Source organism: Gobio gobio (genome assembly GCF_949357685.1).
Source record: "Gobio gobio genome assembly, chromosome: 16".
Taxonomy (NCBI): domain Eukaryota; kingdom Metazoa; phylum Chordata; class Actinopteri; order Cypriniformes; family Gobionidae; genus Gobio; species Gobio gobio.
Window position 1 is genome coordinate 4460498 of NC_137109.1, and position 129486 is coordinate 4589983.

Sequence of the window (129486 nt, forward strand, 5' to 3'; positions counted from 1 at the left end):
CTTCTCTCCAGATTAGTGAGTTTTATTGTGCTATTGCAGGGGGTTGGATCTCAGCTTTTGTCTTAGCAGTAAAACCAATCCTAACCCTAACCCATCTTTAAAAGTTCATGATTTTGAACACAGCTTTGAAGCGTTTACTAAAGAGCTGATGAGTTGCCTCAGTGAGTTTGATTAGGAAGAGTTCACAAATGTTGGTGTGTCTCCAGGAACAGGTTTGGAAAATACTGAGTTACAGCATCATCTCCTGCAGTACATGAGCCTGTCCAGCAGAGGGACACACACACACACACACACACACACACACACACACACACACACACACACACACACACACACACACACACACACACACACACACACACACACACACACATTTTGTGGAGAAAATCCTACAGTTGACTCTTGATATGAGAAGCGTATCATCATAACCAGGAGCAACTGCACAAGTCATATCTAGTTTAATAACTGACTAACCAAGTGTGGGACGCTCCCATTGTCTCTTTATTTGCTGTGTTCAGAGTCCAGTGCTGTGACTGCTGGGATTTCTCAAAACTATTTCACAAATACTGATGGTGATATCAAATGGTTTAATGAGCACAGTTTCTCTTCTGGTGTTGATATATTTTCTCACAAGTTAATTAGCTACTGAAATTCTACTTTTAATTCTGTCAAATTAAACACAAAATTATTGTGACCAATACATATAATAGTAAAATAATTTAAGTGAAATTTCCAAGCAGTTGGAATGAAATTAAATTCACGGTCTTGTAAAAGCATAGATCTTATTGTGAACGATTCATCATGTACACATTCATTTTTTGCCCTACAATTTTTCTTTTCTGATAATCTGTTACACTTGAACACAACACATAAGAAAAGATCTGTCACGATTCCCTTTTCACTGAGACTTTAAGTCAAGTCACCTTTATTTATACAGCGCTTTATAATATACAGATTGTTTCAGAGCAGCTTTACAGTGATAAACAGGAAAATAATGATCAATGATGCAAACAGAAATCAATTCTGCTGTAAAGAGACAACAGTGTCATTGTTCAGCTGAAGTCAGTTCAGTGTTGATTCAGTTCAGATCAATAACTGCGAAGATCATCAACTATTAAATGAGTTCAGTTCGTCTATAAGCAGCTCTGCAGGAGATCATTTTGTTATTCAGTTCAGTCACAGTGTTGATGTTGTTACTGTCACCAAATCCCAGCATGCACTGCAGTCTCTGGTGCTGAGAACGGTCCTGTTACATCATCAATGGCCATTCTGTCTTGCACATGGTATCATGACTTATATTCATCTCTGCAGTTGTTCTTAAAATCCACTGAAGTGCTTCATTGTTCATCTGATGTGGTGATTTCTGTTATTATTTATAGTGTATATTTTTCAGCTCCTGTTACATAAGGCAGTTTTGTGCATCCATGAAAATCTGTCATTGTAACAAATCTTTAACCAAATTAAACCATAAAAAAGAGAAACATATGTTAATTTTCAAACATTTAAAAAATGATCTAAATAGTGGTTTGCAATTATTTAGTTTGTCTTGTTATTCTGTCAAACATTATGTAAGAATATATAAACAGCTGCTATTCATACTGTATGTTTCCAGAGCTTGATTTATTGGATACATTTTAAATGTAAGTGTGATAGTCCAGCTGAACTCTCACACGCTGGAGCTTCACTTTAACAGTAATGAGAGTGACAATGTCGGGTTGATCTGGGGATTGAGAGAAGTATTTGCTGTTCCCGTACCGCACACGCCAGACATTAGAGTCAAAGAAAACCCGTCCCTTCCTTTGGTTTGATGCTGTGGTTATTCCAAGACTCCAGCGTGTATTGTCCCCAACCTCCACATCCCAGCAGTGTGTTCCTGAGTTAAAGCCCTCAGATCCCAGGACACATGCATACCCGTCAATCCTCTCTGGATTATCAGGAAGTGTTTTATCTTCATCACTGAGCGACACACTGGTCAGATCAGACGAGAGTGTGAGACGAGGATCTGCTGTGTTTGGATCTAGAGTCAACGGAGCTGCAAAGAGAAGAACATCAGATTACAGGAGGAAATATGATCAGAAATGTAAATATAAAACATAAATCCTGCTATCATAACAATGGTCTCTCAGTTTCTGTCAGAATGGATTGAGGCTTCAGGTTTAATATCAGTATTCAACTAGATTAAAAAGTTCATCGAGACAAACTTTAATTGGCTTGAAAAAGCTGGACCAGAAAGTTTGAAAAAGTTAGAAAAGTTTAAAGTTTGAAATAGTTTGAGTTTTAGTTAGTAGTTTAGACCTGCTATGCGGTTGCTAGGGTACTCAGGTGGTTGCTGTGCGGTTGCTAGGGTACTCGGGGTGGTTGGTAAGGTCTTGCCATGTGGTTGCTAGGGTACTCAGGTGGTTGCTAGGGTGGTTGCTATGCGGTTGCTAAGGTACTTGGGGTGTATGTGGTTGCTAGGGTGGTTGCTATGCGGTTGCTATGGTATTTGGGGTGGTTGCTATGTGGTTGCTAGGGTACTCTGTGTGGTTGCTAGGGTCTTGTTATGTGGTTGCTAGGGTACTTGGGTGGTTGCTAAGGTCTTGCTATTTGGTTGCTAGGGTACTCAGGGTGGTTGCTAGGGTGTTGCTATGCGGTTGCTAGGGTATTCTGAGTGGTTGCTACGGTCTTGCTATGTGGTTGCTAGGGTACACTTGGTGTGGTACCTCTATGGTGTTCTGGGTGGTTGCTACGCAGTTGCTAGGATGTTCTGTGGTTGCTAGGGTATTCTGGGTGGTTGCTATGATAGATAGATAGATAGATAGATAGATAGATAGATAGATAGATAGATAGATAGATAGATAGATAGATAGATAGATAGATAGATAGATAGATAGATAGATAGATAGATAGATAGAGAGTTTAATGAGTCTCTATGGTTTAGTTCATTGAATGTCAGTTGGAGTGAGTCTGGGCTTCAGTGTTTAGATTTTAATGTTTTACAGTTGGACAGTTTGAAAATCTGAACATTTCGTCAATGAAAGTCTATGGGAGTTTTTCCGAGTTTTAATCAGCATTTTTAGGAAAAGCGTAAGTCCAATCAGTTAGAAAAGATATAGCAACTCAAGCCAGAACCGTCTGAAGGTCTGATACTGGACGCGAATGACGCGAATAATTCGTGCGAAGTTGGACGCTTGAACATTTTGAGTTTACTCGCTTCATTCGCGTGACATTCACTTCACAACAGAGCAGCTTTTCCTCATCCAGTTCTTCTGCCGCTGCTCTGATGTCTCTGTGGCGGCTCCAGATATAATTTGTCTTGTGATGATGTAACGGCCGATCTTTGGTCTCATGGATCTATAATTTGTTCCCTGGCGAATCGTTTAGGCTGAGGGCAAAGTGAAGTTTCCTTACTTTTTTATTTTTAGGCTATTTAACTTTACGTTACCGTTGTAGCCGACTAGCGCTGACTTTGAATGTTTGACTGAATTGTTTGCTTTATTTCATGTATAGCTGATTATCAGTGTTGGGGAGTAGTTAACTACAAGTAGCTAAGCTACTAACTTAACTACATTTTTCTACTTATTTGATCACATACTAAAATCGCACGTTACTACCATCTTTATTTCATTGCACATCTTGCGGCTTTACGGTTCACAGAGAAGAGATCGTCTGATGATTATGTAAAGGACGTACAGGAGTGGGTTGATAACTTCACACAAATCGACTAGTAAAGGTCACACTTGATTTATACAAACAAAAGATTAAAACGCTGTCTGCGTCGAAGACTTCAAGCACATACAGGTGAATAATAGCCTTTTTAAATTGATTATCCTGCTATATATATATATATATATATATGCATTGTTCTCTACTCCTGTGTATCAAAGTTGCTTATATTTTGTTCCTGCATTGATGGGACATGACATTTGTAGCGATTTTGCACTTGACAGTCAGTTTGAGATATAGACTACATTTGAGTATTGTATATTTGGATAGTTTACAAAATAAAACTTTACTCTTATCATAATTGTATTGCATTGTGTTGTTTTAAACCCCAAACATTAAACTTAAAACATTCTTCAATAACGATTATTCAGTTATTTGTAAATATGCATTTAATTGTAAAAAAATAAAAAATAAATAAAAGTAGTTTCGATGTAGCTAGCTACATTTTGGTAGTAACTTGTAGTGTATCGAACTACTTTTTCAGAAGGGTAGCTTGGCTGTAGTTGAACTACTTTCATGTTTAAGTAGCTTGTAGCTTGTCAAACTACTGTTTCAGAGTAGCTTCCCCAACACTGCTTATTATACCTTTTACTTCTACTTTTGTATTATTGATCATACATTGCATTTAACAAAAAGAGACTGGGTTGTGTTTCATGTCATTTCATGTTATCACAGTGATAATTATATTGTCTGAACCAGATATTAAAGGATTAGTTCACTTTTAAATAAACTTCTGCTGATAATTTACTCACCCCCGTGTCATCCAAGATGTCCATGTCTTTCTTTCTGCAGTCGAAAAGAAATTAAGGTTTTGGATGAAAACATTCCAGGGGTTTTCTCCATATAATGCACTTCAATGGGCTCCAAACGGTCCAAATACGAGCGTGGTCATAGATGTATACGTAGATGCCTCATTAGCGCCTGCACGGTCCAGTAGAATGAGGCATCTACTATCGATATATCTATTACCACGCTCGTATTTGACCTCACTTAGCGGAAGTAATGGCGGAGTTCAGAGATGATCACGTTTGTCTGATAAGAGGTAAAATAATAGCATAAATACTGCTGGGTTTCTCGCAGAAACTGATGGTTTGGCTAGATAAGACCCTTATTCATCATCTGGTGTCGTTTAAAGCTGCACTGAAACTGTCATTTGGACCTTGGACCGTTTGGAGCCCATTGAAGTGCATTATATGAAGGAAACCCCTGGACTGTTTTCATCCAAAACCTTAATTTCTTTTCGACTGCAGAAAGAAAGACATGGACATCTTGGATGACATGGGGGTGAGTAAATTATCAGCAAAAGTTTATTTAAAAGTGAACTAATCTTTTAATATACAGATTTTCTCCTCATTGTTGTCACTACTAGAGCAAGCTCCTGATTGGCTAACGTGGCGCGAATATCCGCCAAAGTTCAGATTTTTCAACTTGGGCGATTCGCGCCATTCACGCGTCAAACGCTCAATTCTCGCCGCCTCATTCGCGCGAATCGCACCGCAGAATGTCTATTCGCGTCTTTGCATTGACTTAACATGTAAATCACTCGAGCGAATCACGTCATTCGCGTCCGGTGTGAACGCAGCATTAGAGTCAGAAATTTAGAGTAAGAAAAATAATAGTAATAATATTACGTTTAATCGGATTGGCCGATTAAATTTAATTAAATGGCTCTTCCAGGCCAACTTAATAAACTCTATTGTATCCTAATACATAAGCAGAGACCATGAGGAACAGACTTCTGTAGTCATTATGAGTTCACTGTATGATCTGATGATCTTCTGAAATACAGTTCAGATTCACTCACAAATTCAAGAGATTATTAAATATATTTCTCTCAGATGTTAATGTTGTGTGTGTTTCTATCTGAAGGATGTTTTGCGCTGGTGTCAGATCTGCTGAGACTCACTGTGTTGGACAGTTTCCAGCATCTTCTTCCAGACTCTGAACGGCAGGTTACCCAGGTAACGGGACACATCAATCAAAGCTCCAGAACTCATCCGTGGATCCGGCTGTGAGATCTGGACTCTGGAGGAACATTCAGGAGTCAGAACTGCAGTGAATTTGAGTTCAGATCCACTGAGAGAAGAGATACGAGCAGCTCACTCACCTTTCCATTGAGACGCTAAAGTTCTGGAAAATATAGAGTTTGAAAACATGTTAATATCTTATCAAACACTCTCATTGTCAGTGAGTCTCAAGTTGTTTTCTGCTCAAAGAATGAAGCCAGATTGATTGGTCACCTTTAGAAACGAGACGTCATTGGCTTTCATCATCTCCTCCATGTCTCTGATTGTGTGTGAAAGAGCTGAGATGTGTGTGTTCATCTCCTCCAGCTTCTCCTTCATCATCTGCTTCTTCTGCTCCTCTTCCTCCCTCAGTGCAGTGATTGTAGCTTCTTCTTCGTCTCTGAGAAACTGATGAAGCTTCTCAAACTCTTCTTTAATCTGACGCTCTGTGTGCTCAGCTTGAGACTGAAATCACATCACATTCACTTCAGTCAGCTCTGTGTGAACACACACTCCACTAATGTCAATAATAAACTGTGTGTGTGAATGTTGAGTGTTTAACTCTTTACACATCCTCACCTCGATGTGTTGGATTGTTTTATCACACTCTCCTTTCATTTCTTCTCCATGTTTGAGCTTGTTTTGTAAGGACGTCAGCGCTGTATTAAATTCCTCCTACAGGTTAAGATGAAAATCTGTGAAACTTATAAAGCTATAAGAGATTTAAACATTGTGTGTCTGGATGTTTTTATTGTTATATAAATATTTTTATGATGAATGTGTTAATTTCAGAAGCATTTGTGCCTGAAAATGGCAGGACATATATTGAACATATGATGAACATCAAGAAATCATGTTTTCATCAACAAATGTGGTTTTTGCAATGGCCAATTCTTAATTATTATATCCATGCAGTTGTAAATTTGTGGTTGATCAAATGCAAATACAGGAAGTGAAAGTTCACTATATTGCCAAAAGTGTTGGGACGCCTGACTTTACATGCACATGAACTTTAATGACATCCCATTCTTAATCCGTAGGGTTTAATATGGAGCCGGTCCTCCCTTTGCAGCTCTAACAGCTTCAGCTCTTCTGGCTTTCCTCAAGGTTTAGGAGTGTGTTTATGGGGATTCTTCTAGAAGCGCATTTGTGAGGTCAGGCACTGATGTTGGACGAGAAGGCCTGGCTCTCAGTCTCCGCTCTAATTCATCCCAAAGGTGTTCTATCGGGTTGAGGTCAGGACTCTGTGCAGGCCAGTCCAGTTCCTCCACACCAAACTCCTCATCATGTCTTTATGGAGACGCTTTGTGCACTGGTCAGTCATGCTGGGACAGGAAGGGGCCGTCCCCAAATTGGTCCAACAAAGTTGGGAGCATGAAATTGTCCAAAATGTCTTGGTATGGTAAAGAATTAAAAGTTCCTTTAACTGGAACTAAGGGGCCAAGCACAACTCCTGAAAAACAACCCTACCCCATAATTCCCCCTCCACCAAACTTTACACTTTGGCACAATGCAGTCAGGCAAGTCCCGTTCTCCTGGCAACCACCAAACCCAGACTCGTCCATGGGATTGTCAGACAGAGAAGCGTGATTGGTCACTCAGAGAACACGTCTCCACTGCTCTAGAGTCCAGTGGCGGCTCGCTTTACCCCACTGCATCCCACGATTTGCATTGCACTTGGTGATGTAAGGCTTGGATGAGCTGCTCGGCCATGGAAACCCATTCCCTGAAGCTCTACACACTGTTCTTGAGCTCATCTGAAGGACACACAAGTTTGGAGGTCTGGAGCTCTTGACTCTGCAGAAAGTTGGTGACTTCTGTGACCCTCAGCATGTGCTGACCCCGCTCTGTGACCCTCAGCATGTGCTGACCCCGCTCTATGATTTTACTATCACTCCGTGGCTGAATTGCTTCCACTTTGTTATAACACCACTAACAGTTGAGCGTGGAATATTTAGTAGTGAGGAAATGTCCCGAATGGACTTATTGCACAGGTGTCCACCGATCACGGCCCCACACTTGAGTTCTCTGAGCTCCTGAGAGCGGCCCATTCTCTCACTAATGTGTGTAGAAGCGAACACACACACACACACACACACACACTCCTGAGAGCGGCCCATTCTCTCACTAATGTGTGTAGAAGCGAACACACACACACACACTCCTGAGAGCGGCCCATTCTCTCACTAATGTGTGTAGAAGCGAACACACACACACACACTCCTGAGAGCGGCCCATTCTCTCACTAATGTGTGTAGAAGCGAACACACACACACACACACACACACACACTCCTGAGAGCGGCCCATTCTCTCTCTAATGTGTGTAGAAGCGTCTGCAGGCCTAGAGCTTGAGTTATACACCTGTGGCCATGAAGGGATTGAACACCTGAACTCAGTGATTTTGAGGGGCGTCACAATACTTTTGGCAATATAGTGTATGTTAATATCAAACACTTTGGTGTGTCTTGTAATGAATCACATATTATTATTGAAAAAATATTAATAACCCATCTATTTTTTCCCAACATGTTTTGTGCCAATGCTGTTACATTCAGGATATGAACATCAGAGCAGTTGAAGCTTAGTGGAGAGTTTTATATCAGTAGTAAGTCATGGAGATTTAGTCTGAGCAAAAGTAAATAGGCTACTAGTCTATTGTACACACAAATAGTACTGTGTGTTTATCACTGTATTTAGCACATGAGATGAGAGACGTTTGTCTTACCTTGTGAGATGAAACCACTTCACTGATGGGTCTGAATGTGTGTTTGGTGTGTTTCTCTGAGTCTCTGCACACTAAACACACAGGCTGTTTGTCCTCCAGACAGAAGAGTTTGAGTTTCTCACTGTGTAAACTGCAGATCTCCTCAGACTCTGATGAACACCTCTCATTTCTCTCCTTTATCAATGAATCACACAAGTTTTTTAACTCTAGATTAACTGGAGGATAATCTTTTGAGGATCTTCTCCTGCAGACGGGACACTCCTGAGTTTCCTTAGTTTTCCAGAACTGTTGGAGACACTCTTTACAAAAACTGTGACTACAGGACAGAAAAACAGGAACCTTGAAGATTTCATAGCAAACAGGACAAGTAGGATCTTCAACAGATTTTGAATCCATTTCCTCGTCTTGTAAAAGATCCAATAATCTACAATTCACTTTCACTTTCTAAACTTTGCTTTGAAAAGTAAATAACCAATACAATCAAAATCTAATTCAGAAATGTGCAAGAATATTAATATAATGTCCTCCTCTGTTCTTCACAACACTGACTCGTTTCAGCTTTCAGTAAAAGTGAAAGGTAGAAATAATAAGACTAGTCACTTCCTGGTAGGTTTTGTAAGAGGGTGGAGTTTCTGGGGTTACATAAACCACTAAAACTAGTCACAAGTTAGTCTTCTTTTTCTTTTCTTTAAGACTGTTCATAACTTTAAGTCACATAAACATGTACATTGGCATAATTTGATACCAAAACCAAAACTGACAGTCCTTTGATGAACTGCTAGTGTGTCATACTATAAGACTGTCTCCTCCTCCAGCTGGAGTGCTCATGATCTCCACTAGGGGGCTCTCCTCCCGACTCTTGTGCTATCTTATCATGGACTACATTACCCATAACCCACTGCCTGGACTCATTATGCTTGATTATATTCAGCTGTCTCATTACCTTGTTAACTCTGCGTATTCTTTCAACGTTTCCCTTTCATACCCTGTGGAGAAATCATGTGTGTCCACTCGCAGGTGTCGTGCTATGAACTCTGACACTATTGAGGATTGTTGTATTGTGTTTAATGAGGTCGCCTCTTCAAACTTGTATTATAAAAGTTCACCTTTGCACCTTTGATCTATTTTGACCTCACTCCCCGGAAGTTATGGCGGAGCTCAGAGATGATCGCGTTTCTCCTGTTAAGAGGTAAAATAATAGCATAAATACTGCTGGGTTTCTCTCAGAAACTGATGGTTTGTCTAGATAAGACCCTTATTCATCGTCTGGTGTCGTTTAAAGCCCTTTGAAGCTGCACTGAAACTGTCATTTGGACCTTGAACCATTTGGGGCCCATTGAAGTCCATTATATGGAGAAAACCCCTGGACTGTTTTCATCCAAAACATTAATTTCTTTTCGACTGCAGATAGAAAGACATGGACATCTTGGATGACATGGGGGTGAGTAAATTATCAGCAAAAGTTTATTTAAAAGTGAACTAATCCTTTAACAAACTGGATTTGTCTGGACTGAGTCTCTTTTACAGATCACTCTTCAAATCATGGACACTTTTCAAGTTCTCACAGAATGAAAGTGAATTTGTGGCTGAATTTTGTTTCTTTAATTCTGCTCTGGATGTGGATGTTCTTAAATCGCACCCTCTTAGAAAAGCCATGTGGGCACTAAACACTTTCACATCATCTTCCGTGGAACTCACATCTGTGGATTTGCATGTTAGTGTTGCTCGAGATAATGCATCTGCTAGGACTATGTATTTTCCTGGAGAATAGACTAATTCAAAGTCATACCGTTGCAGTCTCATCATTAGATGCTGAATGCGTGGAGACATCTCTTTCAGATTTTTTCTGATAAGGTTAAAGTCTTATGATCCGGTTCTGCTGTGAACGATGGTAAGCCATAGACATAGTCATGAAATTTCTCAAATCCGAAGACGAGTCCAAGGCATTCTTTTTCGATCTGAGCATATCTGCATTGAGTTTGCGTCATCGTCCTAGAGGCATAGGCTATCGGTTTCCAGCCGTCAGCATCTGCTTTAGTAAGACTGCGCCTAGAGACCATCCTTTGACGCATCCGTGGAGATTTTGATACTCTTATGCCTAGTTCAGGCTGCACGGTTTTCAAACTCGTCGGATCACTGCTCTTTTCACACTGCATGACTATCTAGGCCAGCATTCAGTCTCTGCTGTGTTCACACTGACCGATGGATCGGCTACAGGGAGTTTCACACTGCATGACTGTACAAGAGGAAGAATCGCCGACAGCTCTGTCCCGTCCGCAAATTACGTTTCACAACAAAACACACACAAGAAGTGAGAAGGAAACAGCGCAAGATCACAAGTGCGTCAGACTGGAGTTCTCACGCGAGACTGTAATTGTTATTAAAAATATAGACTGCAGTGCAGAAACTTGTGATCCAAATTGTCTGTGCGCTGATTTGCAGCAAAAAAGGAGAAAATTAAAAAAGATTATGGAGGAGGAAATGGTTGGGGAGACACAGGGAGCAATGATTGAGTTGGAGGTACATAAATCATTTTGCAATGTGCTACTGTTGCGGCTGGTAAAGCAAATGTTTGTGCTTTGTTTCTGTTTAATATAATTGTAAATATATCTATTAAATACTGATATTATGGTCTATAACTCCTCCCTGAACCTCCAGCTGCCCTGTATCTTGCTCTCTCATTGGCTGTCGGTTAGGGGTGTGATGATAACCGCATCACCACAATATTGCGGTAATGAGATGCCTACCACGGTGTGAGGTCATCACCCAATTTTTATTTATTTTTTTGCTGTGGTGAAAGTTACAGGAGTGCATATATAGTGCTTGATATGAACTATAAACACAATAATCATTGCTTATAATTTAGTGTATTCCGTGAGCTCTGTATATGTTCAAGGGCTTCTGGAGAAAACAAAACCTTTCTGAGCAAGGGAGGGACAGTCCATTAAACACATTGGGGATTTATTGTGTGTGTGTGTCTGATTAGCCTATTATTAATTAACTGCTAGGTTTCAGTATTTGTGATTAGGGATGCTCATATTGACAGTTTAACGTTAACCGAAAGTAAGATTTTTCTCAGAGAAGGCGCCTGCGCTGCGGAGCCAGACGAAAGTAAGCAAGGCTTGAGAGGCTGTTTTCTGCCGCGGGTCTAACTGTCAACAGGCTGTGCTCCAGACTAACCCACATCACTTAGACATGTTACTTTTAAAAAATAAAAACCATACAAGGTGAGGATTGAGGTAGGCCTGCTATTTTTATTTGACGGAAAAAAACAATTCCGGTTCTTCAAAGCTTCAAACGGATTCAGTGTATTTTCGTTTTGTCAAAATTTAGATAATATATCTAAAAAATATTTAGTGTATGCCTATTTATTTTATGCTTTTTATTAATATTTCTGTTGTCAGAAACGCTGCAAGTGCGTGGACATGTGAATCCAGGTTCTGTTGTTCAGTCTGTTCTGTAGCCTATGCTGCTGTTTGCACAGTAAATACACCCGTCTTTTTAACGGGTCACAGACATTCATTAATTGTATATTTATTTAATGCCAATTCTTATCAGTCAACGGTTAATAATCGGATAATGAGCAGCGGTTGTCGGTCGGGAAAATTAACCGAATGAGCATCCCTAGGCTACGTGTGATGTTTACACATAATGTTAAATTAAATACATACAAACACAGGCATAAAAGACAAAAGCATAACGTAAAGAATTGGAGTTAGATTTTAATTGCAAGTGGCGATCCTTCTCTTATGCGGTTTAGGCAATAGATGATGGCACTAGCACCAGACGACATTATTCATGACTCGCTATTTGGTTGAAGAAATGGCGCCATTCCGTACCGTTGAGAAAAGAAGAGAAAGCTGCAGAAAGAACAAGTCGAGCTCAACCTGCCCTAACATTGCTTAGTTCTGATGAGTTGTGCTAAACTTCGATTCTTATTTCTTTAGACATTGTTTTTCAGGTAAAAGTCTGTGGATATAAACACACTCGTCCAAACGCAACTTGCTGAAACTTTGAATAATTTATTCTACAAAAAATGGGTTGCAAACAATGACAAAAACTGTTCCATTATTCCTATTAAACTCAAAAGATATCGAAAAAACAACAAAGTTATATAAATAAATTTTATTTAATATTATTGTTGTTAATATGTCTATTCGGCCTAGCCTATGTTAATAATTCGATTTTTTTTAAGGCGAATACGAAACGAAATAACAAAATTGAAAATCCTGTGAATAACTGGGCAAAACTTATATGGAAACGCCAATCAATGCTCTGAATTTCTGCTTCCCATTTACATGATCAAGATAAGATAAGACTTAGATTTAGACTTGCCGGTTCACTTAAGCGGCCAAACAGCCGAGCACTTACTAGGCTAGCTCTTTATATTGCATTTTAAAAAAGGTTGTTTAAGTTTAGCCTAATTAATAGTTAATTATTAATATTTACAATCACTATCTATCACTCTGTCAACTCTATCTATCACTCTATCTATCTATCTATCTATCTATCTATCTATCTATCTATCTATCTATCTATCTATCTATCTATACATCACATCCCAGTCCTTTGAAAACATCACCAAATTTGCAAACAATGTTATTTGTAGTTTCCTGTTGAGATACACTCTTTTCACCAGTCCTAATTCCTGGCAGGATTTGTCACCAAGGAGAGACTGATGATCATCTGGGACAACAACAACAAAGAGCAGGTGATGAGTTTTGTTCTTGACACACACTCTGAGTCTTCACACACCTGGAGTCTTTATGTCCTGTCCGTTGTAGGTTTTGAGCGACACAGGGTTTCTTTTTATCTGTGGCTTGATTTTCATTTCCTTTTTGTCACTTATGCTTATGAGATTGGCCTTTTCTCCTGTATCAAGTTTAAGCGGGACAATGATTCCATTGACTTGTAGTGACACAATCCATTTGTGTCACAATCCACAATCCAAAGTACAGCGAGAGCGATTCGAGAGCAGTCGGCTAATACACTAATGCTATAGCGGTAAAACCTCTTTTTATGTAGTCGCGATGATATATTGTCATGTTTAGCAAAATAAAACTGATTAAAAATGTAGACCGCACTTCATTGATAGTGTAGGCTTATATGTTGAACTTTATTCTTGTACAAAGAGACGCTGTATTAAGCAGTATATAAAGTATAACATGACAATAATGTCTCTGAAACATCCGTGTATTGCCAAATATTGCATTTATTTCACTTCAGCTCAGGGCCGGCCCAAGCTCAGTATAAATTGTATTAGTTGTAGTTGTGTTGGTTACATCATGTCTGCCTGTCATGTTTTTATCCTTATACGGTTTTTAATTGTAACAGTAGCAAACCCACAAGACTGATCAGGCGTTAATATTCAAAGTCTTACAGTAAGTCTTACAATATTGTTTACACTGGGATATGTACTTTTTTTAAGTAGTCTCTTATGCTGAATATGCTCACTTTTCCCCAGGATTATTTCATGAATAGAAGGTTCAAAAGAACAGCATTTCTCTGAAATAGAAAGCTTTACAAAAAAATCCTAAAAACATTGTTCAACACTGATAATCATAGATGTTTGTTGAGCATCAAATCATCATATTAGAATGATTTGTGGAGAATCATATGACACTGAAGACTGGAGTAGCCTCATGATGATAAATGTAGCTTTGATCACAGGAATAAATTACACTTTACTATACACTCACATAGAAAACAGCTGTTTTACATTATAATATTATTTTACAATATTTCTGTTTTTACTGTATTTTTAATCAAATAAATGCAGCCTTGGTGAGAAGAAGAGACTTATTTTAAAAACAAGAAATGTTGATTTCTTTCAAACATTAAACAGAGCTTTTATTTTGGCGGAAATAAAATTTTATTTTTTGTATTCCATTCGACTGTGTAGAAAGAACCTTTTTATTTTCTAAATAAAAACTTCCAAAATGTAGGCTACACAACTTATCATTTCAAGGGAGAAACTGGAAGCTATGCTGTCTACTCTGTCCAAAACACGTCAGACAATATATTCGCACTAAACCATATAGCGCATTCTCAAATCCATCCATTCACAAAAAGGTTAGCGGGCAACTGACGAGTGCGTTTTAGCGTCGATTTTTCCGCCCTTTGGACTTTGAACCCTGACTAACAAGCGAATAGTGTCCAGCCGATGGCGCCGAATCAATCCGTGCATATATTAGAAAACTTTTTTGCAATTTATTGCAATAATTGGGCTTGGGCGTTGCGTTGCATTCTGGGACGTGGCGGCCATGTTGATGGCCTCGCGAATGTAAACATACAGCAAATCGAACGAGGAGAAGCAGAGTTGGGAGAAAGAAAAACTACGTTAAATTCCCGAAAAGGATGTGGAATTTACCGTGATACATTAAATAGGGAAGACAGGGATCCCGAACCGGACCAACGGGTCCAGCAGCAGCAGCCGGAGTCAGAGGAGCTGCACTCGGAGATCCACACGCTTGTGATGAGAAACGGAGGAGGCTGCTGGATGTGTTGTTAGCAATGCCCTTTGCTTTCCCTGTCTTTTATTCAAAGTGTCGGTACTGAAGTTTTGTGGACAACAACGGGGGTAAGAGACCTCAAATATCTGACTGAACAACGCAAACGTCATGACTCTACTGAGATGACTGACTCTAATCAGAGAGTCATTGAGAAATTTGCTGGCCAGAAAGAAAGGAGAGCAAAATTTAAGTTCAAATAGTCAACATGCTAGTCTGTTGTGGCTGTTTTTTGTTGTTTTTCCTTTCCTCATTCAATTATATGTGGGAAATGAATGTGTAAAAAGATAAAAGTGAAGACACTGTACAATCTAAAGATCTTTCCAAATTCTGTAAATTTGTTCTGATGAACTAATCACTTTATCTACTAAATTTGTGCCCTTATGTCTTTTTGAAAACATTTTAAATCCTGCATAAATTTTTCATATGGTATTTTCATACAAGGTTATATTCATTTTGAAAAAAAGAAATTAACCTGCAATATGCCCTTTAAGTTCATGAGTGTAACTCTTTTCTGTGTCCAGTGTAAAACATATTTATCAAAGGAAATGAGAAAATTCCCACAAAAATACACACTTGTGCCAAAATTGCTTGAATAAGACACTTTGATTACAGTGTTATTGAAGCATAATTTGCAAAACTGAATTAATCTGGAAGCAGAATCAGATTTAACTGTGATTTTCTGCTGTAATGATCAGTTTAACTGGTAAGATCCTCAGAGGAGAAGTTGTGCAGTCATTACATAAGAATGGAAACACAGTCTCTGTGAAGGACGTCCTGAATGTGAGTAAATGTGTGTTAGTGACAGGATCAGAGAATGACACTGTTCCTCTGTCATAGTCCAGCTGAACTCTCACACGCTGAAGCTTCACTTTAACAGGAAAGACAGTGAAGGATTGATCTGGGGATTGAGAGAAGTATTTGCTGTCCATGTACATCACACACCAGACATTAGAGTCAAAGAAAACCCATCCCTTCCTTTGGTTTGATGCTGTGGTTATTCCAAGAATCCAGTGTGTATTGTCCCCAACCTCCACATCCCAGCAGTGTGTTCCTGAGTTAAAGCCCTCAGATCCCAAGACACATGCATACTCATCAAACCTCTCTGGATTATCAGGAAGTGTTTTATCTTCATCACTGTACGACACACTGGTCAGATCAGACGAGAGTGTGAGACGAGGAGATGCTGTGTTTGGATCTAGAGTCAACGGAGCTGCAAAGAGAAGAACATCAGATTACAGGAGGAAATATGATCAGAAATGTAAATATAAAACATAAATCCTGCTATCATAACAATGGTCTCTCAGTTTCTGTCAGAATGGATTGAGGCTTCAGGTTTAATATCAGTATTCAACTAGATTAAAAAGTTTGTCGAGACAAACTTTAAGTTGGCTTGAAAAAAAGACAGACCAGAAAGTTTGAAAAAGTTTGAAATAGTTTAAAGTTTGAAATAGTTTGAAAAGTTTAAAGTTTGAAATAGTTTGAGTTTTAGTTAGTAGTTTAGACCTGCTATGTGGTTGCTAGGGTACTCAGGTGGTTGCTGTGCGGTTGCTATGCGGTTGCTAAGGTACTCAGGGTGGTTGATAAGGTCTTGCTATGTGGTTGCTAGGGTGGTTGCTATGCTGTTGCTAAGGTACTTGGGGTGTGTGTGGTTGCTAGGGTGGTTGCTATGCGGTTGCTAAGGTATTTGGGGTGGTTGCTAGGGTACTCTGTGTGGTTGCTAGGGTCTTGCTATGTGGTTGCTAGGGTACTTGGGTGGTTGCTAAGGTCTTGCTATGTGGTTGCTAAGGTACTTAGGGTGGTTGCTAGGGTGTTGCTATGCGGTTGCTAGGGTATTCTGAGTGGTTGCTACGGTCTTGCTATGTGGTTGCTAGGGTACACTTGGTGTGGTAGCTATGGTGTTCTGGGTGGTTGCTATGCAGTTGCTAGGATGTTCTGTGGTTGCTAGGGTATTCTGGGTGGTTGCTACGGTGTTCTGGGTGGTTGCTATGATAGATAGATAGATAGATAGATAGATAGATAGATAGATAGATAGATTAATGAGTCTCTATGGTTTAGTTCATTGAATGTCAGTTGGAGTGAGTCTGGGCTTCAGTGTTTAGTTTTGAATTTTTGACAGTTGGACAGTTTGAAAATCTGAACATTTCGTTAATCAAAGTCTATGGGAGTTTTTCCGAGTTTTAATCAGCATTTTTAGGAAAAGCGTAAGTCCGATCAGTTAGAAAAGATATAGCAACTCGAGCCAGAACCGTCTGAAGGTCTGATACTGGACGCGAATGACGCGAATAATTCGTGCGAAGTTGGACGCTTGAACATTTTGAGTTTACTCGCTTCATTCGCGTGACATTCACTTCACAACTGAGCAGCTTTTCCTCAGCCAGTTCTTCTGCCGCTGCTCTGATGACTCTGTGGCGGCTCCAGATATAATTCGTCTTGTGATGATGTAACGGCCGATCTTTGGTCTCATGGATCTATAATTTGTTCCCTGGCGAATCGATTAGGCTGAGGGCAAAGTGAAGTTTCATTACTTTTTTATTTTTAGGCTATTTAACTTTACGTTACCGTTGTAGCCGACTAGCGCTGACTTTGAATGTTTGACTGAATTGTTTGCTTTATTTCATGTATAGTTTATTATCAGTGTAGGGGAGTAGTTAAAGGGGTCATGAACTGGCTTTTTTAATTTTTTTATACTGATATCTGAGGTCAACTTATGGCGTTTATGTGGTTTTTACATTCAGAAACATCATAATGAATAAGTAATAGGCTATTTTCTGCCTTGGTTTTGAGGCTCTCTGAGAAACACTAGGATTTGATGGGCGTGTCGAACTGAAGACTTGAAAGTAAACGCCCACGGCTAGGATTGGATAATATTTGCATATTTAATGAGCTTCAGCTACCGTCTGTCCCAGGAATCGTCTAGGGGAAATGCTCAGAGAACTCGCAAAATATCAAACAAACACTAAATCTCTCACACACACACACACACACACACACACTGCCCCTGCCCCTAAACCTACCCATCACACACACACACACACACACACACACACACTGCCCCTGCCCCTAAACCTACCCATCACACACACACACACACACACACACACACACACACACACACACTGCCCCTGCCCCTAAACCTACCCATCACACACACACACACACACACACAAACACTGCCCCTGCCCCTAAACCTACCCATCACACACACACACACACACACACACACACACACACACACACACACACACACACACACACACACACACACACACACACACACACACACACACACACTGCCCCTGCCCCTAAACCTACCCATCACACACACACACACACACACACACACACACACACACACACTGCCCCTGCCCCTAAACCTACCCATCACACACACACACACACACACACACACTGCCCCTGCCCCTAAACCTACCCATCACTCACACACACACACACACACACACACACACACACACACACACACACACACACACACACACACACACACACACACACACACACACACACACACACACACACTGCCCCTAAACCTACCCCTCACAGGAGACTGTGCAGTTCACTTTCTGTGAAAAAAAAACGTGTTCTGTGTGATTTATAAGCATTTTGAAAAGTGAGGACATGGGGAACGTCCTCATATTTCACCCTCTTTTTGTAATACCTATGTCATTATACACATTTTTGTCCTGATATTTCACAAAAACATGCCCACTCTCACGTGGGGAGACACACACACACACACACACACACACAGGCGGAGACACACACTCGCACGGAGACACACACACATACACACACACACACACACACACACACTCGGGCGGAGACACACACTCGCACGGAGACACACACACACACACTCGGGCGGAGACACACACTCACACTCGCATGGAGACACACACACACTCGCGTGGAGACACAAACACACAAACTCGCGCGGAGACACACAAACTCGCGCGGAGACACACACACTCGCGCGGAGACACACAGATACACACACTTGCGCGGAGACACACACACACTTGCGCGGAGACACACACAGACACACACTCGCGTGGAGACACACACACTCGCGCGGAGAGACACACACTTGCGCGGAGACACACACAGATACACACACTCGCGTGGAGACACAAACACACACACTCGGGCGGAGACGCACACTCACACTCGCATGGAGACACACACACACTCGCGTGGAGACACAAACACACAAACTCGCGCGGAGACACACACACTCGCGCGGAGACACACAGATACACACACTTGCGCGGAGACACACACACACACTTGCGCGGAGACACACACAGACACACACTCGCGCTGAGACACACACACTCGCGCAGAGACACACATAATGTTACAACAAGTCTCTCTACACATAATCACTACACAATCGTACACATATCAAACGATCTGTAACAATGCAATACCATCACGTATAAAAAACATGTTTTACTCACATAAGTGTGCTGCACCATTCGGATCCAATATAGAAGGCACAGCATTGTGTTTCAATCTCAATATGTCTGCAAATCCCCACGTGAGCTGGAACTTCATTAAAAATAAAGTTCAACCACATGTTCCTAATATTAGGATCCGAGGGAAGCTTATGCAGCGACTGTGTTCTTCCACAACCAGGAATAGCGCAATATCGTGATATCCTCGGCATGTTTATTGCTGCTGGTTAGCACAATCCGACCAGCTCCATGAGTCGGTGGGCGGGGCTACTGAATTACACCTGCTTATTATTCTGTAGAGGCGGTGTTTCGTCGTGCGATGACGTAAAGGTGAAGCACAAGATCGTTTTCAGGGTCTGGTGTCTATAAAAGCTTTTCTTTGACTAACAAGAAAGTTTTCAGCTCTGAAACTTACAGGATATTCTTATATTTGCCATGACCTCTTATAAATCAAAAGCTCAAGGGAAAGTTGATTTCTCAATTCATCACCCCTTTAACTACAAGTAGCTAAGCTACTAACTTAACTACATTTTTCAGTAGCTTGTCAGTAGCTCAGTTGCTTTTAAAACACTGTAGCTTTTCCAGTTGCTAACTACTTTTTCCAGCAAGTAGCGGTGTAGCGCGACCAAAAGCTACATTACGTTTGTGTTTTGACGAGCCTGCAATGCATTGAAGCAGCTCAGTGTTTTCTTCTTATTTGATCACATACTAAAATCGCGCGTTACTACCATCTTTATTTCATTGCGCATCTTGCGGCTTTACGGTTCACAGAGAAGAGATCGTCTGATGATTATGTAAAGGACGTACAGGAGTGGGTTGATAACTTCACACAAATCGACTAGTAAAGGTCACACTTGATTTATACAAACAAAAGATTAAAACGCTGTCTGCGTCGAAGACTTAGAGCACATACAGGTGAATAATAGCCTTTTTAAATTGATTATCCTGCTATATATATATATGCATTGTTCTCTACTCCTGTGTATCAAAGTTGCTTATATTTTGTTCTTGCATTGATGGGACATGACATTTGAGTTTTGTATATTTGGATAGTTGGATAGTTTTGTATATTTACAAAATAAAACTTTACTCTTATCATAATTGTATTGCATTGTGTTGTTTTAAACCCCAAACATTTAACTTAAAACATTCTTCATTAACGATTATTCAGTTATTTGTAAATATGCATTTAATTGTACAAAAAAATAAAAAAAATACAAGTAGTTTCGATGTAGCTAGCTACATTTTGGTAGTAACTTGTAGTGTATCGAACTACTTTTTCAGAAGGGTAGCTTGGCTGTAGTTGAACTACTTTCATGTTTAAGTAGCTTGTAGCTTGTCAAACTACTGTTTCAGAGTAGCTTCCCCAACACTGCTTATTATACCTTTTACTTCTACTTTTGTATTATTGATCATACATTGCATTTAACGAAAAGAGACTGGGTTGTGTTTCATGTAATTTCATGTTATCACAGTGATAATTATATTGTCTGAACCAGATATTAAAGGATTAGTTCACTTTTAAATAAACTTTTGCTGATAATTTCCTCACCCCCATGTCATCCAAGATGTCCATGTCTTTCTTTCTGCAGTCGAAAAGAAATTAAGTAGGGATGCACCGAAATGAAAATTCCTGGCCGAAACCGAAAACCGAAAAAGTGGAAACCAAGGCCGAAAGCCGAAAACCGAAACACCGAAAGAAATTATGCCAATTATTAGTACCATTGCATTTATGGCTATGACTGTGTACTAACTTTACTAAAATCAAGGCATTGCAATTGCATAAATTAATATTAAAGTTTCAAAGAATAAATCAATGACAAATTATGCCAATATTTATTTAGCACATTGCAACAATGCACAGTATAAAATAAAATTCAAACTAAAATGTTTAACTTGACCCCACTCATTTGTACATTAAATAATAATGTACAGGCCTACAGAAAGGTTATAAAATTAAATGTTCTCTCATAAAAACAAAGTGCATTTAGGTCTAGTGCATTTAAATTTTTTCTCTGTAGGACTACTGCAAGAAAGTGCATTCAGAACAAGTGCAACTGCTTAAAGATAACTACTTTCTCTGTAGGCCTTTAACATAATAGTTTATCAAAGCAAAGACTGCCATAGCCCATATGTTAACTGTATAATAGGGGTGTAACGGTACACAAAACTGACGGTTCGGTACAGCAGTTTAACAAAATGGCTTTTTATTTATTTTTATTGGTTTACTGAAAAAAAAAGTATCTGTCCTTAAATTAATTAAATTACAACTAAAAGTTTATTGAATATATTGCTCTAAACTATATAGGGAGCCCTTACTTGCACATTAATATTAAAGGTTAACAACAGAGCCCAAACTATTAGCCTAAATTCAGTTGCTATGTATTTTTAGGTCTAATAATCAACACTCAAATAACATAGTACACAAACATGTAAACTTCACATAAGGCAGTTTTTGCAATAACTTCTAAATCTAATTATAAAATAGTTTTTTATCCAATTCGTTGTTGAAATATAATCATTTATACACAGTGTCTGTCATTTTATTTAAACATACATGAAATAATCAATATATCATTAACAGGTTAAGTAGAATATAATGAATATAACGGCTAATATAGGTCATATATTTAGTGAAAGAGTTGATTTCTCTAGTGAACTAACAGCTGTGGACAGTGAGGTGCCTGAGGTAAATGATGCTACATGACTGTTTAGTTTACAGCAGTTATATTGAGGTCTTTCCGCGGTTGAAACACTGACTGAGCGATTACACCACATATATACACGTGACAGTAAGTTGTAATGTATCCTCAAAACACCTTAGATGTTCATTCATGTTTATTCTTAAGGAAGAGATGATCGATCGCGCTCACAGATGATCGCGTTCACGCGCGCGCGCTGCCGCCAGATTGAAGTGTGTTCCGCGCTTAAAACATGCCCACTGTTAAAGATTGCGTTCGGTTTCACAGTGAAGTCTGGTCCTCTTCTCGTCGAGAACATGAGCTCTCGCTGTCAGCGCTTGTGCATGGAGCAGACGTGGGTGTTTCTCAGATATACTGAAATACGTCCACACCGCAGACATGCTGCTTCAGGCAAACACATGCAGGTCGCGGTTTCTGTTTGCGTCATCACAACATTTCGGCCGTGTTGTTTCGGTGATAAAAGTCTTTCGGCCGAAAACCGAAAATGCACTTTAGGGCCATTTTCGGCCGAAAATTTTCGGTGGCCGAATATTCGGTGCATCCCTAAAATTAAGGTTTTGGATGAAAACATTCCAGGGGTTTTCTCCATATAATGGACTTCAATGGGCTCCAAACGGTCCAAATACGAGTGTGGTCATAGATGTATATACGTAGATGCCTCATTAGCGCCTGCACGGTCCAGTAGAATGAGGCATCTACTATCGATATATCTATGACCACGATCGTATTTGACCTCACTTTGCGGAAGTTATGGCGGAGCTCAGAGATGATCACGTTCGTCTGTTAAGAGGTAAAATAATAGCATAAATACTGCTGGGTTTCTCGCAGAAACTGATCGCTTGGCTAGATAAGACCCTTATTCATCATCTGGTGTCGTTTAAAGCTGCACTGAAACTGTCATTTGGACCTTGGACCGTTTGGAGCCCATTGAAGTCCATTATATGGAGGAAACCCCTGGACTGTTTTCATCCAAAAGCTTAATTTCTTTTCGACTGCAGAAAGAAAGACATGGACATCTTGGATGACATGGGGGTGAGGAAATTATCAGCAAAAGTTTATTTAAAAGTGAACTAATCTTTTAATATACAGATTTTCTCCTCATTGTTGTCACTACTAGAGCAATCACGTCATTCGCGTCCGGTGTGAACGCACCATTAGAGTCAGAAATTTAGAGTAAGAAAAATAATAATAATAATATTACGTTTAATCGGATTGGCCGATTAAATTTAATTAATTGGCTCTTCCAGGCCAACTTAATAAACACTATTGTATCCTAATACATAAGCAGAGACCATGAGGAACAGACTTCTGTAGTCATTATGAGTTCACTGTATGATCTGATGATCTTCTGAAATACAGTTCAGATTCACTCACAAATTCAAGAGATTATTAAATATATTTCTCTCAGATGTTAATGTTGTGTGTGTTTCTATCTGAAGGATGTTTTGCGCTGGTGTCAGATCTGCTGAGACTCACTGTGTTGGACAGTTTCCAGCATCTTCTTCCAGACTCTGAACGGCAGGTTACCCAGGTAACGGGACACATCAATCAAAGCTCCAGAACTCATCCGTGGATCCGGCTGTGAGATCTGGACTCTGGAGGAACATTCAGGAGTCAGAACTGCAGTGAATTTGAGTTCAGATCCACTGAGAGAAGAGATACGAGCAGCTCACTCACCTTTCCATTGAGACGCTAAAGTTCTGGAAAATATAGAGTTTGAAAACATGTTAATATCTTATCAAACACTCTCATTGTCAGTGAGTCTCAAGTTGTTTTCTGCTCAAAGAATGAAGCCAGATTGATTGGTCACCTTTAGAAACGAGACGTCATTGGCTTTCATCATCTCCTCCATGTCTCTGATTGTGTGTGAAAGAGCTGAGATGTGTGTGTTCATCTCCTCCAGCTTCTCCTTCATCATCTGCTTCTTCTGCTCCTCTTCCTCCCTCAGTGCAGTGATTGTAGCTTCTTCTTCGTCTCTGAGAAACTGATGAAGCTTCTCAAACTCTTCTTTAATCTGACGCTCTGTGTGCTCAGCTTGAGACTGAAATCACATCACATTCACTTCAGTCAGCTCTGTGTGAACACACACTCCACTAATGTCAATAATAAACTGTGTGTGTGAATGTTGAGTGTTTAACTCTTTACACATCCTCACCTCGATGTGTTGGATTGTTTTATCACACTTTCCTTTCATTTCTTCTCCATGTTTGAGCTTGTTTTGTAAGGACGTCAGCGCTGTATTAAATTCCTCCTACAGGTTAAGATGAAAATCTGTGTAAAGCTAAATTAAGCTATAAGAGGTTTAAACATTGTGTGTGTGGATGTTTTTTATTGTTATATTAATATTTTTATGCTGAATGTGTAAATCTCAGAAGCATTTGTGCCTGAAAATGGCAGGACATATATTGAACATATGATGAACATCAAGAAATCATGTTTTTACCAAACAAATGTGTTTTTACAATGGCCAATTTTTAATTATTATATCCATCCAGTTGTAAATTTGTGTTTGTACAAATGCAAATACAGGAAGTGAAAGTTCACTATATTGCTAAAAGTTTTGGGACGCCTGCCTTTACATGCACATGAACTTTAATGCCATCCCATTCTTAATCCGTAGGGTTTAATATGGAGTCGGCCCACCCTTTGCAGCTCTAATAGCTTCAGCTCTTCTGGCTTTCCTCAAGGTTTAGGAGTGTGTTTATGGGGATTCTTCTAGAAGCGCATTTGTGAGGTCAGGCACTGATGTTGGACGAGAAGGCCTGGCTCTCAGTCTCCGCTCTAATTCATCCCAAAGGTGTTCAATCAGGTTGAGGTCAGGACTCTGTGCAGGCCAGTCCAGTTCCTCCACACCAAACTCCTCATCCATGTCTTTATGGAGACGCTTTGTGCACTGGTCAGTCATGCTGGGACAGGAAGGGGTCGTCCCCAAACTGGTCCAACAAAGTTGGGAGCATGAAATTGTCCAAAATGTCTAGGTGAAGCATTAAAATGCTTTCTTTCACTGGAACTAAGGGGCCAAGCCCAACCCCTGAAAATCAACCCCACCCCATAATCCCCCCTCCACCAAACTTTACACTTGGCACAATGCAGTCAGGCAAGTACCGTCCTCCTGGCAACCGCCAAACCCAGACTCGCCCATGGGATTGTCAGACAGAGAAGCGTGATTGGTCACTCAGAGAACACGTCTCCACTGCTCTAGAGTCCAGTGGCGGCTCGCTTTACCCCACTGCATCCCAGGCTTTCCATTGCACTTGGTGATGTAAGGCCTGGATGAGCTGCTCGGCCATGGAAACCCATTCCATGAAGCTCTACACACTGTTCTTGAGCTCATCTGAAGGACACAGAAGTTTGGAGGTCTGGAGCTCTTGACTCTGCAGAAAGTTGGCGATTTCTGTGACCCTCAGCATGCGCTGACCCCGCTCTGTGACTTCACTTCGTGGCTGAGTTGCTGTTGTTCCCAATTGTTTCCACTTTGTTATAACACCACTAACAGTTGAGCGTGGAATATTTAGTAGTGAGGAAATGTCCCGAATGGACTTATTGCACAGGTGTCCACCGATCACGGCCCCACACTTGAGTTCTCTGAGCTCCTGAGAGCGGCCCATTCTCTCACTGATGTGTGTAGAAGCGAACACACACACACACACACACTTCTGAGAGCGGCCCATTCTCTCACTGATGTGTGTAGAAGCGAACACACACACACACACACACACTCCTGAGAGCGGCCCATTCTCTCACTAATGTGTGTAGAAGCGAACACACACACACACACACACTTCTGAGAGCGGCCCATTCTCTCACTGATGTGTGTAGAAGCGAACACACACACACACACACTCCTGAGAGCGGCCCATTCTCTCACTAATGTGTGTAGAAGCGTCTGCAGGCCTAGAGCTTGAGTTATACACCTGTGGCCATGAAGGGATTGAACACCTGAATTAGTGTGGAAAAAAACTAAACTGATTGTCCTTTGATGTCCTGCTAGTGTGTCATACTATAAGACTGTCTCCTCCTCCAGCTGGAGTGCTCATGATCTCCACTAGGGGGCTCTCCTCCCGACTCTTGTGCTATCTTATCATGGACTACATTACCCATAACCCACTGCCTGGACTCATTATGCTTGATTATATTCCGCTGTCTCATTACCTTGTTAACTCTGCTTATTCTTTCAACGTTTCCCTTTCATACCCTGTGGAGAAATCATGTGTGTCCACTTACAGGTGTTGTGTTATGAACTCTGACACTATTGAAGATTGTTGTATTGTGTTTAATGAGGTCGCCTCTTCAAACTTGTTTTATAAAAGTTCACCTTTGCACCTTTGATCTATTTTGACCTCACTCCCCGGAAGTTATGGCGGAGCTCAGAGATGATCACGTTTCTCCTGTTAAGAGGTAAAATAATAGCATAAATACTGCTGGGTTTCTCTCAGAAACTGATGGTTTCGCTAGATAAGACCCTTATTCATCGTCTGGTGTCGTTTAAAGCCCTTTGAAGCTGCACTGAAACTGTCATTTGGACCTTGAACCGTTTGGGGCCCATTGAAGTACATTATATGGAGAAAACCCCTGGAATGTTTTCATCCAAAACCTTAATTTCTTTTCGACTGCAGATAGAAAGACATGGACATCTTGGATGACATGGGGTGAGGAAATTATCAGCAAAAGTTTATTTAAAAGTGAACTAATCCTTTAACAAACTGGATTTGTCTGGACTGAGTCTCTTTTACAGATCACTCTTCAAATCATGGACACTTTTCAAGTTCTCACAGAATGAAAGTGAATTTGTGGCTGAATTTTGTTTCTTTAATTCTGCTCTGGATGTGGATGTTCTTAAACCGGACCCTCTTAGAAAAGCCATGTGGGCACTAAACACTTTCACATCATCTTCCGTGGAAATCACATCTGTGGATTTGCATGTTAGTGGTGCTCGAGATAATGCATCTGCTAGGACTATGTATTTTCCTGGAGTATAGACTAATTCAAAGTCATACCATTGCAGTCTCATCATTAGATGCTGAATGCGTGGAGACATCTCTTTCAGATTTTTTCTGATAAGGTTAAAGTCTTATGATCCGGTTCTGCTGTGAACGATGGTAAGCCATAGACATAGTCATGAAATTTCTCAAATCCGAAGACGAGCCCAAGGCATTCTTTTTCGATCTGAGCATATCTGCATTGAGTTTGCGTCATCGTCCTAGAGGCATAGGCTATCGGTTTCCAGCCGTCAGCATCTGCTTTAGTAAGACTGCGCCTAGAGACCATCCTTTGATGCGTCCGTGGAGATTTTGATACTCTTATGCCTAGTTCAGGCTGCACGGTTTTCAAACTCGTCGGATCACTGCTCTTTTCACAATGTATGACTATCTGGGCCAGCATTCAGTCACTGCTGTGTTCACACTGACCGATGGATCGGCCACAGGGAGTTTCACACTGCATGACTGTACAAGAGGAAGAATCGCCGACAGCTCTGTCCCGTCCGCAAATTACGTTTCACAACAAAACACACACAAGAAGTGAGAAGGAAACAGCGCAAGATCACACGTGCGTCAGACTGGAGTTCTCACGTGAGACTGTAATTGTTATTAAAAATATAGACTGCAGTGCAGAAACTTGTGATCCAAATTGTCTGTGCGCTGATTTGCAGCAAAAAGGAGAAAAATAAAAAAGATTATGGAGGAGGAAATGGTTGGGGAGACACAGGGAGCAATGATTGAGTTGGAGGTACATAAATCATTTTGCAATGTGCTACTGTTGCGGCTGGTAAAGCAAATGTTTGTGCTTTGTTTCTGTTTAATATAATTGTAAATATATCTATTAAATACTGATATTATGGTCTATAACTCCTCCCTGAACCTCCAGCTTCCCCTTATCTTGCTCTCTCATTGGCTGTCGGTTAGGGGTGTGATGATAACCGCATCACCACAATATTGCGGTAATGAGATGCCTACCACGGTGTGAGGTCATCACCCAATTTTTTTTATTTTTTTTTCTGTGGTGAAAGTTACAGGAGTGCATATATAGTGTTTGATATGAACTATAAACACAATAATCATTGCTTATAATTTACTGTATTCTGTGAGCTCTTTATATGTTCAAGGGCTTCTGGAGAAAAAAAAACCTTTCTGAGCAAGGGAGGGACAGTCCATTAAACACATTGGGGATTTATTGTGTGTGTGTGTCTGATTAGCCTATTATGAATTAACTGCTAGGTTTCAGTATTTGTGATTAGGGATGCTCATATTGACAGTTTAACGTTAACCGAAAGTAAGATTTTTCTCAGAGAAGGTGCCTGCGCTGCGGAGCCAGACGAAAGTAAGCAAGGCTTGAGAGGCTGTTTTCTGCCGCGGGTCTAACTGTCAACAGGCTGTGCTCCAGACTAACCCACATCACTTAGACATGTTACTTTTAAAAAATAAAAACCATACAAGGTGAGGATTGAGGTAGGCCTGCTATTTTTATTTGACGGAAAAAAACAATTCCGGTTCTTCAAAGCTTCAAACGGATTTAGTGTATTTTCGTTTTGTCAAAATTTAGATATGTCTAAAAAATATTTAGTGTATGCCTATTTATTTTATGCTTTTTATTAATATTTCTGTTGTCAGAAACGCTGCAGGTGCGTGGACATGTGAATCCAGGTTCTGTTGTTCAGTCTGTTCTGTAGCCTATGCTGCTGTTTGCACAGTAAATACACCCGTCTTTTTAACGGGTCACAGACATTCATTAATTGTATATTTATTTAATGCCAATTCTTATCAGTTAACGGTTAATAATCGGATAATGAGCAGCGGTTGTCGGTCGGGAAAATTAACCGAATGAGCATCCCTAGGCCACGTGTGATGTTTACACATAATGTTAAATTAAATACATACAAACACAGGCATAAAAGACAAAAGCATAATGTAAAGAATTGGAGTTAGATTTTAATTGCAAGTGGCGATCTTCTCTTATGCGGTTTAGGCAATAGATGATGGCACTAGCACCAGACGACATTATTCATGACTCGCTATTTGGCTGAAGAAATGGCGCCATTCCGTACCGTTGAGAAAAGAAGAGAAAGCTGCAGAAAGAACAAGTCGAGCTCAACCTGCCCTAACATTGCTTAGTTCTGATGAGTTGTGCTAAACTTCGATTCTTATTTCTTTAGACATTTTTTTTCAGGTAAAAGTCTGTGGATATAAACACACTCGTCCAAACGCAACTTGCTGAAACTTTGAATAATTTATTCTACAAAAAATGGGTTGCAAACAATGACAAAAACTGTTCCATTATTCCTATTAAACTCAAAAGATATCGAAAAAACAACAAAGTTATATAAATAAATTGTATTTAATATTATTGTTGTTAATATGTCTATTCGGCCTAGCCTATGTTAATAATTCGATTTTTTTTTAACCTCTTAACAAGCGCCCCATTTTTGAGAATTCTTTGAAAACAATATACCCAAATGAAAATGTCTGCAGCTCTTAAACCCTATGGTCTATATTCATAAACCTGGTCTTATTTTAAACTAGACACTTGAAATATTGCTACCCAAGAGTCATAATAACTCAAAGTAATATGGGAACAGAGTAATATACATGTAAATATACATGTAAGTGACTCACGTTTTTTGTTTTTTGTTTTCACTTAGGGAAAAAAATATTATAATTTAATGTTAAGAGCCTGAAAATAACTTAAATATAAAACTGAATGTCTAATCATGTCATGCTCATGTCATGATTCTGTGAGCTTTTATGTCAAGAAAAGTCTAGGCGTCATTTCAAAAAGGCCATTTATTTCAGAACATTTGCTATTGTAAAGAGTAGTTTTTCATTCAAATAAATCTGCAATAAACTGCAATATACTACTAATTATAATGGATAAACAGTTACTGAAAAACTAAAGCAACTATTTACAGAGATTACAAAGTGTAAAAAACTCATTTAGCTGATGGGAAGCGTCAGTAAGAGTCTGCGCGCTCCACTGCAGTTGCGCCATGGAGAACGCGCAGCCAGCGCACAAACAGTATTCACCAAAGCCTACTTACGCAAACTGCGCAAGATAATGCCTTTTGATTGGTTACTAAGTCCATCAATCAAACCTTTGTTGGAAAGGCATTGGCTGGGCACCGAGTGCCTTTATCCAACGAAAACCATGGGCGCAATGATTGACAGCTCACCAAGCCTGTAAGGCACTTCCTCTATATGATGCATCACAGGAGAGTCTCTGGCTGTGTTCGAAATCGCCCCCTATACCCTTAAATAGGGCACTATTTGAGTGAACATTCATTTTTAGTGGTGTCCGAAACAATAGTGGACGTTTTTGAGTGCACTCATTCAATCCCACCATGCACCGCAATAACGAGTGTACAGGCATGTTTGAGATGAGCGAAATCTGCGCAGAACCGATCACCGGTGATCAGCGCGAGATGCATTCCGGTTAGAAAAGTGTCCGAGGGCGGTCCGCCTTGCTCTGATGTCATGCCGACGTATGTCAAAAAACTCTCGCGAGCGAAAGGCGGATGTGTCGGATTCTGCAGTCGAGCGCAGCTGCTCTCCACCGACTGCGCGGAGCAAAAGCATGATGGGAAACGACTTGCTGACGACACAGCTTAATGCTTATTGGTTTAAACAACCGTGATGTATGGTTCTTTTTTTAAATGTTTGATTTTAAAACTCTGATATCATGTTTTTATGTGTGAATATTCCCAAACTCTCTAACAAAGGCGATCTCTCTGTGGGTTATGTGATTGTTGTCATATTTATAACAAAATATATATATATAAAAACATGTATGTAGGCCTAATTAAAGTAAAAATTATTGATAAACACGTCTTTCGAATGGAAATAAATAACAAAAACTTTGGGTGTCTTGTTCATAATATTTATTTTCATATAAAAGTAACAGAACGTAAATTACATCCAGTTTATCAGCAACAAAGCGCACGAGTGTGACAATCTCAAACAAGCCTTACATTAGATGTACGCGCTGGAGAATATGCTTGTTCGATGCCCGATCGGCGTATGACAGCAAAGTCCCGCGAGAGCATTTCGAGAGCAAACGAGAAACAACTCCTTATGCTTTTGAAACGTTAGGCTTGTTTGAGATGCGCCTCGCCTCGCCTGATATTCAGCCGAGACTAGGCGGCTGCAGTGAGGGGAGGAGTGAAAAAAGTGCAGGCAAGCCGGACAGTTCTCTCTTCTCGTAGTGGATCCGACACCTGCGAGATCAAAGGCGGATATCGCGGGATTCACACTCGTGCGCTTTGTTGCTGATAAACTGGATGTAATTTAAGTTCTGTTACCTTTATATGAAAATAAACATTATGAACAAGACACCCAAAGTTTTTGTTATTTATTTCCATTCGAAAGACGTGTTTATCAATCATTTTTACTTTAATTAGGCCTACATACATGTTTGTATATATATATTTTTTATAAATATGACAACAATCACATAACCCACAAAGGCGGACCTCCCTCGGACACATTTCTAACCGGCATGCATCTCGCGCTGATCACCGGTGATCGGTTCTGCGCAGATTTTGCTCATCTCAAACAAGCCTGTTCTCTCACTCAACCAGACGGTGTACTCTCAACGCACTGAGAGTCGCGCACTGAATGAATGAACTTACCGCTGTCCGATTCGCCCTATGTACCCTCATTCTCCATTACTCCACTACTCCAATAACGAGCCAACAAGCTTAAAGTTAACCCTATAACTCTTTACTTGTGTGGCACTGAACTTACTTGGAAAGGGGAATAATAAAGTAACTAATAAGCATTTAATTAAAAAATAACAATAATATTTGTATATACCGTAGTAGGATATATTTCATACTTTATAGTAGGCTACTATTTATATTATGGGCGTCAGAAGCAAAAAAAAATGTCGGTGGGTCCTTTAACAGAAACATTTCACTGGAGTAGATGCAATGTACAAAAAATATATTTAATATATCGGCTTGTTTAAACGTCTGGTTGAGGAAGACACACCTACGGAATACACAATCTTCATCAGCTGCAATAGTGTAGGGGTAAGACTCTTGGCGTTAAGATTTGACGCAAATTGATCAGAGGTTCGAATCCGCCTTTTACCAAACTCGCACTGATCCTTTTTTCCATCATATATCAGATCGGAAAGGAATTTATTTTCTATGAATATGAAGAAAATATTAGAGAAGTGAAAATAAAGCTACTAACCGATTTAATCAGTGTTTATCAGGGTATGTAAACAGACGTGCTCAATTAGAGATGATACAAGTGAGTGGGCCCAATATCATTGGTCTTAAAAAGTGTGTGAGTCGATGCCATCTCCTGGCGAAACGCGGGAATTCATTCAATGCACGGCGCGACTCTCACGTGCATTATGGGTATTCTCTAGCCGTCGAGCATACATCGGTTGCAAACTCGTTATTGTGGTGCATTGTGGGATTGTATGAGTGCACTTAATAACGTCCACTATGGTTTCGGACACCACTAAATGGCTGTTCCCTCAAATAGTGCCCACAGCTGAATCAATCATCCATCCATCTTCCGAACCGCACTGGTCCAGCCCAATATCATGCATACAGGTATAAATGATCCTATTTAAGATGATTATTATATTGTTTGATTAAGGTTACATGCTAGTTTCCGTAGCATAGTTCAGGATAAATCTTTTCATTATTACTGGAGCTGCCAAACAGCAAGCACAAACTGCAAAAACGGCAGCCTTTCCGGCGCACTTAGTGTCCGAAATCACTCACTCGTTTTCGAAGTGGACTATATCAGTGGACTAATGTAGGGAATAGTGAATGAGGGTATAGGGGGCGATTTCGGAAACAGCCTCTGATTGAAGGAGAGAGACGGGGGAGGGTTTAAAATACGTGGGAGAAGCTATTCTAGCAGGGGGAGTTTGCCAGAAAAGGATTAGAATCGATATTTCATTGAAAATGGACATGATTGATCACGCTAACTCAAAACTCTCTTGCAAACAACGGAGGATTTTTAGTTTATTTTAGCTAATGTTTACATGGACGGTCCTTTAGCGTTTCATTTAACCCTTTCCTCTCTGGTGTATTTATTGCAAAAACAAGTTCAGAACATGAATCTTGAGTGTTTTAGCTTTCAAATGATGCATAGTTTGTGATAGTTGATTGAATATTTTGTATAAAACAAAAGTAAATAAAAGTACACACACGCCCACTCACGTCAACCGCCCCGCCCACGAACCGATGCGGGTTTTAAGGCGAATACGAAACGAAATAACAAAATTGAAAATCCTGTGAATAACTGAACAAAACTTTTATGGAAACGCCAATCAATGCTCTGAATTTCTGCTTCCCATTTACATGATCAAGATAAGATAAGACTTAGATTTAGACTTGCCGGTTCACTTAAGCGGCCAAACAGCCGAGCACTTACTAGGCTAGCTCTTTATATTGCATTTTAAAAAAGGTTGTTTAAGTTTAGCCTAATTAATAGTTAATTATTAATATTTACAATCACTCTCTATCACTCTGTCAACTCTATCTATCACTCTATCTATCTATCACTCTATCACTCTCTATCTATCTATAGTTGGATGCTGCCAAGCCAATCCATAGCAACCAAACAGAGTACCCTAGCAACCGTTCAGCAAGACCTATATCTCTGCATCAGAACATCATAGAGACATGGGGGTTGGGTCTTTTGGCTCATGCTAGCAAACTGGACTTTCAACATGCTACACATGCTAGCAGTGAGTAGCCACATGCTAATAGAAATTAGCTTAGGGTTAGAACATGACAAAACCAAACCGCGAGATTATTTGCTTCGTCACCGCAGTGAGAAAAAATCCCATACCGTCACAGCCCTACTGTCGGTCATTGGCGATGTATTTTTCAGTCAGAACTCATTTCACACAGCAGGAGTTTGAAATGCCGACAGGTCCAGATATTTAGCATGTTAAATATCTTGCGGGCATCGGCGACTCATCTGCGATTCTCTCTGATCGCGTCTTTGATAATTCACACTGCGTGATTGTCACTCACGTGCACGAGCACCGATTTGCCTATGATTTTGGCCATTTTTCTGTGATTTCGCAAAACCTGTCGGTGAGTCAAAATCGGGGCTAAAATCGGGCAGTCTGAACTAGGCATGAGAGGAATCAAAGTAGGTGAGAACTGGTTAATTTGCCAATGTTGACTTGAGCAATTTTCCATTCTTGCTCATGTTTACTTGTCCTCTTGAACTCATTTCTATGATTCAACAGTTCTCTAAGGCTCGTAGTTTTTGCAGAGAGGTTTGGAATGAATTTACCAATTAAGTTTACCATTCCCATTATCCTCAGCAGACTTTTTTTGTCCACTGGACTCGGCATATGCAGAATTGCCTGAATTTTGCTTTTGTCAGGTTCAACACCACGTCCAGACAACTTGTCACCTAAAAAAAGTAATTTCAGTGACAGCAAACAGACATTTAGCTCTGTTTAACTTTAGTCCAAATTTCCGAACTCTTTGAAGAAGCTGGAAAAGTCTCTGATTGTGTTCCTGCAATGATGATCCCCAAACCATGGAACTATGTTATCAACATATGCACAAACTCCCTGCAATCCTTCTATGATATGCTCCATGGCACGATGAAAGATTTCTGAGGCTGAAATTATGCGTAGGCCTATTAAGGTTAGGCGTAGAAATGAATACCGTCCAAATGGTGTATTGAACGTGCAGTATTTTGTACTGTCTTCATGAAGCTTCAATTGCCAGAATGCCTGTGAAGCATCGAAATTGCTGAAGTACTGTGCACCAGTCATTTCACTTGTGATCTCCTCACGCTTTGGAATCTGGTAGAGCTCCCTTTTTATGTTTGCATTCAAGTCTTGAGGATCCATGCATACTTTCAGATCACCATTTTTCTTTTTAACACAGACCATTGAATTGACCCAGTCTGTAGGCTCCTCCACTTTATTAATTACTCCTAGAGCTGTCCTTTTATCAAGTTCTTTTTTCAGTTTCTCTTTCAGTGGCGCGGAAACCCTTCTTGGAGCGTGGACTACAGGGTGAGCATCTTCTTTGAGCTGAATTTTGTAAATGAATGGTAGAGCTCCCAGTCCTTTGAAAACATCACCAAATTTGCAAACAATGTTATTTGTAGTTTCCTGTTGAGATACACTCTTTTCACCAGTCCTAATTCCTGGCAGGCTTTGTCACCAAGGAGAGACTGATGATCATCTGGGACAACAACAACAAAGAACAGGTGATGAGTTTTGTTCTTGACACACACTCTGAGTCTGCACACACCTGGAGTCTTTATGTCCTGTCCGTTGTAGGTTTTGAGCGACACAGGGTTTCTTTTTATCTGTGGCTTGATTTTCATTTCCTTTTTGTCACTTATGCTTATGAGATTGGCCTTCGCTCCTGTATCAAGTTTAAGCGGGACAATGATTCCATTGACTTGTAGTGACACAATCCATTTGTCCTTAGACACACAGTTTACATCAGTCATTTCTTCCATTTGCTTCATATTCTTGCTGTATACTCTCTGTGTCACCATTGATCATGCCCACAAAGAACACGTCTGACAATTCTGTCTCTTCAACAACATGCACACTTGTTGATGCCTTTGTTTTATTCTTTGAAAAACACTGCTTAGCAAAGTGGTTCATGCCTTTGCATTTTGCACATTGCTTTCCATATGCTGGGCATTGTTTAGGTTGATGCTTCAAGCCACATCTTCTACAGCTGAATGAATCTGTGCCTGTCTTTGGTGCAGCTTTTGACTCTGTCTTTTCATTTTGTGGGTAACAGCGCCGACTACTGGACTGTCAGTAGCAGTGTTTCCTTCATCACTGAAAGTTCTAGAGTGCAATAAAGCAAGTTAGCTCGCATGACAAATCTTGACTGCACCGTCTAATGTCAGCTCAGTTTCTCTTTCTCTCATGAATTCCAAAGACGATTTGATCTCTGATCATTGATTCCGTCAAGATGCCGAAGTTGCATATTTTTGCCTTTAGTTTCAGATCAGACAAAAATGAGTCAAAACTGTATCCCTGTGATTGAATGCGTGAGCGAAACACTTCTCATATGTTTCATTTTTCTTGGGTGAGCAGTGCTCATCAAATTTGTGGTGTACCATGTGGTGTTCATTGAATACACACTCTCAAGAAGAAGTTAGGCTTGTTCGACTTGATGCAGCGATGCGCAGATCGATCGGCGGCTGACTTGAAGCAGTGCATGCTGGTTAGAAATGTTGTCTGACTTGAGACAGCGCTGACGCCACGTGACTGTGACGTATGGCATCAAAGTACAGCGAGAGCGATTCGAGAGCAGTCGGCTAATACACTAATGCTATAACGGTAAAACCTCTTTTTATGTAGTCGCGATGATATATTGTCATGTTTATCAAAATAAAACTGATTAAAAATGTAGACCGCACTTCATTGATAGTGTAGGCTTATATGTTGAACTTTATTCTTGTACAAAGAGACGCTGTATTAAGCAGTATATAAATTATAACATGACAATAATGTCTCTGAAACATCCGTGTATTGCCAAATATTGCATTTATTTCACTTCAGCTCAGGGCCGGCCCAAGCCCTTATGGGGCCCTAAGCAGAATTTTATTTGGGGGCCCCTCTGTGCCACCAATACGATTGACTATTGTCAATTCTTGATAATTCGCAAACCCAGTATAAATTGTATTAGTTGTAGTTGTGTTGGTTACATCATGTCTGCCTTTCATGTTTTTATCCTTATTCGGTTTTTAATTGTAACAGTAGCAAACCCACAAGACTGATCAGGCGTTAATATTCAAAGTCTTACAGTAAGTCTTACAATATTGTTTACACTGGGATATGTACTTTTTTTAAGTAGTCTCTTATGCTGAATATGCTCACTTTTCCCCAGGATTATTTGATGAATAAAAGGTTCAAAAGAACAGCATTTCTCTGAAATAGAAAGCTTTACAAAAAAATCCTAAAAACATTGTTCAACACTGATAATCATAGATGTTTGTTGAGCATCAAATCATCATATTAGAATGATTTGTGAAGAATCATATGACACTGAAGACTGGAGTAGCCTCATGATGATAAATGTAGCTTTGATCACAGGAATAAATTAAACTTTACTATACACTCACATAGAAAACAGCTGTTTTACATTATAATATTATTTTACAATATTTCTGTTTTTACTGTATTTTTAATCAAATAAATGCAGCCTTGGTGAGAAGAAGAGACTTATTTTAAAAACAAGAAATGTTGATTTCTTTCAAACATTAAACAGAGCTTTTATTTTGGCGGAAATAAAATTTTATTTTTTGTATTCCATTCGACTGTGTAGAAAGAACCTTTTTATTTTCTAAATAAAAACTTCCAAAATGTAGGCTACACAACTTATCATTTCAAGGGAGAAACTGGAAGCTATGCTGTCTACTCTGTCCAAAACACGTCAGACAATATATTCGCACTAAACCATATAGCGCATTCTCAAATCCATCCATTCACAAAAAGGTTAGCGGGCAACTGACGAGTGCGTTTTAGCGTCGATTTTTCCGCCCTTTGGACTTTGAACCCTGACTAACAAGCGAATAGTGTCCAGCCGATGGTGCCGAATCAATCTGTGCATATATTAGAAAACTTTTTGCAATTTATTGCAATAATTGGGCTTGGGCGTTGCGTTGCATTCTGGGACGTGGCGGCCATGTTGATGGCCTCGCGAATGTAAACATACAGCAAATCGAACGAGGAGAAGCAGAGTTGGGAGAAAGAAAAACTACGTTAAATTCCCGAAAAGGATGTGGAATTTACCGTGATACATTAAATAGGGAAGCCAGGGATCCCGAACCGGACCAACGGGTCCAGCAGCAGCAGCCGGAGTCAGAGGAGCTGCACTCAGAGATCCACACGCTTGTGATGAGACACGGAGGAGGCTGGCTGGATGTGTTGTTAGCAATGCCCTTTATTGCTTTCCCTGTCTTTTATTTCAAACAATTTCAACATTTCAACAATATTTCAACAACGGGGGTAAGAGACCTCAAATATCTGACTGAACAACGCAAACGTCATGACTCTACTGAGGTGACTGACTCTAATCAGAGAGTCATTGAGAAATTTGCTGCCCAGAAAGAAAGGAGAGCAAAATTTAAGTTCAAATAGTCAACATGCTAGTCTGTTGTGGCTGTTTTTTGTTGTTTTTCCTTTCCTCATTCAATTATATGTGGGAAATGAATGTGTAAAAAGATAAAAGTGAAGACACTGTACAATCTAAAGATCTTTCCAAATTCTGTAAATTTGTTCTGATGAACTAATCACTTTATCTACTAAATTTGTGCCCTTATGTCTTTTTGAAAACATTTTAAATCCTGCATAAATTTTTCATATGGTATTTTCATACAAGGTTATATTCATTTTGAAAAAAAGAAATTAACCTGCAATATGCCCTTTAAGTTCATGAGTGTAACTCTTTTCTGTATCCAGTGTAAAACATATTTATCAAAGGAAATGAGAAAATTCCAACAAAAATACACACTTGTGCCAAAATTGATTGAATAAGACACTTTGATTAGAGTGTTATTGAAGCATAATTTGCAAAACTGAATTAATCTGGAAGCAGAATCAGATTTAACTGTGATTTTCTGCTGTAATGATCAGTTTAACTGGTAAGATCCTCAGAGGAGAAGTTGTGCAGTAATTACATAAGAATGGAAACACAGTCTCTGTGAAGGACGTCCTGAATGTGTGTAAATGTGTGTTAGTGACAGGATCAGAGAATGACACTGTTCCTCTGTCATAGTCCAGCTGAACTCTCACACGCTGAAGCTTCACTTTAACAGGAAAGACAGTGAGGGATTGATCTGGGGATTCTGAGCCGTATTTGCTGTCCATGTACATCACACACCAGACATTAGACTTAAAGAAAACCTCTCCCTTCCTTTGGTTTGATGCTGTGGTTATTCCAAGACTCCAGCGTGTATTGTCCCCAACCTCCACATCCCAGCAGTGTGTTCCTGAGTTAAAGCCCTCAGATCCCAGGACACATGGACACCAGTCAATCCTCTCTGGATTATCAGGAAGTGTTTTATCTTCATCACTGAGCGACACACTGGTCAGATCAGACGAGAGTGTGAGATCAGGAGCTGCTGTGTTTGGATCTAGAGTCAACGGAGCTGCAAAGAGAAGAACATCAGATTACAGGAGGAAATATGATCAGAAATGTAAATATAAAACACATATAAAGACTTTGTTGAAAGAGATCATAAATCATAACAATGGTCTCTCAGTTTCTGTCAGAATGGATTGAGGCTTCAGGTTTAATATCAGTATTCAACTAGATAAAAAAGTTAGTCGAGACAAACTTTAAGTTGGCTTGAAAAAGACAGACCAGAAAGTTTGAAAAAGTTTGAAATAGTTTAAAGTTTGACATAGTTTGAAAAGTTTAAAGTTTGAAATAGTTTGAGTATTAGTTAGTAGTTTAGACCTGCTATGTGGTTGCTAGGGTACTCAGGTGGTTGCTGTGCGGTTGCTATACGGTTGCTAAGGTACTCAAGGTGGTTGATAAGGTATTGCTATGTGGTTGCTAGGGTGGTTGCTATGCTGTTGCTAAGGTACTTGGGGGGTGTGTGGTTGCTAGGGTGGTTGCTATGCGGTTGCTAAGGTATTTGGGGTGGTTGCTAGGGTACTCTGTGTGGTTGCTAGGGTCTTGCTATGTGGTTGCTAGGGTACTTGGGTGGTTGCTAAGGTCTTGCTATGTGGTTGCTAGGGTACTCAGGGTGGTTGCTAGGGTGTTGCTATGCGGTTGCTAGGGTATTCTGAGTGGTTGCTACGGTCTTGCTATGTGGTTGCTAGGGTACACTTGGTGTGGTAGCTATGGTGTTCTGGGTGGTTGCTATGCAGTTGCTAGGATGTTCTGTGGTTGCTAGGGTATTCTGGGTGGTTGCTATGGTGTTCTGGGTGGTTGCTATGATAGATAGATAGATAGATAGATAGATAGATAGATAGATAGATAGATAGATAGATAGATAGATAGATAGATAGATAGATAGATAGATAGATAGATAGATAGATAGATAGATAGATAGATAGATAGATAGATAGATAGAGAGTTTAATGAGTCTCTATGGTTTAGTTCATTGAATGTCAGTTGGAGTGAGTCTGGGCTTCAGTGTTTAGTTTTGAATTTTTGACAGTTGGACAGTTGGACCGAGTAATCAGCATTTTCAGGAAAAGCGTAAGTCCGATCAGTTAGAAAAGATATAGAAACTCGAGCCAGAACCGTCTGAAGGTCTGATACTGGACACGAATGACGCGAATAATGAAGTTTCCTTACTTTTTTATTTTTAGGCTATTTAGCTTTACGTTACCGTTGTAGCCGACTAGCGCTGACTTTGAATGTTTGACTGAATTGTTTGCTTTATTTCATGTATAGTTTATTATCAGTGTAGGGGAGTAGTTAAAGGGGTCATGAACTGGCTTTTTTAATTTTTTTATACTGATATCTGAGGTCAACTTATGGCGTTTATGTGGTTTTTACATTCAGAAACATCATAATGAATAAGTAATAGGCTATTTTCTGCCTTGGTTTTGAGGCTCTCTGAGAAACACTAGGATTTGATGGGCGTGTCGAACTGAAGACTTGAAAGTAAACGCCCACGGCTAGGATTGGATAATATTTGCATATTTAATGAGCTTCAGCTACCGTCTGTCCCAGGAATCGTCTAGGGGAAATGCTCAGAGAACTCGCAAAATATCAAACAAACACTAAATCTCTCTCACACACACACACATTTGTTTTTGTGAGATGTGGGGACATTCCATAGGCGTAATGGTTTTTATACCGTACAAACCGTATTTTCTATCCCCTTACACTGCCCTTGCCCCTAAACCTACCTATCACACACACACGCACACACACACACACACACACACACTGCCCCTGCCCCTAAACCTACCCATCACACACACACACACACACACACACACACACTGCCCCTGCCCCTAAACCTACCCACACACACACACACACACACACACACACACACACACACTGCCCCTGCCCCTAAACCTACCCATCACACACACACACACACACACACACACACACACACACACACACACACTGCCCCTGCCCCTAAACCTACCCATCACACACACACACACACTGCCCCTGCCCCTAAACCTACCCATCACACACACACACACACACACAAACACACACACACACACACACACACACACACACACACACACACACACACACACACACACACACACACACACACACACACACACACACACACACACACACACACACACACACACATACTGCTCCTGCCCCTAAACCTACCCATCACACACACACACACACACTGCCCCTGCCCCTAAACCTACCCATCACACACACACACACACACACACACACACTGCCCCTGCCCCTAAACCTACCCATCACACACACACACACACACACACACACACACACACATGTTTGGTTTTCATCTTTTATGGGGACTTTCCATAGGCGTAATGGTTTTTATACCGTACATACCGTATATTCTATCCCCCTACACTGCCCCTACCCCTAAACCTAACCCTCACAGGAGACATTCTGCAATTTTACATTTTCAAAAAACATCACTTAGTCTGATTTATAAGATGTTTTCCTCATGGGGACCTAAAAATGTCCCCACAAGGATGAGGATTTCGGATATTGCTATCTTTGTGGGGACATTTTGTCCCCATAACGTGATGATTACCAGTCCACACACACACACACACACACACACACACACACTGCCCCTGCCCCTAAACCTACCCATCACACACACACACACACACACACACAAACACTGCCCCTGCCCCTAAACCTACCCATCACACACACACACACACACACTGCCCCTGCCCCTAAACCTACCCATCACACACACACACACACACACACACACACTGCCCCTGCCCCTAAACCTACCCATCACACACACACACACACACACACACACACACACACACACACTGCCCCTGCCCCTAAACCTACCCACACACACACACACACACACACACACACACACACACACACACACTGCCCCTAAACCTACCCCTCACAGGAGACTGTGCAGTTCACTTTCTGTGAAAAAAAACTCATTCTGTGATTTATAAGCATTTTGAAAAGTGAGGACATGGGGAACGTCCTCATATTTCACCCTCTTTTTGTAATACCTATGTCATTATACACATTTTTGTCCTGATATTTCACAAAAACATGCCCACTCTCATGTGGGGAGACACACACACACACACTCAGGTGGAGACACACACTCGCACGGAGACACACACTCGCACGGAGACACACACACACACACACACACTCGGGCGGAGACACACACTCGCACGGAGACACACACACACACACACACACACACTCGGGCGGAGACACACACTCACACTCGCATGGAGACACACACACACTCGTGTGGAGACACATACACACACACTCGCGCGGAGACACACACACTCGCGCGGAGACACACAGATACACACACTTGCGCGGAGACACACACACACTTGCGCGGAGACACACACAGACACACACTCGCGCGGAGACACACACACTCGCGCAGAGACACACATAATGTTACAACAAGTCTCTCTACACATAATCACTACACAATCGTACACATATCAAACGATCTGTAACAATGCAATACTATCACGTATAAAAAACATGTTTTACTCACATAAGTGTGCTGCACCATTCGGATCCAATATAGAAGGCACAGCATTGCGTTTCAATCTCAATATGTCTGCAAATCCCCACGTGAGCTGGAACTTCATTAAAAATAAAGTTCAACCACATGATCCTAATATTAGGATCCGAGGGAAGCTTATGCAGCGACTGTGTTCTTCCACAACCAGGAATAGCGCAATATCGTGATATCCTCGGCATGTTTATTGCTGCTGGTTAGCACAATCCGACCAGCTCCATGAGTCGGTGGGCGGGGCTACTGAATTACACCTGCTTATTATTCTGTAGAGGCGGTGTTTCGTCGTGCGATGACGTAAAGGTGAAGCACAAGATCGTTTTCAGGGTCTGGTGTCTATAAAAGCTTTTCTTTGACTAACAAGAAAGTTTTCAGCTCTGAAACTCACAGGATATTCTTATATTTGCCATGACCTCTTATATATCAAAAGCTCAAGGGAAAGTTGATTTCTCAATTCATCACCCCTTTAACTACAAGTAGCTAAGCTACTAACTTATGAAGGGTCAAGGGTCAAGCCAAACATCACTTGTCTCTTCATCAGACACATATCCTTCAAGAATGATTTTATGATCAAATATCAAAATAAGAAATAATGATAATCAATGTATAACCATTTCCTACATTTACTAAATCAATTCACACATAACCTTTTATATTTAATCCTCTCTGTATTCAATGAGTGATTTTGATGATTGAAGTGTTTTTGCTGTGCTTTTGAATTCCTATTGTTGAGGTGCTGCTCTGATGTCTGGGTCAAGACGTGCTGGCAGGCAGATGCCCTTGGTGTAGTAATAACACTCCAGGGAGTCAAACGAGATCAGCATGTGTTAACTATATGTCTTCCTGAGGTGACCCCCCCCCCCCCGGGGTCATCCCTGTAACATCTGTGGGATTCTTTGGGGACTCAGGGAAAAATGTACCTCTTTGATATATCTTCTTTCTTTATAGAATAGAATAAAGTCACTTCTGAAGTAGAGTTAGTATCAGCATGTTTTGCAGATTCAGCTTTGTTGATAGTTAGTTAAGATGTCCCGACCTTGGTGGAAACTGGTATTCTCTGGAGTATTGTGTGTGTGCGTTGTATGATTTGTGCAGATCCAGTATTGGATATGGGCCTTCCTGCAGGCGATGCCAGACCTTTAGACGCTTTTCTGTGACCTCCGAGGTCACTGGAGACTAATCTGGGCCTGGGCGACATCAAGTCTACGCATTTTTAGTGATATATGCTTCTATCTGTCTACGTGTGGAAAGTTGCTTACGTTGCATGTTGTTAGAACCAATCAGAATCATTCCACAAGGCAGTAATGACGTGTCTAGACCTTGAAAACAGTATAACTGTTCAGAAAATTGTATGTACGTTAGACGGAGGCGGGGAGACTGTTAGAGGGAGCGCAGCCTACGAACTCCTCTGAAGCTGGCTTCTGCTGATGAAACTGCAAACTATTCTTCAGTAAATTTTCTTTAATTCATCTGACTCCTGACTCCTGGTCTTCATTTTTCACTACTGGTCCGGGGTCCTAAGCTGTTACCCCAACACTTAACAACATTTTTCAGTAGCTTGTCAGTAGCTCAGTTGCTTTTAAAACAATGTAGCTTTTCCAGTTGCTAACTACTTTTTCCAGCAAGTAGCGGTGTAGCGCGACCAAAAGCTACATTACGTTTTGTGTTTTGACGAGCCTGCAATGCATTGAATTGATTATCCTGCTATATATATATATATATATATGCATTTTTGTCTACTCCTGTGTATCAAAGTTGCTTATATTTTGTTCCTGCATTGATGGGACATGACATTTGTAGCGATTTTGCACTTGACAGTCAGTTTGAGATATAGGGCCCTATTTTAACGATCTGAAACGCAAGTGTCAAAGCGCGAAGCGCAAGTAACTTTGTGGGCGGGTCTCGGCGCTGTTGCTATTTTCCCGGCGGGATAAATGGCTCTTGCGCCCGGCGCAAATCTAAAATGGGTTGGTCTGAAGTAGCTTCATTATTCATAGGTGTGGTTTGGGCGTAACGTGAATAAACCAATCAGAGCGTCATCCAACATTCCCTGTAAAAGCAGGTGCGCAAGTTCCATTATGGATTGCTATTATTATGGCGTATTTACCAGGCGCACGCCAGGAGCGGTTCACAGCCGAGGATACTGATGTTCTTGTAAGAGCAGTGAAAGACAGAGAAGTTGTGTTGTATGGGGATGGGAGAAACCCACCCAAAATAGCGTCGGTTAAACAGGCGTGGGAGGAAATAGCCACAATTGTTTCATCAGATGGCATCCCCAGGACGTCGCACCAGTGCCGCAAGCGCTACAATGACATCAGAAGACGGGGAAAGTCCAAGCTTGCCAGCATCAATCGGGCACGCCGTGTAACGGGAGGTGGATCTGCCTCTACTCAGGACCTGACGCCAGCAGAGGACATCGCTGCGTCCACCCTCAACGATTTTTTTTTCCTGGTTCTTGACGGACAAACCAATTTGATAGATGTCCTTATATACATATATGTCTTGCCAGAAGTTGCCACTATTGGGCAAACAGGTCTTCTTAATTATTAGACTACAATTAGCCTGAATAATTTGTGAGCTAGATTTATGCCTATTTTTCCACATCTTCGTGGCACACCACAATGATTTCCGTCATCTCATGTGTTAATATTTTTTAGTGTAACAATTTATGATTTGCAAAAATAACTGTTGCATCTGTGTAGATTACATGAGCAAAGTGTATGCGCGTTGTGCACGCTATACATTATGGTCAAGCATGCGCCCTTAAAATAGCATAATGAACAACGCGCAACGCGCCACTGACTTTAGACTAGGTTTTTTTCTGGTCAGTGGCGCAATTGTTTAATGGAACAGCAAAATAGCTCCAGGGATTGTTTGCGTCGGAACACGCCTCCTTTTTTGCGCTGAACCGCCCAGGTAGCGCAAGTTCATTCACTAGTTTAGCGACGTGCTTCTGTGGAGGGAAAAGCGCGCTTTGCGCGGGTGCAAAATAGGAATGACACATGCGTCGGTGTACAAAGTCAATTGCGCTGGGTGCAAGATAGGGCCCATAGACTACATTTGAGTATTGTATATTTGGATAGTTTACAAAATAAAACTTTACTCTTATCATAATTGTATTGCATTGTTTTAAACCCCAAACATTTAACTTAAAACATTCTTCATTAACGATTATTCAGTTATTTGTAAATATGCATTTAATTGTAAAAAAATAAAAAATAAATAAAAGTAGTTTCGATGTAGCTAGCTACATTTTGGTAGTAACTTGTAGTGTATCTAACTACTTTTTCAGAAGGGTAGCTTGGCTGTAGTTGAACTACTTTCATGTTTAAGTAGCTTGTAGCTTGTCAAACTACTGTTTCAGAGTAGCTTCCCCAACACTGCTTATTATACCTTTTACTTCTACTTTTGTATTATTGATCATACATTGCATTTAACGAAAAGAGACTGGTTTGTATTTCATGTAATTTCATGTTATCACAGTGATAATTATATTGTCTGAACCAGATATTAAAGGATTAGTTCACTTTTAAATAAACTTTTGCTGATAATTTCCTCACCCCCATGTCATCCAAGATGTCCATGTCTTTCTTTCTGCAGTCGAAAAGAAATTAAGGTTTTGGATGAAAACATTCCAGGGGTTTTCTCCATTTAATGGACTTCAATGGGCTCCAAACGGTCCAAATACGAGCGTGGTCATAGATGTATACGTAGATGCCTCATTAGCGCCTGCACGGTCCAGTAGAATGAGGCATCTACTATCGATATATCTATGACCACGATCGTATTTGACCTCACTTTGCGGAAGTTATGGCGGAGCTCAGAGATGATCACGTTCGTCTGATAAGAGGTAAAATAATAGCATAAATACTGCTGGGTTTCTCGCAGAAACTGATCGTTTGGCTAGATAAGACCCTTATTCATCGTCTGATATCGTTTAAAGCTGCACTGAAACTGTCATTTGAACCTTGAACCGTTTGGAGCCCATTGAAGTCCATTATATGGAGGAAACCCCTGGACTGTTTTCATCCAAAACCTTAATTTCTTTTCGACTGCAGAAAGAAAGACATGGACATCTTGGATGACATGGGGGTGAGTAAATTATCAGCAAAAGTTTATTTTAAAGTGAACTAATTCTTTAATATACAGATTTTCTCCTCATTGTTGTCACTACTAGAGCAAGCTCCTGATTGGCTAACGTGGCGCGAATATCCGCCAAAGTTCAGATTTTTCAACTTGGGCGATTCGCGCCATTCACGCGTCAAACGCTCAATTCTCGCCGCCTCATTCGCGCGAATCGCACCGCAGAATGTCTATTCGCGTCTTTGCATTGACTTAACATGTAAATCACTCGAGCGAATCACGTCATTCGCGTCCGGTGTGAACGCAGCATTAGAGTCAGAAATTTAGAGTAAGAAAAATAATAATAATAATATTACGTTTAATCGGATTGGCCGATTAAATTTAATTAAATGGCTCTTCCAGGCCAACTTAATAAACACTATTGTATCCTAATACATAAGCAGAGACCATGAGGAACAGACTTCTGTAGTCATTATGAGTTCACTGTATGATCTGATGATCTTCTGAAATACAGTTCAGATTCACTCACAAATTCAAGAGATTATTAAATATATTTCTCTCAGATGTTAATGTTGTGTGTGTTTCTATCTGAAGGATGTTTTGCGCTGGTGTCAGATCTGCTGAGACTCACTGTGTTGGACAGTTTCCAGCATCTTCTTCCAGACTCTGAACGGCAGGTTACCCAGGTAACGGGACACATCAATCAAAGCTCCAGAACTCATCCGTGGATCCGGCTGTGAGATCTGGACTCTGGAGGAACATTCAGGAGTCAGAACTGCAGTGAATTTGAGTTCAGATCCACTGAGAGAAGAGATACGAGCAGCTCACTCACCTTTCCATTGAGACGCTAAAGTTCTGGAAAATATAGAGTTTGAAAACATGTTAATATCTTATCAAACACTCTCATTGTCAGTGAGTCTCAAGTTGTTTTCTGCTCAAAGAATGAAGCCAGATTGATTGGTCACCTTTAGAAACGAGACGTCATTGGCTTTCATCATCTCCTCCATGTCTCTGATTGTGTGTGAAAGAGCTGAGATGTGTGTGTTCATCTCCTCCAGCTTCTCCTTCATCATCTGCTTCTTCTGCTCCTCTTCCTCCCTCAGTGCAGTGATTGTAGCTTCTTCTTCGTCTCTGAGAAACTGATGAAGCTTCTCAAACTCTTCTTTAATCTGACGCTCTGTGTGCTCAGCTTGAGACTGAAATCACATCACATTCACTTCAGTCAGCTCTGTGTGAACACACACTCCACTAATGTCAATAATAAACTGTGTGTGTGAATGTTGAGTGTTTAACTCTTTACACATCCTCACCTCGATGTGTTGGATTGTTTTATCACACTTTCCTTTCATTTCTTCTCCATGTTTGAGCTTGTTTTGTAAGGACGTCAGCGCTGTATTAAATTCCTCCTACAGGTTAAGATGAAAATCTGTGAAACTTGTGAAGCTATAAGAGGTTTAAACATTGTGTGTCTGGATGTTTTTATTGTTATATAAATATTTTTATGATGAATGTGTTAATTTCAGAAGCATTTGTGGCTGCAAATGGCAGGACATATATTGAACATATGATGAACATCAAGAAATCATGTTTTCATCAAACAAATGTGGTTTTTGCAATGGCCAATTCTTTATTATTATATCCATGCAGTTGTAAATTTGTGGTTGATCAAATGCAAATACAGGAAGTGAAAGTTCACCATGCACATGAACTTTAACGCCATCCCATTCTTAATCCGTAGGGTTTAATATTGGGTTGGTGCAGCTCTAACATTCTCATTAAACTCTAACAGCTTCAGCTCTTCTGGCTTTCCTCAAGGTTTAGGAGTGTGTTTATGGGGATTCTTCTAGAAGCGCATTTGTGAGGTCAGGCACTGATGTTGGACGAGAAGGCCTGGCTCTCAGTCTCCGCTCTAATTCATCCCAAAGCTGTTCTATCGGGTTGAGGTCAGGACTCTGTGCAGGCCAGTCCAGTTCCTCCACACCAAACTCCTCATCCATGTCTTTATGGAGACGCTTTGTGCACTGGTCAGTCATGCTGGGACAGGAAGGGGCCGTCCCCAAATTGGTCCAACAAAGTTGGGAGCATGAAATTGTCCAAAATGTCTTGGTATGCTGAAGCATTAAGGGTTAAGGGATTTAAGAGGCCAAGCCCAACCCCTGAAAAACAACCCCACACCATAATCCCCCCTCCACCAAACTTTACACTTGGCACAATGCAGTCAGGCAAGTCCCGTTCTCCTGGCAACCGCCAAACCCAGACTCGTCCAAGGGATTGTCAGACAGAGAAGCGTGATTGGTCACTCAGAGAACATGTCTCCACTGCTCTAGAGTCCAGTGGCGGCGCGCTTTACCCCACTGCATCCCACGCTTTGCATTGCACTTGGTGATGTAAGGCTTGGATGAGCTGCTCGGCCATGGAAACCCATTCCCTGAAGCTCTACACACTGTTCTTGAGCTCATCTGAAGGCCACACAAGTTTGGAGGTCTGGAGCTCTTGACTCTGCAGAAAGTTGGCGACTTCTGTGACCCTCAGCATGTGCTGACCCCGCTCTTTGTGGCTGAGTTGCTGTTGTTCCCAATCGCTTCCACTTTGTTATAACACCACTTACAGTTGAGCGTGGAATATTTAGTAGTGAGGAAATGTCCTGAATGGACTTATTGCACAGGTGTCCACCGATCACGGTCCCACACTTGAGTTCTCTGAGCTCCTGAGAGCGGCCCATTCTCTCACTAATGTGTGTAGAAGCGAACACACACACACACACACACACTCCTGAGAGCGGCCCATTCTCTCACTAATGTGTGTAGAAGCGAACACACAAACACACACACACACACTCCTGAGAGCGGCCCATTCTCTCACTAATGTGTGTAGAAGCGAACACACACACACACACACACACACTCCTGAGAGCGGCCCATTCTCTCACTAATGTGTGTAGAAGCGAACACACACACACACACACACACACACACTCCTGAGAGCGGCCCATTCTCTCACTAATGTGTGTAGAAGCGAACACACACACACACACACACTCCTGAGAGCGGCCCATTCTCTCACTAATGTGTGTAGAAGCGAACACACACACACACACACACACACACACACACACACACTCCTGAGAGCGGCCCATTCTCTCACTAATGTGTGTAGAAGCGAACACACACACACACACACACACACTCCTGAGAGCGGCCCATTCTCTCACTAATGTGTGTAGAAGCGTCTGCAGGCCTAGAGCTTGAGTTATTCACCTGTGGCCATGAAGGGATTGAACACCTGAACTCAGTGATTTGGAGGAGCGTCACAATACTTTTGGCAATATAGTGTCTGTTAGTGTCAAACACTTTTGGTGTGTCTTGTAATAAATCACATATTATTATTGAATAAATATTAATAACCCATCTATTTTTTCCAAACATGTTTTGTGCCAATGCTGTTACATTCAAGATATGAACATCAGAGCAGTTGAAGCTTAGTGGAGAGTTTAATATCAGTAGTAAGTCATGGAGATTTAGTCTCAGCAAAAGTAAATAGGCTACTAGTCTATTGTACACACAAATAGTACTGTGTGTTTATCACTGTATTTAGCACATGAGATGAGAGACATTTGTCTTACCTTGTGAGATGAAACCACTTCACTGATGGGTCTGAATGTGTGTTTGGTGTGTTTCTCTGAGTCTCTGCACACTAAACACACAGGCTGTTTGTCCTCCAGACAGAAGAGTTTGAGTTTCTCACTGTGTAAACTGCAGATCTCCTCAGACTCTGATGAACGCCTCTCATTTCTCTCCTTTATCAATGAATCACACAAGTTTTTTAACTCTAGATTAACTGGCGGTTCATATTTTGAGGATCTTCTCCTGCAGACGGGACACTCCTGAGTTTCCTTAGTTTTCCAGAACTGTTGTAGACACTCTTTACAAATACTGTGACTACAGGACAGAAAAACAGGAACCTTGAAGATTTCATAGCAAATAGGACAAGTAGGAACTTCAACAGATTTTGAATCCATTTCCTCGTCTTGTAAAAGATCCAATAATCCACAATTTACTTTCACTTTCTAAACTTTGCTTTGAAAAGTTAACAACTATTACAATCGCAATCTAATCTGGGTAAATTCATAAATACACAAAAGTCCTAATATAATGTCCTCCTCTGTTCTTCTCAACACTGACTCGTTTTAGCTTTCAGTAAAAGTGAAAGGTAGAAATAATATGACTAGTCACTTCCTGATAGGTTTTGTAAGAGGGTGGAGTTTCTGGGGTTACATAAACCACTAAAACTAGTCACAAGCTAGTCTTTTTTTTCTTCTTCTTCTTTATAACTGTTCATAACTTTAAGCCAGTCACATAAACATGTACATTGGCATAATTTGATACCAAAAACAAAACAAAACCGATTGTCCTTTGATGAACTGCTAGTGTGTCATACTATAAGACTGTCTCCTCCTCCAGCTGCAGTGCTCATGATCTCCACTAGGGGGCTCTCCTCCCGACTCTTGTGCTATCTTATCATGGACTACATTACCCATAACCCACTGCATGGACTCATTATGCTTGATTATATTCAGCTGTCTCATTACCTTGTTAACTGTAACAGAATTGCTCTGAGACAGAAGGTTGAGAATCAAAATGCAGCTTTAATGAAGGGTAATCTACAATCGTAAGCAAAACAGGCAACAGGTGATACTCAGGTAATCAGTCCAAACAGGCAAACAAGGCAGGAGAGACAGGCAAAAGGGTAATCCACGGGACAGGCAAGAAATCCAAACCCAAGAGACAAGAAACCAGGGAGAATGCTCAGAAATGCAGTGTTACAACAAACAATGACCCAACTCTCTGACTCTGACACTCACACTTCTTCTACTCCAGACACTTCTCTGAAACGCCACAAGGTGGCGCGAGTTTCAAACCCGAAGCGTCACTCAGACCGAACCAATGACGTATTACTCACAAACCGAGGCCTCGTTTGTCATTGGTCACCAATTTATTATTAATTCATTCCATAGTTTTGGTTTTGGTGATATGTTTTGTACAGTAATTAAAACCCTTTAGAATAATAGAAGCTTCCCACTGGATGTGACAGCGCGGTTTAATAATGGTGTCCGGGTCTGGGAGTAAACACAACTCCTAAGCTTGTGCGTTATCCACTGGCCATGCTGCGTAGCTCAAAGTAAACTAGTGAAAGAACTGAAAACTGTGCTATTTGTTCTCTATTTGTTGTAACTGACAGAGAAATCGCTTCAGATGATTCAGAGACAGAGCGGTCCGAACAAATCCGAATCGCACATAGTGTTCGTCAAAGTGGACATGAGCCCTTTATAGTAGAGCTACCTCTCTAATACAATCCAGATATTCAGCATGATCCCATCTTCATGCGTTTTTAAAGGATTGTGTTGCTTTTGTGTCTATTCTTTTATTCTGACAATAGACAAAGACACATAAAATATGATTACAGTATACTTTAACTATTGTACATGTCCTCAGCTCAGTGTAGGGACCATGTGGTTTTTCTCTTATTCACACTTTTTAGGGACCCTGTTACTACTGTCAATAATAAACTATTTTGAAAGGTAAAACACAGAAATGACTGCAAATATAATTAGGCTACATCATTCTTTAATTATTGCACTTCATCCTTTGAATGCATTAATACATCAATTGAATAAGAAAATAATTTAAACAATTATTACACATTTTAATACCACAAGGTAACTAGAGATTATGGATTCAGCCTCTTATGAGGACTCCTGAACAGCAAATATGGATGATTATACAAAATGACCATGTTATCATTGCTTTAAAATGCACACTAATTTGATTTAAATGCATATATGATATTTTTAAATACTATAATTTGTACTATTTTACAACTTTCTGAGATCATCTCATAAAATGCTATTGTGGTTTTGTTACACAGAAACATGAAATATGTATCGTGAACAGCATTTTACACATGAATGTATGAATTAAATTGACTTCAAAGAGCCTTTGCGTTGTTGGTTACTGTACCATGTTGAAGTTATGGACTCAGTCTGGCAATAGCCGTCATATTGTTGGCCCATTTGCTAAATTCCAGACAGTTTTACTGTAGTATATTTAGGTTATGGACCAATGTATTTGACAGATATGACAATAACAGCCATTGCACTGTTGGTCCAGTTAGAGGCGCTGTATCACAGGGGTCTTTATGGGTGCTTTGAAAGTTGCACTAGGACCTTATGTCCAGTGCTTGTGAAGATACAAAACGAATAACCGTACCTTTAAAAAGGTACACAATTGGTCCTTAGGGTACAGTTATACCATTGTTTCCTCACTTAGAGCAGGTCAAGTTCAGTCCTAGAGAGCCGCTGTCCTGCAGAGTTTGACTCCAACCCTGAGAGACGTCTATAGAAGATCTTATTGAGAATTAACAGAGGTCTAGATGTTTTTTTTTATTGTTTGGTCACCATTATGGAGATCAGTGTTGCATTTAGTTGGCCAGTTTAACTCTTGGCTTTTCATGTGAGTTTGTGGTTTTTGATAGTGTTAACAAAACACATAATCTGTTAAAATCAGAAGAAGCTATAAAAAAAAATTGTCAGGAAGAAAAATGTTTGACTAAAGTCATCACTGACTAATAATATTAATAAATAATATTCACCAACAATACTTTGTTGCCACGGATCAGACATTCTGAATTCTTGGGGAAAAGTTTAGACGCACACAGATATCAAGAATCAGCATATGAATCTCAACAATGGTGACATACTTAATGCTGCAATGCATGCTGGGAGCCATGAGTTTATACTGTGGTGGCTTAGTAGGAGCTAAACTCTGCAGGACATCAGCTCTCTAGGACCGAACTTGCCTACCCCTGAATTAGAGGTACAAAAATATAGCCTTGAGGGTCCCACCCCAGTGACGGCCACTCATACCTTAAAAGATACAATTTTGTACTTTTTTTTGTGAGTGAACATGTTTGTTTAGGTAGCAACGTGTTTTAACCCTCAGAGCCCGACGGCATTGCCCACGACGTCACACGGCACCTCCGATAAATATCTATATTATTTCATGAAACTTTTATCGATTTTCTTACCGTTTTTTCCAGCAGAAAGCTAACGAGCTAGCCATCACGGGGGTGTCTTTGGTGTCTTTGTAGCCTTTACAGAAGGTTTTCTATCCAGCCTGGAACATGTGCATCTTTTTGGAGTTGTTCAGCAATAAATCAAAACGCTTACATCCAAGATATATCCACTTGATGTCCATAATTTATAAATTTTCCGTCATTTTTGCCGCTAGCGCGATGCTAGCTGCCATTTTGGATGAGGGTTTGACCAATGACAGGCTGATCCGTCATCCACGTTGGTGTGTGTCATTACGCATGAACCACAGCTCTTTTATTGTGAAGAGAGAGAGACGCACGGCTAGTGTTGAGGATAGAGAGAGAGAGAGACGCGCTGCAGTTTTTAGTAGTTTTGTGGACAAAGTTTGAGGAAAAAGTTTGAGAAGAAAGTTTGAGGAGAAGTTCCTGAAAGGAGCTGTTTTGAGGCTTGGCACCAGTAAATATCCAAAATCCAAAGAGGCCAAAAGCGCCTGGACTTTTTTTGAAAAAAAAAAAAGAGGTGTGTCAATTGTCTGTGCACAACAGGGTTGATGTTTTACAAGCTTTTTTAGTAAATAACACCAGGCGGAAAATTAATTGTAAAAATACCCTTAGGTCTTAAAGGGTTAAAAATAAAATGAAATATTTCTAATATCTTTTCAATGGACAACAAAAAATCTTGTTTGAAATAACAGATTTAATAATGACTCAAAAAAAAAAGAGATGCCCAAAAATTCAGAACACTATCTACAGAATATATTGTAGGCCTAGACTGAGCAATTTATTCACGTTTAATGCTGGAAAAATATGCCTAGATGTATTTTAATGTGCAGTATACACAATACACTGGGTCTAATTCTGAATCCCACAATGCAGTGCATCTGTCTTTACCTTCCACATTAGAGAAAACCAGCCAATAAGTTGGACACGCTTCAGTTTTGACATTTAAGCGAGAACTTGTTTGCACATATGAATCAAAATTCAGAGTTCAGAGGCGTCGAAAGCCTCTAGCAGGCCTTTTGTGTCCAAGTCGTGACTTTTCCAGAAGCGTCATTACATTTCCCACAGAATAATGATGTCATTGACGAGCCTGAATCAAACCAGCGACGCGCTGAATGACATGTGAGCACATACAGACGCACTTTATTGCCTTTCCCAAGCGTCCCGGCGTCATTGTGTCCTGTAAAAGGATCTTTCCCACTGAGACTAGCATCTTCCCCCGTTCCGTCTCCCACTGTTCCGCTGTGGATTCTTGACCATGCCTGAAGCATCACCATAGCAACGTTTACAAGTTGGGAGTGACTGTGTCAAGAGATGCGGATGAGGGGACGGGGGCCTTGAGTGCAGCGAGGGCCACGAAACAATGAGCTGTTAATGAGCACTGCCATAAGAGGAGGGGTCGGGACCTTCTGCTTCACTCGCCCACCCTGACCTTACAGTCACTGATAGAGTGAGTCGAGAAACAAACATGGCTGCTATATTACCCCCAATATGAAACCACAAAATCAGTGTTTTATTACGGATTGGTGATATTTACACTGCAAAGAGTTATGGGCTTGACAAAGCCAGCACACTGATCTATTATTTAAGCTCATTATTATTATTCTTAGCAACAGTCTCTCCTAGAGCTTTAACTCTACAGCCTGCTCTGACTCGGGTCGCTGTATCTTTTCTAACTGCTACGATTTTCGTTAAACAGACGATCAAAACTAAGTCTCAGACTTTCATTGAGGGGGTCAAAACTTTTGAACAACAAGACTAGAGTACTTAATCTGTCTATCATTATCAAAGCCTGACGGCTATCATAGAAATGTTTGAAACATGCAAGCAATGTGCTAAATGTACTAGCAACGTGCTAAATCATGCAGAATCATGTAAGAAACAAACTAATCATGCTAAATCATGCAATCAACATATTAAATCATGTTAGAAGCATTCTAATCACGCTAACAGTATGCTAGCAATGTGTTAATTCTTGCTAGCAATGTGCTAAATGTACTAGCAATGTGTTAAATCATGCGTAATCACGTGAGAAACATACTAATCATGCTAAATCATGCAAGCAACATGTTAAATCATGTTAGAAGCATGCTAATCATGCTAACAGAATGCTAGAAATGTGTTAAAACATGATAGAAATGTGCTAAATTTACTAGCAATGTGCTAAATCATGCAGAAACACGTAAGAAACATACTAATCATGCTAAATCATGCAATTAACATGTTAAATCATGTTAGAAGCATTCTAATCACGCTAACAGTATGCTAGCAATGTGTTAATTCTTGCTAGCAATGTGCTAAATGTACTAGCAATGTGTTAAATCATGCGTAATCACGCAAGAAACATACTAAATCATGCAAGCAACATGTTAAATCATGTTAGAAGCATGCTAATCATGCTAACAGAATGCTAGAAATGTGTTAAAACATGATAGAAATGTGCTAAATTTACTAGCAATGTGCTAAATCATGCAGAAACACGTAAGAAACATACTAATCATGCTAAATCATGCAAACAACATGTTAAATCATGTTAGAAGCATGCTAATCATGCTAACAGTATGCTAGCAATGTGTTAATTCTAGCTAGCAATGTGCTAAATGTACTAGCAATGTGCTAAATCATGCGGAATCACATAAACATACTAATCATGTTAGAAGCATGTTAACAGTATAATAGCAATGTGCTAAATCATGCGGAACCATGTAAGAAACATACTAATCATGCAAGCAACATGTTAAATCATGTTAGAAGCATGCTAATCATTCTAACAACATGTTAGCAATGTGTTAAAACATGCTAGCAATGTGTTAATAATGTAAACATGATAAATCATGTTAGCAAAAAATGCTAGCAATGTGTTAATTCTTGCTAACAAGTTAAAACATGCTAGCAACATGCTAAACCATGCTGACAACATGTTAAAACATGCCAGCAACTCAGTTTTAACTCATGCTACCAAAACATGAAAAGATTTTAATCTTAACAACATGGTAATTCAGGGTTTATTCCAAAATTTGTATAATTGCAAGATTTTTTTTTTTCACAAGAAAAGTCAGAATTGAAACACAATATCTGAACAGTCAATTCATCCTTTATTTCAAAATTCTTATTTACAAATACAAATATTACAAAGGTTTTTGATTCTGTTAATTTAACATTTGACACACACACACACATACGCATGTACAGCAGAATAACACAGAGACCTGCCAGCATTGGATCTCGCTCATCTGTAAAGTGCATCGAAGAAACTCAACATGTACAAAACTCCTCATCACACAGGCTTTGGGATCTTGAATTATTACATATTAGTTTTGCCTACTCATTTTGTACCTGCAAGTCAATCTGTCCTGAATCAACGGGTGAGTTAAAACCAACCGGACCAGAGGTCACATGAGTGTTTGTTTACTGCGGCCAGCTCGATTCGCTTCGACAGTCTAACGTTGCAAACAAAACACACGTTTTGAAAGGCGGCTCTGGCAGGAGCTCACGATGTGCGCTGTTCCCTGCACAGAGCACTCAGAGGTAGAGACAGTCCTGAAATGAGAGGCGAAACTCACAGTGACCTGAAAGTAGCGGTCACTCCTCTTGGATCCATTACAGCGCCTGTGGACTGTCCACTCCGAATCAATGGCGCCTTTATGTAGAGACTCACGAAGAGAGCTCAAGAAACCGGGTGTTATCTCCACATGGGTTGGGCGGCGGGTCTGGGAATCTTCGGGCCTGGGATTCTGGAGCCGGGGGTCTTGCTTGTCTTAGCTTTGGCTGCACTTATGATGGCCGTGCGGATTGTCTTAGCGGTCGTAGCCGCGGTGGGACTGTGTATGGGGTGTGGAGCCGGGGAGTTGGGCGCTAGCCGTTTGGACACGCGAAGTGGCGATCCCCTCACAAACTGCTCGCGCCGCTTGTCCTCGTCCTGCCTCGACCTCTCCGGAGCGTGACCCTTCGGCTTCCCCGCATCTGACGGGGCGTTTACCTTCTGCCGCGCGCCGCTATTGCGCTTGAGTTCATTTTGGACACTGGTGAAGCGAGACATTAGCGATGTGCGCGATACGCGACTAGCTGACAAGCTATCGGCCGAGGTCGGCTCTGCCTTCGTGGGCACCCTTGGGATCCCGCTATAGTTGGACGGCGCTCCTCGGGGTACCAGATGTCTTTTGCTCTGTCCGCGCGTGGGCGACTTTAGCAGACGCGAATCGTCCTTCGCATGGGGCGAGCCTGCGCCATCTCGCTCCTCGGCTTCCCGCTCTTTCTTCCACTTGGAGCAGTGATTGGTCGCTGGTCGTGTCGCGGTTGGCGAAAGACTCTCGTAGGAGCGCAGGCCCTTCACTAGCGTGTGGCACTCCAGCGTCTCTCCGACGCGCGGGTAAATGACGCCGCACGGCTCCTGAGAGAGAAGGGGACTAGATTCAGCAGGCGGGGTCGCTTTTACCCATGAAGAAGTGTTCGTCTGTGGTGCCGCTCCTCTTTGGGACGCTTTGCCACTTACACAATCCTTCTTCTCAGCATCCGCCGGGGCATCTGGCATCTGCGTCAGCCTTTCAGAGGCGTCTTGAACCAGCTTCTCAACTTTCAAAACATTGTTAGGGGATAGTCCTGTGAGCGGCAAGACATTCACTGCCCCCTGCTGATGTGACGCGATACTTGTTTGTCCCAAAGCAACAAAAGCGTCATCTCTGGGGACTGTCCTTGTGTTCAACCTACAGTTGCTTCTCATGGTGTTCGGGGAGTCCATTGCATCTCGATGAAGGCTTAAACACGGAGCCTGTTTGAGCTCGTCCTCATCGTTCTTATGCAGTGAATGTCTGGTGAGCGCGGAGTCTCTGCTGAGGGCTGAGTTTGGTTGCTGTTGGACGTCAGGTGTGATGTTCCTCTCACTGGAGCGGAGGAAGTACTGAGAGAGTCTGCGGAGGCTGCGGCGGCTGCCCGTGTAGCTTAAGCTCCTCTGTAGCGCGTGCTCCAGCTCGTCCGATTCGCGCTCCGCTTCCAGGCCGGTGCACAGAGCCAGGGAACGCCGCTTTTGCACATTCTCTCGCTCGCGTGCCACGCGCCGCTGCTCTTGTAACTCCCTGTCTGTGTTTTCCTGTTAGGAAACAAGTCAGAATTGTAAACTTCTTTTCTAAAACTGACTGTTTCAATGAATGGGGTGAATAAAGTGTTCATGGAAGATTTTTCATGTATAAAAATGTTTAATACATGCAAGTAAATATAGTGTAGATCACCACATATTGTTCATGGAGATAGTATTACATTTTATTAAGTAAAATGCATGCCTTTATTTGGCCTTTTACATTTTATTTTAGCCTAATAACATGCCTTTTATTGACATTATATGTATCTTTTTAATATTTTTTTTTAAGATGCTATACATTAAACATTTTAAATTTCACATTTAGCATTTGAATGACTTTATGGTTGAAATTATGGTTCTTCTGATTGGAAGAAAAATCTTGAAATATGATTGGCATTTACTGATTTAATGAAGTTTTTTTATATAGAACCTTGTATAAAAGGACGTCAGCGCTGTATTAAATTCCTCCTACAGGTTAAGATGAAAATCTGTGAAATTTATGAAGCTATAAGAGGTTTAAACATTGTGTGTCTGGATGTGTTTATTGTTATATTAATATTTTTATGCTGAATGTGTTAATCTCAGAAGCATTTGTGCCTGAAAATAGCAGGACATATATTGAACATATGATGAACATCAAGAAATCATGTTTTTACCAAACAAATGTGATTTTTGCAATGGCCAATTCTTAATTATTATATCCATGCAGTTGTAAATTTGTGGTTGATCAAATGCAAATACAGGAAGTGAAAGTTCACTATATTGCCAAAAGTGTTGGGACGCCTGCCTTTACATGCACATGAACTTTAATGACATCCCATTCTTAATCCGTAGGCTTCAGCTCTTCTGGGAAGGCTTTCCTCAAGGTTTAGGAGTGTGTTTATGGGGATTCTTCTAGAAGCGCATTTGTGAGGTCAGGCACTGATGTTGGACGAGAAGGCCTGGCTCTCAGTCTCCGCTCTAATTCATCCCAAAGGTGTTCAATCAGGTTGAGGTCAGGACTCTGTGCAGGCCAGTCCAGTTCCTCCACACCAAACTCCTCATCATGTCTTTATGGAGAGACGCTTTGTGCACTGGTCAGTCATGTTGGGACAGGAAGGGGCCGTCCCAAACTGTTCCCACAAAGTTGGGTGCATGAAATTGTCCAAAATGTCTTGGTATGCTGAAGCATTAAGAGTTCCTTTCACTGGAACAAAGGGGCGAAGCACAACTCCTGAAAAACAACCCCACACTATAACACCCCTCCACCAAACTTTACACTTTGGCACAATGCAGTCAGGCAAGTCCCGTTCTCCTGGCAACCACCAAACCCAGACTCGTCCATGGGATTGTCAGACAGAGAAGCGTGATTGGTCACTCAGAGAACACGTCTCCACTGCTCTAGAGTCCAGTGGCGGCGCGCTTTACCCCACTGCATCCCACGCTTTGCATTGCACTTGGTGATGTAAGGCTTGGATGAGCTGCTCGGCCATGGAAACCCATTCCCTGAAGCTCTACACACTGTTCTTGAGCTCATCTGAAGGACACACAGGAGTTTGGAGGTCTGGAGCTCTTGACTCTGCAGAAAGTTGGCGACTTCTGTGACCCTCAGCATGCGCTGACCCCACTCTATGATTTTACTATCACTTCGTGGCTGAATTGCTTCCACTTTGTTATAATCCCACTAACAGTTGAGCGTGGAATATTTAGTAGTGAGGAAATTTCCTGAATGGACTTATTGCACAGGTGTCCACCGATCACGGCCCCACGCTTGAGTTCTCTGAGCTCCTGAGAGCGGCCCATTCTCTCACTAATGTGTGTAGAAGCGAACACACACACACACACACACACACACACACACACACACACACACACACACACACTCCTGAGAGCGGCCCATTCTCTCACTAATGTGTGTAGAAGCGAACACACACACACACACACACACACACACTCCTGAGAGCGGCCCATTCTCTCACTAATGTGTGTAGAAGCGAACACACACACACACACACTCCTGAGAGCGGCCCATTCTCTCACTAATGTGTGTAGAAGCAAACACACACACACACACACACACTCCTGAGAGCGGCACATTCTCTCACTAATGTGTGTAGAAGCGAACACACACACACACACACTCCTGAGAGCGGCCCATTCTCTCACTAATGTGTGTAGAAGCAAACACACACACACACACACACACTCCTGAGAGCGGCACATTCTCTCACTAATGTGTGTAGAAGCAAACACGCACACACACACACTCCTGAGAGCGGTCCATTCTCTCACTAATGTGTGTAGAAGCGTCTGCAGGCCTAGAGCTTGAGTTATTCACCTGTGGCCATGAAGGGATTGAACACCTGAACTCAATGATTTGGAGGAGCGTCGCAATACTTTTGGCAAAATAGTGTATGTTAGTATCAAACACTTTTGGTGTGTCTTGTAATGAATCACATATTATTATTGAAAATATATTAATAACCCATCTATTTTTTCCCGACATGTTTTGTGCCAATGCTGTTACATTCAGGATATGAACATCAGAGCAGTTGAAGCTTAGTGGAGAGTTTTATATCAGTAGTAAGTCATGGAGATTTAGTCTGAGCAAAAGTAAATAGGCTACTAGTCTATTGTACACACAAATAGTACTGTGTGTTTATCACTGTATTTAGCACATGAGATGAGAGACATTTGTCTTACCTTGTAAGATGAAACCACTTCACTGATGGGTCTGAATGTGTGTTTGGTGTGTTTCTCTGAGTCTCTGCACACTAAACACACAGGCTGTTTGTCCTCCAGACAGAAGAGTTTGAGTTTCTCACTGTGTAAACTGCAGATCTCCTCAGACTCTGATGAACGCCTCTCATTTCTCTCCTTTATCAATGAATCACACAAGTTTTTTAACTCTAGATTAACTGGCGGTTCACCTTTTGAGGATCTTCTCCTGCAGACGGGACACTCCTGAGTTTCCTTAGTTTTCCAGAACTGTTGTAGACACTCTTTACAAATACTGTGACTACAGGACAAAAAAACAGGAATCTTGAAGATTTCATAGCAAATAGGACAAGTAGGAACTTCAACAGATTTTGAATCCATTTCCTTGTCTTGTAAAAGATCCAATAATCTACAATTCGCTTTCACTTTCTAAACTTTGCTTTGAAAAGTAAATAACCATTACAAAAAATCTAATTCAGAAACACACAATAATCCTAATATAATGTCCTCCTCTGTTCTTCACAACTGACTCGTTTTAGCTTTCAGTAAAAATGAAAGGTAGAAATAAAAGACTAGTCACTTCCTGATTGTTTTATAAAAGGGCAGTATTTCTGGTGAACTTTTGGACCTTCTGGGGCCGGTTACATAAACCACTAAAACTAGTCATAAGTTAGTCTTTTTTTTTTCTTTAAGACTGTTCATAACTTTAAGTCACATAAACATGTACATTGGCATAATTTGATACCAAAAACTAAACTGATTGTCCTTTGATGAACTGCTAGTGTGTCATACTATAAGACTGTCTCCTCCTCCAGCTGGAGTGCTCATGATCTCCACTAGGGGGCTCTCCTCCCGACTCTTGTGCTATCTTATCATGGACTACATTACCCATAACCCACTGCCTGGACTCATTATGCTTGATTATATTCAGCTGTCTCATTACCTTGTTAACTCTGCTTATTCTTTCAACGTTTCCCTTTCATACCCTGTGGAGAAATCATGTGTGTCCACTTACAGGTGTCGTGATATGAACTCTGACACTATTGAGGATTGTTGTATTGTGTTTAATGAGGTCGCCTCTTCAAACTTGTATTATAAAAGTTCACCTTTGCACCTTTGATCTATTTTGACCTCACTCCCCGGAAGTTATGGCGGAGCTCAGAGATGATCGCGTTTCTCCTGTTAAGAGGTAAAATAATAGCATAAATACTGCTGGGTTTCTCGCAGAAACTGATGGTTTGGCTACACTGTTAGACATTTATAAGAGATTTTACAGTAACTTACTGGCAACACTGTTGCCAGTAAGTTACTGTATTTGAGATTTACAGTACAAGAACCGCATTTCAGTTTACAGTAACTACATGTTACTGTAATTTTGTAATACAGTACCGTTACTGTAAACCTTGGTTAACAGTGCATTAATCCTAATCCTATTCAATCATTAATACTTACTGAATTACATTAATTCTTACATTAATCTATCCCACAGAAGTAATCCAAACAGACAATTATTATGAAATATAAAATTCTTTATTTAAAACATTTTAAGTGCTTTAACTTAAACATTTAAATGTGTGGAAAAAGTTCACTTTAAAACATCCTCGAATCAAATCTTATTTTCAGAAAATCATGTATAAAAGTAATCAGATTGCATTCAATATCACTTATTATTTAAATTTACATTTATGCATTTGGCAGACGACTTGCATTGCATTCAAGATACACATTTTACATTTTGTCAGTTCTTGCTTTCCCTGGGAATTGAACCCATGACCTTGCTAGCGCCCCACACTATTGTTTGAGCTACAATTTTAAAAACTCTGCAGAAAATAGTTGGTAGAATACTGTAAATAGTTGGTTGAAGAATACTGTAACTTTGGTGCAAAATACACATATACATGAATAAAATATAAACAAAGAGCAAATTAATTCTGAAACAAGTTATCACAACACAACACAAACACAAACACAAGTTTCATGTCTGTACCGATCTGTGCCATCTTCCACATTGGATGATTCCAAACAGGAACCAGGATTCTGCTCCATTATGGCAAGAAGTCCCTCTAGATAAGAATGATATGAAGTTAGTCATATAATTTGAGTATACACAAACTTTTTACACTGTTGGAATTTAATAAAAAATAATAATCCCATTACAATTCATCATAATGGTAAAATACTATTTTATAGACAGTTAACACTTTGAGGTGCACCTAGCTCAACGTATGCTGTCTAGTCTAATCCAGTCCTGCAATGCCTTCATGAAGATGTGAAATGAAATGTTCGGTTTTTGTTTTAGCTGGTGATTCAATGTAATGAATATTTTGAAGAATGTACTTTGTAGTGATGCTGAACCTGATTGCATATTAGAGAGGTGTCTGTTATTTAGCTTAACAAAATTGATATTGAGTAAAAAACTAAAGAAAACTGTTAGTACATAATAGTAGCAGCAGCACAAACTATATGCTCCAAAAAAGTAATATTACTGAATCACCTCAACGTGATTTCACAAACTATTTAATCAAAAACAACAATGTAACCTTTTATTGCAGGATGGATTACATGTATACTGCATTAGCTTTAGTAAGGTATCCTCAAACTTAATGCTGCATTCACACGGGGCGCCGGCGTTAACGCTTCTCATTTACTTTGAATGGGTGACGTCATGCTTTGCTGAACTGAATTGTGGGTTCCGTCGCGTCGCTTCACTCACGTTGCAAGCGGCAGAAGTTGAAAGGCGTGTTGGACATCAGCTGTGGCTGGATGCAACCAATCGGCGAGAGTAGCCGCGTGCAGGCGGGGAGGAGCTGCAAACACAGACATGAAGTCTGACACTTTCTGCTTCCCGCAGTACCGCTCGCGCGGTGTTTGCACACTTTATTAGCTGAAGTGAAATAAATGCAATATTTGTCAATACACAGATGTTTCAGAGACATTTTTTGTCATGTAATACTTTATGCACTGATTAATACAGCGTGTGTTTGTACAAGAATAAAGTTCAACACATAAGCCTAAACTATCAATGAAGTGCGGTCTACATTTTTCATCTATTTTATTTTGATAAACATGACAATATAACATCGCAACTACATGAAAAGAGGTTTAACTGTTATAAAAAAGAGATTTGTGCACATTAGAGGAACTGAAGGTTTTAGAATAAACACGAAACACACGTGATCGCTGTCATGCGGAGAATCTGGCCAATCGTGGAACAGCTGTGTCGTCATCAAAGTCTGTGCAGTCGCTCTAGAGAAACTGCACCGGCTGTATTAGCCGACTGCTCTCGAATCGCTCTCGCGGTGCTTTGATGCCATACGTCACTGTCACGTGGCGTCGGCGCTGTGTCAGGTCAGACAAAATTTCTAACCGGCATGACGCCCTGTGTGAATGCAGCGTAAGTGTCTGTGTACATTACATATCCTATTAAAAAAGTGTCTCACCTAGTCCAAGTTTTTCCATTCAAACTCCATTAGGTGGCGAAGGAAGGATGACACTCTGTTGTTGATTACAGTTGTCTTCCTGTTAACAACTTCCCCGGTCTTCCAACTCACTCTGGTTTTGGTGGTGCATCTTGTTCCCACCTCTGGGTTTTTCCTCACGAAAAAAACTTAAAGCAAGAGAAAATTAAGAGAATAAAGATATTTTAAATTTCATCACCCTTAGTGCCTTTGCTTTAAATGTTTTTGGTAACACTTTAGAATAATGGTCTGTCATTAAACGGATAGTTCACAAAAAAAAAAAAAAGTAAATTCTGTCATTTTACTCGCCCTGTAGTTCTAAACCTTTTAAAGAATGTTTGTAACCAGACAATTTTGAGGCACCATTCACTTCCATAGTAGGAAAAAATTACTATAGAAGTGAATGGTGCCTCAATCTGTTAGGTTACAAACATTCTTCATCTTCTTTTGTGTTCAGAAATGTATTCAGGTTTGCACTTGAGCAACATTATTCTAAAGTTTTGCCATGTTTTTTTCATAAATTATATTTCATCTGCCAAAATCATCCAAAAATTGTCCAGGACTGCTTAAATTCCAGAAAATAAAATTATAATCTGTCAATCCTGGACAAACACAGTTTTGGATTATTTTAGTATAATATAATTTATGAAAAAAAACATGGTACATGGCTAGTTACAGCTAAAAAGAGGTGGAAAAACTAAATAATTTTGTGATTCAGTTAAACAGTCCCGACTAAAACATACAAGAAAAACTTTGAATTATCAGTAATATGTGGAGAAACAAAGAGGAGTAATGTTACTTACCGTTGTATGAGTTCCAGTGTCGCACAGCACAGGCAGGCTCCTGGTATTCATATCTAAAGTGTAAAATAAATAATGTCAATCCAAATGTAAACTTTGCTTGTTAACGACATTATTTTTTGCAACTAGTGGCCAACGTTAATTTACTAACTAACGTCGTCCTAATGTACGCAAAATCTTCATTGTATTGGTAAAGTTAATTCAATAAACTCACTAACGTTAAGTCTTTTTAAAAATAAAACGTTAGGTTTATGTTACCTCAGTTTTAGTACCAAAGCTGAAGCAAATGATAACCTAACGTTATGTAAAGTATGTTGTCCGGGCCGAGAGCTCTCTCCTCGGGCAAAACTTACGACGCTCGCTGCACTGGTTCCTAATCTAATTCAATAAACTCATTTTTTTTTTAATAAAACGTTAGGTTTACCTCAGTTTTTAGCAGCAAAGTTTAAGCAAATGATAACCTAACGTTATAAAGTATGTTGTCCGGGCCGTGAGCTCTCTCCTCGGGCAGTAACGTTACACACGACGCTGGCTGCACTGGTTCCTAATCTAATTCAATATACTCATATTTTTTAAATAAAACGTTAGGTTTACCTCAGTTTTAGCAGCAACGTTTAAGCAAATGATAACCTAACGTTATGTAAAGTATGTTGTCCGGACTGTGAGCTCTCTCCTCGGGCAAAACTTACAACGCTGCACCGGTTCCTAATCTAACGTTAATTCAATAAATTCATAAAACGTTAGGTTTACCTCAGTTTTTAGCACCAATGCTGACAAGCTAAAATTGGGGTGCAGACAACCGCGGATAGTACAAATCCCACTTACCTTGCTTGTTTGCCGTTCTCACGGGGGATGAAAAAATCTTCGCAGGGTGTCCGGACACAGCTCACATGTTCTCTGGAACCGTGAGCTCTCTCCTCGGGTGAAACTTTCAACGCTGCACTGATGGTTCCTAATATAAATCTCAAGCAAATCCTGTCGATCCCAATTGTGCCAAATAGGCCGTTGTGGTAAATACAGTATTATACTTTATTTTTTAAAAATACAGGAAATCACTGTATTTGGTGTTTGACGTCATAGAAAATACCCATGATGCAACGGGAATTACAGTTATTTACTGTAAAGAGAATTTACAGTATTATACTGGGTGATATATAGTAATTAACTGTACAAATTACAGAAATGTCTAACAGTGTAGATAAGACCCTTATTCATCGTCTGGTGTCGTTTAAAGCCCTTTGAAGCTGCACTGAAACTGTCATTTGAACCTTGAACCGTTTGGGGCCCATTGAAGTCCATTATATGGAGAAAACCCCTGGACTGTTTTCATCCAAAACCTTAATTTCTTTTCGACTGCAGATAGAAAGACATGGACATCTTGGATGACATGGGGTGAGGAAATTATCAGCAAAAGTTTATTTAAAAGTGAACTAATCCTTTAACAAACTGGATTTGTCTGGACTGAGTCTCTTTTACAGATCACTCTTCAAATCATGGACACTTTTCAAGTTCTCACAGAATGAAAGTGAATTTGTGGCTGAATTTTGTTTCTTTAATTCTGCTCTGGATGTGGATGTTCTTAAATCGGACCCTCTTAGAAAAGCCATGTGGGCACTAAACACTTTCACATCATCTTCCGTGGAACTCACATCTGTGGATTTGCATGTTAGTGTTGCTCGAGATAATGCATCTGCTAGGACTATGTATTTTCCTGGAGTATAGACTAATTCAAAGTCATACCGTTGCATTCTCATCATTAGACGCTGAATGTGTGGAGACATCTCTTTCAGATTTTTTCTGATAAGGTTAAAGTCTTATGTTCCGGTTCTGCTGTGAACGATGGTAAGCCATAGACATAGTCATGAAATTTCTCAAATCCGAAGACGAGTCCAAGGCATTCTTTTTCGATCTGAGCATATCTGCATTGAGTTTGCGTCATCGTCCTAGAGGCATAGGCTATCGGTTTCCAGCCGTCAGCATCTGCTTTAGTAAGACTGCGCCTAGAGACCATCCTTTGATGCGTCCGTGGAGATTTTGATACTCTTATGCCTAGTTCAGGCTGCACGGTTTTCAAACTCGTTGGATCACTGCTCTTTTCACACTGCATGACTATCTGGGCCAGCATTCAGTCTCTGCTGTGTTCACACTGACCGATGGATCGGCCACAGGGAGTTTCACACTGCATGACTGTACAAGAGGAAGAATCGCAGACAGCTCTGTCCCGTCCGCAAATTACGTTTCACAACAAAACACACACAAGAAGTGAGAAGGAAACAGCGCAAGATCACAAGTGCGTCAGACTGGAGTTCTCACGCGAGACAGGAATTGTTATTAAAAATATAGACTGCAGTGCAGAAACTTGCGATCCAAATTGTCTGTGCGCTGATTTGCAGCAAAAAGGAGAAAAAGAAAAAAGATTATGGAGGAGGAAATGGTTGGGGAGTGTTACGGCCATAACCAGCAAATAAGGCTCATTAATCAAATTAACTTAAACAGCTGATTCGGACCGAACACATAAGTCAATCACAGACACAAAGTAACGCTTCAAGACGCCATGTACGCCTTCATTTACTATAAAAAATGAACAAGAGAAACAAATGTACACAATCCAAAAGAGAATACAAATCAGAATCCAAATCAGGTCAACCTATTAACAAACATAAATCAAACAAGTAATAAACAACAGTAAACTGGTAGGACAACTAAGAAAGTAAACAGAGAACACCTGCCTACGCCTGTACTCAGCAGTTCTTACCTGGCTTCCGACAAAACAAAGACAAGTGAATCTTCCGGGTCTCTGCTTACCTCCATACTCTTTCTAAATAACCATAAAGTGACATAATGAAATAATTCCTACCAGTTACTGAACTTATGGAAAAGTGAGTAAATAATGCTAAGTCTCAACAAATAATTATACTCAACAAAACCACAAAGAACCTAATAAAGAAAAGAGAATGGAGAGGCGAGGAGAGCGGCAGCCGTGATGTCCACAGGACACGAGATGAGAGAGAGAGACCATCCATGTCGCCGCCAACGCCCTTTTATCCGGTATCCCGGGTGACGTCATGTCTTTGTCACAAGTTGGGGAATTCCCCCGCCACCTATGGACTCAAAACGGTATCAGCACAAATATACGTAACACCCTCACCCTTAAGTGAATAAATTGTAGAAATGAAAAGATCTTACCTAAAAAACAATTTATTCCCATTAAACACAGGATAAGGCATCAGCGATGACATTGTCTCGACCCCGAATGTAACGGATGTCCAATTCAAAAGTCTGTAAAAACAGACTCCAACGCATCAGGCGTTGATTGTTGTTTTTCATTCGGTTCAAGAACACTAAGGGGTTGTGATCGGTGTATACGATCAACGGACATGAAACAGAACCAATATACACATCGAAGTGATGAATGGCAAGGACAAGAGCGAGTGCCTCCTTCTCAATAGTGGAGTAACCACGCTGATGTTTATTGAATTTGCGTGAAAAATAGCAAACGGGATGCTCAACACCAGCCTGATCTCGTTGAAGTAACACGGCTCCCGCACCTGTGTCACTTGCATCGACAGCAAGAAAGAACGGAGTAGAGAAATCAGGAGCGGACAAAATAGGGGAATTAATCAGAAGCGCCTTAATCTGCTCAAAACTTATTTGACACGACTCGGACCATTGAAAAGGCACCTTTGGGCTCAGGAGGTCAGTTAAAGGAGTGGCAACAACAGAAAAATTCCTACAAAAATTCCTGTAGTACCCCACCATACCCAAGAACCGTCGAAGGTCGCGTCTCGTTTTCGGCACGGGAAATTTAGTAATAGCCTCGACCTTAGACTCAACAGGTCGAACTTGCCCCCCACCAACAATCTTTCCCAGATACGTTACCGTAGCTCGACCGAATTCGCACTTAGCCAAATTAACCGTAAGGTTAGCACTAGACAGACGACTGAACAGTTCCTCCAGCTGTTTTACGTGTTCTGACCAAGACGCGCTGTAAATAACCAGGTCATCCAAATACGCCTCAACATTACGCATGCCCTCAAGGACACGATTTACCAACCTCTGGAATGTTGCCGGAGCATTTCGTAAACCGAAAGCCATTACGGTGTAATGTAGGAAATGGTCCGGTGTAACGAATGCCGAAATCTCTTTGGCACGATCCGACAAAGGCACCTGCCAGTAACCTTTAAGCAGATCGATTTTGGTAACGAAAGCAGCATTTCCAACATGATCCACGCAATCTTCCATCCGAGGCAATGGATAACTATCTGGTTTTGTCACAGCATTAACGCGTCTAAAATCAGTACAAAAACGAAACGTATTATCAGACTTTTTAACCAGCAAACAAGGTGAGCTCCAAGGACTAAAACTCTGTTCTGCAATGTTGTTTTCAAGCATGAAAGTCACCTCTTGCTGCAACTGAGTTCGTTTCTCAGGACTTACCCGATACGCATGCTGTTTAATCGGCAACGAGTCGCCAACGTCAATATCATGTTCAATCAGCGAAGTACGAGAGGGAACATCAGAGAACAGATTACTGTACATACGAATAATGTCAGTCATGTCAGCGCGTTCGGTAACGGTTAAATGGGAAAGGTACAAGTCAAGGTTTTGGATTATCTCAGAATTTTTCAACCTCCCCGTCACCAGTTCTAGAGGAGGAAACGCAACGTCACCATCATCCTCAGGAATAGACAGAACATCAGCACGTTCATAACCAGAGCACAATGGGCGGGTCCGAAGTTCAGCACCGGTCAGTGCCCCAGCATCAGGTAACTCAGCACTGGACAGCGCCTGCTCTTTGGTCACCAGAGAATCTGTAGGTGAAACAAGTAACACAGCCGACTTCTTTCCAGACGAATCTGGCAATCTCTCAAAATACGGCTTAAGCATGTTAATGTGACATAGACGAGTTTTTTTTCGTTTGTCAGAAGTTTCTATCACATAACCAAGCTCACTCACCTTCTCTTTCACCTGATAAGGACCATAGTAGCGAGCCTGCAAAGCAGACCCTGGGACAGGCAACAGCACCAACACCTTATCACCAGTAGCAAAACTACGAAGGTTAGCATTACAATCAAAACGTTTTTTCATCCGTCGTTGTGACATCTGCAAATTCTCTTTGGCTAATTCACATGCACGATGCAATTTAAAACGGAAGTCTGAAACATAGTCAAGAATGTTCTTAGGACTCATGTCATTAGTCCAATGATCTTTAATCAGCTTCAGTGGACCACGGACCGTATGCCCGAACACCAACTCGGCCGGACTAAAGCCCAACGACTCCTGCACTACCTCCCTAACTGCAAACATAACCATAGGCACTCCTTCATCCCAGTCTTTCTGGAACTCCAGACAAAATGCACGTAGCATTGATTTTAACGTCTGGTGGAACCTTTCGAGTGCTCCCTGGCTTTCTGGGTGGTAACAACTTGACGTGCAATGTTGGATATGCAACTGATCCAGAGCCTGTTTAAACAAACGGGACATGAAATTCGTACCTTGGTCCGATTGAATGGTACGAGGAAGGCCAAACAATGAAAAGAATTTAACGAGCGATTTCACAATCACTGGTGCAGTGATTTTCCGCAGAGGAATTGCCTCTGGAAACCGTGTTGACGCACACATAATAGTGAGCAAATACTGATTACCCGCCTTCGTGCGAGGCAAAGGGCCGACACAGTCGATCATCACACGCTCGAATGGTTCACCAACAGCTGGAATCGGATGTAATGGTGCTGGTGAAATTTTCTGGTTTGGTTTGCCAATCTTTTGACACACATGACAGCTTCGGCAATAACGTGCTACATCATTTTTCAAGCCAGGCCAAAAAAAATGCCTGAGAACACGATCAAATGTCTTATTCACGCCTAAATGACCAGCAAACGGACTATCATGCGCTAAACTCAGTATTTCGGAGCGATATGAGGAGGGAACTACTACCTGTTTAATGATTCGCCACTCATCATCAACAGATGCAGTTGGTGGTCTCCACTTCCTCATCAACACACCATCTTCAACAAAGTATCCTTGTGATACATGTTCGAGTTGCTCACTAGGAACAACGGCTTCAAAGAGGGATGATATTTCCTCATCTTTCCCCTGCTCAACAATAAGCTGTTCGCGGGACAGAGACAGTTTATCCAACCCTACAGAATATTCATCTCGACTCTTAACGGCGATGTCTGAACCGTCAGAGTTTGAACACTTAACCTCACCAAAATCTGAATTAGAAAGGAACGTATCGTTCAAATCAAAGTTCCACTCACCTTCTGATTTACTACGGTTTTGATTTTTCAGTCTCTGTTTCATAGCACGAGTGACAGCACACGAAGGAAATACCTCTGGGTATTTCTGAGCCAACTTGTCAGGAGTAGAACAGGAAAGAGGAACATTAGTTACCTCAGGGCTAGCAAAAACTTTTCCTCCCGCCAAGTCATTCCCTAAAATAAATGTGACATCTCGAACGGGAAGACACGGTCGCACTCCAACAACAACGCGACCAACAACAAGGGAGGATTCAATTTCAATTTCGTGCAAAGGCACGTTCACAAAGCCCATTTCGAATCCCTGTACTAAGACGCTCGAGCCAATAGAACTCTTATCAGACAACGGTAATATCCCTTCCAGAATAAAACTCTGAGCGGCGCCTGTATCACGAAGCATTTTAACTGGTTTCCTCGACCCAGCATTACCTGCCAAAGACACAAATCCGTCCATTATAAATGGCACATACCCCTGATCTTCACACATGTCAGCTTGAGATACTAACAACTCCAGTCCTTCCAGATGCGGCGAGGACATCATCAATAAACCTACTGGTTTAGGAACACTTTTTTTCTTCTTGAGCACATTGCACTCAGAAATAATGTGTCCACGTTTTTTGCAATAAAAACAAACAGGTGAGGACAACTTATCAGAACCCTCTGCCACTTTATCAGCAGGCAGAGTACGTTCAAGATTACGCTTAAAGGACCGATGACTATTGTTCACGGATGGAAATTTCGTTGAATCAGTGAACACGTTCTTATGCGTAAGTACATATTCATCAGCTAGCGCAGCAGCAGCTGAACATTTCAGAACTTTTTGCTCATTTAAATATGTTACAACGCGGTCTGGTAAACAGTTTTTAAATTCCTCTAAAAGAATCAGTTCACGGAGCTCTTCAAACGTGCTCACTTTCATTGAAGAACACCAGCGATCAAACATTGACTCTTTCTCACGAACAAATTCAACATAAGCCTCATCATTTTTCCGAAGATTACGAAATTTTTGTCGATACGCCTCAGGAACTAGTTCATAGACCCTAAGTACGGCTCTCTTTACTTGCTCATAATCAAGAGACTCTTCAACTGACAAAGAAGAATAAGCTTCCTGGGCTTTACCAGAAAACACACACTGCAACAGCATAGGCCAAAATGTTTTCGGCCATTTCATGTTGGTGGCAACACGTTGAAAAAGAGCAAAAAACTTGTCTACCTCTTGTTCTCGAAAAGGAGGAACAATACGAATATTTCGACTTACGTCAAAATCAGGAGCATCACTTACACCCCTCTCACGAGCTTTCAGCTCCATTTCCTTAAGGCGACAAGCTTGTTCCATTTCAAGCTTTTTCAGCTCAAGTTCATGTCTCTCACGCTCTCTCCGTCTCTCTCTCTCACGCTCCCATTCCTCTCTCTCCCTCAACAAAGTGGTGTCGTGCTCTTTAACCTGCAACTCCATTTTCTTCACCTGCATTGCAAGATCCTCCGAGCTACCCTCAGCTGATTCAGGATAATCTGTCAGCTTTTCCTCTTCACCAAAAACACCCTGCTTATGTAACGATTCTACAAGCAGAATCTGAAGTTCACGTTTAGATGAAGTATTACGAAAACTGACCTTATAATGAGCAGCGATTTTCATAAGATCTACTCTATTAACTTGAAACAGCTCCGCTTGCGTCGGATTCACAATAAAAGCAGTTAATTCGAACATATTTAGAATGAAACGTCCTACTGGGTTACAGAGAAAGAAGCGTGCACAACACGAGCCAAAATTCAAAAGTTCACATCAAGTTCCTGTGATTGACCAAAGTTACAAAGTAACAAATTCAAAGCACGTGGACAGATCAAAAGATCAAACAAAGCCACGGCGAAAAGAGATCGAGATTATTCAAATCATCCAGATCCCGGACGAGCCCCCAAATATGTTACGGCCATAACCAGCAAATAAGGCTCATTAATCAAATTAACTTAAACAGCTGATTCGGACCGAACACATAAGTCAATCACAGACACAAAGTAACGCTTCAAGACGCCATGTACGCCTTCATTTACTATAAAAAATGAACAAGAGAAACAAATGTACACAATCCAAAAGAGAATACAAATCAGAATCCAAATCAGGTCAACCTATTAACAAACATAAATCAAACAAGTAATAAACAACAGTAAACTGGTAGGACAACTAAGAAAGTAAACAGAGAACACCTGCCTACGCCTGTACTCAGCAGTTCTTACCTGGCTTCCGACAAAACAAAGACAAGTGAATCTTCCGGGTCTCTGCTTACCTCCATACTCTTTCTAAATAACCATAAAGTGACATAATGAAATAATTCCTACCAGTTACTGAACTTATGGAAAAGTGAGTAAATAATGCTAAGTCTCAACAAATAATTATACTCAACAAAACCACAAAGAACCTAATAAAGAAAAGAGAATGGAGAGGCGAGGAGAGCGGCAGCCGTGATGTCCACAGGACACGAGATGAGAGAGAGAGACCATCCATGTCGCCGCCAACGCCCTTTTATCCGGTATCCCGGGTGACGTCATGTCTTTGTCACAAGTTGGGGAATTCCCCCGCCACCTATGGACTCAAAACGGTATCAGCACAAATATACGTAACAGGGAGACACAGGGAGCAATGATTGAGTTGGAGGTACATAAATCATTTTGCAATGTGCTACTGTTGCGGCTGGTAAAGCAAATGTTTGTGCTTTGTTTCTGTTTAATATAATTGTAAATATATCTATTAAATACTGATATTATGGTCTATAACTCCTCCCTGAACCTCCAGCTGCCCTGTATCTTGCTCTCTCATTGGCTGTCGGTTAGGGGTGTGATGATAACCGCATCACCGCAATATTGCGGTAATGAGATGCCTACCGCGGTGTGAGGTCATCACCCAATTTTTTAATTTTTTTTCTGTGGTGAAAGTTACAGGAGTGCATATATAGTGTTTGATATGAACTATAAACACAATAATCTTTGCTTATAATTTAGTGTATTCCGTGAGCTCTTTATATGTTCAAGGGCTTCTGGAGAAAACAAAACCTTTCTGAGCAAGGGAGGGACAGTCCATTAAACATATTGGTGATTTATTGTGTGTGTGTGTGTCTGATTAGCCTATTATAAATTAACTGCTAGGTTTCAGTATTTGTGATTAGGGATGCTCATATTGACAGTTTAACGTTAACCGAAAGTAAGATTTTTCTCAGAGAAGGCGCCTGCGCTGCGGAGCCAGACGAAAGTAAGCAAGGCTTGAGAGGCTGTTTTCTGCCGCGGGTCTAACTGTCAACAGGCTGTGCTCCAGACTAACCCACATCACTTAGACATGTTACTTTTAAAAAATAAAAACCATACAAGGTGAGGATTGAGGTTGGCCTGCTATTTTTATTTGACGGAAAAAAACTATTCCGGTTCTTCAAAGCTTCAAACGGATTCAGTGTATTTTCGTTTAGTCAAAATTTAGATATGTCTAAAAAATATTTAGTGTATGCCTATTTATTTTATGCTTTTTATTAATATTTCTGTTGTCAGAAACGCTGCAGGTGCGTGAACATGTGAATCCAGGTTCTGTTGTTCAGTCTGTTCTGTAGCCTATGCTGCTGTTTGCACAGTAAATACACCCGTCTTTTTAACGGGTCACAGACATTCATTAATTGTATATTTATTTAATGCCAATTCTTATCAGTCAACGGTTAATAATCGGATAATGAGCAGCGGTTGTCGGTCGGGAAAATTAACCGAATGAGCATCCCTAGGCTACGTGTGATGTTTACACATAATGTTAAATTAAATACATACAAACACAGGCATAAAAGACAAAAGCATAACGTAAAGAATTGGAGTTAGATTTTAATTGCAAGTGGCGATCCTTCTCTTATGCGGTTTAGGCAATAGTTGACGGCACTAGCACCAGACGACATTATTCATGACTCGCTATTTGGCTGAAGAAATGGCGCCATTCCGTACCGTTGAGAAAAGAAGAGAAAGCTGCAGAAAGAACAAGTCGAGCTCAACCTGCCCTAACATTGCTTAGTTCTGATGAGTTGTGCTAAACTTCGATTCTTATTTCTTTAGACATTGTTTTTCAGGTAAAAGTCTGTGGATATAAACACACTCGTCCAAACGCAACTTGCTGAAACTTTGAATAATTTATTCTACAAAAAATGGGTTGCAAACAATGACAAAAACTGTTCCATTATTCCTATTAAACTCAAAAGATATCGAAAAAACAACAAAGTTATATAAATAAATTTTATATAATATTATTGTTGTTAATATGTCTATTCGGCCTAGCCTATGTTAATAATCCGATTTTTTTTTTTTAAGGCGAATACGAAACGAAATAACAATTTAAAATCCTGTGAATAACTGTGCAAAACTTATATGGAAACGCCAATCAATGCTCTGAATTTCTGCTTCCCATTCACATGATCAAGATAAGATAAGACTTAGATTTAGACTTGCCGGTTCACTTAAGCGGCCAAACAGCCGAGCACTTACTAGGCTAGCTCTTTATATTGCATTTTAAAAAAGGTTGTTTAAGTTTAGCCTAATTAATAGTTAATTATTAATATTTACAATCACTCTCTATCACTCTGTCAACTCTATCTATCACTCTATCTATCTATCTATCTATCTATCTATCACTCTCTATCTATCTATAGTTGGATGCTGCCAAGCCAATCCATAGCAACCAAACAGAGTACCCTAGCAACCGTTCAGCAAGATCTATATCTCTGCATCAGAACATCATAGAGACATGGGGGTTGGGTCTTTTGGCTCATGCTAGCAAACTGGACTTTCAACATGCTACACATGCTAGCAGTGAGTAGCCACATGCTAATAGCAATTAGCTTAGGGTTAGAACATGACAAAACCAAACCGTGAGATTATTTGCTTCGTCACCGCAGTGAGAAAAAATCCCATACCGTCACAGCCCTACTGTCGGTAATTGGCGATGTATTTTTCAGTCAGAACTCATTTCACACAGCAGGAGTTTGAAATGCTGACAGGTCCAGATATTTAGCATGTTAAATATCTTGCGGGCATCGGCGACTCATCTGCGATTCTCTCTGATCGCGTCTTTGATAATTCACACTGCGTGATTGTCACTCACGTGCACGAGCACCGATTTGCCTATGATTTTGGCCATTTTTCTGCGATTTCGCAAAACCTGTCGGTGAGTCAAAATCGGGGCTAAAATCGGGCAGTCTGAACTAGGCATGAGAGGAATCAAAGTAGGTGAGAACTGGTTCATTTGCCAATGTTGACTTGAGCAATTTCCATTCTTGCTCATGTTTACTTGTCCTCTTGAACTCATTTCTATGATTCAACAGTTCTCTAAGGCTCGTAGTTTTTGCAGAGAGGTTTGGAATGAATTTACCAATGAAGTTTACCATTCCCATTATCCTCAGCAGACTTTTTTTGTCCACTGGACTCGGCATAGGCATAATTGCCTGAATTTTGCTTTTGTCAGGTTCAACACCACGTCCAGACAACTTGTCACCTAAAAAAAGTAATTTCAGTGACAGCAAACAGACATTTAGCTCTGTTTAACTTTAGTCCATATTTCCGAACTCTTTGAAGAAGCTGGAAAAGTCTCTGATTGTGTTCCTGCAATAATGATTCCCAAACCATGGAACTATGTCATCAACATATGCACAAACTCCCTCCAATCCTTCTATGATATGTTCCATGGCACGATGAAAGATTTCTGAGGCTGAAATTATGCGTAGGCCTATTAAGGTTAGGCGTAGAAATGAATACCGTCCAAATGGTGTATTGAACGTGCAGTATTTTGTACTGTCTTCATGAAGCTTCAAATGCCAGAATGCCTGTGAAGCATCCAAATTGCTGAAGTACTGTGCACCAGTCATTTCACTTGTGATCTCCTCACGCTTTGGAATCTGGTAGTGCTCCCTTTTTATGTTTGCATTCAAGTCTTGAGGATCCATGCATACTCTCAGATCACCATTTTTCTGTTTAACACAGACCATTGAATTGACCCAGTCTGTAGGCTCCTCCACTTTATTAATTACTCCTAGAGCTGTCACTTTATCAAGTTCTTTTTTCAGTTTCTCTTTCAGTGGCACGGAAACCCTTCTTGGAGCGTGGACTACAGGGTGAGTATCCTCTTTGAGCTGAATTTTGTAAATGAATGGTAGAGCTCCCAGTCCTTTGAAAACATCCCCAAATTTGGAAACAATGTTATTTGTAGTTTCCTGTTGAGATACACTCTTTTCACCAGTCCTAATTCCTGGCAGGCTTTGTCACCAAGGAGAGACTGATGATCATCTGGGACAACAACAACAAAGAGCAGGTGATGAGTTTTGTTCTTGACACACACTCTGAGTCTGCACACACCTGGAGTCTTTATGTCCTGTCCGTTGTAGGTTTTGAGCGACACAGGGTTTCTTTTTATCTGTGGCTTGATTTTCATTTCCTTTATGTCACTTATGCTTATGAGATTGGCCTTCGCTCCTGTATCAAGTTTAAGCGGGACAATGATTCCATTGACTTGTAGTGACACAATCCATTTGTCCTTAGACACACAGTTTACATCAGAGTCATTTCTTCCATTTGCTTCATATTCTTGCTGTATACTCTCTGTGTCACCATTGATCATGCCCACAAAGAACACGTCTGACAATTCTGTCTCTTCAACAACATGCACACTTGTTGATGCCTTTGTTTTATTATTTGAAAAACACTGCTTAGCAAAGTGGTTCATGCCTTTGCATTTTGCACATTGCTTTCCATATGCTGGGCATTGTTTAGGTTGATGCTTCAAGCCACATCTTTTACAACTGAATGAATCTGTGCCTGTCTTTGGTGCAGCTTTTGACTTTTCATTTTGTGGGTAACAGCGCCGACTACTGGACTGTCAGTAACAGTGTTTCCTTCATCACTGAAAGTTCTGGAGTGCAATAAAGCAAGTTAGCTCGCATGACAAATCTTGACTGCACCGTCTAATGTCAGCTCAGTTTCTCTTTCTCTCATGAATTCCAAAGACGATTTGATCTCTGATCATTGATTCCGTCAAGATGCCGAAGTTGCATATTTTTGCCTTTAGTTTCAGATCAGAAAAAAATGAGTCAAAACTGTATCCCTGTGATTGAATGCGTGAGCGAAACACTTACCTCTCATATGTTTAATTTTTCTTGGGTGAGCAGTGCTCATCAAATTTGTGGTGTATCATGTGGTGTTCATTGAATACACACTCTCAAGAAGAAGTTAGGCTTGTTCGACTTGATGCAGCGATGCGCAGATCGATCGGCGGCTGACTTGAAGCAGTGCATGCTGGTTAGAAATGTTGTCTGACTTGAGACAGCGCTGACGCCACGTGACTGTGACGTATAGCATCAAAGTACAGCGAGAGCGATTCGAGAGCAGTCGGCTAATACACTAATGCTATAACGGTTAAACCTCTTTTTATGTAGTCGCGATGATATATTGTCATGTTTATCAAAATAAAACTGATTAAAAATGTAGACCGCACTTCATTGATAGTGTAGGCTTATATGTTGAACTTTATTCTTGTACAAACAGACGCTGTATTAAGCAGTATATAAAGTATAACATGACAATAATGTCTCTGAAACATCCGTGTATTGCCAAATATTGCATTTATTTCACTTCAGCTCAGGGCCGGCCCAAGCCCTTATGGGGCCCTAAGCAGAATTTTATTTGGGGGCCCCTCTGTGCCACCAATACGATTGACTATTGTCAATTCTTGATAATTCGCAAACCCAGTATAAATTGTATTAGTTGTAGTTGTGTTGGTTACATCATGTCTGCCTGTCATGTTTTTATCCTTATACGGTTTTTAATTGTAACAGTAGCAAACCCACAAGACTGATCAGGCGTTAATATTCAAAGTCTTACAGTAAGTCTTACAATATTGTTTACACTGGGATATGTACTTTTTTTAAGTAGTCTCTTATGCTGAATATGCTCACTTTTCCCCAGGATTATTTGATGAATAGAAGGTTCAAAAGAACAGCATTTCTCTGAAATAGAAAGCTTTACAAAAAAATCCTAAAAACATTGTTCAACACTGATAATCATAGATGTTTGTTGAGCATCAAATCATCATATTAGAATGATTTGTGGAGAATCATATGACACTGAAGACTGGAGTAGCCTCATGATGATAAATGTAGCTTTGATCACAGGAATAAATTACACTTTACTATACACTCACATAGAAAACAGCTGTTTTACATTATAATATTATTTTACAATATTTCTGTTTTTACTGTATTTTTAATCAAATAAATGCAGCCTTGGTGAGAAGAAGAGACTTATTTTAAAAACAAGAAATGTTGATTTCTTTCAAACATTAAACAGAGCTTTTATTTTGGCGGAAATAAAATTTTATTTTTTGTATTCCATTCGACTGTGTAGAAAGAACCTTTTTATTTTCTAAATAACTTCCAAAATGTAGGCTACACAACTTATCATTTCAAGGGAGAAACTGGAAGCTATGCTGTCTACTGTCCAAAACAAGTCAGACAATATATTCGCACTAAACCATATAGCGCATTCTCAAATCCATCCATTCACAAAAAGGTTAGCGGGCAACTGACGAGTGCGTTTTAGCGTCGATTTTTCCGCCCTTTGGACTTTGAACCCTGACTAACAAGCGAATAGTGTCCAGCTGATGGCGCCGAATCAATCCGTGCATATATTAGAATTTTTTTTGCAATTTATTGCAATAATTGGGCTTGGGCGTTGCGTTGCATTCTGGGACGTGGCGGCCATGTTGATGGCCTCGCGAATGTAAACATACAGCAAATCAAACGAGGAGAAGCAGAGTTGGGAGAAAGAAAAACTACGTTAAATTCCCGAAAAGGATGTGGAATTTACCGGGATACATTAAATAGGGAAGCCAGGGATCCCGAACCGGACCAACGGGTCCAGCAGCAGCAGCCGGAGTCAGAGGAGCTGCACTCAGAGATCCACACGCTTGTGATGAGAAACGGAGGAGGCTGCTGGATGTGTTGTTAGCAATGCCCTTTATTGCTTTCCCTGTCTTTTATTTCAAAGTGTCGGTACTGAAGTTTTGTGGACAACAACGGGGGTAAGAGACCTCAAATATCTGACTGAACAACGCAAACGTCATGACTCTACTGAGATGACTGACTCTAATCAGAGAGTCATTGAGAAATTTGCTGCCCAGAGAGAAAGGAGAGCAAAATTTAAGTTCAAATAGTCAACATGCTAGTCTGTTGTGGCTGTTTTTTGTTGTTTTTCCTTTCCTCATTCAATTATATGTGGGAAATGAATGTGTAAAAAGATAAAAGTGAAGACACTGTGCAATCTAAAGATCTTTCCAAATTCTGTAAATTTGTTCTGATGAACTAATCACTTTATCTACTAAATTTGTGCCCTTATGTCTTTTTGAAAACATTTTAAATCCTGCATAAATTTTTCATATGGTATTTTCATACAAGGTTATATTCATTTTGAAAAAAAGAAATTAACCTGCAATATGCCCTTTAAGTTCATGAGTGTAACTCTTTTCTGTATCCAGTGTAAAACATATTTATCAAAGGAAATGAGAAAATACAAAAATACTCACTTGTGCCAAAATTGATTGAATAAGACACTTTGATTAGAGTGTTATTGAAGCATAATTTGCAAAACTGAATTAATCTGGAAGCAGAATCAGATTTAACTGTGATTTTCTGCTGTAATGATCAGTTTAACTGGTAAGATCCTCAGAGGAGAAGTTGTGCAGCGATTATATAAGAATGGAAACACAGTCTCTGTGAAGGACGTCCTGAATGTGCGTAAATGTGTGTTAGTGACAGGATCAGAGAATGACACTGTTCCTCTGTCATAGTCCAGCTGAACTCTCACACGCTGAAGCTTCACTTTAACAGTAATGAGAGTGAAGGATTGATCTGGGGATTTAGAGAAGTATTCGCTGTCCCAGTAATCCACACGCCAGACATTAGAGTTAAAGAAATCCAGTCCCTTCCTTTGGTTTGATGCTGTGGTTATTCCAAGAATCCAGCCTGTATTGTCCCCAACCTCCACATCCCAGCAGTGTGTTCCTGAGTTAAAGCCCTCAGATCCCAGGACACATGGACACCAGTCAAACCTCTCTGGATTATCAGGAAGTGTTTTATCTTCATCACTGAGCGACACACTGGTCAGATCAGACGAGAGTGTGAGACGAGGAGCTGCTGTGTTTGGATCTAGAGTCAACGGAGCTGCAAAGAGAAGAACATCAGATTACAGGAGGAAATATGATCAGAAATGTAAATATAAAACACATATAAAGACTTTGTTGAAAGAGATCATAAATCATAACAATGGTCTCTCAGTTTCTGTCAGAATGGATTGAGGCTTCAGGTTTAATATCAGTATTCAACTAGATTAAAAAGTTTGTCGAGACAAACTTTAAGTTGGCTTGAAAAAAAGACAGACCAGAAAGTTTGAAAAAGTTTGAAATAGTTTAAAGTTTGAAATAGTTTGAAAATTTTAAAGTTTGAAATAGTTTGAGTTTTAGTTAGTAGTTTAGACCTGCTATGTGGTTGCTAGGGTACTCAGGTGGTTGCTGTGCGGTTGCTATGCGGTTGCTAAGGTACTCAGGGTGGTTGATAAGGTCTTGCTATGTGGTTGCTAGGGTGGTTGCTATGCGGTTGTTAAGGTACTTGGGGTGTGTGTGGTTGCTAGGGTGGTTGCTATGCGGTTGCTATGGTATTTGGGGTGGTTGCTATGTGGTTGCTAGGGTACTCTGTGTGGTTGCTAGGGTCTTGCTATGTGGTTGCTAGGGTACTTGAGTGGTTGCTAAGGTCTTGCTATGTGGTTGCTAGGGTACTCAGGGTGGTTGCTAGGGTGTTGCTATGCGGTTGCTAGGGTATTCTGAGTGGTTGCTACGGTCTTGCTATGTGGTTGCTAAGGTACACTTGGTGTGGTAGCTTTGGTGTTCTGGGTGGTTGCTATGCAGTTGCTAGGATGTTCTGTGGTTGCTAGGGTATTCTGGGTGGTTGCTACGGTGTTCTGGGTGGTTGCTATGATAGATAGATAGATAGATAGATAGATAGATAGATAGATAGATAGATAGATAGATAGATAGATAGATAGATAGATAGATAGATAGATAGATAGATAGATAGATAGATAGATAGATAGATAGAGAGTTTAATGAGTCTCTATGGTTTAGTTCATTGAATGTCAGTTGGAGTAAGTCTGGGCTTCAGTGTTTAGTTTTGAATTTTTGACAGTTGGACAGTTTGAAAATCTGAACATTCCGTCAATGAAAGTCTATGGGAGTTTTTCCGAGTTTTAATCAGCATTTTCAGGAAAAGCGTAAGTCCGATCAGTTAGAAAAGATATAGCAACTCGAGCCAGAACCGTCAGAAGGTCTGATACTGGACACGAATGACGCGAATAATTCGCGTAAAGTTGGACGCTTGAACATTTTGAGTTTACTCGCTTCATTCGCGTGACATTCACTTCACAACAGACGTGAATTCGCCTCATGGGCGGAGCTTCAGCCAGCGGCTCGTCTCGTTGAGAAATGGCTGACATGGGCTGTGTTTACACGTCTTTTTTGTTGAAATCTACTGTTAACGTGTGACAAAATTTAGTTTGAAGACTTTTTCAGGCGATAATGTAGTTGTTTAAAGCTCAAATCTGTGGTTTATTTATAAAGAGAGCGCCTATTTGAACATGTGATCTGGCGTTTCTGCGAGAAACCCAGCAGTATTTATGCTATCATTTTACCTCTTAACAGACGAACGTGATCATCTCTGAGCTCAGCCATTACTTCCGCAAAGTGAGGTCAAATACAATCGTGGTCATAGATGTATACGTAGATGCCTCATTAGCGCCTGCACAGATCAGTAGAATGAGGCATCTACAATCGATATATCTATGACCACGATCGTATTTGACCTCACTTAGCGGAAGTAATGACGGAACTCAGAGATGATCATGTTCATCTGTTAAGAGCTAATATAATAGCATAAATACTGCTGGGTTTCTCACAGAAACTGATGGTTTGGCTAGATAAGACCCTTATTCATCATCTGGTGTCGTTTAAAGCCCTTTGAAGCTGCACTGAAACTGTCATTTGGACCTTGAACCGTTTGGAGCCCATTGAAGTCCATTATATGGAGAAAACCCCTGGAATGTTTTCATCCAAAACCGTAATTTCTTTTCGACTGCAGAAAGAAAGACATGGACATCTTGGATGACATGGGGTGAGGAAATTATCAGCAAAAGTTTATTTAAAAGTGAACTAATCCTTTAATAAACAGATTTGCTCCTCATTGTTGTCACTACTAGAGCAAGCTCCTGATTGGCTTACGCGGAGCGAATATCCGCCAAAGTTCAGAATGACACGAATCACGCGTCAAACGCTCAATTCTCGCCGCCTCATTCGTGCGAATCGCACCGCAGAATGTCTTTTCGCGTCTTTGCATTGACTTAACATGTAAATCACTCGAGCGAATCACGTCATTCGCGTCCGGTGTGAACGCACCATTAGAGTCAGAAATTTAGAGTAAGAAAAATAATAATAATAATATTAAGTTTAATCGGATTGGCCGATTAAATTTAATTAAATGGCTCTTCCAGGCCAACTTAATAAACACTATTGTATCCTAATACATAAGCAGAGACCATGAGGAACAGACTTCTGTAGTCATTATGAGTTCACTGTATGATCTGATGATCTTCTGAAATACAGTTCAGATTCACTCACAAATTCAAGAGATTATTAAATATATTTCTCTCAGATGTTAATGTTGTGTGTGTTTCTATCTGAAGGATGTTTTGCGCTGGTGTCAGATCTGCTGAGACTCACTGTGTTGGACAGTTTCCAGCATCTTCTTCCAGACTCTGAACGGCAGGTTACCCAGGTAACGGGACACATCAATCAAAGCTCCAGAACTCATCCGTGGATCCGGCTGTGAGATCTGGACTCTGGAGGAACATTCAGGAGTCAGAACTGCAGTGAATTTGAGTTCAGATCCACTGAGAGAAGAGATACGAGCAGCTCACTCACCTTTCCATTGAGACGCTAAAGTTCTGGAAAATATAGAGTTTGAAAACATGTTAATATCTTATCAAACACTCTCATTGTCAGTGAGTCTCAAGTTGTTTTCTGCTCAAAGAATGAAGCCAGATTGATTGGTCACCTTTAGAAACGAGACGTCATTGGCTTTCATCATCTCCTCCATGTCTCTGATTGTGTGTGAAAGAGCTGAGATGTGTGTGTTCATCTCCTCCAGCTTCTCCTTCATCATCTGCTTCTTCTGCTCCTCTTCCTCCCTCAGTGCAGTGATTGTAGCTTCTTCTTCGTCTCTGAGAAACTGATGAAGCTTCTCAAACTCTTCTTTAATCTGACGCTCTGTGTGCTCAGCTTGAGACTGAAATCACATCACATTCACTTCAGTCAGCTCTGTGTGAACACACACTCCACTAATGTCAATGATAAACTGTGTGTGTGAATGTTGAGTGTTTAACTCTTTACACATCCTCACCTCGATGTGTTGGATTGTTTTATCACACTCTCCTTTCATTTCTTCTCCATGTTTGAGCTTGTTTTGTAAGGACGTCAGCGCTGTATTAAATTCCTCCTACAGGTTAAGATGAAAATCTGTGAAACTTGTGAAGCTATAAGAGGTTTAAACATTGTGTGTCTGGATGTTTTTCGTGTTATATTATTTATATGTTGAATGGGTCATTCTCAGGACAATTTTTTATATAATTTGGAAAGGTCGAACATCAAGAAATCTTGTTCCCTTTCAAAAGCTACACTCAATGCTGCATAAGCTTATGCAAATGGGAAATGTCTTTGACAAAACCAGCTGTGAAAATAGTGTGAAAACACGTCAATGAAATTGACCCGGAGGTATTTATAGCCTCGGCCGGTGACGTCATAGGCGCACCTGCTGCACGAGGCTATAAATAGATGAGATTCAGCTGGAGCAAACCAGATCTTTTTGTTTTCAGACCAACTCTGTGTTATGGTGTGTTACAAAGTCTCTGAAAAAATAAATAAATAAATAAATAAATAAATTCTCTCTCTCTCTTTCAAGACTCAACTTGAGATCTTTGTTAGGAGTTAGTTTTCAACATGGCAGTGTGCAGATTTTTCTCTCTCTTTCTCATCTTTGTTACAAAACGCTGTATATCCATGTTCTCTTTCAAATAGAACTGGATGTGCACGTTTATTGCTGTGTGTGTTTGGGGAAGAGCATGCGGTCGCTGCATTGAGTCAGACGAGTGCGAGCATTGCAAGCCTTTACAGTTAGAATGCTTTATGCTCGTCTGGGCTACTTTCAGTCCGCACCAGTTTTCGGAGCTCTCGAATGGGTTTGTTGAATGGGTCCGTCCCTTTCGCTTGCTCGCTCACCAAATGCATGTTTCCCCGCGTGATCCCGAAGCGCGCTCCGGCGTTTCTTCGGCTCGCGCGGGGAATGATAATGAATCTCTGGGTCTGCGGACCTCGAGCAGCCGGCCTGCGATCGTTCCTCACATGATAGTGAATCCATACGAGGAATTTATCGAGGTGGTTGTTCGCGCGGTGGCCAGGGCAGTTTGTCTGGTACCGTGAATGAGAGATCCCCGAGCGCAGTGAGCTTGAGGTTTCTGTCTAGAAAGCATTTACTTCACGTGTTTTTGTACCCTTGACTTCGACATTTTCGACTATCATGGGTGCGAAATCGCGTGGATATGTGAGAATACCCCAGGTGGGAGACGCTCACGAGCTATCTCTCGCCTGGGTCTGCATTTTCATTAAAGAGACATACCTCCCCATAAAGCCATGTAGAAAATAAACGTCGGCTGTCATGGGCAAAGCTTATATATATGAATTATATATTGTATATTATTTTATATGGAATATATATATATATATATATATAATATATTATTTTATATGGAATATATATTGTATATGATTTATATAAGAATAATAAATATAAATGGACAGGCTGGTGCTGCGCTGCACACTATGGTCTTGCAAGCATATCAGGCTGACCTTCTGAAGGATTTGAGTGGTTCATTTGGTGACTCAGTTAACTCTGTAGTGGCCAGATTTAAAGGAGTGGAAGAAACATGAAGTGTTCACTCAGTTTCTTCCTCAATGCACTCAAGGGGAGGGGCTATCAGCCACACAACCTCTCTTCAGTCCTTCAAGATTTAGGGGGGTAATAAGCAGAGTGTGGCGAGTCATGCTCTCCCTCGTAAAGACTGGAGACCGGCTCGTCATCCTCAACAACCTCTCAGGGCAGACCTCGGGACTGTCATCAATATAAGAAGTCCGGTGGTCTGGTGCCCAGTCTGCCCCCACAGGACAGGGCGTGTCAAACATTTGCTCGCCCCACCCCGTTATCCTCAAAACCACTCCATCCCCGCCGCCTCTGGTGATTCGGGGGGGCAGTGGTTTCCAGTGAAATGTTAGACGTTCAGTGTTTAAATCCTGCTATCATCCAGGACCTAGAACGTCTAACATCCCCTCAACAGGAAGTGTTAAAATTGTCACTCTCAGAGTCTAAGGCAGCGTGTGAACTTTTGCCAGGCGTTTCTGCATGGGTGTTAAGCACGGTAAAAATTAGTAAACTAATTTATTTGTCATCCTCCTTGTTTGAACGGCGTGGTCTCCACTTCCGTGAAGGCGGATTTGGCGTTCGTACTGTCACAAGTGACAGCAGTTACTTCCTGGTCCCCAGTAGGGTGGGGGGGGGGGTGTCTAATCTCAGATCTTCGAGTCTTAAACCGTGAAGCAGTTAAAGTACTCAAGGTCAAGATGTTACAGTGAAGGCGGTCGTGTCGCATATTCAACATTGTGATTGGATTCGGCACGATTGATCCGAAGGACGCATGTATTCGCATATAAAGTCTGCCACAACACAGGAAGTTCCTGAGGTTCGCTCTTGGGGGCAAAAGCTTACCAATTTCGGGTCTTCCATTTGGCTAGCCTTGTAACCGCACATAAACAAAATGTATGGATGTATTACCGGCTCCATTGGGATTCCGGGGCATTCAAATTTTGAATTTACAAAGGCGATTGCTAAAATTAGCACAATCACATGAGATGGTGCTTCAACACAGTGTGTTGGCTCATCTAGTTTCTCTAGGGTTGAGACTCAACACCAAGAAAAGTGTTCTTTCTCCTGCCCAGAGAACGACTTATCTAGGGTTTGTTCGGTTTTTGGTCACAAGGTGGGCACAATGGTTTCCCGCTTGAATCAAGACCATTCAGTATTCCCTGAGCAAAGTCGGGCTAGACCAAGATCTTACTGATCATCAGCACCAGAGTGTTAGGTCTAATGGCATCAGCATCCACGGGTTTCCCTTTGGGGTTGTTGCACATAAGACCGTTTCAGTTGTGGCTCAAAGCCAGAGGACTTAGGGCCAATCCTCAGGCAAATAAAGTGGCGCGCCATGTGGCTTCGTACACTAACTATGTGGTTCAGACCCCGGTTTTTGCCTTGGGTCCCACTCTAGGCGTACCTTGTCGTCGCAAGTTGCTAACGACGGACGCTTCCCTGACGGGCTGGGGTGCGGCCTTAAGTGGTCGTCCAGCCCAACGGGAATGGGAGGGTCATCAACTCAGTTGGCACATCAACTGCCTCGAGTTGACGGCTGTATTTCTGGCCCTGAAATACTTTCTCCCCCAATTGAGGGGCTGTCATGTCCTAGTGCGGGTGGACAGTACAGCTAAATATCTTGTATATAATCACCAGGGGGGTCTGTGCTCACGCTATCAGAATAGCGAGACAGATTTTTCTCTGGGCTCAGAACAAGTTCCTGTCACTCGAGCAGTGTACATTCAAGGGCGGTTGAATGTGGGAGCAGATTTACTGTCCAGACAGAGTTACAGATGGGGGGGTGGAAACTCCACCCAGAAGTACTCGAGCAGATCTGGATCAGATTTTACAGAGCTGACCACAGGGAGTGGACCTCTTCGCCTCTTCTCAGACAGCCCAATGTCCCTGCTTCTCTCTGTCTGTGATGGTTCATACATGGCCCAAAATGTGTCTGTATGCCCTCCTTCCAGTCGCTCTGCTCCTGGGAGTTCTAGCCGGGGTTCGCCAACAAGGGTCTTGCTTCTTATCGATAGCACTGCGTTGGTCGAACAGGGTTTGGTTCTCGGAGATAGTGTCTCTCCTCAACGGCTCACCTTGGGCGATTCCGGCGAGGAGGGACCTTCTGTCTCAGGCAGAGGGCACGATATTCCATTCCAGGCCCGACCTGTGGAACCTTCATGTTTGGCCCCTGAAGGGCACCAACTGAGGGACACGGGGCTTTCGCCTGCAGTTATTGAGACCATCCTATGTGCTAGAGCTTCCTCCACTCGGAAAGTTTATGCTAATAAATGGGGTGTCTTTGAAAGGTGGTGTACGACACAATGTAGATTCAGTCAACTGCCAGGTAACTTCAGTTCTGGATTTTCTGCAAGAAAAGTTGTCATCAGGCACCTGCCCCTCCACTCTCAGGGTTCATGTGGCCGCTCTTTCGGCTTGCCACGCCTTGGTGGATGGGGTGCCGCTTGGGAGACATCCTCTACTCGCTCGCTTCATTCGTGGGGTAGGCGGTTGAGGCCACCTGTTAGAACCAAGATCCCTTCATGGGACTTAGCTTTAGTCCTCGAGGGTCTGGTTGAGACCCCCTTTGAAACATTAGCTTGCCCCTCCACTCTCAGGGTTTATGTGGCCGCTCTTTTGGCTTGCCATGCCCTGGTGGATGGGGTGCCGCTTGGGAGGCATCTTCTGCCTGCTCACTTTGTTGTGCCAGGCAGTTGTGGCCTCCATTAAGAGCCAAGATCCCTTCATGGGACTTAGTTTTAGCCCTCGAGGGTCTGGTTGAGACCCCCTTTGAACCTCTAGAATCAGCGTCTGACAAACTTCTGACTCTAAAGATGGTTTTTCTTATGGCTATAACTCCTCTGAAAAGAATTGGGGACATGCATGCTCTGTCAATATCGCCATCCTGCTTAGACTTTGCCCCAGATTTGGTGAAAGTGATTTTGCATCCCCACCCTGTCTACCTGCCTGAGGTTCCTTTGTCGACTGTACATCCTGTCACTCTTGAAACCTTCTGCCCTCTGCCGTTCACAACGCCGGATCAGGAGAAACTTCATAGACTGTGTCCAGTCCATGCTCTTCAGGCCTACGTCCACCGCACTAGCCAGTGGCGTAAGTCAGAGCAACTGTTTGTTTGCCATGGGGGCCGTAACAGAGGTTCTGCCACCATCAAACAATGTCACATTGGGTCAGGGATGCTACTGCTCTTGCCTATGAGGTGCGCGGTCAAGCTTCACCTATAGGATTAAGGGCTCATTCCACCAGGGGAGTCGCCTCTTCTACTGCGTTAGCAAGGGGTGCTCCCTTACAAAGTGTTTGTGATGCGGCAGGTTGGTCCTCTCCGCACACATTCTTAAGACTTTATAGCTTGGATGCTCATGCCACTCTGGGCTCTCATGTCCTTGAGTCGACATCACAGGCTAATGCCTGAGGCTTCTTGCGTTCTTGTGCACACCTACACAACCGTAAGGGGTCCAGGCACCATCAAGCACGGCGGCGTGGGTATTCTCGTTCCCATTTGCAGAAGCTTATGCAGCATTGAGTGTAGCTTTTGAAAGGGAACACTTGGGGTTACTTGACTGTAACCCTGTTCCCTGATAAAGCGGAACGAGATGCTGCATTGCTAGGCCGTGCTGATGATGCTTCAGGACTGGTATTCAAACAAAGAAGATCTGGTTTGCTCCAGCTGAAGCTCATCTATTTATAGCCTCGTGCCACAGGTGCGCCTATGACGTCACCGGCCGAGGCTATAAATACCTCCGGGTCAATTTCATTGAAGTGTTTTCACACTATTTTCACAGCTGGTTATGTCAAAGACATTTCCCATTTGCATAAGCTTATGCAGCATCTCGTTCCGCTTTATCAGGGAACAGGGTTACAGTCAAGTAACCCCAAGTGTTTTCACCAAACAAATGTGGGATTTGCAACAGCCGATTCTTAATTATTATATCCATGCAGTTGTAAAAGATACTACTATCACTTTTTGGTGTGTCTTGTTATAAATCACATATTATCAATGAAAAAATATGAATAACTCATGACATTTCTATTGTTTTCAAAACGTGTTTTGTGCCAATGCTGTTACATTCAAGAAGATTTGAACATCCGAGCGGTCGAAGCAGTGCAGAGTTTTATATCAGTAGTAAGTCATGGAGATTTAGTCAGAGCAAAAATAAATACTGATTTATTACTTTTTCTATGTTTATCACTGTATTTAGCATGAAATGAGAGACATTTGTCTTACCTTGTAAGATGAAACCACTTCACTGAAGGGTCTGAATGTGTGTTTGGTGTGTTTCTCTGAGACTATGCACACTAAACACACAGGCTGTTTGTCCTCCAGACAGAAGAGTTTGAGTTTCTCACTGTGTAAACTGCAGATCTCCTCAGACTCTGATGAACGCCTCTCTTTTCCCTCCATCAGGAACAACTCACACAAGTTTTTTAACGCAAGATTAACTGGAGGATCATGTTTTGACAATCTCCTGCAAACGGGACACTCCTGAGTTTCCTTAGTTTTCCAGAACTGTTGTAGACACTCTTTACAAATACTGTGACTACAGGACAATAAAACAGGAACCTTGAAGATTTCACAGCAAATAGGACAATAAAGCTCTTCTGCAGATTTTGAATCCATTTCCTCGTCTTGTAAAATATACAATGATCTACAGTTTAGTTTCACTTTCTGGTCTTTGGTTTGAAAAGTAAATAACCATTACAATCAAAATCTAATCTGGGTTAATTCAGAAATACACAAGTATCCTAATATAAAGTGTCCTCTGTTCTTCACAACACTGACTCGATTCAGCTTTCAGTAAAAATGAAAGTTAGAAATAATGACTAGTCATTTCCTGGTTTTGTAAGAGGGTGGAGCTTCTGAAGACAGACTGGATTTCTGAGTTTCTGTTGGTGTTGTTCTGTTGTAATAGGCTTTGTATTGATGATTAAATAGAAAGTGTTCAAATATTTTCACTTTAATGATTACCTGCAGGTTAAGTTACTAAGCCTCTGTGAAACGACTTTGTGCAAAGATTGGCAAGCAGCTGATATACAGTCATGTGAAAAAGAAAGGGCACACTTTTGAATGGTTTAAATATAAATATAAAATTGAGATCATTGTCCTGTTTCATGACCCAATTTCGGCCAAGCTTTAGCTGTGGGACAGATGGCCTCAGACTTGACTCTAGAATACTTTGGTATACAGAGGAGTTCATGGTCGACTCAACGACTGCAAGATGCCTGCAAAACAAGCCCAAATCATCACCCCCTCCATCAGCTGATGGACAGTTGGCATGAGGTGTTTGTGCTGATATGCTGTGTTTGGTTTTCACCAAAAGTGGTGCTGTGCATTATGGCCAAACATCTCCACTTTGGTCTCGTCTGTCCAGAGGACATTGTTCCAGAAGTCTTGTGGTTTGTGTAAGGATAGGGACTTCATTACAGTGACGTAAATAAAGAAAAGACGTTCCACATGTGAGTGAGACATGACTACGTGCTTTTTTGAAAGATATTATAGGATATATTATGTGGTGTCAGAAGTGAACCTTAAGAATAGGTTACACAGAACCACGTGCAGGAGAGAAACATGAAGCATGGCTGTTGCAGCCGTACAGACATCACATCCGGAGCAGTTTGACTTCAATTCAGCGGATTACCAAGATGAATCAGACGGCTCGAGCCCTTTCGTCTAGCATCAGGACTGAGTGCAATACCTGAGGAATACCAAATCAGCTCTTTGTTATATGCCATGGGAGACGATGCCGACGGTATCTTTGCACTATTACCGCTGAGCGAGTCAGAGAGAAACAGATATGACTGTGGTGGAAGCATTTAGACAGCACTGTGTCGGCGTAATGCCAGTTATAATCGTAGATTCCAAAATGATGGTGAAACTGCAGAGCATTTTATAACAGCAGTTCACAAACTGACAGAACGTTAAAAACGGAATTAATCCAAGACCGGATAGTTGTGGAAATCAGAGACATGGGACTGTCGGAGCACTTACAATTGGATCCAGAGCTAACATTAGCTAAAGCTATACAAAAAGTATGCAAAATGAAACAGTCAAGAGCAGCAAACAGTGTTACATGGTGTGATGATCTGCCAAGAGCATTAGCAGATCACAACAAAGAAATAGACCATAGTCACAAACAGGGAGCGAAGTGATCTTCAATTGTGTCTTTATTGAATCTTGCTTAAGCAAGAAAAAAGTGATCTCAAGCCTCATTAGAGGAAAAAAAGTGTAAAAAACAGTTAAAGAGATCAAGCATCATATTCTATTCAGGTTAAATCACAGGAAATTCAGTTTTAACATCCAACATGTTCCAGGGAAAAGTGTAATCACAGCAGACACACTTTCACACGTGCTTCTGGATGTGTGTCCTTCACGGGCTGACTTACAGCTAGACAGAGATCTCAATGTCTTCCTTCCCGGTAACAGACAGCAGATTGGAGCAGATAAAGCAAGCTCAAGAAGAAGAGAAACACAAAAAGGTAAAGAACACTATCTTGCTGGATGGCCAGAAAAACACACAGTGAGCAAAGAGCTGATGCCATATTGGCATGTGAGAGCAGAACTGACTGTACCCGATGACATCCGGTTGAAGATGACAGGTGTCATTCCAGAGACATTGCAGAAAGAGATTCTGACAAAAATACATGACGGGCTCCAGCGGATGATAAAGTGCCATGCCAGAGCACAACACTCAGTCTAGTGGCCGGTGTGTTTCCTCACACATTCGTCAGATGGTGGAACAGTTGTAACACTCAGCCCAATACACTGAGTTACAGAAGTTAAAATTGGGGTCAGATTAAACTGTGTGATGTTGGGAGTGTTTAAAAAGATGAGACACTCCTTCAAGTGAACTGTAGGCAAGGCAAGTCAAGGCAAGTTTATTTGTATAGCACATTTCATACACAGTGGCAATTCAAAGTGCTTTACACAGAAATTAAGTTAAAATAATCATAAGTGAATAAAATAAAAAATAAAAATAAATATAGTATAACAGTTATAATAGGAATGAAAATAAAATAAATGATGAAATCCCCTATCTGGGGTGGAAGAAAATGGAGAGTCAGGTTTACTTTAAAAATATGTGTCATGTAACTGTGCGTTTAGACAGTATCCTTACAGACAAACCTTCTTGGCCTAACTTGATTAGTGGACTAACGTAGGCAATAGTGAATGAGGGTTTATGGGGCAATTTCGTATTCAGCCCTAGTGTGTTGAAAGTCCCAATGTGAATGTGTCCACCGGTGTATATACAATCCACAGTGATAATCCAATAAAGTGTGTATCTGGAATGGTAAATCCTCAAAACTCCACAATCCAGTGTTTAGGTGATCACCAATTTGGTCCTTGAGTTAGAGACTAAGGGTGTACTCACACTAGGCATGGTTGCCTTGTACCGTGCCCGAGCGCGATTGTCCCCCCTCCCCACTCCCCCGCTGGCCTGCACTCACATTGCACTTAACATACCGGACCGGAGCACGCTTACGTCATTCACGATGCAAATTTTTGTTTTGAAGAAAACGGGAATAAAAGTGTTTTCGCTAATAGACTGCCTAAAACATTTATCATTTATGCCATGCAGCGATTTTCACTTGATTTCACTGCACATATCAGAATATTATTACGGAGGCAGCTGACTTTGACAGAGGAATTTGCAGCTTTACTCGCAAACTACAATTCATGTTCATCAATGAGGTGAGAACCAGGACCGTTATAAACGTGAATATACTTGATTTAATTGGAAAGTGTATCCAAGTAGTAATAGTTTGGTGTTTGCTGTCGTAATGTTGATAGTAGCGCGCAGCTGTTCCGTGCTCCAGCACGGTTAGCACTCACACTGCATGCGAACCGCGCCCGAGTCCAACTGAACCGTGCTCTGGCCCACCTCTTCCAAGCGGGCCAGGGCCGGCTAATCGAGCCGCGCCCGGGCACGGTTCGGATCACTCACACTAGTCAAACGAACTGCGCTTTGGTGGTCAAACGCACTCGGGCACGGTTCAAACTGGCTAGTGTGAGTACACCCTAAAAGACAAAATTAAATATTTTTACAATTTCTATAGAGTCCCACAACCATTGCCTTTTGGTGAATTTGAGTTTTTGACTGTGGTTGGGGAAATCTGCTCAACTTCACAAAATATGAATTTGCCAGCATAACTCAAATAAAACAGTATTTAGTACTTAATGAGACAAGTTTTATCCATTTAAAAGCCTTTTGTGATAATGTCTAAAGGCCTGTTCATGACAACTATAATGATAACGATAAAGATATAGTTCTCAAAATCATTCTCAATATTAAAGAAAAGCAGAGTTCACACCGCAGCAATAACTATAAAGATATAGAGCTACGGTTCTCTTACGAGAGGTTCTCTCGTATTGCGTAAGTTTCCTTACGCATCGGGGAAAGTATTCTTTTGTCGAGATTTCTGAAAAACCCAAAATTATCCTTAATTTTGTAACATTGTCAACGCAGTGCGGCAGCCTGGCAGACCATAGCAGGCTATTCCAGCGTGCTATTGGCTGCTCTGCTGGCAACTGCAGCAGCCTATCGGTGAGCCCGCGTGACGTGGCGACCAATGAGGGCGCTTCGCGCCCACCTGGCTTCATTTGCCTACAGGTGGGGCGTGGCCACGTGTATATAAGCAGGGCTCACGGGCTGCGTATTCGATTTTCTTTTCTTCAGCGAAGCCCTTCGCATCGCTGGATCTGGAACCCGCCGCCGTGATCGTGCAGACGAGCAAGCAGAGGACAGCGCCTGAAGAAGCCGGCAGCATCGCGCCACCTTCAGCCATCCGTGCCTGCTCTGCTATCCGGCAGCCCATATCCTTTTACGCTCAAGTGTTGTCGCCACTGCGTCACACTTTCTCAAAAGAGCCGAGCGTTTGATACAAAATGTCTCGTTCCACCTGCGGCTCGTGTCACGCGCAGCTCAGTTCCGGGGACCACCATGTGATCTGCGCTCTCTGCCTGGGCCGTGATCACGCCGCCGCCGCACTTCTCACCGGCGGATGCCCGGAGTGCGAGGAACTGACGATGTCGACCCTGCGGGCTCGACTCAATCAGTTCGATGACGACATCCCTCCAGTCCCTGCTACGCCGCGCAGAAAGAAGCGCCGCTCGCAGCGGACTCCGGAGTTCGCAGAGAGAAGCTCGTCGGAACCCTTCCCGCCGGCTTCACTCTCGCCTTCCCCGCCCCCACCCCAGGCCGCCATTTCTGTTGCCGCCTCCGGGGATGAGGCGGATGCGGCCGCGGAACGCGCCGACAGCTGCTCCATCATGGCTTCCGACAGCGAGGACTGGTCTTCCGTGACCTCTTCAGTCCGGGCCTCCGGACGCTCTCGAGCGGGTGAGGACGCGGAACTGTTGCGCCTTCTCACCCGGGCTGTCGAGCAGCTAGGCCTCGAATGGGCCCCGCCCAAGGTGGCAGCGCCGAATCGACTTGACGGATGCTTCCTAAACAGTCGGCGCCGTGCGCCCACCTCCAGGACTGCACCTTTTCTGCCAGAGCTTCACGAGGAGCTCGCAAAGTCCTGGAACGCGCCATTCTCCGCGAGGGTCTCGTCTCAGGCTTCTTCGGCGCTCTCACAAGTTGACGGCGCGGCTGAGAAAGACTACAATGCTATCCCTCCGGTGGAAGAGGCGGTCGCAGCGCACCTTTGCCCGCCTTCTGGTTGGCGCTCAAAGGCTGCCCTCCCGTCTAAGGCCTGCAGAGTGACGTCATCGCTGATCGGCCGCGCTTTCGCTGCCTCCGGTCAAGCGGCATCTGCTCTGCACTCTATGGCCGTGCTGCAAATCCTCCAAGCTAATCTCCTCCGCGACCTGGACGAGAAAAGCTATGACACTGAGTTGGTCACGGATTTGCGAAGCGCGACGGATCTCGCCCTTCGCGCTACCAAGACCGCAGCACAGGCCCTCGGACGCTCTATGGCCTCCCTCACGGTAGCTGAGCGCCACCTCTGGCTCACGCTCGCGGATATGCGAGAAACAGAGCGCGCGGCCTTTCTAAACGCCCCGCTCTCCCCGTCTGGGCTCTTCGGACCAGCGGTCAAGGGGATCGTCGATCGTTTCTCTGAAGTGCAGAAGACGACTCAGGCCATGAACCTCTTCCTGCCTCGACGCCCCGGCGCTAGCAATAGCTCCGTTGCTCGCCGTCCTCGTGACCAGCCAGCACCGAGCTCCGCGCAGCGCCCAGCGCGGCCCCCTTCGTCTCAGCGAAGACCGAGCGGCCGCCCCAGATCGCGCTCTTCCAGCCATGGTAAGCCGCCTCCCCCTCGGGGCCCCCGGCCTAGGATCGCGCTGAAGTCCGAGCCTCCAAAGTCCTCCTAGCCAGAGGCGAGAAACGACGGTTAAGTCCCGCCGCGGCCGGACCACCGTCAAAACTCTCTTTCCTGTCAGCCCCCACCACTGTGGCTGCTGCAGATGGATTTCACACAGCCAACGAGCCGGCAAAACTGCCCTCTCGCCTGTCAATAACCGCCGTTTTTACGGCGAACCAGAGAAATCACAAAAGTTGCATTATTTCTGGTTGCACGGCTCACGCCGTAGGTGTTTCAAATGCAGTAAATGTGCCCACTTTTCTGTGTTCACCCCTGCACACAAGCACTATAAACCCCGTGTCTCTCACTCACATAAAGCGGCCACCGGCCGCTCGAGTGCTAGAGTTAGGTCACGTGTCCGCTTGTTTGCGTCCACGCCTAACCACCACACGCGCTGTCACACAGCCACTCTTAACCGGTCATGTTCCACGCGTAAGAGTTGTGCCCGCTCAAACGCGCTCACACATTTTCGCGAACATTATGCCTCAGGCGCTACGCGCCGCGCCACACACCATTTGTTCTCCGCCCAGGGTGGCCGGAACGATGAGTGTAGGGCCGCACACAAGCCACTCCCCGCTCGAAGCGGCAGAGATACAGTGTGTAGGGCAGCAGTGCACGAGCGATCGGCTGGCCCACAGCACAGAGAGCGCGCGCACTGCGCCCGCCCCTCCTATACAGGCCGTCAAACCCGCGAAGCGCGGCGTTTCGAGCCCGGAGGCCGTTCTATCCCGTGTGGCACATGCGAGAGCGTGGGAAGCCATTCCAGGTGTATCAGAATGGGTGCTGAAAACAGTGAAGCACGGCTACACTCTGCAGTTCGCTCGCTGCCCTCCGCGCTTCTGTGCGCGTACGGAGACGAGAGTGAGCGAGGAAGTAGCACATCTACTTCGAGCAGAGATAGCCACGCTGCTGTGCAAAGGGGCTATAGAACCGGTTCCCCATTCTATGAGCGAGTCAGGCTCTTACAGCCGGTATTTTCTCGTGCCAAAAAGGGATGGGTCGCTCAGACCGATTCTGGATCTGAGGCGTCTGAACAAAGCTCTTATGAGAAGATCGTTCAAGATGCTCACGACCAAGCAGATCCTCGCGCATATTCGCCCGAGAGACTGGCTAATCTCCCTAGATTTGAAAGATGCATATTTTCAAATCAAGATAACGCCGCGTCACAGGCCATTCTTACGATTCGCCTTCGACGGCCAGGCTTATCAATACACCGTCCTTCCGTTCGGCCTGTCACTAGCACCCCGTACATTTACGAAGTGCATGGACGCGGCCCTGGCTCCCCTGAGAAGTCGAGGGATGCGAGTATTGAACTATCTGGACGATTGGCTCATCCTGGCGCAGTCAGAGGCCGAGCTCCTCGCCCACAGGGCAATGCTGCTCAGCCATCTGGACAGCCTGGGGCTCACGGTCAATTGGACCAAGAGCTCATTAGTGCCCACGCAATCAACCTCATTTCTGGGTTTGAATCTGGACACTGTGGCAATGTCAGCCCGCCTGTCACCACAACGCGCGTGCCAAGTTCGGCGCATGGCTGTGTACTTCCGGCCGGGCAAAATCGCACCTCTCAAGCTCTTTCAGAGGATGCTGGGACGTATGGCCTCAGCTGCAGCTGTGCTCCAGCTGGGCTTAATGCGCATGCGCCCGCTGCAATGCTGGTTAAACGCCCGAGTGCCTCACAGAGCCTGGGCGTCCGGAGGCTTCAGGATCAGAGTGACTCAGGGCTGCGTTTCAGCCCTAGAGCCCTGGTTAGTAGCCGACTGGTACCAGCGGGGAGTGACGATGGGAGCCATCTCACACCGCAAGGTCATCTCGATGGACGCCTCCACCTCGGGTTGGGGCGCCGTTTTCGAGGGCAGATCGGCTTCGGGCCTCTGGTCGAGCGGAGAAAAGCTCCTACACATAAACTGTTTGGAGATGATAGCGGTAGAGAACGCGCTCAAGCAGTTTCTCCCGCTTATACGAGGACACCACGTGTTGGTCCGATCGGACAATACCACAGTGGTGTCCTACGTGAACCGGCAGGGCGGTGTCAGGTCCAGGTGTCTGGGCAATCTGACAGAACGCCTGCTCGTGTGGGCACACAGCTCGCTGCGCTCGCTGAGAGCTGCGCACGTACCGGGCCACCTCAATGTGGGCTCGGACAAGCTGTCCAGTGGCCTCATTCTCCCAGGAGAATGGTCCCTGCACCCTCAGACAGTCCAGCTGGTATGGCGCCTAGTCGGCAGAGCGGAGCTCGACCTCTTTGCAACAAAAGAGAACGCCCGCTGCCCGAGGTTTCTGTCCAAAAGCGAGGATGCGCTGTCCCAACCTTGGCCCAGCCTCCCGCTGTATGCTCTCCCGCCGATTTCCCTATTGCCCCAGGTCATAGCGAAAATCAGGGAGACGCGCCGCCCGGTGCTCCTTATAGCGCCGCGCTGGGAGAACCAGATTTGGTACCCAGAGCTGGTGAAGCTGTCGCACTCACCCCCCTGGCCAGTTCCGCTGAGAGCAGACCTTCTCTCTCAAGCAGGAGGGTCAGTTTGGCATCCCCATCCAGAGCGATGGTCTCTGCATGTATGGGTGACCAACGGATACCCGTTGACCTGCCCGAAGGGGTTATGAATACGATTTCACACTCTAGAGCCCCCTCGACGAGGCGGTTATATAGTTGTAAGTGGTCGGTGTTCACTGAGTGGTGTGTTTCCAAGGGATTGGACCCACAGCAATGTGGGGTCCAGCGGGTGCTCTCCTTCCTCCAGGAGCTTTTGGAACTGGGCAGGTCCCCTTCCACGCTCAAAGTGTATGTGGCGGCTATAGCAGCGTTCGCTCAGACGACGCTAGGTAGCACGCTAGGAAGGAACGAGCTCATCATCCGTTTCCTCAGAGGAGCCAGACGGATGAATCCCCCGCGGCCCCCATCGGTTCCTATATGGGATCTGGCCTTGGTCCTAGAGGCCCTGAAGGCTCATCCCTTTGAACCGCTCGAGACTGTGGAACCAAGGTTCTTTTCGCTAAAAACCGCGTTCCTGATAGCTCTGGCTTCAGTAAAACGCGTGGGGGATCTACACGCGCTCTCAGTGAGCCCGACGTGTATGGAGTTCGGCCCGAATGACTCCAAGGTCATTCTTAGGCCGAGGCATGGTTATGTCCCCAAAGCGATAGGCACTCCCTTCAGGGCGCAGATTGTCTCCCTCTCGGCTCTGCCAGCATCCGATGAGGGGGACGGTGGCAATGTCCTCTGCCCTGTCAGGGCATTGAGGATTTACGTCACACGCTCCGCTGCCTTCAGGCGCTCTGAGCAGCTATTTGCTTCGTTTGGAGGGCGCACTAAAGGTCTCGCCTCCTCGAAACAGACCCTGTCCAGGTGGATAGTGGACGCGATTGCAGCAGCTTACGCTTCCAAACACCTGCAGTGCCCGCTAGGTGTCAGAGCACACTCCACTAGAGGCATGGCCTCTTCGTGGGCTTGGGCCAGAGGGATTTCCATCCACGATATCTGTATGGCGGCAGGCTGGGCCTCCCCGTCTACATTCGTGAGATTTTACAATCTGGAAGTTCCTGCCTTACAGGCGAAAGTGTTATCAGTTCAATAGGGCTGTTGGTTCTGCCCAGTGATTCTGCGCAGACATAGCTCACATACTGGTAGTAAGTTCGGTACTAGGCTTATGTGAATTTGAAGGAGACCGGCGGTGCCGTTCCCTCATTTACGAGACAAGCTGTTGTGAGTTTGAAGGTGACCGGCGGTGCCGTTACCTCACTCATATAACAAGATATTGTGAATTTGAAGGCGACCGGCGTTGCCGTTCCCTCATTCATGAGACAAGGTGTGGCGAATTTGAAGGAGACCGGCAGGTGCCGTTCCCTCATTCATGGGACAGGGTGTTGTAACCACCCGTTGTAACCACCCGTCAGTTCGAATGAAGTGTCTGTATATGTGGTGGCCCGTTTTCCTTACCGGCCACCCTGCCCGAGCAGTGTTATGGTCCCCGGTTCCCTGGGATACATATGCTGTACGCGAGGCGCGCACGGCGTTGACAATGTGTTCCCGATGCGTAAGGAAACTTACGCAATACGAGAGAACCTCTTGTAAGAGAACGATACTCGGTTACTTAACGTAACCTCGGTTCTCTCTAGAAGAGGGAACGAGTATTGCGTTCCTTGCCGTGCGCCCCGCGGGCTTTTACGCTTCAGAACTACGAAAACCGAATACGCAGCCCGTGAGCCCCGCTTATATACACATGGCCACGCCCCACCTGTAGGCAAATGAAGCCAGGTGGGCGCGAAGCGCCCTCATTGGTCGCCACGTCACGCGGGCTCACCGATAGGCTGCTGCAGTTGCCAGCAGAGCAGCCAATAGCACGCTGGAATAGCCTGCTATGGTCTGCCAGGCTGCCGCACTGCGTTGACAATGTTACAAAATTAAGGATAATTTTGGGTTTTTCAGAAATCTCGAAGAAAGAATACTTTCCCCGATGCGTAAGGAAACTTACGCAATACTCGTTCCCTCTTCTAGAGAGAACCGAGGTTACGTTAAGTAACCGAGTATCGTTATGTTGAGCTATAAAACACTGTCAGCCAATCAGAATCCATTCTAATTGAAGTGCTCGCGCATTTAAAATGACAGACAACACCGCAGAGAAGTTCATCGCTGAGGTCCAGAAAAATCACAGTGTCCATGTTGTTTTGCTGATCAAGAGTTGAAAGGGCAGAAACGAATCAGTTCACGGTCGCGTGCGTCATCTTTATGAGCCATTCTAACATTACTTTGAGTATCATGATTCACAGCACAGGAAGAAGAGCCAGAACTGTTACTGGTGCTCCTAAAACACTAGTGATGTTCCTATATCTACTCTGGCTGTTTGTAAGGTTCATCCGTCAGCCCAAAAAACGGAATCCAATGGCTTGGTTGAAGAATTCTGCGTGTGAGCCTTTTCAGCATTTCTGTGAAGTTCACTTCCTTCCCTTTCGAGGGAACTTCACACTGCGTCCACTAGGGACAGCTTTGGGAACGCCCACAGCGTGATAGCGTCTGATGCACGTATGTCAACTCAGCCAATGGCGAGAGTGAGCGTCACGGGCGGGTGACGTCACGTCCAGGAAAGGATAAATATACATCCGGTCCGATCGCACTTCAGCTTTTCTGCCTCAGCTAAGCGATCTGTGTGAAAACTGTCTCTGTCTATTTATTGTTGTCCGTCAAAAACACAATAATTCTCAGTTTAAAAATGGCGAATGCATCAGTATTCAAACAGTGTACTCCTCCGTGTCCCCGTTTCCTTACGGGTGGAGATACACATGATTTGTGTGTGATGTGTTTGGGAGTGGAGCATGCTCTGTCAGCCTTCGAGGGGGCTGATTGTGAGCATTGTGAGAAGCTGCCGCTTCGCATGCTCCGCTCCCGCCTGTCACTTTTCGAGAAGGGGGATCAGGATCGCGTTCCCTCTGGTTCTGGACCCGCTGCTGCCGAGGCACAACGGAGAAGGACATCATGGGGATCGCAGATGGATCTCTCGGCGGGGTTTGAGACGGGCGCGAGCGCTCTTTCTCTGCCTTCACCCGAGAGATCTGTCACTCAATCACTGGTGTCGGAAGGCCGCGCTGCGGCTTCTTCTGCCCAGAGTGAGAGCCCGTCGCTTCAACACTCCAGCTCTGAGGAGGTGGATGTGTTGAGCGTCGGATTGGGGGAAGATGATTCGCCATCTCTTTCCCCAGCACACGAAGAGCTGGTGGAGGTGATTACTCACGCTGTGGCAAAGTTAAATATTGATTGGCCAGCCGAGAGACAAGGCGCTCGTCCGAAAAGCAAATTAGACGAGCGCTTTTTGACGTCAAATGTGTCACCACGGGGTCTTCCTTTCTTTCCTGATTTACACAGTGAGCTGTGTAGATCATGGAAGAAACCATATTCATCATGTCTTTTCAGCCCTCAAGTAAAAACATATAGTGATATAGCTGAAAGAATATGGTTATGGGGCGATGTCTAAAGTGGATCAGACGCTTGCTAGTTATCTGTCCCCTGTGTCGGCATCGTCCCTGAAGGCCCCCACGCTCCCCACTAAACCTGTCTGTAAAGCCTGTCTGGTCTGTCAACATCAGGGCTGGTGGGGAAAGCGTACACGGCAGCAGGACAGGCTGGTGCGTGTTTGCATACAATGAGTATTTTGCAAGCATACCAGGCTGAACTGCTGGGGGATTTGGATGGTGGTGAAACAGTGAACCCTGAGGCGGTTTGCGAACTACGTCGGGCCACAGATTTATCTCTGAGAGCCACCAAGGAGACCGCTAGAGCTATTGGGCGGTCTATGGCAGCCTTGGTGGCGACAGAGAGACATCTGTGGCTCAATTTATCTGATATTAAGGATAAAGACAGGGCTTTTCTCCTTGATGCGCCAGTTGAACCCGCTGGTCTGTTCGGCGACGCTGTAAATGAAGTCGTCGACAGATTTCAGGAGAATAAAAAACAAGCAGAAGCTTTTAAAAAATATCTCCCGCGCCGCCACCAACCCTCTGGGGCTGCTGGGCGTGAGCAGCCCCAGCCGCCTAGCTCTTCGTACAGGCAGCAGCAAAAAGAGAGTGTCGCATCTCATGCTCCACCTCAGAGATACGGTGGGCCAGGTCGGCACTCTCAGCCGAAGCCTTCTAAGCCGAAGACCGACCTGAGGGTCGTGCTTCAGGCGAAGAAGGCTTCAGGCCAAAAGAGGTCCTGACGCCAGCAGCGTCAGGTCTCGAGGGCGCCCCCCCGCGGGGTGGATTGGTGTTCACCTCAGTATACGGTGCCCACTCCACTTCGTTGCCCTCAGGGGACCGTTTTGCCAACCCCGCCACCCTTGGTGCTTCAGGGTGCAGCGGTTTCCAGCGAGCTCGTGACTCGGCGTCCACAGGACAAGGTGTCACACTCGCAGCCTCCAAGGAGGTTAGAAACGCAGCCAGATCGGTTAGGTGCTGCCAGTACGCTTCAGGCCGCTCGAGAGGCTGGTTCCCTTAGTAGATTTTCTGGCAGAATGGAAACGTCTACCAAATATATCGCTATGGGTCCTGCAGACGGTAGAAAAGGGGTACAGATTTCAGTTTGGGTTCCACCCACCTCGTTTCAACGGAGTGCTGGTAACATCAGTACGTCCCGAGCAGGCTCTGATAATGGAACAGGAAGTAGAAACCTTGTTAAAAAAGGAGGCTAAAGAACAGGTCCCTGTACAGAACAGAGAGTCAGGTTTTTACAGCCTGTACTTCTTACTTCCAAAAAAAAGGATGGAGGGTTGCGCCCCATATTAGATCTTCGTCATCTGAATTGTACAGTCAGAAAACTAAAATTCAAGATGCTGATGCTAAGTCAGATTGTGACCCAAATCAGATCCGAGGATTGGTTTGTCACAATAGATCTGAAGGACGCATACTTCCATGTCTCCATCCTTCCACAACACAGGAAGTTCCTGAGGTTCGCTTTCGGGGGCAAAGCGTACCAGTATCGGGTTCTTCCATTTGGTCTAGCTCTCTCACCCTGCACATTCACGAAATGCGTAGATGCAGCTCTGGCCCCGCTCAGGCTGCAGGGCATACGCATTCTGAACTACATAGACGACTGGCTGATTCTGGCACAGTCGCAGGAGATGGCGGTTCGGCATCGAGATGTCGTCCTCGCGCATATTCAAAAGTTGGGGTTGAGGCTGAACGCGAAGAAGAGTGTGCTTTCTCCAGTACAGAGGACCACTTTTCTAGGCGTGGTTTGGGATTCCGTAGCAATGCGGGCAGTGCTTTCACCCACGCGCATTGCTGCGATTCTGTCAGCTGTAAAGAGAGTAAAACTAGGCCAGTCATTCACTGTCAAGCAGTTTCAAAAGTTGCTGGGGTTAATGGCAGCGGCGTCCAACGTGATTCCTTTTGGCCTGCTGTACATGAGGCCCTTACAGTGGTGGCTCAGGACCAGAGGGTTTTCCCCGAGGGGGAACCCTTTTCGTATGATCAAGATCACGCGGCGGTGTCTCTGCGCCTTGGTCATATGGAAGAAAGCCTGGTTCCTGTCCCAGGGTCCGGTGTTGGGGGCACAATGTCGTCGAGTCACCCTGACGACAGATGCCTCTCTCACGGGCTGGGGAGCGGTAATGGAAGGCCGCTCAGCTCAGGGTCTGTGGGGGGACCATCATCTTTCGTGGCACATCAACTGCCTGGAGATGATGGCAGTCTTCAATGCGTTGAAGTTCTTCCTCCCGGACCTGAGGGGCCATCATGTGTTGGTCCGTACGGACAACACATCGGTGGTTTCCTATGTAAATCGTCAGCAGGGTCTGCGTTCGCGCCCACTGTGCAAGCTAGCGCACCAGATCCTCCTGTGGTCTCTGGGGAAGTTACTCTCCTTGAGAGCAAACTTTATCCCGGGGGCCCAGAATATAGGAGCGGACATCCTGTCGAGACAGGGGCTGAGGCCAGGGGAATGGAGACTTAACCCCGAGGTGGTGAAGCTCATTTGGGAGATTTACGGCCAGGCGGAAGTGGATCTTTTTGCGTCTCAGAATACGACGCACTGTCCACTCTGGTTCTCTTTGACACATCCAGCTCCTCTGGGACTGGATGCCATGGTACAGACTTGGCCGATGCGGCGTCTGTACGCATTTCCCCTAGTTGTTCTGCTCCAGGGAGTTCTGGAGAAAGTTTGCCGGGAGGGGATAAGTCTACTGCTAGTAGCTCCTTACTGGCCGAGCCGGATTTGGTTCTCGAACCTCGTAACACTGCTCGATGGCTCACCCTGGAAGATTCCGATCAGGAGGGATCTTCTATCTCAGGCGGAGGGCTCAATATTTCACCCCCGCCCAGAAATGTGGAAACTATGGGTTTGGCCGCTGAGGGGGCCGAGCTCATAGAGTCTGGTCTCTCTACCGAGGTAGTGGAAACCATTCTTAGCTCCAGAGCTCCATCCACGAGGAGACTATATGCCCTGTAGTGGAGGTTGTTCACTTCTTGGTGTCAAGAACGACAGTTAGATCCAGTCAACTGCCCTGTTGGCTCAGTGCTAGATTTTCTACAAGAGCGATTCTCTTCTGGGTTGACCCCTGCTACACTAAAGGTGTATGGTTCATCTATTTCTGCTTACCATGCCCATGTGGATGGTATTACTGTGGGGAGGAACCCGTTGGTAACTCGTTTCCTTCGTGGCACTAAGAGGCTGAGGCCTGCGGTGCGCACTAGAGTTTCTACTTGGGATTTGGCTATAGTGTTGGAAGGTTTATCTGCGGCTCCGTTCGAGCCACTTGACATCATCTCAGAAAAGTTTCTGACTCTGAAAACCATCTTCCTTCTTGCCATCTCTTCTATTAAGAGAGTAGGAGACCTTCAGGCCTTATCAATATCCCCTTCGTGCTTGGAGTTTGCACCAGGGATGGTTAAAGCTTTCCTTTACCCTAGATTAGGGTATGTTCCGAAGGTGTTAACCAATGTTCCACGGCCTGTAGTGCTGCAGGCTCTCTGTCCTCCTCCATTTGTTAATCCAGACCAGGAAAGATTGAACCTTGTATGTCCAGTGCGAGCACTGGATGCTTATGTCCACAGAGCTGCCCTGTGGAGGAAAGCAGATCAATTGTTTCTTTGTTTTGGACCTCAGAACAGGGGTCTCCCTGCGTCCAAACATACAATGAGCAAGTGGATAGTCGAGGCTATCTCACTGGCTTATGGGTCTTCTGATCAGCAGTGTCCCTTAGCTGTCAAAGCCCACTCTACTAGGAATATGGCAGCCTCTAAGGCCTTGGTATCGGGGGTTTCCCTCAAAGAAGTCTGCGATGCGGCCGGTTGGTCCTCGCCTCTTACGTTTTATGAGATACTATGATCTTGACCTGGAATGTGCTCCAGGTTCTTCAGTGCTCCTGTCTTGAATGTGCCACAGTTTCACACGACAGGCATTTGGTATTATGGCGTTTTGGTATTTCGTTCCCAAAGCTGTCCCTAGTGGACGCAGTGTGAAGTTCCCTCGAAAGGGAACGTCTCAGGTTATGACTATAACCATAGTTCCCTGAGAAGGGAATGAAACACTGGGTCCCTTTGCCATACTCCCTGCATCCCTGTGATCCCTTGCTTCGGCAGTTTAGCTGAAGTGCGATCGGACCGGATGTATATTTATCCTTTCCTGGACGTGACGTCACCCGCCCGTGACGCTCACTCTCGCCATTGGCTGAGTTGACATACGTACATCAGACGCTATCACGCTGTGGGCGTTCCCAAAGCTGTCCCTAGTGGACGCAGTGTGAAGTTCCCTTCTCAGGGAACTATGGTTATAGTCATAACCTGAGACGTTTATTGATATCCAATTTTAACTCTGACTCCATTAATAATTTTATCTGACTCCAATTTTATGTAACTTCGTTAAATTTCTTACGTTTGTAACTTAACAGCTGCTCATAAGATTAGTTGTGATTTAATTTAGATCATTGATTTTTCTAGTATCTATTATTTTCAAATATTCATTAATCAAGGGACCCGATATTACACAGAAAATAAGCGTCGCGATTCGCTAGCTCACGGACACAAATTGGCGAGTTCTGATAGCCAGGATTGCAGAGTGAAAGTTTTACCATGTCAGACCGCCCATGCTCAGGGCCGTAGCGAGGGAATTATGGGCCCCCAACGCCCTCCACTCATATATCATATACAGTATATATACGGTAACTGTAGGCCTATAAGATATGGGCATGGAGGCCCACTTCTGGTGCCATGCTTCTAATAGGGATTTCTTGCAAAATAACTAAACAGACACATAAATAAATGCAAATAAAGGTTATTGTTTTTTACTTATTTTTTATACAAAGTTGTATATAAAACATTATATAAAAATGCCATTATGTGCCAGCGATTAATAACTTTGTTTACAGTCATCAAGCAATTATGCAAGACAAACAAATAAAATAACAACAAAAGACAAGAAATAGATAAAAATGATAAAATAAACTTTTTTTAAAAGTATAAAATGTCTTTCCAGTCAGTCTGTCTAACAGCTGAGATAAATATTCAGAAATGAAAATGTATGCAGTCAAATGTAGAATAAAATCACTGAAGTTTCTCACTGTCTTAATTTCTGATGAAGATAATGTGCTATTTTATTAAATAAAGCTAATAAATGTATCCATCAATAGCAGTGAGTTGTATTTGCGTTTTCTTGACAGTATTGTTAAATTTATCACATCAGCAGCCGGCAGGTCTGTAATGCTTGTGACATGCAAATATTTCTGCATGTTATACAAACCAACAAAACTACATAATAGCGCAAAAAAGACGAGGACTTTGAGCGTGTAATCATTCGAGCGGTGTGCACCGATTCCCGCAGAGTAAATCGGGCAGAGAAAATATCGGCGCACGGCATCCCATCACACCGACTTGTCTTGTTAAAGAACGTTTTGATAGACTTTTCCAATTTTCCTGGCCTCCCTTTCCTTTTCATGACGTTACTGGTACACAGATTTTTTTCTTTGCATTTTCAGTCAGTTTCACTTCCACTGTAAGTTTGCTTCTAACTTCAACTGTTCTCGGAGCAGCCTCAACTGTGATTGTTTTTTCTGTTTACTAGCTGGGGTGGGACTTGCGGTTTTATTGGGTCTCTCTGCTGTTTTCCTCTGATTAAGCTGAAATAATTAATAACCATCAGACTAAACCATTTTTAGGGAGGGGGGAGAGAGGAGTTTTGGAAAACTTGTTTAACTAAATTGCATGTTTTGGGGTTTTCATTGAACAATCAGGCATACAAATGTATATATTTTAATGATTCATAAGAGTAGAGGAATATATAGCATAACTACTGAATTTAGTAGGGCCCCTGGGCAGTGGGGGCCCCTATAATTGTCACACCTTTCACCCCACTAGCGACGGCCCTGCCCATGCTTGTACATGGCACATGTCATTTTTAGGAACATACACGAAAGCTGCAACTATTACAGTGATAGTCAGAAATCGGATCGGCCCTAATGGTGTGCCCCATGCTCCATCCATTGGGTCCTCGGTATGATCTATCCTGACAGAGATTTGCAGAAATAAAGGACTCCACATCAATCTATACTAGAATAATGATTTCAGAATAATACAAGATAAATCAAGATTAACATTTGAGTTAACATTAACATTTAGTTTTAACATAAGTTTCAATCTTCCTCATCCTACCAGTGACTGCAGTGAAGTTAAGATCATTTTACCAATCGCACTGAGACCTTTAAAAAGATACCAAACATAAAAGGGAAAAAACAATAGATTCACAAGATACATCATCTGTGGTTTTACAGCTTCCGTGTCTTGAATCAGGGGGCAGGGAGTCGGGCGAGGGAGAGGGGGAGAAGGTTTGGGCAGGCTGATGATGTCCCACAGTCTTTCTGTGAGATCTTCTCTCCAGATTAGTGAGTTTTATTGTGCTATTGCAGGGGGTTGGATCTCAGCTTTTGTCTTAGCAGTAAAAACAATCCTAACCCTAACCCATCTTTAAAAGTTCATGATTTTGAACACAGCTTTGAAGCGTTTACTAAAGAGCTGATGAGTTGCCTCAGTGAGTTTGATTAGGAAGAGTTCACAAATGTTGGTGTGTCTCCAGGAACAGGTTTGGGAAATACTGAGTTACAGCATCATCTCCTGCAGTACATGAGCCTGTCCAGCAGAGGGAGACACACACACACACACACACACACACACACACACACACACACACACACACACACACATGTTGGGTTTTCATGTTTTATGGGGACTTTCCATAGGCGTAATGGTTTTTATACCGTACATACCGTATATTCTATCCCCCTACACTGCCCCTGCCCCTAAACCTAACCCTCACAGGAGACATTCTGCAATTTTACATTTTCAAAAAACATCACTTAGTCTGATTTATAAGATGTTTTCCTCATGGGGACCTAAAAATGTCCCCACAAGGATGAGGATTTCGGATATTGCTATCTTTGTGGGGACATTTTGTCCCCATAACGTGATGATTACCAGTCCACACACACACACACACACACACACACACACACACACACACACACACATTTTGTGGAGAAAATCCTACAGTTGACTCTTGATATGAGAAGCGTATCATCATAACCAGGAGCAACTGCACAAGTCATATCTAGTTTAATAACTGACTAACCAAGTGTGAGACGCTCCCATTGGCTCTTTATTTGCTGTGTTCAGAGTCCAGTGCTGTGACTGCTGGGATTTCTCAAAACTATTTCACAAATACTGATGGTGATATCAAATGGTTTAATGAGCACAGTTTCTCTTCTGGTGTTGATATATTTTCTCACGAGTTAATTAGCTACTGAAATTCTACTTTTATTTCTGTCAAATTAAACACAAGATTATTGTGACCAATACATATAATAATAAAATAAGTGAAATTTCCAAGCAGTTGGAATGAAATTAAATTCACGGTCTTGTAAAAGCATAGATCTTATTGTGAACGATTCATCATGTACACATTCATTTTTTGCCCTACAATTTTTCTTTTCTGATAATCTGTTACACTTGAACACAACACATAAGAAAAGATCCGTCACTATTTCCTTTTCACTGAGACTTTAAGTCAAGTCACCTTTATTTATACAGCGCTTTATAATATACAGATTGTTTCAGAGCAGCTTTACAGTGATAAACAGGAAAATAATGATCAATGATGCAAACAGAAATCAATTCTGCTGTAAAGAGACAACAGTGTCATTGTTCAGCTGAAGTCAGTTCAGTGTTGATTCAGTTCAGTTCAATAACTGTGAAGATCATCAACTATTAAATGAGTTCAGTTCATCTATACGCAGCTCTGCAGGAGATCATTTTGTTATTCAGTTCAGTCTCAGTGTTGATGTTGTTACTGTCACCAAATCCCAGCATGCACTGCAGTCCCTGGTGCTGAGAACGGTCCTGTTACATCATCAATGGCCATTTTGTCTTGCACATGGTATCATGACTTATATTCATCTCTGCAGTTGTACTTAAAATCCACTGAAGTGCTTCATTGTTCATCTGGTGTGGTGATTTCTGTTATTATTTATAGTGTATATTTTTCAGCTTCTGTTACATAAGGCAGTTTTGTGCATCCATGAAAATCTGTCACTGTAACAAACCTTTAACCAAATTAAACCATAAAAAAGAGAAACATATGTTAATTTTCAAACATTTAAAAAATGTTCTAAATAGTGGTTTGCAATTATTTAGTTTGTCTTGTTATTCTGTCAAACATTATGTAAGAATATATAATATGTATATTATGTACATTTCTCTAGAAGAAACTTGCTCTAACTTGTAAAACTGAATTGATCTGGAAGCAGAATCAGATTTAACTGTGATTTTCTGCTGTAATGATCAGTTTAACTGGTAAGATCCTCAGAGGAGAAGTTGTGCAGTAATTAAATAAGAATGGAAACACAGTCTCTGTGAAGGACGTCCTGAATGTGAGTAAATGTGTGTTAGTTACAGGATCAGAGAATGACACTGTTCCTCTGCCATAGTCCAGCTGAACTCTCACACGCTGAAGCTTCACTTTAACAGGAAAGACAGTGTCGGGTTGATCTGGGGATTTTGAGCTGTATTTGCTGTCCCAGTACCGCACACGCCAGACATTAGACTTAGAGAAATCCCCTCCCTTCCTTTGGTTTGATGCTGTGGTTATTCCAAGACTCCAGTGTGTATTGTCCCCAACCTCCACATCCCAGCAGTGTGTTCCTGAGTTAAAGCCCTCAGATCCCAGGACACATGGATAATAGTCAAACCTCTCTGGATTATCAGGAAGTGTTTTATCTTCATCACTGAGCGACACACTGGTCAGATCAGACGAGAGTGTGAGACGAGGAGCTGCTGTGTTTGGATCTAGAGTCAACGGAGCTGCAAAGAGAAGAACATCAGATTACAGGAGGAAATATGATCAGAAATGTAAATATAAAACATAAATCCTGCTATCATAACAATGGTCTCTCAGTTTCTGTCAGAATGGATTGAGGCTTCAGGTTTAATATCAGTATTCAACTAGATTAAAAAGATCGAGACAAACTTTAATTGGCTTGAAAAAGCTGGACCAGAAAGTTTGAAAAAGTTAGAAAAGTTTAAAGTTTGAAATAGTTTGAGTTTTAGTTAGTAGTTTAGACCTGCTATGCGGTTGCTAGGGTACTCAGGTGGTTGCTGTGCGGTTGCTAGGGTACTCGGGGTGGTTGGTAAGGTCTTGCTATGTGGTTGCTAGGGTACTCAGGTGGTTGCTAGGGTGGTTGCTATGCGGTTGCTAAGGTACTTGGGGTGTATGTGGTTGATAGGGTGGTTGCTATGCGGTTGCTAAGGTATTTGGGGTGGTTGCTATGTGGTTGCTAGGGTACTCTGTGTGGTTGCTAGGGTCTTGCTATGTGGTTGCTAGGGTACTTGGGTGGTTGCTAAGGTCTTGCTATGTGGTTGCTAGGGTGCTCAGGGTGGTTGCTAGGGTGTTGCTATGCGGTTGCTAGGGTATTCTGAGTGGTTGCTACGGTCTTGCTATGTGGTTGCTAGGGTACACTTGGTGTGGTACCTCTATGGTGTTCTGGGTGGTTGCTAGGATGTTCTGTGGTTGCTAGGGTATTCTGGGTGGTTGCTATGATAGATAGATAGATAGATAGATATATAGATAGATAGATAGATAGATAGATAGATAGATAGATAGATAGATAGATAGATAGATAGATAGATAGATAGATAGATAGATGATAGATAGATAGATAGATAGATAGATAGATAGATTTTAATGAGTCTCTATGGTTTAGTTTATTGAATGTCAGTTGGAGTGAGTCTGGGCTTCAGTGTTTAGTTTTGAATTTTTGACAGTTGGACAGTTTGAAAATCTGAACATTCCGTCAATGAAAGTCTATGGGAGTTTTTCCGAGTTTTAATCAGCATTTTTAGGAAAAGCGTAAGTCCGATCAGTTAGAAAAGATATAGCAACTCAAGCCAGAACCGTCTGAAGGTCTGATACTGGACGCGAATGATGCGAATAATTCGTGCGAAGTTGGACGCTTGAACATTTTGAGTTTACTCGCTTCATTCGCGTGACATTCACTTCACAACAGAGCAGCTTTTCCTCAGCCAGTTCTTCTGCCGCTGCTCTGATGTCTCTGTGGCGGCTCCAGATATAATTCGTCTTGTGATGATGTAACGGCCGATCTTTGGTCTCATGGATCTATAATTTGTTCCCTGGCGAATCGTTTAGGCTGAGGGCAAAGTGAAGTTTCCTTACTTTTTTATTTTTAGGCTATTTAACTTTGCGTTACCGTTGTAGCCGACTAGCGCTGACTTTGAATGTTTGACTGAATTGTTTGCTTTATTTCATGTATAGCTGATTATCAGTGTTGGGGAGTAGTTAAAGGGGTCATGAACTGGCTTTTTTAATTTTTTTATACTGTTATCTGAGGTCAACTTATGGCGTTTATGTGGTTTTTACATTCAGAAACATCATAATGAATAAGTAATAGGCTATTTTCTGCCTTGGTTTTGAGGCTCTCTGAGAAACACTAGGATTTGATGGGCGTGCCGAACTGAAGACTTGAAAGTAAACGCCCACGGCTAGGATTGGATAATATTTGCATATTTAATGAGCTTCAGCTACCGTCTGTCCCAGGAATCGTCTAGGGGAAATGCTCAGAGAACTCGCAAAATATCAAACAAACACTAAATCTCTCACTCACACACACACACACATTTGTTTTTGTGAGATGTGGGGACATTCCATAGGCGTAATGGTTTTTATACCGTACAAACCGTATTTTCTATCCCCTTACACTGCCCCTGCCCCTAAACCTACCCATCACACACACAAACACACACACACACACACACACACACACACACACACACACACACACACACACACACACACACACACACACACTGCCCCTGCCCCTAAACCTACCCATCACACACACACACACACACACACACACTGCCCCTGCCCCTAAACCTACCCATCACACACACACACACACACACACACACACACACACACACACACACACACACACACACACACACACACACACTGCCCCTGCCCCTAAACCTACCCATCACATACACACACACACACACACACACACACACACACACACACTGCCCCTAAACCTACCCATCACACACACACACACACACACACACACACTGCCCCTGCCCCTAAACCTACCCATCACACACACACACACACACACACACACACACACACACACACACACACACACACTGCCCCTGCCCCTAAACCTACCCATCACACACACACACACACACACACACACACACACACACACACACACACACACTGCCCCTGCCCCTAAACCTACCCATCACACACACACACACACACACACACACACACACACACACACACACACACACACTGCCCCTGCCCCTAAACCTACCCATCACACACACACACACACACACACACACACACACACACACACTGCCCCTGCCCCTGCCCCTAAACCTACCCATCACACACACACACACACACACACACACACACACACACACACACACACACACACACACACACACACACACACACACACACACACACACACACACACACACACACACACATACACACTGCCCCTGCCCCTAAACCTACCCATCACACACACACACACACACACACACACACACACACACACACACACACACACACACACACACACACACACACACACACACACACACACTGCCCCTAAACCTACCCATCACACACACACACACACACACACACACACACACACACACACACACACACACACACACACTGCCCCTGCCCCTAAACCTACCCATCACACACACACACACACACACACTGCCCCTAAACCTACCCCTCACAGGAGACTTTACTTTCTGTGAAAAAAAAACGTGTTCTGTATGATTTATAAGCATTTTGAAAAGTGAGGACATGGGGAACGTCCTCATATTTCACCCTCTTTTTGTAATACCCATGTCATTATACACATTTTTGTCCTGATATTTCACAAAAACATGCCCACTCTCACGTGGGGAGACACACACACACACACACACACTCAGGCGGAGACACACACTCGCACGGAGACACACACACATACACACACACACACACACACTCGGGCGGAGACACACACTCGCACGGAGACACACACACACACACACACACACTCAGGCGGAGACACACACTCACACTTGCATGGAGACACACACACACACTCGCGTGGAGACACATACACACACACTCGCACGGAGACACACACACTCGCGCGGAGACACACAGATACACACACTTGCGCGGAGACACACACACACTTGCGCGGAGACACACACAGACACACACTCGCGCGGAGACACACACACTCGCGCAGAGACACACATAATGTTACAACAAGTCTCTCTACACATAATCAATACACAATCGTACACATATCAAACGATCTGTAACAATGCAATACTATCACGTATAAAAAACATGTTTTACTCACATAAGTGTGCTGCACCATTCGGATCCAATATAGAAGGCACAGCATTGTGTTTCAATCTCAATATGTCTGCAAATCCCCACGTGAGCTGGAACTTCATTAAAAATAAAGTTCAACCACATGATCCTAATATTAGGATCCGAGGGAAGCTTATGCAGCGACTGTGTTCTTCCACAACCAGGAATAACTATTGATATATCTATGACCACGATCGTATTTGACCTCACTTAGCGGAAGTTATGGCGGAGCTCAGAGATGATCACGTTCGTCTGATAAGAGGTAAAATAATAGCATAAATACTGCTGGGTTTCTCGCAGAAACTGATGGTTTGGCTAGATAAGACACTTATTCATCGTCTGGTGTCGTTTAAAGCCCTTTAAAGCTGCACTGAAACTGTCATTTGGACCTTGAACTGTTTGGAGCCCATTGAAGTCCATTATATGGAGGAAACCCCTGGACTGTTTTCATCCAAAAGCTTAATTTCTTTTCGACTGCAGAAAGAAAGACATGGACATCTTGGATGACATGGGGGTGAGTAAATTATCAGCAAAGTTTATTTAAAAGTGAACTAATCTTTTAATATACAGATTTTCTCCTCATTGTTGTCACTACTAGAGCAAGCTCCTGATTGGCTAACGTGGAGCGAATATCCGCCAAAGTTCAGATTTTTCAACTTGGGCGATTCGCGCCATTGACGCGTCAAACGCTCAATTCGCGCCACCTCATTTGCGCGAATCGCACCGCAGAATGTCTATTCGCGTCTTTGCATTGACTTAACATGTAAATCACTCGAGCGAATCACGTCATTCGCGTCCGGTGTGAACGCAGCATTAGAGTCAGAAATTTAGAGTAAGAAAAATAATAATAATAATATTAAGTTTAATCGGATTGGCCGATTAAATTTAATTAAATGGCTCTTCCAGGCCAACTTAATAAACACTATTGTATCCTAATACATAAGCAGAGACCATGAGGAACAGACTTCTGTAGTCATTATGAGTTCACTGTATGATCTGATGATCTTCTGAAATACAGTTCAGATTCACTCACAAATTCAAGAGATTATTAAATATATACTCAGATGTTAATGTTGTGTGTGTTTCTATCTGAAGGATGTTTTGCGCTGGTGTCAGATCTGCTGAGACTCACTGTGTTGGACAGTTTCCAGCATCTTCTTCCAGACTCTGAACGGCAGGTTACCCAGGTAACGGGACACATCAATCAAAGCTCCAGAACTCATCCGTGGATCCGGCTGTGAGATCTGGACTCTGGAGGAACATTCAGGAGTCAGAACTGCAGTGAATTTGAGTTCAGATCCACTGAGAGAAGAGATACGAGCAGCTCACTCACCTTTCCATTGAGACGCTAAAGTTCTGGAAAATATAGAGTTTGAAAACATGTTAATATCTTATCAAACACTCTCATTGTCAGTGAGTCTCAAGTTGTTTTCTGCTCAAAGAATGAAGCCAGATTGATTGGTCACCTTTAGAAACGAGACGTCATTGGCTTTCATCATCTCCTCCATGTCTCTGATTGTGTGTGAAAGAGCTGAGATGTGTGTGTTCATCTCCTCCAGCTTCTCCTTCATCATCTGCTTCTTCTGCTCCTCTTCCTCCCTCAGTGCAGTGATTGTAGCTTCTTCTTCGTCTCTGAGAAACTGATGAAGCTTCTCAAACTCTTCTTTAATCTGACGCTCTGTGTGCTCAGCTTGAGACTGAAATCACATCACATTCACTTCAGTCAGCTCTGTGTGAACACACACTCCACTAATGTCAATAATAAACTGTGTGTGTGAATGTTGAGTGTTTAACTCTTTACACATCCTCACCTCGATGTGTTGGATTGTTTTATCACACTTTCCTTTCATTTCTTCTCCATGTTTGAGCTTGTTTTGTAAGGACGTCAGCGCTGTATTAAATTCCTCCTACAGGTTAAGATGAAAATCTGTGAAACTTGTGCAGCTAAAAGAGGTTTAAACATTGTGTGTCTGGATGTTTTTCGTGTTATATTATTTATATGTTGAATGGGTTATTCTCAGGACAATTTTTTATATAATTTGGAAAGGTTGAACATCAAGAAATCTTGTTTTCACCAAACAAATGTGGGATTTGCAACAGCCGATTCTTAATTATTATTTCCATGCAGTTGTATAAGATACTACTATCACTTTTTGGTGTGTCTTGTTATAAATCACATATTATCAATGAAAAAATATGAATAACTCATGACATTTCTATTGTTTTCAAAACATGTTTTGTGCCAATGCTGTTACATTCAAGAAGATTTGAACATCCGAGCGGTCGAAGCAGTGCAGAGTTTTATATCAGTAGTAAGTCATGGAGATTTAGTCTGAGCAAAAATAAATACTGATTTCTTACTGTTTCTATGTTTATCACTGTATTTAGCATGAAATGAGAGACATTTGTCTTACCTTGTGAGATGAAACCACTTCACTGATGGGTCTGAATGTGTGTTTGGTGTGTTTCTCTGAGTCTCTGCACACTACACACACAGGCTGTTTGTCCTCCAGACAGAAGAGTTTGAGTTTCTCACTGTGTAAACTGCAGATCTCCTCAGACTCTGATGAACGCCTCTCTTTTCCCTCCATCAGGAACAACTCACACAAGTTTTTTAACGCAAGATTAACTGGAGGATCATGTTTTGACAATCTCCTGCAAACGGGACACTCCTGAGTTTCCTTAGTTTTCCAGAACTGTTGTAGACACTCTTTACAAATACTGTGACTACAGGACAATAAAACAGGAATCTTGAAGATTTCACAGCAAATAGGACAATAAAGCTCTTCTGCAGATTTTGAATCCATTTCCTCGTCTTGTAAAATATACAATGATCTACAGTTTAGTTTCACTTTCTGGTCTTTGGTTTGAAAAGTAAATAACCATTACAATCAAAATCTAATCTGGGTTAATTCAGAAATACACAATAATCCTAATATAAAGTGTCCTCTGTTCTTCACAACACTGACTCGATTCAGCTTTCAGTAAAAATGAAAGTTAGAAATAATGACTAGTCATTTCCTGGTTTTGTAAGAGGGTGGAGCTTCTGAAGACAGACTGGATTTCTGAGTTTCTGTTGGTGTTGTTCTGTTGTAATAGGCCTTGTATTGATGATTAAATAGAAAGTGTTTTCAAATATTTTCACTTTAATGATTACCTGCAGGTTAAGTTACTAAGCCTCTGTGAAACGACTTTGTGCAAAGATTGGCAAGCAGCTGATATACAGTCCTGTGAAAAAGAAAGGGCACACTTTTGAATGGTTTAAATATAAATATAAAATTGAGATCATTGTCCTGTTTCATGACCCAATTTCGGCCAAGCTTTAGCTGTAGGACAGATGGCCTCAGACTTGACTCTAGAATACTTTGGTATACAGAGGAGTTCATGGTCGACTCAACGACTGCAAGATGCCTGCAAAACAAGCCCAAATCATCACCCCTCCATCAGCTGATGGACAGTTGGCATGAGGTGTTTTTGCTGATATGCTGTGTTTGGTTTTCACCAAAAGTGGTGCTGTGCATTATGGCCAAACATCTCCACTTTGGTCTCGTCTGTCCAGAGGACATTGTTCCAGAAGTCTTGTGGTTTGTGTAAGGATAGGGACTTCATTACAGTGACGTAAATAAAGAAAAGACGTTCCACATGTAAGTGAGACATGACCGTGTACTGCATGCTTTTTTGAAAGATATTATAAGATATATAATGTGGTGTCAGAAGTGAACCTTAAGAATAGGTTACACAGAACCGCACGCAGGAGAGAAACTGAAGCATGGCTGTTGCAGCCGTACAGACATCACATCCGGAGCAGTTTGACTTCAATTCAGCGGATTACCAAGATGAATCAGACGGTTCGAGCCCTTTCGTCTAGCATCAGGACTGAGTGGAAAACCTGAGGAATACCAAATCAGCTCTTTGTTAAATGCCATGGGAGACGATGCAGATGATATCTTTGCACTATTACCGCTGAGCGAGTCAGAGAGAAACAGATATAACTGTGGTGGAAGCATTTAGACAGCACTGTGTCGGCGTAATGCCAGTTATAATCATAGATTCCAAAATGATGGTGAAACTGCAGAGCATTTTATAACAGCAGTTCACAAGCTGGCAGAACGTTAAAAGAGGAATTAATCCAAGACGGATAGTTGTGGAAATCAGAGACATGGGACTGTCGGAGCACTTACAATTGGATCCAGAGCTAACATTAGCTAAAGTTATACAAAAAGTATGCAAAATGAAACAGTCAAGAGCAGCAAACAGTGTTACATGGTGTGATGATCTGCCAAGAGCATTAGCAGATCACAACAAAGAAATAGACCATAGTCACAAACAGGGAGCAAAGTGATCTTCAATTGTGTCTTTATTGAATCTTGCTTAAGCAAGAAAAAAGTGATCTCAAGCCTCATTAGAGGAAAAAAAGTGTAAAAAAAACAGTTAAAGAGATCAAGCATCATATTCTATTCAGGTTAAATCACAGGAAATTCAGTTTTAACATCCAACATGTTCCAGGGAAAAGTGTAATCACAGCAGACACACTTTCACACGTGCTTCTGGATGTGTGTCCTTCACGGGCTGACTTACAGCTAGACAGAGATCTCAATGTCTTCCTTCCCGGTAACAGACAGCAGATTGGAGCAGATAAAGCAAGCTCAAGAAGGAGAGAAACACAAAAAGGTGAAGAACACTGTCTTGCTGGATGGCCAGAAAAACACACAGTGAGCAAAGAGCTGATGCCATATTGGCATGTGTGAGCAGAACTGACTGTACCCGATGACATGCGGTTGAAGATGACAGGTGTCATTCCAGAGACATTGCAGAAAGAGATTCTGACAAAAATACATGACGGGCTCCAGCGGATGATAAAGTGCCATGCCAGAGCACAACACTCAGTCTGGTGGCCGGTGTGTTTCCTCACACATTCGTCAGATGGTGGAACAGTTGTAACACTCAGCCCAATACACTGAGTTACAGAAGTTAAAATTGGGCTCAGATTAAACTGTGTGATGTTGGGAGTGTTTAAAAAGATGAGACACTCCTTCAAGTGAACTGTAGGCAAGGCAAGTCAAGGCAAGTTTATTTGTATAGCACATTTCATACACAGTGGCAATTCAAAGTGCTTTACACAGAAATTAAGTTAAAATAGTCATAAGTGAATAAAATAAAAAATAAAAATAAATATAGTATAACAGTTATAATAGGAATTAAAATAAAATAAATGATGAAATCCCCTATCTGGGGTGGAAGAAAATGGAGAGTCAGGTTTACTTTAAAATATTTGTCAGGTAACTGTGCGTTTAGACAGTAGCCATACAGACAAACCTTCTTGGCCTAACTTGATTAGTGGACTAACATAGGCAATAGTGAATGAGGGTTTATGGGGCAATTTCGTATTCAGCCCTAGTGTGTTGAAAGTCCCAATGTGAATGTGTCCACCGGTGTATGTACAATCCACAGCGATAATCCAATAAAGTGTGTATTCTGGAATGGTAAATCCTCAAAACTCCACAATCCAGTGTTTAGGTGATCACCAATTTGGTCCTTGAGTTAGAGACTAAAATAATTAAATATGTTTACATTTTCTATAGAGTCCCACAACCATTGCCTTTTGGTGAATTGTGCAGTTTTGAAGCCAAATATATAATTTAGCGAGTGATTCGTCCTCAACCATTGAGTTTTTGACTGTGGTTGGGGAAATCTGCTCAACTTCACAAAATATGAATTTGCCAGCATAACTCAAATAAAACAGTATTTAGTATTTAATGAGGCAAGTTTTATCCATTTAAATAACAGCCTTTTGTGATAATGTCTAAAGGCCTGTTCATGACAACTATAATGATAACGATAAAGATAAAGTTCTCAAAATCATTCTCAATATTAAAGAAAAGCAGAGTTCACACCACAGCTATAACTATAAAGATATAGAGCTACGGTTATGTTGAGCTATAAAACACTGTCAGCCAATCAGAATCCATTCTAATTGAAGTGCTCGCGCATTTAAAATGACAGACAACACCGCAGAGAAGTTCATCGCTGAGGTCCAGAAAAATCACAGTGTCCATGTTGTTTTGCTGTTCAAGAGTTGAAAGGGCAGAAACGAATCAGTTCACGGTCGCGTCATCTTTATGAGCCATTCTAACATTACTTTGAGTATCATGATTCACAGCACAGGAAGAAGAGCCAGAACTGTTACTGGTGCTCCTAAAACACTAGTGATGTTCCTATATCTACTCTGGCAGTTTGTAAGGTTCATCCGTCAGCCCAAAAAACGGAATCCAATGGCTTGGTTGAAGAATTCTGCGTGTGAGCCTTTTCAGCATTTCTCTGAAGTTCACTTCCTTCCCTTTCGAGGGAACTTCACACTGCGTCCACTAGGGACAGCTTTGGGAACGCCCACAGCGTGATAGCGTCTGATGCACGTATGTCAACTCAGCCAATGGCGAGAGTGAGCGTCACGTACGGGTGACGTCACGTCCAGGAAAGGATAAATATACATCCGGTCCGATCGCACTTCAGCTTTTCTGCCTCAGCTAAGCGATCTGTGTGAAAACTGTCTCTGTCTATTTATTGTTGTCCGTCAAAAGCACAATAATTCTCAGTTTAAATATGGCGAATGCATCAGTATTCAAACAGTGTACTCCTCCGTGTCCCCGTTTCCTTACGGGTGGAGATACACATGATATGTGTGTGATGTGTTTTGGAGTGGAGCATGCTCTGTCAGCCTTCGAGGGGGCTGATTGTGAGCATTGTGAGAAGCTGCCGCTTCGCATGCTCCGCTCCCGCCTGTCACTCTTCGAGAAGGGGGATCAGGATCGCGTTCCCTCTGGTTCTGGACCCGCTGCTGCCGAGGCACAGCGGAGAAGGACATCATGGGGATCGCAGATGGATCTCTCGGCGGGGTTTGAGACGGGCGCGAGCGCTCTTTCTCTGCCTTCACCCGAGAGATCTGTCACTCAATCTCTGGTGTCGGAAGCCCGCGCTGCGGCTTCTTCTGCCCAGAGTGAGAGCCCGTCGCTTCAACACTCCAGCTCTGAGGAGGTGGATGTGTTGAGCGTCGGATTGGGGGAAGATGATTCGTATCTCTTTCCCCAGCACACGAAGAGCTGGTGGAGGTGATTACTCGCGCTGTGGCGAAGTAAAATATTGATTGGCCAGCCGAGAGACAAGGCGCTCGTCCGAAAAGTAAATTAGACAAGCGCTTTTTGACGTCAAATGTGTCACCTTCACCACGGGGTCTTCCTTTCTTTCCTGATTTACACAGTGAGCTGTGTAGATCATGGAAGAAACCATATTCATCACGTCTTGTCAGCCCTCAAGTAAAAACATATAGTGATATAAGGGGGCTGAAAGAATATGGTTATGGGGCGATGCCTAAAGTGGATCAGACGCTTGCTAGTTATCTGTCCCCTGCGTCGGCATCGTCCCTGAAGGCCCCTACGCTCCACACTAAACCATTAAAGACAACATCAGGCAGGCTGGTGCGTGTTTGCATACAATGAGTATTTTGCAAGCGTACCAGGCTGAACTGCTGGGGGATTTGGATGGCGGTGAAACAGTGAGCCCTGAGGCGGTTCGCGAACTGCGTCGGGCCACAGATTTATCTCTGAGAGCCACCAAGGAGACCGCTAGAGCTATTGGGCGGTCTATGGCAGCCTTGGTGGCGACAGAGAGACATCTGTGGCTCAATTTATCTGATATCAAGGATAAAGACAGGGCTTTTCTCCTTGATGCGCCAGTTGAACCCGCTGGTCTGTTCGGCGACGCTGTAAATGAAGTCGTCGACAGATTTCAGGAGAATAAAAAACAAGCGGAAGCTTTTAAAAAATATCTCCCGCGCCGCCACCAACCCTCTGGGGCTGCTGGGCGTGAGCAGCCCCAGCCGTCTAGCTCTTCGTACAGGCAGCAGCAAAAAGAGAGTGTCGCATCTCAGTCTCCACCTCAGAGATACGGTGGGCCAGGTCGGCACTCTCAGCCGAAGCCTTCTAAGCCGAAGACCGACCTGAGGGTCCAAAAGAGGTCCTGACGCCAGCAGTATCCGGGGTGGATTGGTGTTCACCTCAGTATACGGTGCCCACTCCACTTCGTTGCCCTCAGGGGACCGTTCTGCCAACCCCGCCACCCTTGGTGCTTCGGGGCGCAGCGGTTTCCAGCGAGCTCATGACTCTGCGTCCACAGGACAAGGTGTCACACTCGCAGCCTCCAAGGAGGTTAGAAACGCAGCCAGATCGGTTAGGTGCTGCCAGTACGCTTCAGGCCGCCGAGATGGTTGCAGTGGAATATCAGAGACCAGCCTCGAGAGGCTGGTTCCCTTAGTAGATTTTCTGGCAGAATGGAAACGTCTACCAAATATATCGCTATGGGTCCTGCAGACGGTAGAAAATGGGTACAGAATTCAGTTTGGGTTCCACCCACCTCGTTTCAACGGAGTGCTGGTAACATCAGTACGTCCCGAGCAGGCTCTGATAATGGAACAGGAAGTAGAAACCTTGTTAAAAAAGGAGGCTATAGAACAGGTCCCTGTACAGAACAGAGAGTCGGGTTTTTAAAGCCGGTACTTCTTAGTTTTAAAAAAAAAGGATGGATGGTTGCGCCCCATATTAGATCTTCGTCATCTGAATTGTACAGTCAGAAAACTAAAATTCAAGATGCTGATGCTAAGTCAGATTGTGACCCAAATCAGATCCGAGGATTGGTTTGTCACAATAGATCTGAAGGACGCATACTTCCATGTCTCCATCCTTCCACAACACAGGAAGTTCCTGAGGTTCGCTTTCGGGGGCAAAGCGTACCAGTATCGGGTTCTTCCATTTGGTCTAGCTCTCTCACCCTGTACATTCACGAAATGCGTAGATGCAGCTCTGGCCCCGCTCAGGCTGCAGGGCATACGCATTCTGAACTACATAGATGACTGGCTGATTCTGGCACAGTCGCAGGAGATGGCGGTTCGGCATCGAGATGTCGTCCTCGCGCATATTCAAAAGTTGGGGTTGAGGCTGAACGCGAAGAAGAGTATGCTTTCTCCAGTACAGAGGACCACTTTTCTAGGCGTGGTTTGGGATTCCGTAGCAATGCGGGCAGTGCTTTCACCCACGCGCATTGCTGCGATTCTGTCAGCTGTAAAGAGAGTAAAACTAGGCCAGTCATTCACTGTCAAGCAGTTTCAAAAGTTGCTGGGGTTAATGGTAGCGGCGTCCAACGTGATTCCTTTTGGCCTGCTGTACATGAGGCCCTTACAGTGGTGGCTCAGGACCAGAGGGTTTTCCCCGAGGGGGAACCCTTTTCGTATGATCAAGATCACGCGGCGGTGTCTCCGCGCCTTGGTCATATGGAAGAAAGCCTGATTCCTGTCCCAGGGTCCGGTGTTGGGGGCACAATGTCGTCGAGTCACCCTGACGACAGATGCCTCTCTCACGGGCTGGGGAGCGGTAATGGAAGGCCGCTCAGGTCAGGGTCTGTGGGGGGACCATCATCTTTCGTGGCACATCAACTGCCTGGAGATGATGGCAGTCTTCAATGCGTTGAATTTCTTCCTCCCGGACCTGAGGGGCCATCATGTGTTGGTCCTTACGGACAACACATCGGTGGTTTCCTATGTAAATCGTCAGCGGGGTCTGCGTTCGCGCCCACTGTGCAAGCTAGCGCACCAGATCCTCCTGTGGTCTCTGGGGAAGTTACTCTCCTTGAGAGCAAACTTTATCCCGGGGGCCCAGAATATAGGAGCGGACATCCTGTCGAGACAGGGGCTGAGGCCAGGGGAATGGAGACTTAACCCCGAGGTGGTGAAGCTCATTTGGGAGATTTACAGCCAGGCGGAAGTGGATCTTTTTGCGTCTCAGAATACGACGCACTGTCCACTCTGGTTCTCTTTGACACATCCAGCTCCTCTGGGACTGGATGCCATGGTACAGACGTGGCCGATGCGGTGTCTGTACGCATTTCCCCTAGTTGTTCTGCTCCAGGGAGTTCTGGAGAAAGTTCGCCGGGAGGGGATAAGTCTACTGCTATTAGCTCCTTGCTGGCCGAGCCGGATTTGGTTCTCGAACCTCGTAACACTGCTCGATGGCTCACCTTGGAAGATTCCGATCAGGAGGGATCTTCTATCTCAGGCGGAGGGCTCAATATTTCACCCCGCCCAGAAATGTGGAACCTGTGGGTTTGGCCGCTGAGGGGGCCGAGCTCATAGAGTCTGGTCTCTCTACCGAGGTAGTGGAGACCATTCTTAGCTCCAGAGCTCCATCCACGAGGAGACTATATGCCCTTTAGTGGAGGTTGTTCACTTCTTGGTGTCAAGAACGACAGTTAGATCCAGTCAACTGCCCTGTTGGCTCAGTGCTAGATTTTCTACAAGAGCGATTCTCTTCTGGGTTGACCCCTGCTACACTAAAGGTGTATGGTTCATCTATTTCTGCTTACCATGCCCATGTGGATGGTATTACTGTGGGGAGGAACCCGTTGGTAACTCGTTTCCTTCGTGGCACTAAGAGGCTGAGGCCTGCGGTGCGCACTAGAGTTTCTACTTGGGATTTGGCTATAGTGTTGGAAGGTTTATCTGCGGCTCCGTTCGAGCCACTTGACATCATCTCAGAAAAGTTTCTGACTCTGAAAACCATCTTCCTTCTTGCCATCTCTTCTATTAAGAGAGTAGGAGACCTTCAGGCCTTATCAATATCCCCTTCGTGCTTGGAGTTTGCACCAGGGATGGTTAAAGCTTTCCTTTACCCTTGATTAGGGTATGTTCCGAAGGTGTTAACCAATGTTCCACGGCCTATAGTGCTGCAGGCTCTCTGTCCTCCTCCATTTGTTAATCCAGACCAGGAAAGATTGAACCTTGTATGTCCAGTGCGAGCACTGGATGCTTATGTCCACAGAGCTGCCCCATGGAGGAAAGCAGATCAATTGTTTCTTTGTTTTGGACCTCAGAACAGGGGTCTCCCTGCGTCCAAACATACAATGAGCAAGTGGATAGTCGAGGCTATCTCACTGGCTTATGGGTCTTCTGATCAGCAGTGTCCCTTAGCTGTCAAAGCCCACTCTACTAGGAATATGGCAGCCTCTAAGGCCTTGGTATCGGGGGTTTCCCTCAAAGAAGTCTGCGATGCGGCCGGTTGGTCCTCGCCTCTTACGTTTTATGAGATACTATGATCTTGACCTGGAATGTGCTCCAGGTTCTTCAGTGCTCCTGTCTTGAATGTGCCACAGTTTCACACGACAGGCATTTGGTATTATGGCGTTTTGGTATTTCGTTCCCAAAGCTGTCCCTAGTGGACGCAGTGTGAAGTTCCCTCGAAAGGGAACGTCTCAGGTTATGACTATAACCATAGTTCCCTGAGAAGAGAATGAAACACTGCGTCCCTTTGCCATACTCCCTGCATCCCTGTGATCCCTTGCTTCGGCAGTTTAGCTGAAGTGCGATCGGACCGGATGTATATTTATCCTTTCCTGGAAGTGACGTCACCCGCCCGTGACGCTCACTCTCGCCATTGGCTGAGTTGACATACGTGCATCAGACGCTATCACGCTGTGGGCGTTCCCAAAGCTGTCCCTAGTGGACGCAGTGTGAAGTTCCCTTCTCAGGGAACTATGGTTATAGTCATAACCTGAGACGTTTATTGATATCCAATTTTAACTCTGACTCCATTAATAATTTTATCTGACTCCAATTTTATGTAACTTCGTTAAATTTCTTACGTTTGTAACTTAAAGGGTTAGTTCACCCAAAAATGAAAATTCTGTCATTAATTACTCACCCTCACGTCGTTCGAGACCCGTAAGACCTCCGTTCATATTCGGAACACAAATGAAGATATTTTTGTTGAAAGCTGATGGCTGAGAAAGGCTTCAGATAGGCCTCCATTGGCATTCAGTACACTTATACTCCCAAGACGGATAAAAGGCACTCAGAACATCGTTACAAAGTCCATCTCACCACAGTGACTCTACAATAATCTTACAATGCGACGACAATAGTTTTTGTGCGCAAAAAAAATCAAAATAACACCTTTTTCCAACTTGTTACTGCCTTCCGTGTGTGCCTCCACGACGCATGCGCGAGAATATGACGCAGATCCGGCGTTCGGACAGATGACCCAGAAGTGATTTGTTTACAATCAGAGGAAGACGCGCGTATCTCAGCTGTTGGATTCTACATTGATCGTGCTTTAGGTCTCGGCGTAGTGCTCAAAATGGGGCTCAAGTGTGCATTTCATGGATTCTCGAACACCGGCGCTACGTCATATTCTCGCGCTTGCGTCGTGGAGGCACACACGGAAGGCAATAACAAGCTGGATAAAGGTGTTATTTTGATTTTGTTTTGCGCACAAAAACTATTGTCGTCGCATCGTAAGATTATTGTAGAGTCACTGTGGTGAGATGGACTTTGTAACGATGTTTTTAGTGCCTTTTATCCGTCTTGGGAGTATAAGTGTACTGAATGCCAATGGAGGCCTATATGAAGCCTTTCTCAGCCATCAGCTTTCAACAAAAATATCTTCATTTGTGTTCCGAATATGAACGGAGGTCTTACGGGTCTCGAACGACATAAGGGTGAGTAATTAATGACAGAATTTTCATTTTTGGGTGAACTAACCCTTTAACAGCTGCTCATAAGATTAGTTGTGATTTAATTTAGATCATTGAATTTTCTGGTATCTATTATTTTCAAATATTCATTAATCAAGGGACCCGATATTACACAGAAAATAAGCGTTGTGATTCGCTAGCTCACGGACACAAATTGGCGAGTTCTGATAGCCAGAGGATTGCAGAGTGAATGTTTTACCATGTCAGACCGCCCATGCTCAGGGCCGTAGCGATGGAATTATGGGCCCCCAACGCCCTCCACTCATATATCATATACAGTATATATATGGTAACTGTAGGCCTATAAGATATGGGCATGGAGGCCCACTTCTGGTGCCATGCTTCTAATAGGGATTTCTTGCAAAATAACTAAACAGACACATAAATAAATGCAAATAAAGGTTATTGTTTTTACTTATTTTATATACAAAGTTGTATATAAAACATTATATAAAAATGCCATTATGTGCCAGCGATTAATAACTTTGTTTACAGTCATCAAGCAATTATGCAAGACAAACAAATAAAATAACAACAAAAGACAAGAAATAGATAAAAATGATAAAATAAACTTTTTTTAAAAGTATAAAATGTCTTTCCAGTCAGTCTGTCTAACAGCTGAGATAAATATTCAGAAATGAAAATTTATGCAGTCAAATGTAGAATAAAACCACTGAAGTTTCTCACTGTCTTAATTTCTGATGAAGATAATGTGCTATTTTATTAAATAAAGCTAATAAATGTATCCATCAATAGCAGTGAGTTGTATTCGCGTTTTCTTGACAGTATTGTTAAATTTATC

The 129486-nt window shown here is 42.7% G+C and overlaps 4 protein-coding genes and 1 long non-coding RNA gene across 6 annotated transcripts; all 5 read right to left on the minus strand.

The window, feature by feature from the left end:
• Positions 1-892: 892 nt before the first annotated feature.
• Positions 893-9017, minus strand: LOC307139846 (E3 ubiquitin-protein ligase TRIM35-like). Its single transcript, XM_079838967.1, has 6 exons — positions 8439-9017; positions 6291-6386; positions 5946-6176; positions 5813-5835; positions 5612-5730; positions 893-2032 (listed from the first exon to the last, which is right to left on the minus strand). Exons 1-6 carry the CDS (start codon positions 8832-8834, stop codon positions 1635-1637), a joined length of 1263 nt encoding a protein of 420 aa, XP_079695093.1. The 5' UTR covers positions 8835-9017; the 3' UTR covers positions 893-1634.
• Positions 9018-37345: 28328 nt separating this feature from the next.
• LOC307139844 (nuclear factor 7, brain-like) lies at positions 37346-51394 on the minus strand. Its single transcript, XM_079838964.1, has 6 exons — positions 50538-51394; positions 48226-48321; positions 47881-48111; positions 47748-47770; positions 47547-47665; positions 37346-39241 (listed from the first exon to the last, which is right to left on the minus strand). Exons 1-6 carry the CDS (start codon positions 50931-50933, stop codon positions 38697-38699), a joined length of 1410 nt encoding a protein of 469 aa, XP_079695090.1. The 5' UTR covers positions 50934-51394; the 3' UTR covers positions 37346-38696.
• Positions 51395-57048: 5654 nt separating this feature from the next.
• On the minus strand, positions 57049-62377 carry LOC307139836 (uncharacterized protein). The gene is made up of 2 exons (XM_079838955.1): positions 61761-62377; positions 57049-59090 (listed from the first exon to the last, which is right to left on the minus strand). Exons 1-2 carry the CDS (start codon positions 62154-62156, stop codon positions 57687-57689), a joined length of 1800 nt encoding a protein of 599 aa, XP_079695081.1. The 5' UTR covers positions 62157-62377; the 3' UTR covers positions 57049-57686.
• Positions 62378-63288: 911 nt separating this feature from the next.
• LOC307139854 lies at positions 63289-67124 on the minus strand. 2 transcript variants are annotated; one of them, XR_013818179.1, is made up of 5 exons: positions 66859-67124; positions 66037-66089; positions 65216-65382; positions 64489-64659; positions 63289-63838 (listed from the first exon to the last, which is right to left on the minus strand). It is a non-coding gene; the product is annotated as an uncharacterized lncRNA (long non-coding RNA). The 2 variants fall into 2 exon arrangements; XR_013818180.1 differs by having other exon boundaries at positions 63291-63838; positions 64424-64659.
• A 12673-nt stretch (positions 67125-79797) lies between these two features.
• Positions 79798-118918, minus strand: LOC307139517 (uncharacterized protein; the record flags this gene model as incomplete). Its single annotated transcript, XM_079838512.1, has 12 exons — positions 79798-82513; positions 85117-85235; positions 85318-85340; positions 85451-85681; positions 85796-85891; positions 91590-91990; positions 111944-112483; positions 117244-117362; positions 117445-117467; positions 117578-117808; positions 117923-118018; positions 118526-118918. The coding sequence occupies 12 exons, from the start codon at positions 118916-118918 to the stop codon at positions 81969-81971; spliced, it is 2817 nt and encodes a 938-aa protein (XP_079694638.1). The 3' UTR covers positions 79798-81968.
• Positions 118919-129486: the final 10568 nt, after the last annotated feature.

Excerpts from the sequence above, each read along its gene's own strand:
- LOC307139844 (XM_079838964.1), bottom strand. The coding sequence starts at position 50,933 with ATGGATTCAAAATCTGTTGAAGTTCCTACTTGTCCTATTTGCTATGAA. Across the intron at positions 47,666-47,747 it reads TTTAGCGTCTCAATGGAAAG|AGTCCAGATCTCACAGCCGG; the intron begins GTGAGTGAGCTG and ends ATGTTCCTCCAG. Across the intron at positions 39,242-47,546 it reads GCTGGAAACTGTCCAACACA|CTCCGTTGACTCTAGATCCA; the intron begins GTGAGTCTCAGC and ends TTCTCTTTGCAG.
- LOC307139836 (XM_079838955.1), bottom strand. The coding sequence starts at position 62,156 with ATGGATTCAAAATCTGTTGAAGTTCCTACTTGTCCTATTTGCTATGAA. Across the intron at positions 59,091-61,760 it reads AAGTGGTTTCATCTTACAAG|GAAAACACAGACAGGGAGTT; the intron begins GTAAGACAAATG and ends GTTTCCTAACAG.
- LOC307139846 (XM_079838967.1), bottom strand. The coding sequence starts at position 8,834 with ATGGATTCAAAATCTGTTGAAGATCCTACTTGTCCTGTTTGCTATGAA. Across the intron at positions 6,177-6,290 it reads AAACAATCCAACACATCGAG|TCTCAAGCTGAGCACACAGA; the intron begins GTGAGGATGTGT and ends ATGTGATTTCAG. Across the intron at positions 5,731-5,812 it reads TTTAGCGTCTCAATGGAAAG|AGTCCAGATCTCACAGCCGG; the intron begins GTGAGTGAGCTG and ends ATGTTCCTCCAG.